At 39.8% G+C, this 144,179-nt stretch overlaps 2 protein-coding genes across 2 annotated transcripts; both read right to left on the minus strand.

Annotated features, from left to right (window-relative positions):
- Positions 1–4,079: 4,079 nt before the first annotated feature.
- On the minus strand, positions 4,080–24,192 carry SLC25A31 (solute carrier family 25 member 31). The gene is made up of 6 exons (XM_008143396.3): positions 23,949–24,192; positions 16,078–16,205; positions 14,772–14,889; positions 12,126–12,280; positions 8,794–8,919; positions 4,080–4,541 (listed from the first exon to the last, which is right to left on the minus strand). Exons 1-6 carry the CDS (start codon positions 24,190–24,192, stop codon positions 4,341–4,343), a joined length of 972 nt encoding a protein of 323 aa, XP_008141618.2. The 3' UTR covers positions 4,080–4,340.
- A 5,203-nt stretch (positions 24,193–29,395) lies between these two features.
- INTU (inturned planar cell polarity protein) lies at positions 29,396–82,029 on the minus strand. Its single transcript, XM_008143383.3, has 16 exons — positions 81,884–82,029; positions 74,046–74,584; positions 68,406–68,491; positions 62,621–62,827; positions 58,315–58,433; positions 56,309–56,398; positions 54,728–54,805; positions 51,207–51,396; positions 42,964–43,017; positions 41,514–41,576; positions 40,364–40,585; positions 39,021–39,494; positions 37,294–37,391; positions 34,306–34,495; positions 32,855–33,012; positions 29,396–29,507 (listed from the first exon to the last, which is right to left on the minus strand). The coding sequence occupies exons 1-16, from the start codon at positions 82,027–82,029 to the stop codon at positions 29,396–29,398; spliced, it is 2,826 nt and encodes a 941-aa protein (XP_008141605.2).
- Positions 82,030–144,179: the final 62,150 nt, after the last annotated feature.

The following is a 144,179-nucleotide window of genomic DNA, read 5'->3' on the forward strand; positions in this document are numbered from 1 at the left end:
TTACCCATGCTTTCTGTCTGTATAATGAGGGTGTGAGAATGATTTTTCTATTAAAAAACACTTAAAATTACCAGAGTAAAAGTAAATAGTTGAGGCCAGGGGCACGAGATTGTTACCACATTCTTTACATTTCCTGGGAGGAAATGAGCATACCTAGTGGCTAGAAGCATGACAGGCTTTGGGGATCACAGAGATTTGTAGTCCCAGGCTTGCCTCTTACTAGCAGTAGGGCCTTAGGCATGTTATTTAACTCTGCAAAGAAAATAAATGACATAAAAATACCAACAGGTGCAACAGCACAGAAGCATCAAAGAACATACTGTATTTGAGGAATCAGAAGTTACTGGTATGCCCGTGGTGCCTAGGGCAGATATGATGTACAGCTGAAGTTTAGCTAGATCATGAAGGACATTGTATGCCATGATAATAAGTCCTTATCCTGTAGGCAAGAAGTTTACCTTTTTAAGAATGAGGACCTGGCCAGACCAGTGTTGCTCAGTGATTGAGCTTCAAACTATTAACCAAGAGGTCACAGTTCAATTCCTGGTTAGAGCATATGCCAGGGTTGTGGGCTCTATCCCCAGTCAGAGTGTGTGCAGCAGACAGCCAATCAATGATTCTCTCATTGATGTTTCTTTCTCTCTCTCCCTTCCTCTCTGAAATCAATTAAAAAAAAACACACCAAAACTTTTTTTTTTTTTTTAAATGAGGCCCTGGCTGGTGTAGCTCAGTTAGTTGAGTATCGTCCCATGCATCAAAAGGTCACCAGTTAGATTCCCAGTCAGGGCCACATGCCTGGGTTGTGGGCTTGGTTCTTTGCAGCTGTTTGATGTTTCTTTCACATTGATGTTTCTCCCTCTCTCTCCCTTCCTCTCTAAAATTAATAAAAACATAAAAAATATAAAAGGGAATGAGGAGCCATCAAAAAAAATCTTTATTGTTGAGAGTATTACAGATGTCCCTTTTCTTTCCCCACTGACAAAAAATGTGGGTGTTTGAGTCCAAGTTCTTGTCTCGCTAAATCGAAGAATGAAGTTGCGGACAAAAACTTCAATAGAACCAGTTTACTGGGATAAGCCAGTCCTGGAAAAGGTGTAGCTGGGGTTCCAGGAGCAGGCCTGTATCTGGAGCTTCCTTTCCATGCTACAGTTGGGAGTAGCTTAGTATCCAAGCTAATTAAAGTCTAATAGTCCACGTGTGGAGGGTGACATGGCCATAAGCATGTAACAAACTGAGGAGTCTCAGAGGGAAGGGGAGGGGGCAGCAGGAGGAGATTAACTGAAGAATTTATATGTTTAACCCATGGACACAGACAATAGTATGGGTGAAGGCCTGGGGAGGGGAAGGGATGGGGGAGGAGGGGACCAATGAGAAAAAAAGGAGAGACAACTATAATACCTTCTACAATAAAGATTAATTTAAAAAAAGCTCAGGGAGAAACCAAGATGGCGGCATAGGTAAACACCTAAACTGCTGCCTCGCACAACAATATCAAAACTACAACTAAAAGACAAAACGGACACCATCCAGAATCACAGGAAAGCTGGCTGAGTAGAAATTCTACAACTAGAAGAAAAGAAAGCTCATTGAGACTCAGAGGAGCTGCAAAAGGCTGAGGTACGGAGACGCGAGCGTGGAGAGGTGGCTGAGTGCGTGGGTGGCTGAGTGCGTGGCTGGCTTTCTAAAGCGGGAGGGAGACGGAAGCTCCTGACTGCGCTGAACTCCAGTCCCGGGCGAGACTCTGGAAACCCAAACTCATTCAGGGGGAATCTGGACAGTCAGGAAAAGAGAAAGCACACTGAGACTCAGGGGAGCAGCAAAAGACAGAGGTCTAGAGGTGCGTGCGCGTGCAGAGAGGATTGACTGCTGAGTGCATGGGCGGCTGAGTGCACAGCTGGCTTTCTAAAGCGGGAGGGAGATGGAAGCTCTCGACTGCGCTGAACTCCAGTTCCAGGCAAGTTTCTGGGAAACCAGACTCATTCTGGGAGAAACTGGACTGTCTGGCAGTGGGCGAAACTTGAGGGCAGCTTTCTCTCAGAGGTGCTTGCAGCAATTACTGAGGGACACTGGGACCCAGGGGCCTCATAGGGCAGGGCTGACGGGAAGCCAAGGCTGTCTGCTCCACCCTGAGACTCTGCCCCATCCAAACTGAGCACAGAGGCTTTTGCAAATCTTCTCCCATAAGGGTGTCTCCAGCACAGAAGTTCGCCCAGAGTAGACACAGCTGATCCTCATAGCCAATTGGCCTGGAGGTCAATTCCTCCCTGTGATACCAACAACAACCAAGACTTAACTACAACAAGGCTGTGCACACAGTCCACAAAGGGGTGCACCAAAAGTGTCCACCTCAGGTAACTGGGGGAGGCTAAGCCACTGGGCCATATAGGACACCTACCACACAAAGCTACTCTACCAACTCAGGGAAGCAGCGAAAATGCAGAGACAAAGAAACAGATCACAAATGAAAGAAATGGAGGAAAGCAAATAACTGGATATAGAGTTCAAAATCACAGTTATGAGGTTTTTCAAGAATTTCCTAGAAAAGGCCGATAAATTTAGCGAGACCCTCGAGGATATGAAAAAGGACCAACTAGAAATTAAACATACACTGACTGAAATAAAAAATATTATACAGAGACCCAACAGCAGATTAGAGGACCGTAAGAATCAAGTCAAAGATCTGAAACACAAAGAAGCAAAGAACACCCAACCGGAAAAGCAAAAAGCAAAAAGAATCCAAAAATTTGAAGATAGCATAAGGAGCCTATGGGACAACCTCAAGCGTACCAACATCAGAATTATGGGGGTTCCAGAAGAATAGAGAGAGCAAGATACTGAAAACCTATTTGAAGAAATAATGACCGAAAACTTCCCCTACCTGGTGAAAGAAATAGACTTATAAAGTCCAGGAAGCACACAGAACCCCAAACAAAAGAAATCCAAAGAGGACCACACCAAGACATATCATAATTAAAATGCCAAGAGCAAAAGACAAAGAGAGACTATTAAAAGCAGCAAGAGAAAAACAGTTAGTTACCTACAAGGGAGCACCCATATGACTGTCAACTGATTTCTCAACAGAAACTATGCAGGCCAGATGGGAGTAGCAAGAAATATTCAAAGTGATGAATAGCAAGAACCTACAACCAAGATTACTCTACCTAGCAAAGCTGTTATTCAGAATTGAAGGGCAGATAAAGAGCTTCACAGATAAGAAAAAGCTAAAGGAGTTAATCACCACCAAACCAGTACTATATGAAATGCTGAAAGGTATTCTTTAAGAAGAGGAAGAAGAAGAAAAAGGTAAAGATAAAAATTATGAACACCAAATACATGTCTATCAACAAGTGAATCTAAAAATCAAGTGAATAAAAAATCTGATGAATAGAATAAACTGGTGAATATAATAGAATCAGGGGCATAGAAAGGGAGTGGACTGACAATTCTCGGGGGAAAGGGGTGTGGGGAGTGCGGGAAGAGACTGGACAAAAATTGTACACCTATGGATGAGGACAGTGCGGGGGAGGTAAGGGCTGAGGGTGAGGTGGGAACCGGGGGGAGGGGAGCTATGGGGGGGGGAATAAAAGGAACAATTGTAATAATTTGAACAATAAAGATTTATTAAAAATTTTTAAAAAGCTCATATATAACTTTTAAACTTCCTTTATTAATACAAAATACACAAACTAATTTTTGAGGGGACTTTTTCTGTTCCAAGATATATTCACATTAGCAAGATTTTATTTAAAGAAAAAAGTTAGCAGATATATGCCATTTTGTATCTTTTTTTTCCAACTACAGGTTTACAGTCATTAATGTCATTATCAGTTTTTTTTATTAAAAGCTATATAATACCATAAACACTATACTTAGTAATAAACTGAGCTGTTTTAGTAGAGATGTTGTAAGAAAGCTTACTTACGCCCAAAGATATAATGATGACATCTTCTGATAAGCTTTTAAGAAATATATGTCATATGATTTTAAAGGAAAGGAAGATAATTACATTAAAATAATAGCATTTTTAAAGAACTTTAATTTCTTATATTTTAACATTATACATTTTAATTTTTCATCACAAAAGAAGAAGATTTTAACTAATAAAAATAACGTAAACTAATTATAAGTAAAATGTCTCAGTAAAGTGAGTTTGAGTCTCAGTGGGAAGGAAACCCACATTTATCTGATTTTTAGTATTTAAATGCTTTAAAAAGCTTATGCTTTATTGTAGAATTACCACTTTAAAAAATACTGACAGTAATAACCAACTATCAAAATATATACAAATGGCAGCTATATAATTTGTATGTTTAACAAGTTAAATGTATGCATTTCTCAATTTAATCTCCTGATGAACTACCTCCAATACCAATGTTAAGGAATTCTTGAATTTTATCATATAATACCAACACTAAAGCGCCTCCTGTACCACGAAGGACATTGGAGAAGGCACCACGAAAAAATGCAATGAATCCCTCGTGTTGGTATATCTTCACAAAGCAGTCTATAGTTCCTTTATACTGCCGTTCAGTCTCACCGCTCTACATAAAGACAAATATTTTACCATTATTGTAATAGCTTTTACGTTAAGATAGATTTTATTCAGCACTAAGTACAGGTAAAAATAACACCATGTCGAGTAAGTATGTTGGGCTAATGGGTATATATTGAATGTATATCTAATCGTTGGAGACACACTTGAAAACTGAGCAAATATTAGGCTTAACAAATTTCAAAAGATGGAATCACAAACCATGATTTATACTCTCACCACACTGCAATGAAGTGCTAAATCAATAGTAAAAAAAATAACTAGAAAAGTATCATGCTTGGGTATTAAGAAGAACACATCTTAGAAAATATTTTAAACCTATTAATAACCACAAAACTCCTTAAGATGCAGCTTGAGTGGTGACTTATAAGGAAATTAATGTGCAGCTTAAACATTTTTAGACAAAGAATAAACCCAAAGAAAGTAGAAATAAAATAAACAGAAAATAAACACCACAGAAAGCATGAAAAGCCAAAAGTTAGTTATTTGAAATAATTTACTGATAAATTTCTGGAAACATTCTGGCACCAAAACTATTAGAAATAGCAGATGATTCAGAGATTAAGAGAAACATGATAGCCCCGCTGGTGTAGCTCAATGTCTGAGCGTTGACCTATGAACCAGGAGGTCACGGTTCGATTCCAGGTCAAGGCATATACCCGGGTTGTGGGCTCGATCCCCAGTGTAGGGTGTGCAAGAGGTAGCCGATCAATGATTCTCTCTAATCATTGATGTTTCTATCTCTCTCCCTCTCCCTTCCTCTCTGAAATCAATAAAAAAAAGAAGAGTAACATGATATTACAAACAACTTCATGGCAATTACTTTGAAAACTCGGGAGAAATAAATTTCTTAAAAGCATAATTTACCAACAGAATAGAAAAAAATGGAATAATAAATTCATTAAAGAAAATTAGTCAGTTATTGAAAATCTTCTCATAAGGAAAACCAGGTGGCTTTTATATGTAAGTTCTACTAAACATTCAGTAAATGTTTAATTTTAATCTTACATAAATTATTCTAGAGAAGAGAAAATTAAGAAGAATCCCCAACATATTTTATGAAGCTTACAAAGCTTTGATATCAAAATTAGATTAGGACAATATAAGAAGGAATAATTCCAAGCCAGGGTCGCTGAAACATGGATGCCAAAATGCTGAACAAAAACTAGCCAATCAAACCCAGTAAGGGATACAAAATACAACACATCATGAACAAGCTGGATTTATTCCAGGCACATAAGGTTGGGTTAGCTCTGGAAAATAAATAGCCCTAGCTGGTTTGACTCAGTGGATAGAGTGTCAGTCTGTGGACTGAAGGGTCCCAGGTTTGATTCCGGTCAAGGGCACATGCCCAGGTTGCAGGCTTGATTCCCAGTAGGGTATGTGCAGGAGGCAGCCAATCAATGATTCTCTCTCATCATGGATGTTTCTGTTTCTCTCTCCCTCTCCCTTCCTCTCTGAAACCAATACAAATATATTTAAAAAATAGATTAATAGTCTATATTCACATGAAAAGTGAAAAATGATCTGATGTCAATAGATATAGAAAAAGCATTACTGCCATTCATAATTACTACCTATTATAACCTAAAACAGAAAGGAACAGCCATAGCTTGACAATGGATAACTACAAAACCCCCACAGCTAACATTAAATTATGTAATACTGAAGGCAATCCTTATAAGATTAGAACAAGACAAGGTGGCCAATTACTTCTTTAATATACCACTGTAACAGGTGTCTCAAACAGTGCATAAATGCAAGAAAAGGAAATAAAAGGTGTAAGTATTGATAAAAGAAATGAAAGAACCTGGCATTTTTTTGCAGATCGTAGACCTCTGTGTGCAAAAAAAAAAATCTTCAAAGAGTGTACACATAGATTAGTATTTGTAATAGGGTTTAAGAAAGTTGTGGGATATAAAAGTACAAAAATTCAACAGTACTATTATGGGCTGAATTGTGTGCCCACAAAGTCCACATATTGAAGTCTAAATCCTCAGTACACCTAAGAATGTGACTACATTTGGAGACAGGGTCTTTATAAAGGTAACTAAGATCAAATGAGCACACTAGGGTGCACTGTCATACAATATGGCCATCTTTTTAAGAAGAGAGACAAAAGGACCATGGGAAGACATAGGGAAAAGACAGCCATCTATAAGCCAAGGAGACATACCCTCAGAAGGGAACCACCCTGGTCGACACCTTAACTTGAACATTTATCCTCCAGGACAGTAAGAAAATAAATCTCTCCCCAGCCAGTTTGGCTCAGTGGACAGAGTGTTGGTCTTCGGACTGAAGGGTCCCAGGTTCTATTCTGGCAAAGGGCACATGCCCAGGTTGTGGGCTCAATCCCCAGTAGGGGACGTGCAGGAGGCAGCTGATTCTCTCTCATTGATGTTTCTATCTCTTTCCCTCTCACTTCCTCTCTGAAGTAAATATATATTTTTAAAAAAGAAAATAAATTTCTGTTGTTTATCTATTGTACTTTTTATAGCAGCCCTAGCAATACACTGGAATACAGTTATTTTGACAGTAAGTTGCAGCTATCATAACCATTATCTTTAAACACTTCAGTGTGCATTTTAAGAATATTTTCTTTTATACCCAAAGAATAGTTACCAAAATCAGAAAACTTAACATTGACATAGTACCATTTACTAATCCACAATACATATTTATTACTATATTGTGCAAATTAATTAATTTTCCATTTAAAAAATGTTTCAATGTAGCCCAGCCGGAGTGGCTCAGTTGGTTGAATGTTGTCCTGTGCATCAAAAGATTGCCGGTTTGATTCCCAGTCAGGGTAGCATACGGAAGGCAATCAATTGATGTTTCTCTCACATTGATCTTTCTCTTTCTCTCTCCCTTCCACTCTCTAAGCATGTCCTCAGGTGAAGATAAAAAGTTCTCAATATATTAAACTAGGGCTAGATATAGATCCAGAAGAAACAAAGGAATAACTTTTAAGGATGGTCCAAGAATGATGTAATAGGTTAGATAATGTTTTACCCTTTCTGGTGGCCTTGTGGGTTCTTCCAGGACCATTTCATAGACATAAAATGAGGGTAATGATAGTAACCACACCCCTTTGTATTACTTTGAGAATTAAACGAGTTAAAGTGTAAAATGCTTAGGACAGTATCTGGCATAGTAAGCCATACAGAACTTTTCTAGCTTTCTGGCCTCATTATTTGCACTTGCCCCCATGAAAATTATCATCTGGGTAATTAACTACTTCTTAAGTGTATCTCTATGTATTATGTTCTTTTCCACTCTGTTTAGAATGTTCTTTCACTGGGGAAAATGCCTATTTACTGAGATCAGCTTTGCAAGAGGCCACATCTGATCACAGTAAGCATTTGGGCACCCCTCTTCTATTGCATTCCTGGAACCTATGCACATTTCTACTTAAACCATTAACTATATGCCTTCAATACTATGCTATGAATTTTGGTGCAGGTTCTGCCTTATTTTACTTGTGTCACCATAACTTATCATAGATTAGGCAGTCAAATATTTGCTGAATGAATGAATGTTAACAAGTAACAGCATTGGAGATTGAATGTATCAAAACTGACTATATTTAGAACATAGATCATTATAAATAAGTTTTCATCTTTGAAGTTAAAAATTTTTACTTTTTATTGAAATATACTACAACTAATGATATTACATAAGTCAGTGGCTTGTGACTAGGCTTATTCTACTTGATCTAATATTCAGTTAAGACAGACATACTCATCCAATCCCTACCATCTTCCTCTACCCTTCAAACAATGTAGCTACAGGAGTAGAAAGCATTTCTGTTCTGATAGCAGAAGAAAAAAAAAATCTTTGCTGGATGCTGGCTGTCTAATAATAGTAATAGTAAAGAAATACCAAAACGGCATGCATTTATTTATTTTTTAATCTTCACCTGAAGATATGTTTTTATTGATTTTTAGAGAGAGAGGATGGGGGAGGGGAGAGAGAGAGAGAGAGGTGAATTTGAGAAAAATATTGATCGGTTGCCTCCCGTAGGGGTTTGAACCCGCAAACGACTGGGAATCAAGAAGGCAACCTTTTGGTATATGGGACGATGCTCCAGCCGAGCCACTGGGCAAGAGCACAGCATGGATTTATTAACAAATGACCTATTTTCCAGTCAAAATGTCTCTAAAATTTGAATAAATTATACCTGAATAGCAGAGATAGTGGAAAACTCAACTAAACTTTCAAATAATAATATAAAATACCTGCATCATCATACGTCTTCTAACTGTGTCAAAGGGATAAGAGAGTATTCCAGAGCATGTAGTCACAACTTGAGCAATGAAAAAGGAGACAAGAAATGGGGTTTCCTTTGGTTTGGGTAATAAGCCCTAGAAAAAAAATAATGTATAAAGTAACCATCTAAATTTCTAAAACATCTTAAATCCTAAGTCAAAGAATAACTCTTAGGAATATATGAAAGAGGGCTCAATTATACTTAAGATGCAATTAAAAACAGTTGAATTTAATGTGGAAAAATTAAAATATTAGCAGGATATCAGTTAGAAAGGAGAATGTCATACATGACTATCCTATAAAAACATATTTGGGGGAAAAAAGGGTATTTTCTAAATTGGTTTGTCATTAATGGCACTTAAAACTAGGGAAGATAACAGCCAGTGACCAAAAATGTTGTTCATGGCTCTTGACCGAGTTGAAAAAAACTGAAATAATGCCTGCTATTATCATCAAAAGATGATATTTGATAAACAGCTTTAAAGGACTAAGTTAGTGAAGAAACATTCCTAAATTTTACAGCTACTAGAGGTGGTAATAGAGCAAAGAGGGAAAGTGCACATAAACTTTTCTGTTATTAAGTAAATATACATAAGAAAAACACACCACAAACTAAAAGTTCTATGTCTGAACCATAATAAAAATGATATTCAACTATATTTAATAGAGGGTAGAGATAATATAGAAAACTATTATAAAACTTCCATCAATTTTTAATCTAATTTAGTAAATAATACTGATATTAATTTCATTGCCTAATTTTGGAAGCATTATGATAGTTTTTAAGATAATGGGATATTTTGCTTGCCATGTAAATAAATTACTTAACCACTCCTCAGTTATTTATCTTTAAAATGGGGATATTAAAAGCCATCCTTGCCCAGCCAGTGTGGCTCAGTGGTTGAACAAGTCACTGGTTTGATTCCGGGTTGTGGGCTCGATCCCCACAGGGGGTGTGCAGAAGACAGCTGATCAATGATTCTCTCAATGTATGTTTCTCTCTCCCTCCCTCCCTCCCTCAAATCAATAGAAACATTTTTTTAAAAAGCTATCCTAGAACACTGTGAGGATGTAAAGAACTAACAAAGGTCCTAGAACTAAGTAATAGCTCAAAAATGGTATCCATTATTACAATCTTTCTTTTTCCTACCTTATGGAAATATTAAAATCTGAAATGAAAAGGCAATTGCTAAAACAATCTGGAGAATACAATAAAGAATCTAACAGTACCCAATAAACACCTGAGCTATAGTAGCATTTATTACATTTAACTAATTATGCCTTGCTTACTTTCTAAAATGGTGATAGTAAACTTACTATTTGCATGTAAAAAAAGAGATAACTCAATTTAAAATCAGAAAATTCTGTCAGAAGCCTTTCTATATGTCAAAGATTTGATTATGATGTATAGTGAGTTTTTTAGTGTAAACAGCAAAAAATCTTAATATTTGGGTTTATGCTCTATATCTCAAATCAGATCCACAATAGAGTTATAATTTAATTAGGTTATGGCAAAGTCATGATTAAACAACTCTATAATGTCTCTTATTCCATTTTTTTTTAAATATTTTTATTGAGGTATTATATGTGTACATATCTTACTATTACCCCCCCACCCCACACCCACACATGCCCTCCCCCCCCAGAGTTTTGCGTCCATTGTTTATGCTTATATGCATGCATACAAGTCCTTCGTTTGATTTCATAACTCCCCCACCTTTCCCAAACTTTCCCCCTGTAATTTGAAAGTCTGTTTGATGCTTTACTGTCTCTGTATCTATCTTTTTGTTCACCACTTTATAATGTTCTTTACTATCCCTAAATGAGTGAGATCATGTGGTATTGTTCTTTCATTGACTGGCTTATTTCACTTAGCATAATGTTCTCCAATTCCATCCAGGTTGCTGCAAATGATGAGAATTCCTTCTTTTTTATGGCAGCATAGTATTCCATTGTGTAGATGTACCACAGTTTTCCGATCCAGTCATCTGCTGATGGGCACCTAGGCTGTTTCCAAATCTTAGCTATTGTAAATTGTGCTGCTATGAACATAGTGGTGCATATATCCTTTCTGATTGGTGTTTCTAGTTTCTTCGGATATATTCCCAGGAGTGGGATTACTGGGTCAAATGGGAGTTCCATTTTCAGGTTTTTGAGGAAACTCCATACTGTTCTCCACAGTGGCTGCACCAGTCTGCATTCCCACCAGCAGTGCACGAGGGTTCCTTTTTCTCCGCATCCTCGCCAACACTTGTTGTTTGTTGATTTGTTGATGATAGCCATTCTGACAGGTGTGAGATGGTACCTCATTGTTGTTTTGATTTGCATCTCTCGGATAATAAGTGACTTTGAACATGTTTTCATGTGTCTCTTGGCCTTTCTTCTGTCTTCTTTTGAAAATATTCTGTTTAGGTCTGTTGCCCATTTTTTTATTGGATCATTTATCTTCCTCTTATTAAGTTGCATAAGCTGCCTGTAGATGTTGGAGATTAAACCTTTATCAGTGATAGCATTTGCAAATATGTTTTCCCATGCAGTGGGCTTTCTTGTTGTTTTGTTGATGGTTTCTTTTGCTGTAAAAAAGCTTTTTATTTTGATGTAGTCTGTTTGTTTTGATTTATATAATTAAAAGTAAACATATCTGCTGAACATGTTACTAATTAAAACAATAAAAAAATTAAAAATAGAACTCCATTTTGAACCAGTAATCCCCACTCCTAGGAATATATCCGAAGAAATCAGAAACACCAATCAGAAAGGACATATGCACCCCTATGTTCATAGCAGCACAATTTACTATAGTTAAGATTTGAAACAGCCTAAGTGCCCATCAGCAGATGAGTGGATTAAAAAACTCTGGTACATCTACACAGTGGAATACTACGTTGCTGTAAAGAAGAAAGAACTCTTACCATTCGCAACAGCATGGATGGACATGGAAAGCATTATGCTAAGTGAAATAAGCCAGTCGGATAAAGATAAATATCACATGATCTCACTCATTCATGGAATATAATAAACAACATAAAGTGATGAACATAAATAATCCAGAAACAGACCATCAAACTTCAGAGGAAAGGAGGGGGGCGGTGGTGAAGAGATCAACCAAAGGACTTGTATGCATGCATATAAGCATAACCAATGGACACAGACACTAGGGGGGTGAGGGCATGTGCGGGGGGCAGGGGGGTTGCCAGGAGAGATCAATGAGGGGAAAAAGGAGACATATGTAATACTTTAAACAATAAAGAATTTAAAAAAAGAAACGAACCATTTAATATATACTAAAGCCCCAAATTACCTTAACTGTGTCATAAACTCCAAAATAAGAGGCTCGGTACACAATGATGCCCTGTACTGAAACACCAAACCCTTGGTATAAACCAACAATTCCGTCTGATTTTGCTATTTTCATAATACAGTCACCTAAACCCTTGAATTGTCGCTCTGCAGAACCTAAAATAAAGCCATTTGAAATTTATTAGCAGCATTATATATCAGATACTTTATTTAAACATTTTACAGATTTAAAGTATTTGGAATTGCCATTTAGAAATCTAACAAAATAAAAGCACACATCAAAATTCTCCCATTAGTTAACAAATAATTAAGTTTTCAAGTAGTATTTAAAAAAATTTTTAAATATCAATCTCTTTTAAAACCAATCTAATTCAAGCAATATGATAGGCTCAAGAAAATTACCAGAAGTTACTAGAAATGTAACTTCTAGAAATTTAGAAATTTTTAGTTTTCATTAGGAATGAAAAACTTCATGACTTGTTTCAGTTGAAGAGCAAAAAGACAAATAGAGCAAAAGGACAAAACTAAAAACTAGTAACTTAAGAATCATTAACATTATAGATGGGGTGTCACAGTTTTTGAGTGTTTGTTGGTTTTGTTTTATTGTCCCCTGACTTGAACTCTGTGCCAATAATTGAAATATTATGTGTAGAATATAATCCTTCAAAATAAGCTAAATTCTCCCAATTTTGAGAGAAAACTACTGAACTTAAATAAGGTACATGAATTATTTTTACTTTCTTAGCAATAACAAGAAAATTTGGACTGCCAGTTAAACGTAAGATGGAACCCCTATTTTCATTTTTTCTCAAATTTTTATCCTTTCTGAGATATTTTCTCTGATCACTTATCTAAAATTGATGTCACTCCCTTCTCCTAATTTTTTTCATGACATTTACTGCTAAGTGACAGTATATTTTAGTCATTGATTCATTGTTTTTTACTTGTATCCCCCACTACACTATAAGGTACATGAGCTACAAACTCCATGTTTTATATTGTGTGTGCATGTGTGTGAAAGTGACAGAGAGAGAGAGAGAGAGAGAGAGAGAGAGAGAGAGAGGGAGGGAGTGAGGGAGGGAGAGAGGGGGAGAGGGAGCTTATGCATGCGCGCACCTGATTCACAGCATGCAATGGAGAAATATTTATTAAATGAATCTCTGCTCCCTTAAGACATTTTATTAAAATGATAATCTATATATATAAAAGCCTAAGCGACCATTCAACTGGTAGCTATGACGCATACTGCCACCAGGTGCAGACGCTCAACACACAGGCATGGAAGCATGGAACAAACTGATGAATCTCAGAGGGAAGGGGCGGGGAGAGGGCAGGAAGAGATTAACCAAAGATATTATATGCATACTAGAGGCCCAGTGCGTAGATTTGTGCACTGGTGGGGCCCCTCAGCCTGGCCTGTGGCGATCGAACCAAATCCATGCACTGGGCCTCCGACACCCCCTGAGGGGTCCCGGATTGCGAGAGGAAGCAGGCAAGGCCAAGGGACCCCACCAGTGTATGAATCCGTGCACCGGGCCTCTAGTAAAGAAATAAAACAGGTTTAAAGCCATATAGGCCAAGAAGAATATTGACAAAAATAAAATCCACAAATTTTGGCATGATGGAAAGGAGGTGGAGGAGTGGAACCTCACTAAGTAGAGCAGAGAAAACTGAAACTTATTTTCTTGCAGAAGGAGATATTGTTGAGAAGAAAGCCCTGGACTCCAACCTCAGAAAAACTTAGAAATTAGGGGAACTAAGTACTGTACTATTCTTGCAGTGAAAGCAAAGTAGCATTTGGATACTCAAAATCTACTTCACCCTAAGCAGCCAAGTCACTTTCTCCTCTGTCATTCTCAGAACTGAACACAAGGCTCCAGATTGAATGGGACCAACAGAGTTGCCTCCACAATCACTGAAAAAAGACTCACACAAAGATACATCTTGTGAAATATCAGGTCATCAGGGATATAAGATGATTAAAAAGAAAAAAAAAGGTACATACAAAAGGATCAGCAGTAAGAGATTGACTTAAGAGCAATATTAGAAACTAGAATCCAGAGTAATACTTTTTAAAATTGTGAAAGAAATTAAATTTAAATCCAGAATTTTTTATTTGGCCAAGAATTAAGAGGGTAAAACAGAGACATTTTTAAACAAGCAAGATTTCAACTTATCTCCTGTTCTACTCTTTTCAGAAAGCTCAGAAAGCTACCGAAGAACATAATCTACCAAAACAGTTGCATAACAAAAATATAGAAGATATGGTAAATAAAATAAGTAGGAACAGAGGGAAAGGGAATCTCTAGCATGAGAGCTGTACATCTAACCTAGAGAGGAATCATAGTTGAGGCAGGAGTAAGTGTATGAGGGATCTAGGAGGTGGTTCTCCAGGAAAATAAAAGAGGAATTAAGTTATAAACAGTCTTTGTTTGCTCTTTTGTTACTACAGTGTTGGCCTTCCCCTCCCCTCTTTTAAGGGAAAAGAAAAAAGTAGTAATCTTTAGGCCTTATGACCTTACCATTTGGTTGAGAATACAATTTTTAGACTGTAACTAATACTGTTGTTACAGCATAACTTTAGAATAAATAGTACATTATTCAAAACACAAAGGAGGAAGAGTCAGTATTTCTAAAAATCCCATACCTTTTCCAATATCAACACCTATTCGGGTTCGAGCAAAATCTAGTGGATATACTACACATAAGGATGTTGCCCCAGCTGCTCCACCAGAAGCCAGGTTTGCCAAAAACCATCTCCAGAACTGAAACATATTAAATTAAAACGTGGTTATTAAACTACAGAACCTGACTGTGTGAAATCCTTATTTTTCTAAAGGCTAAAAGGCCAGATTTACAAACTGATTTTCTAAAGTAAACATCTGTAATAACACATATCATACTATCCAGAATACTTCGTGTCCTTTGTTTCTTACCAGGCAGTCTAGGAGGTACAGTTTAGATGCTGACATACTGAAATTGCAAAATACTTTAATGGCCTCCAGCAAAAGTAGCCCAAATTAGCAAAAGTGGGCACATAAGGTAATCATGTCTTTAGATTATATATGCCATGAACTTTAAATCTCAGCTAACCCTAGCTGGTTTGGCTCAGTGGATAGAGCATTGGCCTGGGGACCGAAGGGTCCCAAGTTCAATTTTGGACCCCTGTCGCAGGTTCCTCTCCTTCCCAGCCCAGGTCCTGGTGGGGCTGGTGCAGGAGGCAACCGATCGATGTGTTTCTCTCACATCGATATTTCTCTGTCTTTCCCTCTCTCATCCACTCTCTCTAAAAATCAATGGGAAAATATCCTCAGGTGGGGATTAAAAAAAATCTCAGCTAAATAGGTTCTTAGTAATAAAGAAACAACTTGCTTTTTTAGGGAATAAATGACCTCAGAGTTAGAAATACATAACTCTTTTTTTTTTTTAAATAAGAGAGGAAGGGAGAGGGATAAACATCAATGATGAGAGAGAATCATTGGTCGGCTGCCTCCTGCACGCTCCCTACTAGTGATTGAGCCCACAACCCGGGCATGTGCCCTTAAACGGGACCCTTCAGTCCATAGGTCAACACTCTATCCACTGAGCCAAACCAGCTAGGGCAGAAATACATGCATCTTGACTGCTTTTTCTTTTTTGCTAAATAAAAGCAGACAAAATGCTAAATTTTTCTAGTGTAGTAACGTAGTAATTATAAAACATAATGACATTAAAATTAATATTTATTCAGAGAAATACTGCTTTGAGACAAAATATGCCTTAAATATTAAAACTGTGTTCAAAGAAACCTATAAAAGTTGTGTTTTTCACATATAATTTCTATAACTTAACACATATTGCATTAACAGTTACTATTTTAACTATTTTTTCTACCACTTGAGCACATCCTCCCATCATACGTAAGACGAACCAACCATTTCTTAGAAAATTTTAGAGATATTATCTATACTTGCCTGTTTTTCTTTATTAACTCCAGACATGAAAAGTTGTTTGTATTTGTCCTTAAAAGCAAAATTTAGAGCTTGTGTTGGAAAATACCGAATAACATTTGCAAAATTGCCACGCCAATAACTGAAGAAACCTACAAAAGAAAACATACTACATATAAACATATACTGTATTAACCTAATAAAAGGGTAATATGCAAATTAACTGTCACTCTGTCACAAAGATGGCGGTGCCCATAGCCACAAGATGGTGGCGCCCAGTCCCCTCAGCCCCGCTGGAGTCCCCCAGTCCTGGGGGGCGGCGGCTGCTGAGAGCGGGCAGTGTAAGCGGCCTAGCGGAATGCTTGCTTTGTCACTGTGGTGACGAGGCAAGCATCCTACCCCGGCCGCGGAGGGCCTCTGGGCAGTGGGCGTGGAGCGGCCAGGCCCCGCAGAGAGCAGAGAACCACGGGGAGTGGGCCTAAGCCATCACGGCTCCCGGATTGGAGAGGGCTCCCCTGAGGGCTCCCAGATTGGAGAGGGTGCAGGTCGGGCTGAGCGACCCACCCCCCATGCACGAATTTCGTGCACCAGGCCTCTAGTCATTAAATAATTCCCATAGCTTTAACAAACTTAGTTATTTGAACTATTTAAAAGCAAATCCCTTTCTCATGAAAAAAAAAATAGTTTATATGTCTCTCCACTGAAGAAAAAAAGTAGTATTAACTCCATGTACTTCCATTCCAATTTTATTAATATCCAATGAAAAGCCTTGAATACCTAACAACCTCTGGAAAACCATTATCAGTTGAATATAGGGTTCTTCACTAGTAGAAAAACAGTTCAGGAGTATTTGTCAGAGAAGTTAGTAACCCTTAGCATCATTTCCAAATCATGATATACAATTCCTATAGTAGTAAGGCTGCTAGAACAGAATTGGTTTGTATACATACTTATGAGAAGGAGAAAGTGACAAGTCTAAAGCATCCTTATCTTTATGTTTTGGAACCCAGACAGAAAATGGAACAATTTATAATTCAAGGCCTGATAGAGAGACTGGAGGAAACTTTAGAGATTAATAATCTTCCCACTTCAAATCTCAATGGATTGACCAATCCTAATATGTGTTACCCTTATAATCCAGAGCTGCCCTAGAATGCAACAGGCTTGCTCTTTAGTAGCCATAATTGTTTTTACTAGATTGCAAATTGTCAAATGGTTTCATCTTGCTATTCTGAATAAGATACCTTTCCACCTAGCTTGGAGAACATCCAGAATCATTCTTCTAAAGATGAAAATTCAAATGAAAATTAAGATGCACTCATAGAGAGCAGGCAGATAGCTCTGGGAAGGGAGGGGGAATTGGGGGATTGAGCAAAAAAGAAAAAAAGAGAGAACTCATGGACATGGATAACAGTGTGGTGATTGCTGGGTGTGAGGAGGGAGGTAGGGGGTGGTGGTGCTGGTGGAAGAGGGCACAGAGGGGATAAATGGTGATGGAAAAAATAAAATAATTTCAGCTTACTAGGCTGGTCCTCAGAATCTGCAAGTGAAATTAGTGTAGTACACAGAGGGAAAGATATTTATTTGCTAAATAAGTAAGTATATTTAGTGGGGAAAATTCCCCAGAATCTTGGTGAATCCTAAGCTGAATATAAAGCAGTTGCACATAATCTCTCATGAGGCAGGTACTATTAGTCTCTTCATTTTAAAGATGAAAAATGAATTCCCTCAAACAGACTAAAAAAAAAAAAATCTACTCTCTGTGTAATGCAAGCATAGAGGAATAAAATTTGCCACCCCAAATGTGTCTCTGGAGTAAGGATTATTTTGGGCTGATTGTTTTTAAGAAAAAAACTAGAAGGCTTTTTAAATGTACTTTAATCTTCTCCTTAATTACCAGCACAAGTTTAGAGAGAGGGCTTGGTCCAGGAAGAGAATTATCAAAGAGTATGGGCTAGGTATGATAAACTAGTGGTAGCTGGGCAGGATCTGTTTGTTCAAAGTCTCTTCAGTGCCCCATTATCTCAGCAAAACACAACAAACATTTGTTTACAAAATACTTGCTTTTCCTATCTTCCTGTAAATTTTCTTCTTTCCATTGGAAGACCCAGGCTCCTACCCCATTCTTCTTAGCTCGGAATGGACTAAGCCTCAACTGTCTGCCTGTGGTTCTCAGATTTTTATAGGGCCATGTACGTACCCAATTAAATTTGCTTTTCTCCTGTGAAAATGTCTTCTGTTAATTTAATTATCAGAGTATTCAAAGATGCTAGAAAGGTAGAAGGAAAATTTTTTCTCCCCTACACAAGTTTATCCCAGATGTACTTACTTACAAATGAACATCAGAAATACATGTTTACAAATTTATGAATGCATACATAATGATTTAAAGAGTTAAAATTTATTGAGCACTAACTATGCAATAGACACATAGTTGAATATTTTATCGGCAGTATCTTGTTTAACCATCACAACTACCATATCATCAGGTATGTAGCACACAACTGAGAAAATTGAGGCTGAGAGGTTAAATAAAAATGGTTCAAGGTCACAAGGTAAGGGAAGGGCTTGGACTTGATTCCAGCTCCGACTCCAACCTAGAGCTATTAAATCTCTACTGCCTCTCTTTAAAAATCATTTCTCAATAAAAAACAATAGTCTTTTTTTAGGTCAGAATAGAAAAAGGGAAAAGCAGTCATATAGATTAAAAGAACAATTTCCTAATATATAGTGTCCCAAAAAAATGTAAACCACAGTTTGAATAATTATAAAGGCAGTATTTATTAAAATACATTTCATTTTCAAAATTGAGGTATCAGCTGTTAAAGTGTGTATACATTTTTTGGGACACCCTGTATAATCACAAAATTGGTAGAGAAAAACATAGCAACTGTGGTATCTTTGATAATAGCAGTATCTTAATTGCTAAGAAAATAATCTCTTCAAAACTTAAGGGCAAGAAAAAACATACTCTGAACTTAATTCTGAGAAAATAATTAAGAAATAAAATAGAACTGATGGGAAATGGAAGCAGTTACTGGGCCATTTACTGGTCAATTTACAGCCAAGAATGGGAATGCTAAGCACAGTTAAAATATATTCTAGACTAGTGGGCCCCAGTATGTTTTTGCAGAATGCCCATCAGTACAAATATATGTAGCCTATCATAAATATATATACATTTTAAAGTCATTTGCCTTTGCTAGTATACCTATTATGTAATACACCAAAAATAGAAATTAAAGAATGAGAAAAAGATTCCTCACTTAAAAAAATGTTATTTGGTACCTACTGCAAAGCAGAACTGCTGGGAAAAGCACTAGAAACAAAGTTCTTGGACTTATGGTGCTTACATTTAGAGGGTGAGGAGCCAGGGAGAGAGAAAATGAACTAATCAACATGTCAGGTGGCCATAAGAATTATATAAATATGTCAGGTGGTCATAAGAACAAAAATAGTATATGGAGATGGAGAATGACAAAGAGCTACTTAAATAGGTTGCTTGGGGAAAACTTATAGCTAGGAGGTATTCGAATATAAATGTGCACTTATTTGAACCATTAGAACATAATAGTTTCAGATATCTTGCTAATTATGATGTTTTTTATTTTATTTTTTTTTTTTTTACAGAGAGGAAGAGAGAGGGATAGAGAGTTAGAAACATCGATGAGAGAGAAACATCAATCAGCTGCCTCTTGCACACCCCCTACTGGGGATGTGCCCGCAACCAAGGTACATGCCCTTGACCGGAATCGAACCTGGGACCCTTGAGTCCGCAAGCCGACGCTCTATCCACTGAGCCAAACCGGTTTCGGCTAATTATGATGTTTTTTTAAAAAAACATATTTCTTATTGATTTCAGAGAGGAAGGGAGAGGAAGAGAGAGATAGAAACATCAATGATGACAATCATTGATCGGCTGCTTCCTGCATGCCCCCTACTGAGGATCGAGCCCACAACCTGGGTGTGTGCCCTGATCAGGAACCAAACTTTATAGATTTATAGATTTACTCAACTACTGAGCCACTTGATGTTTTTATGCCATCATTTCCTACTATCTTAAGGCATCTTTAGAGTTAGGTTACTTTTTAAGAATAGTGTACATTAATCTATAATTCAAATATTCTTGTTGATAATTTAAAATATTCAAATATTCTTCTTGTCTCTATAAATCCATTTAGCTGAGCAAACATAAACGATAACATGTTTATTATGTAACTAGAGGCCTGGGGCACGAAATTCGTGCACAGGGGTGTGTGTCCCTCAGACCAGTCTGCACCCTCTCCAATCTGGGACCCCTCTCACAATCCAGGACTGCTGGCTCCCAACTGCTCGCCTGCCTGCCTTCCTGATTACCCCTAACTGCTTCTGCCTGCCAGCCTGATCACCCCCTAACCACTCCCCTGACAGCCTGATTGATGCCTAACTGCTCCCCTGCCAGTCTGATTGCCCCTTACTGCCCTCCCCTGCAGGCCTGGTCACCCCTAAATGCCCTCCCCTGCAGGCCCGGTCGCCCCCAAATTGCCTCTTCTGCTGGCCTGGTCACCCCTAACTGCCCTCCCCTGCAGGCTTGATTGCCCCCAACTGTCCTCCCTTACAGGCCTGGTCCCTCCCAACTGCCCTCCCCTGCTGGCCATCTTGTGGTGGCCATCTTGTGTCCACATGGGAGCAGCCATCTTGTGTGTTGGAGTGATGGTCAATTTGCAATTACTCTTTTATTAGATAGATTACTGAGGACTAGTGCCTGTCATTCCCTCTACACTGTGGAACTAACCCCTACTCCTCTTTTAGAATGCCTTAGTGTCCCGTGATATCTAATTGACTTTTGGCCCAATTTTAAGTGCCAGTGCCACTTCACATACTAAATATCAGAAAAGCTTATTTTCCCATTTTATTTTAAATAAAGTAAATATCTAATATGTTGTTTTGCATGTCCCAAAACATTCTTCAAATAAAAACCTCACTGCTCTAGCTTTCAAAAAAATAAGTTTGGAAAAGTTTAAAGATAGCTGATGAACTCTTGGCCAGGAACACTTAAATGAGAAGAGTTCTGGTAGGGTCTTAAAAATGAGACTGCACAGTTCAGATTTTTAAAAAGCTATTTTATAATATATTAAATACAACAATTACTTTAATTAAGAATATATTTATGTATGCATATTTTGTGCAGTGAAACATCATAGCACAGACACCAAAATGTTAACTGTGGTGATTTTAAGCAGTTATTTGTTTTTACTTTTTGCTTCTCTATTTTTTCTAATGTCTATAATAAACATGCATTACTTGTGTAATAAAAATTTAAACAGTATTAAATAAAATTGCACATACAAAGTTGAAGATCAGCCCTGGAGAGAGCTGACCAGAGAAATGAAGTGTCTTGGTTTCGATTCCTTGTCAGGGGGGGCACATATCTGGGTTCCAAGTTCGATCCCAGGCCCAGTCGAGATGCGTATGGGAGGCGACCAATTGATGTGTCCCTCTCACGTCGATGTTTCTCTCTCTCTCTCTCTCCTCCCACTGCTCCCTCCCCCCTTCCCACTCTCCCTAAAAATCAATGGGGAAAATATCCTCAGATGAGGATTAACAAAACAAAACAAAAATCCCACAAAGTTGAAGATCATAAAACCAACTGAAGAATAAATCTTTTAGAACAGCATTAGTCAGGATAAATCCAGAAGCTTTCATAATCCAAGGAAAGCTTATAAAAAGTATCAAAGACATCCAGAGAGATGTTTAAAGCTATGTTCAGAGCAAGAATAAAGAAATCTATCCTTGGGCTAGAAAGAAAGCAGAGATAAGTTTTACTAGAACTATGCCCAGATAGTTTGTATTTAGATTAAATCAGAGTTAGGTTAGAGGCTTAGATAATCATAAACAGGTTTTACTGCTACATGAATATCCAGTAGGAGGAGCTCTAAGTTTTTCAGGATAGGGATGGCCTTCCTTGTGCAGGGCTGGCCATGTATAGCAGCAAGATGCTTAGCCTCCCTGGATTTTTTCTTTCACGTTATTACAATTTAAGATTACACCCATCTTTGTGCTAACAAAAAAAAAATTCCATCTTTGTGCTAACAAAAAAAAAAATTCCCCAGAATTTTCAAAAAAAGCCCCTAGATGGCAATATTAACCCTGTTGTGAATTACTAACCTCTTATCATAGGATATATACCATAGTATATTCATAAGAAGGCCCTGTATATAAGAATAGGAAACATCTTCAAGTTCTGCTTTTATCATCTCATCTTTGAAGGTATAGAAATCAGAAACTGGAATACTATTCAGAATGATCGCAATTTTTAAGAGCCATATTGAATATGTTCAGGTTTAAATATTACCAAGAACATTTAAAATATAAAATAAATCAGCACTGGTCAGCACAATCTGACCACAATATTTAACTTCACCAGACTAAATATGTAAAGTAGATTAGCTAATAATATAGCACCCCCTACTTCTCTGAAGAAGTTTTAGAGTTAGGTTAGTGGTTTAGATAATCATAAATATAAACTAAGGAGAAAGAAGTTCCTACTTTTCCCGTAAAAACCTTAAAGGAAATGGGGAGCTTGCTCTAATAAAAGAAATGGGGTGTGGAGAATGTGAACCACTCTTATGCTTTCTGGGTTCAGCTCTCAGATGGGCATTTAAAATTCATAATTTAGATGATGCCTTAAGAGTCTACTTTGGGCCCTACATATTGTGCCCAACAGATTTATCCCTAGGAAGAGAATGCTTTTTTATGGGAGAGTATATCCTGACCTAGACTTAGGAGTGGAAGAGAGAACTGCACTGGAGTTGAAGCCACTTCACTTCTTGTTCTGAACACACAGTTAATAGGCCTATTTCCTTTTTAAAATTAGTACAGAGCCCTAACTGATGGATAGAGCGTCCGCCTGTGGACTGAAGGGTCCCAGGCTCCATTCTGGTCAAGGGCACATGCCTGGGTTGCCAGCTCGGTCCAACGTGCAGGAGGCAGCCAATCAATGATTCCCTCTCATCATTGATGTTTGTCTCTCTCTCTTCCTCTCTGAAATCAATAAAAATATATTTAAGAAAATAAAGTTCATACAGAGTTTTCAATTGAATCCAACTATATGGATGGATTATAGAAAACTTCTGATAAATTTATCCTGACATTCTCTGAGCTAAATTAGGAGCCATTCTGCAACCGGAAGGCATTTCATGGCTAACAAAGCACTTGCATTATTTAGCCCTTGGAATCTTTCTTTCAATATTAATGGGGGAGGGGACTCCACAAAACATTAAAATTTTAAATAAAGACAGGATCTGATGCAAAAGAAAAATTGGTAATACTGATCCTGTCTTTAAAATTTTATTTTGCTCATCTTGGACTTAAAAAAATACTGCATTAAAATATTATTTGTTTTTATTATGTTATTTTGCTCCCCCCTCAAATCTGTGCAGAGGTGACTGCCTCTTCAACAGTTTTCAAGAATAAACAGAACCTCTTTTCACGGAATAAGGCTCAGAGTACTGGGAGGCCCCAATGGTCCCATATTTGGAGAATATAGTATTTCAACAAGTATTTAAGCAATTTGGGCACATGTTCACACACAGCAAAATGCTTAATAGCATCTCCTCTCATGTTGGGAGTCAAACACTGCCTTCTGAGCCAGGCCCTGAGGCGCCGAGGTGTATGTAAATCCTGCTGCGAAGGAGAAATTTAGAGAAAGAGAAGATGGTGGTCTCCCCTGCACTAGGACTGGTCGTGTGCAGGCCCTGGGAAAGCAGAGCCTCTTAGACTGGTTACCATTACTGAATTTTTCAAGTCTAAGAAACAAGCCCATCACCCCCCCGCTGACACGGCCATGGCTCCTGCAGTGGTCCCCTCCTGACCCACCCAGGGGAGAGGAAGGCATGGCGGCCGCCCCTACGCACCCTGCTCGCGGGGAATCCGCACCAGACAGTCCACCATGCCTTTGTACTGCGCCTCGGGGGAGATCTGCTTGGACGACGCCTGCACCTGCAGCAGAAGCTTCACCCGCTCTATGGGCGCCACGGCGGTCTTGGACACAGCCGCCGCCACCCCGCCGGCCAGCAGGTCCTTCCCGAAGGACACGACGTCAAAGAACCGCTTTTCCGGCTTCTTCTCCGGCTTCTTCTTTGGAGGGTCACGCTGCATGGTGGGATGACGGACGGAAAAAACCCAACAGCAGCAGGCTAAAACGTGCTCGGAAGAGGCGAAGGGAAGCAGAAAACCGCTTGAGCGTTGTCCTGGCGGGAAAGCGGCGCTGAGGATGCTGGGAGATCTGCTCACCACGTGGGGCGGAGCTGGGGAGCTGCGCATGCGCTTCCAACCGCCTCCCGCCACCTGGTGCGGGCCACGTGACTCCCCACACGTAGCTACCAGCGCGCGGTGCTGTCTGGGTAAGTGTCAGTGCCCGAGTTTTTTTCTTGCTGCCGGCGAAGTGTAGAACCCGTGGCTTCTGAGGCTCGCAGGGTGCAGGAAGGGGCCTTGAAGAGCTATTTCTCTGTAAAGATAGTGTGCAAATTAGAGCAGAGCAGTGTTTAGTTTTAGTTCCCAGGTTACTCTCCATTTTTCTCTTAGAAATCGCTTTAATTTCTGCTCCTTTAATTTTGCAGGGGTCATTTAGTCACGTTGTCACTGCTTTTGCTGATTGTACCCTGGAAGCGTAAGTCAACATGTTCTTCTTTCTCCTTTATTTTACTGAAATTGGCCAATTCCATCTTGAGCAGTGCTTCTCTCAGTCCAAACTGCCCATTCAAAGGAGATGGACTGGCTTTTAATTGTAAAGCTTGGGTTTAGGCAATGCGAATGTGCAGGTTACCAGTGACCTATTCTAGAACAGAGGTTCACAAACTTTTTGTTTGTTTTTGTTAATCCTCACTCCAGGATATCTTTTTTCCATTGCTTCCCAGAGAGAATGGAAAGGAGGGAGGGAGGAATGGGGAGAAACAGAGAGAGACAGAGAAACAGAAATATTGATGTGAGAGACACACATTGATTGGTTCCCTTCCCACACACCCCGACCAGGGCCCTTGGGGATGGAACCTGCAACCCCTGTAGGAGCCTTTGAGGGGAAATTGAACCCTCCACCCCATGGTGCACAGGCCAATGCCCTAACCACTGAACACACCTGTCAGGACCAAACATTTTTTATGATAGGACCCCCTTTTCACTGTTAAAAATTAGGAGCCCAAAGAAGCTTCTGTTTTTGTGGGACATAAATTGATATGTACCATTTCAGAAATTGAAACAAAATGTAAAACTATTAGTTCATTTAAAATAATACTCAACACAAATAATATTAAAAATATTTTTTCAAAACAAAAAAAAATGTAGTGAGAATAGCCTTGTTTTATATTTTTGGAAAGCTCATGTCTGAAGGAAAGACAGCTGGATTTACATAACTGCTCTTCAGCCTATGGCAGTGTCACACCTCATGTGGCTGCTAGACCACTTACTCAAATGAGAGAATGATAGTGACACTGGCAGATATTGTCTTAGTGTTGACCTCAATGGAGGCCCAGACGTCTTGGTGACACCTATACTTCTTCCCTCCCACACTTTGAGAATTTCTCTGAGGCTGACCAGACTCAGGTTTGACTTCTTTGGGCAAGAATACTCACTCAGTACATCATGTCTGGCTCTATTTAATTCCACCTCCCTTTTTAAAAAAAATTGTATATCCTAGAGATCCCTCTATAATAGATTCCTGATTCCTTTTGATAGCCTGTTTGATAGTTTCTCATACATGGAGACACTATGTTAGCTCTTACCCCGTAGGACCTGCAGCCTTGAAACACACCCAGGAAACCCAAGATGAGTTGACAATTTTGAACTTATGTTCTAAGTTTTTCTTCATTATCTTAAGTGTGTTTTAACACTTTTCATGCTACTTGTCACTAGTAAAAAACCAAATATGTAGGCCAAAAGGATTCCAGAATAGGAATCTATATATATAAAAGGCTAATACGCAAAGTGTCCTCTCGGGTGTTCGATTGCTCGCTATGACGTGTGCTGACCACCACGGGGTGGCATGGAATGAAGGAAGGTCCTGGCTGGCAGCCGGCAGCTGGGGAAGGGAGGCCTCAGACGGCAGCCGGAAGGCCCTGACTGGCCGATTGCCGGCCAGGCCTAGGGGCCCTACCTATGCTTGAATTTCATGCACCGGGCCTCTAGTTTTGTTAATATTTTGATTATTTCACATAAAAAGTTGGCAAGTCCTACTGGTCTGGTGTTTCATGCTACTTTCCTTTCCATAGCTACTTATTCAGCTCTTAACTGGTTTTTCAGCGCAAGTCTCTCTCCATTTTACATGTTGTTGCCAGATCAATCTTTCTGAGAAAAATTGGACTAGTCATTATTCATAGGTTTAAAAACTTTAGTCTTCTCATTACATTGACTTTAATAAGATCCTTTGTGAAATCAAGAAATAAGTGATTGGTGTCTTATTTGCAAAACTCTGAAAAATGAATGTTTCAATCTCCTTACAGGGAATTTGCAGCATTAACAAGCACTCTGGGAGAAATTTAAGGGGTGATTGATTACCTGAATCACACTCCAAGGTGCCAAGAGCAGTCAAAGGAAACATCTCTGGTTACAGGGAACAGGAGTATCTCGGAGGACAGAAAAGCAAATGCTCAGCTGCTCCCTGGGGCAGTGCTCTCTTCCTTCCTTTCTAGCTTACCCCTGCATTTGACTCAATAGTGTTTATAACATACTAGAGGCCCGGTGCACGAAAATTCATGCACTGGTGCAGGGGTCCCTCAGCCCAGCCTGCCCCCTCTCACATTCCAGGAGCCCTCAGGGGATGTCCTACTGACCACTTAGGCCCACTCCGCAGGTAGCAGGCCTAAGCCACAGTCTGGCCTCCCTCTGTGAGAGGCGATGGGGGTGATCAGGGGAAGGCGCTGCCCCCATCACCCGACTGCTGCCGCCACTGCTGGCCACCTGCCCTTGGTCCTTGCAGCTGCTGCAGCTGCTGCCTGCCCTCGGCCCTCGCAGCCACCGCAGCTTTGTCTGGAAGGACGTCTGGTCTCTCTGGTCTAATTAGCATATTACCCTTTTATTAGTATAGATTCCTTTATGATATCCTCAAACTCATTTATTTATGGTATATATTCACTGATAGAAGACAGCAAAGCTGAAAGTACTTAGAAACATGGCTTTTTTTAAAAATTAAGAACTTTAGATCAGACTGAGCTGAAAAAGTTTAACTTGCTGCATTGCATTTTATTTACTGATTTAGAGACTCAGTTCTGGTGATTTATATGTTAATATTGAAAGTATAGAGTCTCATGGCCTTTGTGCTCCTCACTCCCATGAGGGTGGGGATTTTTATCTGTTTTTTTCCCCACTGCTGCATCCCCAGCATCCACAGCTGCGCTTGGCATAGAGTAAAAATTCAATAAACATTTTTTAGACCAATGCATGAAAAGGCAACACAACCACAAACTCCAAACCCATCTTTATTAAAAACTATCAATACAGTATAAAAATAGCTTCAATTATATAGAATATAGAAATATAGCTCTACAAAATTAAATTATTTTCACACAATTTAGTGTATAGACTAAACTTTAGTTCCTAAAGTTTTAGTAACATTTAATAATATTTTAAAAAACAGCCAAAGTGTAAATCCTATTCTCAAAAATGCTTAGTAATGAATACTTTTCCTCAGCTTCTTTCCGACATTTTGTCCAGTAGCAGGTATGATTTAGCTGACTCCTTGGTTTTCAACCAATGGATATTTGATAATAGTAGTAGCAGCAGCTAACACTTTTATAGCACATAACATGTGCCAGCACTATTTAGAGGGAACTCACACACACAACAAACAATTATTCACAATATTCTCAAGAATGCTCAAAGCAGACAAACCTACTAAGTTGGTTTCACAGGTTTTCCCATTTTTGTTAGAAATATAAAAAAGCAGGCACTGCAAATTTACTATCTTGCCTGTAGGCATCATCACTAAAGTCCCTTGGCACAAATAAACTTTCCCTTGCTGAGTATAGTTCTCTAACCCCACAAAAATAAATCAATAATAGCTAAAGAAAAGGGAGGGAGGAAAGGCAGTAGACTCTAGAATGGAATTGTGGGGAGTTAAAAATACAGGGTGGGACAAAAGTAGGTTTATAGTTGTGAGTATGCAGAAAACAGCTTATTCTTATATTTGCCCCACCTTATATATGATGGTGATAAGACAGTACTTGATATTTTTTAAAATGGCAATTATATAATCTTTTGCATCAATAGACTTTGGTGAAAGGGCCCATTTACAGGATGCTAACAAAACCCAACTTAGTTTCTATACCTGCCAAAGTGGCATCTGCACTGTCACTTTGTCCCCTTTATTTAATAAAGTGGCAGATAAGTATTTATTGTCCAGTAAACAAACTAATCTATTTTCAGATGTGACTTAGAATGTATTTGGAAAAATGATATACTAGGTTTATTTGCAATGTTTACTTTAATATCCATTTAGAGATAAAACCAAGATGATGTTTTATTTCATTTTTAAAAAATGTAATATCTTTATAACGTGGACATTACGGTATACATCTATAACATAGCAAATTATTTATCCTTATTAAGATCTGTAGTTTGCTTTATCTTTTTGTTTCAGTTCTTGAGTGGTGGTCAATATGCTTCTTTGATACCAGGAAAGCAGTTCAATAGACTAAAATTTTATTAAATGAAAACAAAAAAGTCTTCTATATTAAAACCCCAAGTTTTCAGTCTGTTTGAAAATCTGAGGTGATAAGTAGCTGCATTTATTAATAATTCTCAGTATTAAAAGAAGATCATAGGTTTTATTTTGAAAATATAAAGAAATTTAAGACATTTAATAAATACTTTTAAACACAGTGCCTTAATACCCATGATACCTTAATGCCCTGAGTTCAGAGAAGTACAAAGACTTGCTCATGGTTACAGCCCTAATTGTTACAGGACTGGTCATGTTCTCCCAATTTCCTGATTCTTTCACCAGATTCAATATTAGTCTTGAGATAAATACACAACGAACGGAGTATTTTTTCAAGATAAATATTTCTATATTAATTTTATATAAAACACTTCACATTATTTCAAACTAGTCAATAAATTAATGTTATATACCAAAATGGAAATAAGTTAACAACTTCTTCTTCATATTTTGATCAAGTATCTTTTCAAAAGTCTCACAATACTAATTAAGATTTAGTGCAACAAATCCAACAACATATGATCTCAATATTTAACAATATTATGTTCAGTGAAAAGAAACTAAACAGTATCTTCTGTGTATGCATTTCAGCAATCCTAAAACTGCTCAGTGCTTCTTATTGTGCAGTGTTGTTGTGTAGCAAGAAAACAGTTACAAGGTCAATCCAAAGAACAACTTAAAAGCCATTTCAATGGCAATTTCTGTAACTGAGTCATGAAAACAGACATAAAGTTCTTGAACTTTGGGATGAAGAAAGAGTCTCCTGTAGAGGAAAAGAAAAATTTATTAAATAACAAAGAAAAGTTAAAAATTTCCATTCATTTTATTTTATATTTTGTTTCTGAAAATACCAGTAATAAAGTAAAACACTAATCCTAATCTATAGTAGAGGGAAATGCAGCTAGATTTACTTTTAAATAAATAATATGTGCCTTAGGTAAATTATTTTTATTTTTCTAGTATAAAAAGCCTATTTTACCAATATGTTTTACCATTTCCCTGTTTTTAAATATTAAATTTAGTCATTATTAATATGATAAAGCCAATGGTGATACCATCATTTAAGTACTAGTTATTAAACATTGCCATTTACTTTCTAAAAGTTAATTATTATTAAAATATTAAATATATGATAGTTCTTTTTGCAGATAGTATTAAATTGGGATTAACAATGAAATTTTACCTGGTTTTCTTTGTTAATTTAAATATGTTTTTATTGATTTTAGAGAGAGGAAGGAAGAGGGATAGAGAGATAGAAACATTAATGAGAGAGACTATCTATCAGCTGCCTCCTGCACACTCGATACTGGGGATACAGCCCACAACCTGGTCATGTGCCATGACCTGGAATCGAACATCTTGGTTCCTGGATCAACACCCAACCACTGAGCAACACTGGCCAGGCTGTTTGATTTTCTTAAAGATTTAAAATCTATTTAATCAATACTATATAAATCAAACTATTTAAATCAGCAGTAGTTTTGCCTGACTTCCTTAAATGTCTCTATTCTACATAGATCTGCATCATCAGAATTCAACACCTCTTGATTCTTTCTATTCCAATTGTTGTGAATACACTTAACTGTTCCACTGTACACTGTGTATGTGCCTAACTGTTCCTATCTCTATTCTCTCGTGTATCCACACCATTCCATTTGCTGCTCCTAGCTTACTCATCCAATAGCACAGCTCTGATCACACTACAGAACTGAACTGGTGCTCCCAAGCTTGGCTGGTTATACATCAGAATCACAAGGGAGCTTACTGGGGTAGGGTGCAGGCATCTCTGATTTTAAAAAATGTTTCAAGTGATTCTAATCCCATGGACCAGCACACGGGAATTACTGCTTTGGATAATGTTTGTAAACTGTTTGTCATACAATTTAGTACTACATGGTAGGTATCCACTTGGTGTCACCTAACTTCCTGCCCCTTCCTCCACCAAGTCTTTACCCCCAACTCAGAGACCCTTCATTAGCTCAGTATTTCCCTGAAAATTTAATTCCTTAGTCAGAATTGAAGGCTCTCTGCTTTCCAGCTTGGTCTTTTTCACTTTCTCTTTGTATGTGGCATTCCTTTACCATTCTGGCAAACCAGTCTCCTCATTGCTATGCCTTATGATTTGTTCATCCCTTCTTTTTCCTAAAATGTTTTATCCAAATCCAATTAATTTTCTAAACCAGACCAAATGGAATCTCTAAGCCTTTCTTTGTAATCCTAGAGATTTCCGTAGCATTTGGTTGTATCAATTAATTTATCTATTTATCTATCTACCTACCTACCTACCTACCTACCTACCTACCTACCTACCTACCTATCTAATCTCTCTCCATATTTATAATAATAAAAGAGTAATGTGCTAATTAGATCGGACATCCCTTCAGACATCCTTCCAGATAAAGCCAGGGCTGCAAGAGAAGCCAATGTCCCGGGTGCCTGCTGGTGGCCGGAGGAAAGCCTGGGTCCAGGGTGCCTGCCTGTGGCTGGAGGGAAGCCCGGGTCCCAGGTGCCAGAGGGAAGCTGGTGCCAGCAGCCAGGGGAAGGAAGGCCTACTCTTGCATGAATGTCATGCATTAGGCCTCTAGTATATTCATAAATATATAGATCTATGAGCCCAGTTCATTTTCTGCTAGATGTAAGACTGCTAGATACAATGAGTGTGACTTTATCTTTCTGTTTGCCATACCACCCACCCACCACCAGTTTGCCAAGCACAGTTCCATTTACTAAATCTATACTAATAAAAGGGTAATATGCTAATTAGATCAGATAGACTGGACAGACGTCCTTCTGGACGTCCTTGCAGACAAAGCCACGGTGGTAGAGGCTGAGGCAGAGATGGTTAGGGGCGATCTGGCCAGCAGGGGAGAGCTGTTAGGGGCAATCAGGCTGGCAGGGGAGAACGGTTAGGGGCAATCAGGCAGGCAGGCAGGCAAATGGTTAGGGGCGATCAGGCAGGCAGGCAGGCAGGCAGGCAGGTGAGTGGTTAGGAGCCAGCGGTCCTGGATTGCGAGAGGGATGTCTGACTGCTGGGGGGGTCCTGGATTGGAGAGGGTGCCGGCCGGGCTGAGGGACCACCCCCACCTAGTGCACGATTTTCATGCACCGGACCTCTAGTTGTTATATATTTATCAACGTATGTGTTAGGTGCCAGTGGTCAAGACAGATATGATTCCTGACCTCATAGAGCTAACATTCTAGCAAGGGGGAGAAAGACCGTAAATAAGTAAGAAAATAAATAATAAAGGGGTTATATAATAGAGCATAACTGAGTAGCCCTGTTAATGCAGGAAATAGATTATGGATCCTCTCTTTGAGGAGATGACATCTTAGCACTGGTCTAATCTACAAACATAGTAGGTACTGGACATGCAAAGGTTAAGAGCCAGAACAGCCAATACACAAGGAATAGCAAAAACATTTGACTAATGGTTGCCAATGTGGCTATGCACATGGGATAGAGGAGAGTGACAGAAGGTGGAATCAGAGAGGTGGGCAGGGGCCAGGTCAGGCAAGGACTTGTAGTTGGTGGGGGATGAGGAGGAGGAGAGCAAAGGGAAGAGGGCAAGAAAGAAGGATTGAAGAAAAGGAGGAAGTAGAGGTAGAAGGAAATAGATATAAAATTGTGAAATCATTGTTTTTTTTTTTAGTTTATTACTAATATAATTTTGTAAGATAACTAAATAAGCTATTTGTTTTTTTAAAAATATATTTTTATTGATTTCAGAGAGGAAGGGAGAGAGATAGAACCATCAATGATGAGAGAGAACCATTGATCGGCTGCTCCTGCATGCCCCCCACTGGGGATAGAGCCTGCAACTCAGGCATGTGCCCTTGACTAGAATTGAACACGGGACCCTTTAGTCCACAGGTCAACGCTCTATCCACTGAGCAAAACCAGCCAGGGCAAGCTATTTGTTTTTAATAGAAAAGACTTGGGAGGAATTTAAAGGAGATACTTAGCAAATAAAATAAAGTTCTAAAATATATTAAAATATTATAGTTAGATTAATAATTTCATGCCTATATCCTAAAACTTTATCTCCTTTATCACATTTCTTTCACTTTTCTAACATTTTACTTCACTTTCAAATACTTTTTTCCACTTACCCTACTACCCAATAAGCCATAACTGGTGGTGCTTTTCTCTGGTCGGTCCAGTTTTCAGGTGAGCATTCAAACAACACCCCATGTTCTTTCACAGGGTTTAGAGAAGACACTGAATTTGTAGAACCTGAATGATCTGCAGTGTTTAGTGCTTTCTTTTTCTGAAAATTAATAGGTATTATTAGCATTAACTGGTATTAATAGTGCTGATCCTAGCACTTAAGAGCCTGCAATAACATTCTTCTTAACTGCAGGAAAATTTCTACTCTTTCTCATACTTTAAATACCATCTCCTATAAAAGACTTCATAGATAAAGTATCCCTTGACTTTTGCAGGGAACATTTTGTTCAGAGTCCTGTATTAGAATTTATGTTATATTATATTAGCAGTTTGTAGGTCTTTCTTCCCCAGTACAGGATAAGCTTCTTTTCCAGGCAGAGACAATATACTACTCATCTTTGTATTTTTTGTTGTTGTTGTTAATCCTCACCCAAGGATATTTTTTCCTCATTTATTTATTTATTTATTTTAGAGAGAGGGGAAGGGAGGGAGAGAAAGAGAGAGGGGAGAGAGAAACATCAGATGTAAGAGAGAGACATCGGTTGGCTGCCTTCCACATGCACTCTGACTGGGTGGGGATTTAATTGCAACCCAGGTACATGCTCTTGACCGGTAATCAAACCCAAGACCCTTCAGCCCACAGGCCGAAGCTTTAACCACTAGCAGCTGGCCAGGGCATCTTTGTAGTATATATTTTTTCTTTTAAATAATCCTCACCCAAGGATATTTTTCCATTGGTTTTTAGGGAGAGTGGGAGAGAGAGGGAAAGACAAAGAGAAACATCAATGTGAGAGAAACACATCGATTGGTTGCCTCTTGCACATGCTCTGACCAGGGACTAGGCCAGGGAGGATTCTGCAACTGAGGTACATGCCCTTGACTGGAACAGAACCCAGGACCCTTCAGTCTGCAGGTTGAAGCTCTATCCACTGAGCTAAACCAGCCAGAGCTGTAGTATTTTTTTTTAAAGTTGTTGGTACATAGTAGGTACTTAATGAATATATTAATAATGAGTACATTATTGAGTAATTAATAAATAAACAGATGATTTTGTAATATACTTAAAACACATTAAACTTAAAACAGATGTATCTCTCTAATTTTCCCATTGATAAAATCATTAGCAAAACAATGACTTATGTGAAATATAAATATTTTTTTGTGAGGCTCAGGTCAAAATAGTGGAGTGATCCTTGGTTTTTCTTTCTCTCATAATCCTTATTTAATCTATCAACAAAACCTTCTGGCTTACCCTCCAGAATCCAGAAGCCACTATGTTTCTTGCTTTGAGAATTTCCATAGCTGGATATATTAATTAAAGAGCTTTTAGAGAGAATATTTAGAGATATAGAAACGAAACTGGCATAAAACTATATTTATAGCAGTGCCTTACCTCTTCCATCAAGGTCTGTTGAAAAGCTGCATGAATGGAGAGACAACACTGATGGAAATTCTTTATTAGCTGAGGGTGGATAGAGCCGCTCAGCTGGGCCACTTCTTCATGGGTAGGAGTAATAAAGATCCCTTGCACTGTTTCTAAAGCAACATAGTGGAAAAGTGTGTTCTCAGGCCCAGATGTCAATCTTGAAAAAAAAAAAGAAAGGTATTTAAGTGAATGTAGAAGTATTGCTTTATTTTGAATTATGTAGATTCCTAATAAGTATTTTCCTAATCAGTAGATTCCTAACTAGTATCCACAATGCTGGTGCCCCAGTGCACGGATTCATGCACATTGAAAGGAAATTAATTAGAAGGTGGCCGGCAGGGTGGGACTGGGCAAGATAGGCCGGACACGCCCTGGAGCCAACCTCCTGCGGTCCCTCCCTGGCCGGCCACACCTGGGGGGCAGCACTGCAGCTCGAAGGGTGTCTGCAGAGTGAGCAGGGTCCCTCTGGCAGGTGGGGTCCCTCAGCCTGGCCTGCAGGAATCGGGCTGAAACTGGCTCTCCGACATCCCCCGAGGGGTCCCAGATTGCGAGAGGGTGGTTCTTGGGTGACGCACCCCGGAATTGGGCTCCCTCCACAGCTCAGCAGCTCCTGCATTGAGTGTGTCTGCCCCCTGGCGGTCAGTGCACATCATAGCTACCAGTCAGAGCATCTGCCCCCTGGTGGTCATTCCATGTCATAGCTACAGGTCGGATGGTCACTTAGCCTTTTATTTATATATATATATCTATATATATCTCTATCTCTATCTATCTATCTATCTATCTATCTATCTATCTATCTATATATATAGATAATATTAGGAGTCTAATCAGGGAAGGAAAACTAGGCCAAACATTTCATTCCCTTATTTAATTCCATCTTCCTCTTTAACTGAAGTACAGACTAGCATTATTATCAATTCCCTAATGGAGGAAAGTATTACATGTTATGCAAGGATAAACAAACACCAATTCACTTGCAAGTAACTTAATTCACCTCTTTACTACACAACCCAAATTGGCCAATCCCCTTTTTTTTCCATGGTTGGTAATAAATAACTTAGCCCATGACTGGCCCAGATCTCTACAAGCCATAAACATGCTATCAGTCAAGGGTGGATCACATATAAAAATATCTTCCAACAAACTAAATACATTTAAGTTAGCAGCGTTAAAGCCTTTTACCATGGTAGTTAAATTGGTGATCTTGAAGAAAAATAAAATTATTACCAACTGCAGAGTTGGGTTAATATTCTAGAATACCATGGCAATTACTAGTTGTATTATATTTCTCATTAATAGTCTTACTTCTCTTCTGTATTCTCTTAGTATTTTCATTTCTCCTTTCTTCTTCTTCTCTATCCTTTCATCCCATATTTAGGCCTCAAATAGGCCAGCAGAACCTATACTAATAATATACTGAATACCCTCCTTGTGCCAGGGTAGATGCTTAAAAGTATCTTAGTCTTAATTCTCATAATGACCCTGCAGGGTAGTAAATATTACTATCCTTGTTTTAGCCATGAAGAAATCAATGTTCAGAGGACTTGGATTAACTTTCTTGAAGTCACATAGCTAAGTGGCAGAGCTCAGCTGACTCTGTAACTTGATCTACTATACCTTGCTTTCTTTCGCTCCACTGCTGACTTCTGATTGGCAATCTTTAAATATATAGGCAGCAGTTCCTCATCAGCATCTCAAATATTCAGGCTGCCCCATTCTAATTCTGATATCTTTAGTAAAATATTTCTTCAGTTGATTTTTTTCCCCCCCAGCCATGAGCACAGAGGCAAGGAAAAGGCATATTTCAGCTCTTAGCCTAGATACTGCCTCCATTGTCTCTGTGAGGTACTGGGAATGAGCACTCTGGGATAAGGAGTATCTGAGCAGCATACCACAGTATACCAGAGCCTAAAAATAGTAAACTCTATTTTAAAAATTAGACACACAAAAGGGAGGTTACCTGTCGAAGAGAGATAAAGGGTGGCTTTCACATTTTGAACTATTATTTTGTATGTGTCTTTTAAAAATCCTCACCTGAGGATACTTTTTCCATTGATTTTTCAGTGAGAATGGAAGGAAGGGAGAGAGACAGAGAAACACTGACTGGCTGCCCTCGCATACACCTGGGACCAGGGCTGGGTATCAAGTCTGCAACCAAAGTATGTGCTCTTGACTGGAATTGAAACCGTGACCCTTCAGTTGGCAGCTGATGCTCCAACCACTGAGCAAAAAAGCTTGGGTTGTATGTGTTTTATCTCTTAGTAGAGGCCTGGTGCATGAATTTGTGCATGGGTGGGGTCTGGCTGGCCTACCCTGATGGGTGCCCATTGAGGGCGGGGCTGGCTGGGGGAGGGGCCATGGGCAGTTGGCCGGCCAGCCCCGCCCCTGATCAGGGTGTTGGGGGCCAATTGGAGATGGGGCTGGCCAGGGGGAGGGGCCGAGGGAGGGCTCCAGGGTGTGTCCGGCCCATCTTGCTCAGTCCTGATTGGCCAGACCCCAGCAGCAAGTTAACCTACTGGTCGGAGCGTCTGCCCCCTGGTGGTCAGTGCACATCATAGTGACTGTCTACCAGTCAACTGATCCCTGGTGGTCAGTGCACGTCATAGCAGTTGGTTGACAGGTTGGCTGTCTGCCCCCTGGTGGTCAATGCATGTCATAGCGAGCAGTTGAGCAGCCTTAGCATATCATTATCATATTACACTTTGATTGGTTGAATGAACAACTGGACACTTAGCATATTAGGCTTTTATTATATAGGATAATATGAGTATGTTTCCTATTGTGTAATGAAGAACATTAGAGAAATAGCATACCTTTGGTATTTAAGATATACTGGTAATTACAATTGTTGAATAAAATCTCTACATGGTATGGACTTGTACATTCTCATTGTAAAATGTCCTTGAAGTCAAGAGTTTAAGTGAAAAAGAATATTACAAGGAAGTTTCTTACTTCAATGTGTTATATGTTTCCAATTCTTTTTCTGAAAGTTCCTTTTTCAAGTTTCCCAAATGAAATGGATTTGGAAGAGTAGACTTCTTTTTAGTGACCTGAAAAATACAGTTCAGTAGATCAGTTTATGCCTAAGAATGGAATGAAATAGCAGAAATAATGTAAAATCTAAATATCCTTCTAAGAGAACTATTGACTATTTTGCGATGTTACCTTTATATATTGTCAATGCTAACTTGTGCCTCTTGGCTTATGCTTTGCTGTCAGAGACCCCAGAGCCATGTCATAGGAGGAAATGAAAGTTCTCCCCCAAAACCTTCTACCACAGCCATTATGGAGCCTTTACCAAGTTTTGTTATAATTTATATGTATGTGTATTTGTCTCCCTCTCCAAACCGCACTCCTCAAAGGCAGCGGCTGTATGTTATTCATCATTGTTTCTATCTCTTCTGTGTAGCACAGCCCTGGGCAGATAGTAGGTGTTCAATCAACAGTTGTTGAATAGCTAAATCTTAGAGATTAATTCAGTTTTTTTTTAGGAGTTGTTCATGGCTTCTTAATTCTTTCCAAATAGCCTTAAACTTTATTTCCTACCATTTTCACTGACTATGATAATAAGTACAGTACATATGTGAACACTTCCTAAACATATCCACTTAGAGCTCCAAGAGTGCTCTATTATTTGGAATTAGGAGATAAAGATCTATGACTATTTGTGCCATGACACACAGAGTCTCATTTTATTCCTGCCCCTTCTTAGACTCCTCCTTTGTCATGCTTCATCACTTCCATCCACTTAAATGACAACTTTCAAAAATGTTTCAAAAAAGCAACATCATTAGAATATGTAGAAAGCCTCCCATGGTGATTATTTTGATAATCATTTAGATATAATATGGTATTTTCATGGAAAAAATGCATAAAATATGATAAGCAGTCTGAAAAATGAACATTCTCTTTGCTTAATAGTCTCATTTCAATTCTTGATATGGAGACCAGACCTTCACAGGTGCAGATTTTTAAAAATTTACAAAAACATAGAACAAGACACACCATATTTTAAGTTACTGATTTTTTTTTCTGAACATTTTATTGGCTATTTAGTCAGATCAGCCCCCTAAATGCCCCATAACTAGGCTGTTCCTTATTAATATTGTAAACAGAGAAAAGTGAGATGAATAGGGAAAGCAGGGTTAAGGTTTCCCTTCTTGTCAGTAGTGTCAAAGCAGATGTCCTGGATATTACTTATTATTTCTTATTCTTTTGGGTTCTAAATCATTGGTTTTCCAACAGTGACTAAAACAACCACCAGTTCAAATGAAGAATGATCTGACATTAAAATTTCTATTAAAATAAATAAATAATAAAAAAAAATAAAAATCTTCCAGCCCAGCCGGCATGGCTTAGTGGTTGAGTGTCGACCTATAACCAGGCGATCATGGTTTGATTCCTGGTCAGGGCACATGCCTGGGTTGCAGGCTCACTCCCCAGTGTGGGGCATGCAGAAGGCAGCCGATAAATGATTCTCTCTCATCATTGATGTTTCTCTCTCTCTCTCTCTCTCACAGAAGGCAGCCGATCAATGATTCTCTCTCATCATTGATGTTTCTCTGTCTCTCTCTCTGAAATCAATAAAAATATATTTAAAAAATTCTATCCCAGTTATAAAATAAGGACTGGAAAGATAGCTTAGCTCCCAGAATGTACACACTTGAACGCGCACACACCTTCAGCAAGGCCCCACTTTCTTCCAAGCCATCAGATTCTCTTTGCCTCCGTACTGCATCTGGTGTAGTGTGGGGGCTCGGGCCAACACCTTCTCCACCTTCACAACCACTGTCAGATCCTCCGCTGCTTCGGGAAGGACTGGGCTTACGTGTTTTTAAGGAATAGTCACCAAAAAGAGTTCTTCTGCAGGTTGGAGAGGTTGCTGCTTTGGAAATACCTTGCAGCCTACTGAGGATAGGAGAGGTTGTCAAACAATCTAATTTTTCATGTGATCCAGCAAGGAACCAGTCAGCGCAAGATAAGCAGGGGCTTGGAGAAGATGCCAGCCGTTCATTTATGCGGCAACCTACTCCTTCCAGCTGGTGAAGAGTTGTTTTGACCTGATCCACGTATATACAGTCTGGTCCAGGGTTCCCAATAGCTTTGGATGAGCAGCCTCCAGCTTCTAATAGTACACACAACATATAATGCCTCTATAAGAAAAAAAGTTATTAGTACAGATTTAGCCACATGAAGATATTTATATGCAATATGCATGTATCAATTTATGAATACTGAAGACATACAGGCATATGGCATAACCATGTGATGATTATTAAAAACTCCTCCCTCCCCTTTCCTTCTTAGATATGCTGGGTGCTTCTTGACCACCCTTGAAAACAAATCTCATAGTGCCTTATCCTGATATACCACCAGTCGCTACCTTAGGCACATGGAATTCCCTAAGGCAGTTTTCTAAGAGCCTCAATTACTAGAAGTCCTTTAATTTATAATCACATATTTATTCTGATTCTATATTCTTTTTATGTTTCCCTCTATTTTCCAAAACAAATCAGAGGATAAAACCACTATAAAAATGGGAACAAGCCCAGCCAGCATGGCTCAGTGGTTGAGGTCGACCTATGAACCAGAAGTTCACAGTTTGATTCTGGGTCAGGGCACAAGCCTGGGTTGCGGGCTCGATCTCAGTGTGGGGTGTGTGGTCCCCAGTGTGGGGTACGCAGAAGGCAGCTGATCAATGATTCTCTCTCATCATTGATGTTTCTATCTCTCTCTCCCTCTCCCTTCCTCTCTGAAATCAATAAAAATATATATTGAAAAAATGGGAACAAAAGATCTCAAAAATCTGCTAAAATCTTATCCTGGGTTTCATTAATATTTCTCCATGGGTATTAAATGGATGCTAAAAAAAAAAAAAGGAATAAGGGGCATGTAACATTTTCTTGAATACTGATATTTGATATGTTCATAATTTTAAGTGATATTTGTGTATTTATTTACATAATAAATGGCAAAAACAAAACAAAACAAAAAATCAAGAAAGAAACCAAGGCAAACTCACCCAGCCCACAATTAGCAAAAAATATCTCCCTTCAGGTTCCTGAAAGACTTCAGTGTTTGCATCTGTAGAAGGTTGGAGATGATGTCGAGGAAACACTTCTCTCCATATTATCAACTGACCAATTCTTTGTTTTGCTGCTAAAGGCAGTAGGCCATAGTGGCGACAGTATACAGCAATATCAATAAGATCATCCTTAGGCAAATGACTGCATATCAAATAACCCTTGAATTTAACCACAAAGAACAAAAGTCAACTAGTGGTATGAAGCAATAATCCCATAATATATTTCTAAGAGTTTTATAGGTACTTCTTCAGTTGGCTTAAAATATTCCAGTTTTAAGACAAAGTAAAAATAAGTCCCTCCACTCACTGAGGTCAACTAGAGATCAAATATTTATGATAACTTAAGTCTACAACAGGTAGATGGTAGCACAAAACAAGATCATCTCTGAATATAAGCCTGAATGGCAAAATTGGAATAGAACTGAATTCTGAGGATGGAAAGCAGAGAATGAGGAGTTGAAAAATGAAAACACTTAAATTCATTTGACACTTAACTTTCTTTCTAAAAATACGTTATTTTTATTGCTGACACTATTACAGATGTTCCCATTCCTCCTCGACCCCCACCCACCTCTACTCAGCCTCCCTTTCCTCTGACCATCACTGTACTGTGTCTATGGGTTATGCATATATGTTCTTTGGTTAATCCCTTTACATTTATTCATCCAGCCCTGCCCCTGTGCCCCCTGACAGCTGTTAGTCTATTCCATGTATCCATGCCTCTGGATATTTAACTTTCTTTACATGGAAGTAACTAGTTAATGTTAAAAGATTTATTAAAAAGATGCATAGTGAGTCTGAAGATAAACAAGCATACTACTGCAAAAGGAAATCCAGAAAGCACTCTCTCCTCTCTTACACATTTGGTTCTTTGAGTATAGTTTCTTCTTTACAAATTTACAAATGCTTTAGAATACAATGAAACCAGGAATATTTAATGTCTAGGTACAAGTTTTATTTTAAGATCTTAATTTTAGGGTACCTACATTCAGAGGAAAATAGAAACATTTTTCATGTCTGTAAAAGTTTGAGAAAATTTAGGTCATATAGCAGTTGGACATTTATAAAGATTCAAGCTTCAGCTTACCTTGTAAAACAAAGAAGACCCTAAAATCGTATACAGCCGCCTCATGTCATAGTAATCCTCAGACTGGGGGCGAGAAAACCACAGTGGATTAAAAAATTCTAGTTAAGCAATAACAGTTAAAATGGCAATTACATTCTTTAGTAACTGAACTTTTCACAGTGTCTTTATTAGAAATCAATATACTAGGATATTAGGGTGAAAGATAGTGTGCAAAATAAGTATTTTGATTTAAAACAGTTTTATTTTTAATTCTTATAAGAAACTATTGATTAGAGAATCTAAAAATAAACCTAAGATTTGTGACACCACAAGGGATTAAAATAAGCGTATCAAGACAAAAAGCATCTACCTACACATCATATGATATTTATGATATATTAACATATATTATTTTTGAAAGTACAAATTGATATAACCTATTTGGGGGCCACTGAGTGGTATGTAAAAAAAATTTAAAAACATACACTTTTTAATAGAATTATTTGTAATATGTAAAAATTGGAAGTGATTTTTAGCAATAGAGAATGGTTAACAAAATTAGATATGGTCATAACACAGTATCATACCTGAGCAGTCACAAAATGTTTTAGAATATACTGTGCTGCAAAGAATGCAAGCTACAGAACAAAATACCACAATGATCTAGTTTTTGTTAAAACGGCACTCCTGATGGTACACGTGTTTATTTTCAGGCCCTACTCTGGATCCAGTCATTTCCCTCAGGAGTCATGGTTCCTTGTAGCAAGAAATATTACTTATGCACCATGGCCTGGGTGCTGGTGGTCTTCCTTACCCCTGGGGATGGTCATGGTTTCTAAGCCTTTTCCCTGGACAGAACTAGGAAACACACTTTTTTTTTTTAAAGATTAAAAGCCATACTTGTACTTTCAATGTAAATCCAGATCTACAGGATTTTTACTTAATTTAATCAACATTATATGTATATCCTGTCTCACAAAGTCCAGTTCTTAATGATACTGATGTAATTAATCTTTACATATATGTTATATACAAATATTTTTTTAGAAAATATTTTTAGTGATTTCAGAGAGGAAGAGACAGACAGAGAGAGGGGGGGGAGGAGAGAGAGAGAGAGAGAGAGAGAGAGAGAGAGAGAGAGAGAGAGAGAGAAACATCAGTGATGAGAGAGAATCATTGATCAGCTGCCTCCTGCACCCCCCACACTGGGGATTGAGCCTGCAACCTGGGCATGTGCCCTGACCAGGAATCAAACCCATTCATAGATCGATGTTCAACCAGCCAGGCACAAATATGTTCAACTGAGTAGAAAATCTTAAGGTGAGCAAAATAGACTTGCCCTTGTCAAAATAGAGACCTAATGTTATGTATTTCAAGATTATTGCATGCCCACTTGCAATATTTTTAGAATGACTGATTTACAAAATGAGAAATCAACATTGTCTTTCCTAAAACTCACTGCTTCTCTTACCAGTTCTGCAAAATCTGCAGCCTCCAAGTCACTCAATGCTGTGTCTAATTCCATCTGTGTGTGTGGAAAAAAAAGAGTAACACAATTAACTCATAATTACTTTGAAATCATGGCCATATAAAAGTGTTTAATAATTACTTAAAGAATTGAATAAGTATCTTTCTCCTTTGTATTATTTAAGAACTGTCCCTCCCAACCGCCATGGTTCAGTGGTTGAGCATCAACCTGTGAACCAGGAGGTCACTGGTTCGATTCCCAGTCAGGGAACATGCCTGGGTTGCAGGCTCGATCCCCAGTAAGGGGTGTGATGGAGGTAGCCAATCGATGATTCTCTCATCATTGATGTTTTTATATCTCTCTCCCTCTCCCTTCCTCTCTCTGAAATCAATAAAAACATGTTAAAAAACAAACAACAGTCCCCAAATAGAACATCTTGTTTTTAAGCTTTGCAATTACAAAAAAATTAATTTAACATATAGGCATTTTTCAATTAAATCACAATTGAAAACGAGGCTTCCCTCTGAATTCAATATAAGATAATTTATGAGATTTAAAAATTGCTTTGTTTTAAGTTAGAAAAATTTTTTAACATATTAAAATTCTTAAGAGGAAAAAATCAATCACAATGTAGCTAATCTATTTTGAGTTGTTTTTATTTTTCTGTTTCCTATATATTTCTCAACAGAGGGATTCTTAGAAAATATCAACATTCTTCCCTGTCTCTCTCCCATCTATCTATCTCTATAAAAGCCTAAGTGACTGGCCGGTAGCTATGATGCACAATGACCACCAAGGGACAGATTTGCTGATCAGTAGCTATGACGCGCACTGACCACGCAGGAGCTGCAGTGACTTGGCAGCTGAAGTTCTCGAGTAACATACCCTGAAACAGAAAGAGTATGCCTGATTCTTGGGTGAATCACCTGAGAACCGCCCTCTCACAATCCGGGACCCCTCAGGGGATGTTGGAGAGCCAGTTTTGGCCCTATCCCCACAGGCCAGAGGGACCCCACTCACTCCGCAGACGCCTTTTGAGCCACAGCCCCAGCCTTGGGAGGTTGGCTCCAGGGCATGTCTGGCCTGTCTTGCCCTGTCCTACCCCACCAGCCACCTTCTAATTAATTTCCTTTCAATGTGCATGAATCCATGCACCAGGCCTCTACTGTTTTGTATAAAAGGACTGTTAATAATTATTCATGGATTAAAACATGAAGGCAGGTGTTCCCTTGAAATCTGGCACAGCTTATCTACCCTACAGAGTTATTAGAAAAATCTTTTACTTAGGATTTAGCTTTTGTTTCTATGGAAATTGCCTAAACTCCTTCATGCATTTCTTTTTCTCCCTAAAGCATTCACAATTTAAAAACAATAAACTTAGTCAGCAGTTTAATCTGTAATGCATACACATGAATTAAAAACCATTGGCAATGAAAGTTTGTAGCATATATGCTATTTGAGAAAAATAATCCTCTAAAAAAAAAGTCCAAGGCACTCTCTGCAGGACTGTTTCACAAACTGTGTCTTATTGAGATGACAAAAGCTTTGGAAACATTAGTCATGCTTTTCATTGCTTTTCACACGGTATGACTTATTACTCATTTGTGACCTACATTTTTCTGCATCTAGCAAATACTTCATGCTCTCCTTTCTGCAGCTATAGTTTTTCTTGGGAAAAACTACAGGACAAAAAGAAAGTTACTCACTTGTGATTTTTTATTTCAGAAATGTTACTGTTTAATGGGTTGCTGTTCCTGCTATAGAACTCAATATATAGGCTAATGTACAAGGTTATTATAATTGTTTCCTCATATTCCTTAAGAGAAAAGGTAAAGTATCTTTTCTCTTAATTATTCCAATGTACCTTAGGAAAAAATGATTTAACAAAAAAACAGAAGAACTGACAAAAAACAAAATAAGGAAAATTACAAGCACCTGGGAAGAACACTGAAGACCTCACTGTATACTAAACTGAGAACAAGTTAAGTTTTTTTCTATGTTAAAATAACTTTCCACCTAAATTTATTAGGTATAAGTAACTTCACATGCATATGTTTTTAACTATATATTTTTAAAATTGATTTCAGAGAGAAGAGGGGAGAGAGAGAAAAACATCTCTGTGAGACAGAAACATTGATCAGCTGCCTCCTGCATGCTCCCCGACTGGGAATTGAACCTGCAACCTGGGTTTGTTCCCTGATCAGAAATCAAAACTGACACCTCTTGGTGTACGGGACGAAGCCCCAACCAGCTGAGTCATACTGGCCAGGGCTAGATTTTTTGACCACGGCATAAAAATCCTTAATATTTTTCATTAGAAAATATATAGTCACTAAACACTACTATTTTTTAACACAGTAAGCAATTTCAAAGAGAAGTGTGTAAATTCTTTGAGTTTGCTGGTAATTTCAAGGGTTACTAGTTTTTAAAACTTTATATTCACTAGAGACCTTTAGATCACTTTATAGAAGATGTCTATCTCATTTTCCAGAAATTTTGTTCTTACTTTTCTTAACCAGACTACAAAATATAGAAAAAGTCTAAGCTATGTCCTCAGTGTTTTCTGTGTATTAATCTCACCTACCCAACTGAACTGTGAGCTTCCAGAGGAGACTTTTCTGTATTCCCCAAAACATAACACAAATCTGAGTACCTGGCACAATGAAGATGGATCTCCAGACAGTAGTGTTAGACTTAACAAGGATAGAAGCAACTAAAGACAAGCAATTGGTATGACTTGAGGCCACAAATTAAAAAATATACACCAGAATTCACAGAGTGAGATCTCAGTTCAATATTCTTTTAGGTTGAGATAAATAAAAGCATACAGTCCTTTTAATAAATGTGTGCTAAATTAAAAAAAAAAAAATGCCAGGCTCGCCGAGAAGCAAAGAGAGAGGACTCAAATAAACAAAATCAGAAATGAAAGAGGCAAAATAACAACAGACCCCCACAGAAATACAAAGGCTTGTTAAAAAATACTATGAACAACTCTATTCCAACAATCTAGACAACCTATAGGAAATGGACATATTCCTTGAAAAATACAACCTTCCAAAACTTGATCAGGAAGAATCTAAATATCTCAATAGGCCGATAACTATGGAAGAAATTGAAGCAGTCATCAAAAAGCTTCCAGCAAACAAAAATCCCGGTGAAGCATCCATCTTATATAAAAACGGCTTTTTGAAATTTTAATCCTGCTATTTGGCTTCTGTAAATGCTTGCTTGCTTGCTTAAATAATAAGGAAAATAAGACTACTCCCACTTCAGAGAGGCCATTAAACCTTCCCCAGACAAAATTATCAGTGCTGGCACCAGGCCAAGCCTTTGGTTGAGGTCTCAAGGCCCCAGCACATAGGGGCTCCTTAAGAACTTGCAGAGGCCGGAAACACCCCATATTTGGGAGACAAAGAAGGTAAAAACATATAAATAGGGAAAATTCCTCCATGTTGGGGCCCAGAATTTGAGAGACATTTTCCTCTGGACCCGTGCGTAATAAATGTAACTCCATCTCTCTAAGTATTGCTTGGTTCTTCTCCGGTTTTCTGTAACACCGGGGCTAGACAGCTTCACAGGGGAGTTTTACCAAAGATTCAAGGAAGAACTAAAACCTATCCTCCTCAGACTATTCCAAAAAATTCAAGAGGAAGGCACACTTCCAAGCTCATTCTATGAAGCCAGTATCACCCTAATACCAAAACCAGATAAAGACAACACAATGAAAGAGAATCACAGGCCAATATCTCTCATGAACATAGATGCCAAAATCCTCAACAAAATTTTAGCAAATTGGATCCAGCATTACATCAGAAAGATCATACACCATGACCAAGTAGCATTTATCCCAGGGATGCAAGGATGGTACAATATACACAAATGAATTAAAGTGATACATCACATAAACAAATTGAGAAATAAAAATAACAGTCATATCAATCGATGCAGAAAAAGCATTTGACAAAATCTAACACCCTTTCTTGATAAAAACTCTCAGCAAAATGGGAATAGAGGCATCATACCTCAACATAATAAAAGCCTTATATGACAAACCTACAGCAACATCATACTCAATGGGCAAAAACTAAAACCATTTCACCTAAGAACAGGAATGAGACAGGGATGCCCACTTTCACCACTCCTGTTTGACATAGGTCTAGAAGTGCTAGCTATAGCAATTAAACAAGAAGAAATAAAAGGTATCCAAATTGGAAAAGAAGATGTAGAACTGTCATTATTCACAGATGACATGATACTGTACATAGAAAACCCTAAAGACTCCATTAAAAAATTGTTAAACTTAATAAATGAATTCGGCAAGGTAGCAGGATATAAAATTAATGCCAAGAAATCTATGGCATTTTTATACACCAATAGTGAACTTACAGAAAGAGAGACTAAAAAAACAATGCCATTTATTATCGCACCAAAAAAATTAAGATACCTAGGAATAAACTTAACTAAGGAGGTAAAAGACTTGTACTCGGAAAACTACAGGACACTGAAAGAAGAGATAGAGGAAGACATAAACAGATGGAAGAACATACCATGTTCATGGATTGGTAGAATCAACATCATTAAAATGTCCATACTACCTAAAGCAATCTACAGATTCAATGCACTTCCCATTGAATACCAATGGGAAGTGCATTGAATACCAATGGCATATTTCAGAGACCTAGAACGAACTCTCCAAAATACCAATGGCATATTTCAGAGACCTAGAACGAACTCTCCAAAAATTCATCTGGAATTAAAAAAGACCCCAAATAGCTGAAGCAATCCTGAGAAAGAAGAACAAAGTAGGAGGGATCTCAATACCAGATATCAAGCTGTATTACAAAGTCACTGTTCTCAAAACTGCCTGGTACTGGCACAAGAACAGACATATTGACCAATGGAATAGAATAGAGAATCCAGAAATTGACCCAAACCACTATGCTCAATTAATATTTGACTAAGGAGGCAAGAATATACATTGGAGTCAAGGCAGTCTCTTCAATAAATGGTGTTGAGAAAATTGGACAGATACCTGCAAAAAAAAAAAAGAAAAGAAAAAAGAAACTAGACCACCAACTTATACCACACACAAAAGTAAACTCAAAATGGATAAAGGACTTAAACATAAGATGAGAAACCATAAAAATACTAGAGGAATCCACAGGCAGCAAAATCTCAGACATATGCTGAAGCAATCAATATCTTCACCGATACAGTTCCTCAGGCAATGGAAACTAAAGAGAAAATAAACAAATGGGACTACATCAAAATAAAAAGCTTCTGTACAGCAAAAGAACCATCAATAAAACAATAAGAAAGCCCACTGAATGGGAGAACATATTTGCCAATGTAATCACCAATAAGAGTTTAATCTCCAACATTTACAGGGAACTCATACAACTTAACAAAAGGAAGATAAACAACCCAATCAAAAAATGGGCAACGGGCCTAAATAGATACTTTTTGAAAGAGGACATACAGAAGGCCAAGAGACATATGAAAACATGCTCAAAGTCACTAATTATCCGAGAGATGCAAATCAAAATGACAATGCAGTACCATCTCACACCTGTCAGAATGGCTATCATTAACAAATCAACAAATGACAAGTGCTGGCGAGGATGTGGAGAAAAAGGAACCCTCGTGCACTGCTGGTGCGAATGCAGACTGGAGCAGCCACTGTGGAGAACAGTATGGAGTTTCCTCAAAAAACAAAAAACGGAACTTCCATTTGATCCAGTGATCCCCCTTTTAGGTATATATCCCAAGAAACTAGACACATCAATCAGAAAGGATATATTCACCCCTATGTTCATAGTGGCACAATTTACCATAGCTAAGATTTGGAAACAGCCTAAGTGCCCATCAGCAGATGAGTGGATTAAAAAACTGTGGTACATCTACACAATGGATTATACTACACTGTGGTAAAAAAGAAGGAATTCTTACCATTTGCAACAGCATGGATGGAACTGGAGAGCATTATGCTAAGCGAAATAAGCCAGGCAGAGAAAGATAAATATCACATGATCTCACTCATTTGTGGAATATTATGAACAACATAAACTGATGAACAAATACAGATCCAGAGACAGAGAAGCATCAATCAGACCATCAAACCTCAGAATAAGGTAGGGGAGGGCAGGAGTAAGGGGGAGAGATCAACCAAAGGACTTATATGCATGCAATGGGGGGCTAAGGACCCATATTTAATACCTTAATTAATAAAGAAAAAAATTAAAAAGAAGTAAAAGTTTCCTCTAAATATGCTCTAACCTCCTTCCAAATAAAAATTATACACTAATACTCTAATCACTACAATTATGACTACAACTAGAGGCCCGGTGCATGAATTTTGTGCACGGGATGGGGTGTGTGTCCCTCAGCTCAGCCTGCACCCTCTCCAAACTGGGACATCCCTCTCATAATCCAGGACTGCTGGCTCCCAACCACTCACCTGCCTGCCTGCCTGATTGCCCCTAACCACTTTTGCCTGCCAGCCTGATCACCCCCTAACCACTCCCCTGCCAGCCTGATTGACGCCTAACTGCTCCCCTGCCAGCACGATTCCCCCTAACTGTCCTCCCATGCAGGCCTGGTCACCCCTAACTGCCCTCCCTTGCCAGCCTGGTTGCCCCTAACTGCCCTCCCCTGCCGGTCTGGTCGCCCCCAACTGCCCTCTGTAGGCCTGGTCACCACCAACTGCCCTCCCCTGCAGGTCTGGGTTCCCCCCAACTGCTCTCCCCTGCTGGCCCGGTCACCCCTAACTGCCCTCCCCTGCAGGCCTGGTCACCCCCAACTGCTCTCCCCTGCTGGCCCAGTCACCCCTAACTACCCTCCCTAGCCAGCCTGGTCACCCCTAACTGCCCTCCCCTGAAGGCCTGGTCACCCCCAGCTGCCCTCCCCTGCAGCCCTTTCCCCCCCAACTGCCCTCCCCTGCAGGCCTGGTCCCTCCCAACTGCTCTCCCCTGCTGGCCTGATAGCCCACAACTGACCTCCCCTGCCGGCCATCTTGTGGCAGCCATCTTGTGTCCACATGGGGGTGGCCATCTTGTGTGTTGGAGTGATGGTCAATTTGCATATTACCTCTTTATTTGATAGGATGGGCCAGGCTTGATTCTAAGCACTTTACATGTAACAGCACATAACTCCTCTAAGAAGTACCTACTATTATTGTCCCCATTTTAAAGATAAGAAAATTCAGCAAAGCAACTGATATATCAGTTTAAATTATTATTCAACTGTCAAAAAAGTATTTATTTGATTGGACATTAAGGAGTTTCATGAAGAGTGGAACCCTTAATTGGGTTTTTACTACATCAGGCTGGGTTTCTTCATGAGCAGGGAACTGGCTATGGCATAGTTCCTTGTTTAATACTAATCCAAATGCTGTGGCTGAATACATTGTTGGTGATGAAAATTTCTGAAATGATCTTTCCAGTTATTCAGCAGTAAAGTTATTCTAGGTCTGCAGATATGATTAAAATCACTTTGATTATACTTAACCATCATGAAGCCTTACCCTTGGTAAGCTATATAGGGGACAAGGCAAAAGCTAATTACATATGTTCATGTAAGGAAAGATTTTGTTATGATTAGTGGAGATCTATACTTAACTAAGAATATTGTTTGTTAGACAATCATTTCATTTACCATTATTTTACATACTAGAAACATAACCCTAACATAACCTTACATTATAAAATCAAAGTCACGAAATTCACAAATAAGAATACAACATATAATTATGATTTCTGAAAAGTAATTCAAGTTTGGACAAAGCTTAAATATTGTAAAATGAAAGAGCTAACTTTTCTTTAGAAAGGAAAATTTGTCTAAGTTCACTGCACTGGACCTCCTGCTTCATCAACCAATCACCTTTTTCAGTCTTACCCACAATCCTGAAAATAACAAAAAGCTTTAGCGGGGAGAAAGGAGAAGAGAAGATAGAGAATTATAAAGCAGCTGGTTCTATGATCAATGTAATTTGATGAACAAGAATAGATCAATCTAGAGACAAATGGTAGGGGAGGGGAGGTTAGAGAGCAACCAAAGGACTTACATGCATGCATATGGGCATAATCAATGGACACAGACACTGGGGCGGTGGGGGTTGCCCGGGGTGGGAATGGCTGGGGTGGGGGCATCGATTGGGGAAAAAGGAGATATATGTAAAACTTTAGACAATAAAGCAAAACAAAAAAAACAGCTGGTTCTGATTCTTACTTTATGACACCTAAGATTACCTTGATTTCCTGTGGAAGTGTGAGCCACCGCACTCCAGGGAGATTGTCTAAAAGAACTGCACTGGAGGCCTCGTACTGCTGGGCACTGGGACTGGCCCTGCCATGCAGCGTGGCAGGCTGGAGGGCTCTTTGAAAGAACAGTTCAAAAAAATGATCCAACCGAGGAACATTCTCAACCTGGCAAAAGGCACTGAAGAACCAAGAGCTCTAAGTTAGAAAAACATATGGAAATAAGGGGACTGGATCTTTCCCAACCATATAGCTCTCTTCCTTACTCCTGTCTCTTAGTAAGAGTTACTGCTATAATGTTACTGATGGAATGTGTTAAGAAATTTACCCTGTCAATATTTTTTACCCTAAAACCTACTCTCAAATGCACTGAGTAGTGGTACTATGGAAGAACCACATGTTAATACAAGTGGTATATCTACAGAAGAATGGGCTCAGGTCCCCTTTTTGTAAAAAATGTGAGTTGTTTTTACCTCTAACTATCAACCATTTACAACTCTCAATATCTTTCAGGCAATATGGGAAAATAAAGAGATTTTGAGATTTGTAATAGAACAGATATGGCTTTGAATCTTATCACTACACTTACTAGGTAGATATCACAGGAAAATAACCTAACCTTTCTCTGAGCTTTGTTTCCAACTCTGTAAAAATAGGGATAGTACAATCTAATTCGCATTCAAACTATCTAGTATATAATTAGTATAAGCACATATAAAGCTCATTACTTAGTAAGCACATAAATTAACCTAAGTTATTTCTTCCCCTCTTTAATGAAAGCATAACTATTGAAAAATTCAAAAGAAGGAGAGAGAGAAACTTGGTTTTAGCCATGTAAAATAATACAACCTTGCCTGCAACATTCATTGGAGTAGCTCACTGGATAATATAATTGGTAATATTAGCAGAATACCACCCACTGATTCATTCAACAAATTACTTGCGTGCCTAGTGTGTTCTTGATATTTTATTCTTGTCTTTTGTCTTGATATTTTTACTACTGTACAGCAGTAAAAATATCAAGACAAAAGACAAGGTCTCTGCTCCTATGGAGGTCACATTCTAGTGGAGAAAGACAAGTGAACAAACAGTAAAAACATGAACACTTACAAAGGACTGTGCAGAGAACAGGGCCTTGTGAATGTGTGATGTAACTGGTTGTCTATTTTAGATCAAATGGTTGGGGAAGAGTCTCTTAGAATGGGGCATTTAAGCTGAGATCCCAATGTCAAGAAGGTCCAGTGGGAGCAGAGTGCAAAAGCCAAAGGGGGAAACAAGGTTGGCCAGGTGCCTACAGAACGGTGCAGAGGGGTGGGTGTGGTTTGAGATCCAAAGTCAGAAAGGGTAGGTAGGAGCCAGATAATGTAGAAAGATCACTCTAACTGCATTTGGAAATTAATTAAAGTGGACTTGACTTGGGGTTGTGAATACACAATACAATATATAGATGATATATTATAGGACTGTACACCTGAAACCTATCTAATTTTATTAACCTACTAGAGGCCCGATGCACAAAATTCATGCAAGAGTAGGCTTTCCTCCCTCCCTGCTCCACCCCCACCCCTGCTGCCAGCACCGGCCTCCCTCTGGCACCCTGGACCTGGGCTTCCCTCCGGCAGCAGGCAGGCATCTGGGACCTGGGCTTCCCTAGCAGCCCTGGCTTCATCCGGAGGATGTCTGGAAGGACGTCTGGTCTAATTAGCATATTACACTTTTATTATTATAGAAGATATCACTCCAATAAATTCAATAAAAAATTAAATTTGAAAAAAAAAAAAAAAGTGAAACTAATTAAGGTGGCAACAATGGAGGCAAGGAAACCAGTTAGGAGTTTACTGTAGTAGTGAGAAATGGCTATGGCTAGAGAGGGTAATAGTGAAGATGGAGAAAAATGGATGGATTGGCTGATATGGACTTGCTGATGGACTGGCTGGGAATAGTGAGGGAAACTGTTATATCTTTAATTTGATCACAACACTAAACTTTGTTCATATACAATCAGTTTTCTGTGGCTCAATGCACCTTTCATATCTTTCATAATCAGAAAAAATATTGTTATTAAAAATTATTGCAAAACGACTATTAACAACATATTGGATCCATACTGCCTTTCGGTTTTAAGAACTCAGTGGATCTTCACATTTATTGTTTGCCTTTCAAATTCTCACTTGCACAAGAAGTAACTAGTTCAGTTGGTTGCCATCTTGGAAATACTTCCAAATCAATGGAAGCTAAATTTCAAGATGAACTTCAGAGAAAGTAAGAGTACCTCTGCCCCCAAACCACACCATTGAAATCTGCAGAACAACTCCAACTGGTTATCTTCATGAATAGGATTTATTGCAGGAGATTATTCTTTGATTATCTCTGGTTTTATGAAAACAGAAAGCTTCAATTAGGGTAAAACACAGCAAGCTTTGCTCATCTAGTATAAATTTAAGGAGATAGTTTATAACCACATCCTTACATTTCATTGGTTAAAAATGTCTTCATTGGTAAACGGTAAAAGCCTTGTTTGTGGCTGCCTGGCCTTTTGCAGTTCACACATTTGGAAAATGCTAACAAGTAAGTAATTGAGAGGAATGTGTCTCCTAAGCAGCTGTTGGAGAACACTGCAAACTAGACAATTTTCCCAGATGGCACAATCACAGAAAATCCCTAAGACTGCTTTGAGAACAGGGAGAGCAGAAATCTACGTAGAGAAGCAGAGAGCTGATACTACTATGGTTTGGAAAAGTGTATAAATGGATTGATTTATATACATATATACGCTGAAGACATTGAAAGCAAAGGTATCATTTTAGCTCTTTAGGTACTGGGACTTACAAAAATCCCACAAAGAGAAAAATCTATTTTCCATCATAATTTTACCTCTTAAAATGTTGAACAGTTACCTCAACTATACTTCTTCAGATCAAGAAAGATGCATCACATTATGGGGTCAGGTAAAAAAGCAAGAGGCAGTATAAAATATAAAGTATGAGCCCATATGTGTTCAAAAATAGAGTATTCACATTACATAGAAAATACACAGAAGGATACACCGAAAACTAAACAGTCTATTGTGATTTTTTTTATTTTAATAGTGCGTTCATTTTTAGTTGAAAAAATTTTTAGAAGGAAGTATCACATTTTAGGATAGTAAATTTGACACTGGTATTATAATCAGAAAAACACACATAAAAAAACAACAACACGTAAAATCTTCTGTTATGAAGAAATGCTCTTACATTTACCCCTACAGAAATATATCAAATCAAAATATAATTGTGGTTCATTACTATTTCACTAAAGTAACATATGAGACCAATAAAAGAAAAAGCAAGGGATGAAATGAAAAACTGCTTAGAGCTATAATTAAAAGCCAGTAGTAAAGGATGATAAAATAAGAAGGAGGGGAAAAAACAACCTCAAACAACTAACTTGCCAAGGAAGGAATAGTAGTAAGTGCAAGAGGTGATTAGGCTCAGACACTTAAAACTTGAGATTCAATTCAAAGAAGTACTTACCCATCTAACGAACCATACATAAATTTTAAGGTTTGGGCAACATTTTCTATCATACTCCTTAGCTGAGGAAGAGGAACTCTAAAAAAGGTAAAAACATTTGTTTATTTGTAGCATAACCAAACGATGCATATCTGAAAGAAGCAGACCAAGTTTGTAGCCTCTGCTCAGTTCCTTAGCTGGGCTTCCTCTCCCCTCCCTCATGGCCTACGCTGCCTTTATCTTTACTTTGTATTTTGTCTTTATTTTGCCTTCTGGGATACTAAAAAAATAAAGACAAATGATTTATCCTAAAGTATCTTATGGATGTTCCACAATTTTTATAAACCCACACTTGCAAAACAACCCAGCTTTTCATAATCCAGCCCACTGGCCTTGGGCAGTCTCCTAGCAGAGTCCTGTGCTCTTTTACACAAGCTACTTGAGCATCTGCGGATTTTGTTATCCATGTAGGGTCCTAAAACCAAAACTCTGCAGATAGCAAGGGACGACTATCATCCACTTTTAGATAGAAAAACACACATTAGTTTGTTAAAGAGAGCCATCATTTAGCGTTTATCATACCGTTATTCCATGGTGTTAAAATTTTGAACCCCACATTTATGATAGATCATATCTCTGTTGAAAACTGAAGTCACCTTTAAAACATAATCCATTTAATATTTTTCACTGTAGCCTACTTTGGAATTCCTGTTTATGATGTTAAACATGCCCATAAATTGTCTGATACTCTTCCTCTCGAGATGGAGCTTAATTCCTTCCCCTTGAGTGGGGGCTGGACTAGGTAACTCATTCCAACAAAGAGTATATATAGTGGAAATGATAGCATCTCTATTCTAAAACTAAGTTATAAAAGGTCTTGTGGCTTCCCCCTTTCTCTATTTTGGATCTTGCTCTGGGGTAAGCCCAGATGCTCAAGCTATCTGTAGGTTTTGGTTCTAGGACCCTTCATGGATATCAAAATCCACAGATGCTCAAGTCCCTTATATAAAACTAGAGGCCCGATGCATGAAGATTCGTGCAAGAATGGGCCTTCCTTCCCCTGGCTGTTGGCACCGCCTTCGCTCCAGCTGGAGCCGCCTTTTCGCTCCAGCCCGGAGCCGCCTTTCCACCTTCCCACATTGCCCAGAGGCCCGGAGTGGTTGGGGCAGTGTGCAACGCCTGCGTTGTCGCCATGGTGACGATGCAAGTGTCCCGCCCTGCCCCCAGCCGCTCAGCGCCTACATATGCAAATTAACCCGCCATCTTTGTTGGGTCAATTTGCATACCCACTCCTGTTTGGCTGGTGGGCATCACGAAGGTACAGTCAATTTGCATCTTACTCTTTTATTAGTGTAGATAGCATAGGAGACTGCCCAAAGCCAGTGGGTTGGATTTTGAAAAGCTGGGTTGTTTTGCAAGTATGGGTGTACAAAAATTGACATCACATGAACACACAGTTATTGTACTAGTACAATGGACCTTTAAATCGTAAAGCTGTTTAAGGAGTTTGCCTTTTGACGAAAATGGCATAATTTTAATGAAACAAACTATGTTAGCAGTATTTGAGAAATGATTTTAAGGTCAATAAAACCCTCAACTTACTCTTCAGCAGGCAGGCCAATTAACAACAACTTGTCAGATTCTTTCCAATAAGCCACATGAATTTGTTTTCCATTTAAAAGAAGGGACGAGCTAAGAAAAAATAAAGTTAGAATATCTTTAAATGTTATCCTATATCATAAAGAAGTAATATACAAATTAACCCTCACACCCTCATAAGATGGCTGCATACGACCAGGCCATCAGGGAGGTTAGTGAGGGACGACCAAACAACTGAACAGCAAGCAGGCTGCGTGGGGTGACGAGGCTGGCAGGGGAGTTAGTGAGAAATGACCAAATGACTGAACAAGCAGGCTACGTGGGGCGACCAGGCTGGCAGGGGGGTTAGTGAGGGATGACCAAATGACTGAACAGCAGGCAGTGTGGGGCGACCAGGCCGGCGGGGGTGGGGGGGCAGTTGGGGGTGACATGGCTGGCAGCGGGGGCAGTTAGGGGCAACTAGGCCAGCAGGGTGGGCAGTTAGGGGGCAATTAGGCCAGCAGGGGGGGGCAGTTCGGGGCGACCAGGCAGGCAGGCAGGTGAGCGATTAGGAGCCAGCGGTCCAGGATTGTGAGAGGGATCCCGGATTGGAGAGGGTGCAGGCTGGGCTGAGGGGACCCCCACCCCCCTGTGCACGAATTTCGTGCACCAGGCCTCTAGTAAAATTATAAACAGTCATTCAGAAAAGATTGCATATGAAATGATTTAAGAACTGCATACCTAATAAGCACACTTCTTGGCATATCCCTAACTGCCAAATAGAAAAGGTAATTGTACAATAACAAAAATATATTCTGAAGTAGTTTTTAAAGACCCCACAGAAACTCAAACAAAAGTATACCCATAACAGTAAAAGAAGAAGAAGAAGAAGAAGAAGAAGAAGAAGAAGAAGAAGAGAAGAAGAAGAAGAAGAAGAAGAAGAAGAAGAAGAAGAAGAAGAAGAAGAAGAAGAAAGCTTCCATTCCAGTGTGTTAATTTAATACATCAGGTCTGATTGCCTAAAGCAAGTATAAACTTGCTTTACTAAAGTGATTACAAAAAAAGGAAGACATGGTCCCAGCTTATAAGGTGATAATTCAATATGGGACACAGCTACATAAACAAATAAACAAAATGTAAGTCAGATTTAAAATGTTTCTCAAGGAAACTGTTGGAGTGATGTCATTTTTACTGGAAGATGGAAAAAGAAACGTTAAAGCCTAGAAAATCCAACTTGACATTTTATCAGTATTTGAGGCCTCTTAAAATTTGAGATAAACTATTTTTGTAAAGTCAAAGATTGTTGGAATATTAAAGAAGAAAATAGCTTATACTTCAGAGATTTATTGTATGAAAAGAAAAACCAACTTCAAAACAAAACTTAAAAGCTTTTGAGCCTCTTCTTCCCATAAGTTAACTATGGCATCTCAAAGTCAGGGCTGGTTAAGTCAGTGTATACTGGTATACTTTGCTGTATAATTGACTATATGATGTATTTTATTTTTCCAAAAATTATTTGATATCACTCTTGCTTATCCATCACTGAAAAAATCTGCACAGGTGATACTGCATTCCAAATATGCCTCCTGAAGTGTAGTCTGTCTTTTTCTATCACTGTTGTAAGAATCATAAGAAAAATGAGCATTTAGTCATTCTTACCAACCACAAAGTATTACCCACCCAGCAAGTTAATAATCAAGATAAAATCATGAAAAAGCCAAGACTCATCATAATACCATGCTTAAGAGATACCACCTTCATAAAATAAGTTCTAAAGTATAGGTCACTGGTCCAACTTTGTGATTTGAAGTGTACCAGAACACCCAGATCTACAGCCATATTGAGAACCTATACTTTAAGTAGATGACTGGTAGAAATAACTTAGGTGAGAAGCAAAGTATCTGCAGATATATCTACATTATAGACACAAATATATTTGTATAATAGATATTTCTATTAGCATTTTGTCAGAATCAAGGTAAAGAACTTGAAAGAAAAGTAATTAAAGCTAAGTTAAAATCAATTATTACCTAGTAACTTGTGTCCCAGTTACATTTTCCAGCATGTCACACAGCGTGAGAAATATCCCTCTCACACTTTTAAGTTTCTGAGATGCATCAGACACTGGATAATGATAAAGAATTTCCTGCTGTTAAATGAAAACAAACAAACAAAAATGATCACACTCCTCAATTTTTCCAGCCATTATTTTTTGTCATGGAAAGTTCAGTTTGTATTTAGAAAAGAACAACAATAAAAAGAATCTTTTCAGCTTCAGTAGGAGTTTTACTCAAACATAAGAAGAGATATATGCTTAGATTTTAACACAGTTGAAAATATAAGTTAGAGACTGTCAAAATTGGTGATGATGTCAAAATATACATATACTGAATAGGAAACTAATTAGTTGGAATAATTTCAAACAATGTTTTAAACTTTAATCTCCTTTACAATAAATTCTAATATTAATATTTTATTATATTTCATTATACAAATATTTTTACACATATGGTATCTGTGTAGATATCATATGTAACTTTTAGGAATCCTTAAATTTAATTACTTTCATACTGACTTTAAAAGGATCATCTTTGTCATTTTTGGTGAATTTGTTAAATTATTAAATCTTTATTTAAACCCAAAACAATAGTGAAATTAAAAAGTGAGAACACAAAACTACATTAGAGTAGTGCAGATAGGAAGAAACATTATAATATTATAAAATTTGAAAGGGTTTTCCTACCACAAATTAATCTGAATGAAGTCTTTAAAAAGCAGCACATTTTAAATTATGTAAAATACTAGATCTATAGGATAAATCTCAGAATGCTTACTACTTTTCAATTTTCAAGAAGAGCCTATTCCCAGGAAACATGAAGTTTTAACAAAATAACAAATTTCAAAATCAGGATGTGCACTGTGCTAGTACTTTTACACAAAGGGATGAATCATTCTGGACCTCCCTTTTTTGCTGTTACTTAAAGCAACATGACATTTTTCTTACAAGGCAAATAAAAAGCAGGAAAATTACAAATATCCAGATAGAAACCTTGGAGAATTCAGAGTAGTTTCCACTAATACTGTTTAATGGCAAAATGTATAAATATTAATATAGCCACTATTGAAAGCCCAAACTCTTATAATATTATCAGATATTTTCCTTGGTTCTCTCTCTAAGACTGTTCTACTTCTTGCTTTGGTCTCTTTTTACAAGAAGTAATTATGTGACATGGTATGTATATCTTGGCAACTTTTACATTAGGACAAATATAAATAATGACAAACTATACACATCTGCTTTTTATGCTTATTAATAAACACATTTGATATATGCAAATTGCTATGGAATGTGTTGGCCATATACACTCTTCCTAACAACTCAAATCTTCTTGCAATATTTTTAGTGTAAAAACAGTTAAACACTTTATCTCTAGAAATTAAGTCAAACATCAGTTAAGATCTTCTGTTATGTCTATTTAAAACTTTGCTAGCCAAATAACAAATACCACTTTAAACAAATAACCATATTTCCTTTTATTCATTTTGTGAAATTTCCAAATCATCTAATTCAAAGAAAACAAGCTTTTCTCAGATATGTAATTCACAGGAAAACAAAATGACCTTATGACATCTCGTTGTAAAATAAGTCATACCAGTAAATAAAGGTCCTTTGAGAAAAACCTCTATGCCAACTGCTGCAGCAACCAGCCTGGAAAGCCTCCCTACTAAAGGCCCGGCAAGCTCTACAATTCCCCACCAACTTAATTAGCTGTGTTTTTAAGCACTTGCTAGCAGCATGCATTTGCAGCAACTCCCACTCTATTCAATGAGAATAAAAAGCCTCTCCTGATCACAGTGTTGATACAGGGCTGTCAACAGACAGGGAAACATCTACACACTTTCCCATGGAAAGAAAGGCAAGGATGACAAAAGGCCTCAGCAGCATCCTACTCTAAGACAAGCTGGAAAGAGTCAGAGTGCTACCATCCCAGAAATTTATTGTGTGTTTTACACAATAGATGGTTAAACTTCTCATTTGTTTTAAAGATATAAAGGACTAATCACATATGCAAGAAATTAGAATTATTAACTCTAGGTCTCTAGGCATTTCAGAACAGAGAAAATAATAAAAATATGTATAAGTAAATCCCTTCTTTTCCATTTAAATCAGTGACTAAATTTTGATATATGAAGAAGCAACACAAGGAAATACACCCCTGGTGTAAAATGGCATTGGCACTGAGACTACAGACTGCAAAGCTTTCAAAAGCAAAGAAATGCAAATTAGGTAAAACCTAATTTTAGATCCCACTTTTGCTCCAAGCATTATGGTAAACTAGATGCTCTAAGAGACTTTTGTGTTATAAAACAACTAGATCCATGACCAAAACATACGTGTTTGAACTGTTGGATATGTAAGAAGTAGAGAGGTTTCCAAGGATACCCTCTCCATACCTTTCCACACCCCCTGCCCCACCACTGCAAAGCAAGCTGGGGCCTCAGCTGGGAGTGGGGAGTGGTGGGCAGAAAGGCAGGGGCAGGGCTGTCCTGAGGGCTGATGCCTACCACATTTGATCCGGACACGGAGCACGGGGCTAGTGGCTCAGTAGATGAGCTAAGCCTGAGACCCGTGTGTTAAACCACACACTGGTCAGTGGCAGAAGCAGCAAATTCTCTCTGGAGGAACACATTCCCACTTTAGAACCTTAGGGCTCCCAGAGATAAAACCAAGCAGTACGTTTCACCAATGATCTCCAAAGACTTAAGAAGACAAGTCACCACAAGTCAGAGTCCCCTCAGGACTTAGAGATAGTGGGATGGGCAGATTCAGAGCAGAGAAGAACTCTGTATGAAATGCTTAGAGAAGTAAAATACGGAATCACTAAGATGAGCAAGCAACAAGAGACTTCCAGGAACAGCATTGTAGATCTGTATGCATATAGTTAGAAAATTTTCAGAAACTCCTAAAAATAAAACTGTGAACATTAAACACAATGGAGCGGTTAAAAAACACTATGGACATAGCAGAAGCTATAATGAAGAAAGAAAATAAAAGACATGTCTTACAGAGGAATGACTGACAGTAGACTTAGCAGCAATTACGGAAGTCTGAAGACAAAGGAATACTACCTTCAAACAGATGCAACAGAGAACTGGGAAGCTCTTGGTAATAATGGAACCACTAGATGAAGGGCTCGGATCACAGAGCCACACAGACAGGAACATTTACATTGAAATGAGAAATAAACTTCCATTATGTTATCACTGAGACAAGAGGGTTGTTTGTTAATAGCGACTGCCTATTCTGACTAATACAAAGTAGAATTATAAAACTACCTTTCAAGAAGGGGTGAAAAACACATAACAGGTAAATAACAAAAACAATTTATCAGGAATAGACTTTCACTAAAAAGAAATTTCTAACGTATATGTTTTAGGAAGAAGAAAAAAAATACCATGTAAGGACAGTCTAAGATGTAAGAAAGAATGGTAAGTAAAGAAATTGCTAAGCATATATGTAAATTTAAAGAAGGTTCATCTCTGAAATATGTAATTTTATAATATATAATTTACATATTTTCATAAAGTATAAAATATAACAATTATTAGTAATAATATTATAATTATGCCAATTTGTGGAATTAAAAAAATGATGGCATTAAGATATTGATGACAATAGCATGTAGGTGAAGAGGGGGATGATTGAAATTAAGGCATACTAAAGCCTTGAATTATTTTAAAAAGCGATACAGATAGTGTTTATCTTTAGAATCTTGTAAGACAAATGTGATAAAAATTTAAGAGTAATCACACATAAAAAGAGAACAAGAATAATAATGATATAAGCAACCCAAAATAGGTAAGGAAATATCATAGAAGTGTGGCTCAGTGGTTGAGTATCCACCTATGAACTAGAGGTCACGGTTTGATTCCCAGTCAGGGCACATGTCAGGTCACGGTTTGATTCCCAGTCAGGGCACATCCCCAGTAGAGGGTGTTCAGGAGGCAGCTGATCAATGATTCTCTCTCATCATTGATGTTTCTATCTCTCTCCCCCTTCCTCTCTGAAATCAATATACATTTCCAAATATATATTATGGAAAATCAGTTCTAACAGAATTTTTAAAGAAGACAGCAGAAACAAATTCAAGTATTTTACTAATCTCTACAAATGGACTCATTGAGCTTGTCAGTTAAAATGCTTCAATTAGGAGAAGCAAGAGACATACCAAAAACATAAAGACAGAATGACTGAGAAAAGTGCTTATTCTTCACTGAGAAGACTATACTAGTACAAGGTCCTTCTGTTTTCCCTGCACTTTTGAGAAGACTCACCTCCTCCTTTGAGGTCTCGGAGTCCAGCTCTAGTGTGAGATACATAACCATGTGAGGGGTGTTTAGCACATTCTGCTGGTTACCTCCAATCTCTTCTCCCCATAGAAGTTTGACTAAATCACCTTCTGTTTTCGATTGTGCGTTTTTCTGTCTTGGTTGAGTCGATTCCTTTTTCACAGCATATGCATTTTCTAATGTCAGTTTCACCTTTAAAAATTAAAACAACGCAATGATGGTTCAACAAGGGAAAATCAGCTGCAGCTTTCGCAAAGGAGGCTCTGTTCCTGCACATACACTCAGGTACACACAACATGCAGGGACATCTTCCTACAGCATGGGCTCCTCGGTTCCTAGCCCAGTGTCTGGCACACAGTAATGCAAATATTTATTGAGCAAGAATGTATAATTCTCTGTACAAAAATTCATTTGTTTAAACTTAATAATTGTATTGTAAGTATTGACAACAAAAACAAGAAGTGCCCCCCAAAACAAAAATTAGTGTGATCTGACAGTGTAATAAAGACTAATACCACATTATGAGCACTGACTCCTCCGGGGAAAGTAAAGGAGATTCTGGATGAAAAGCAACCTCCAGCTCTGGCCAGTGTGAGTCAGTGGTTAGAGTGTCGGCCTGTGTACCGAAGGGTCGCAGGTTCCATTCCTGGTCCTGGGCAAGTGTGGGAGGCAACCAATGTGTCTCTCTCACATTGATGTCTCTCTCTCTCCATCCCTCCCTCTCTTCTACTTTCTCTAAAAATCAGTGGAAAAAATATCCTCTGGTGAGGCTTAACAAAAAAAACAAAAAAGCAACCTCCAGAGTTAGCGGTCCTTTCAAGTGAGGTGAGGTTCAAATGTTCTCTCAGACATTCTTTGTGGTCCTTTAAAGGCTCAGGAGAGTAAAGAACAATCAACGTGCAGGGTCTTGGATCATGGCCTAAATAAGATCATCTATCAGTTTTATCATGCAGTTTTCATTTCATGGCCTGATGTCCAACCAGTTTGGTAAGCGTCCAGGACATAGCCTTTTTCCAGTTGTTGAAAGAAGCTTCCATTCCTCAGTTACCTTTCCTTGACAAAGGAGCTAAGTGTCTAGATGCCTGCTGGCCAAAGATAACTCATTCATTTTAAAGCATCAGTGTGTATCTTGACTAAAAGAAGTTAAAGAATATTTAAATACTGGATTTGTGCACCGGTGGGGTCCCCTGGCCTGCCTTGTGGGGATCGGGCTGAAACCGGCTCTCCGACATCCCCTGAGGGGTCCTGGATTGTGAGAGGGCACAGGCCAGGCCGAGGGACCCCACCGGTGCACGATCGGGGCCAGGGAGGGACATGGGAGGTTGGCCAGCTGGGAGGGACCGTGGGAGGGCTCCAGGGCATGTCTGGCCCATCTCGCTCAGTCCCGATCAGCCGGACCCCAGCAGCAAGCTAACCTACCAGTTGGAGAGTCTGCCCCCTGGTGGTCAGTACATGTCATAGTGACTGGTCAACCCTTTGACTGTCTGCCACCTGGTGGTCAGTGCATGTCATAGCGACTGGCCAACCCTTCGACTGTCTGCCCCCTGGTGGTCAGTGCACATCATAGTGACTGGTCGACTGGTTGACTGCCCCCTGGTGGTCGGTGCACGTCGTAGCAAGCTGTTGAGTGGCCTTAGCATATCAGCAGCTTATTGCGCTTTGATTGGTTGAACAGACGACTGGAAGACTGGACACTTAGCATATTAGGCTTTTATTATATAGGATACTTAATTTTATGTAGCAGGGACATCATCATAAGCTAGAGAGGCACAAAATATCCCTATTGTTTAAAATTGACCAGACTACAGATGAGTAAAGCGAACATTCTAGCTGTAATAATCCATAACATTTTAACTTTAAACACTAACATACAATGATTATTTTAAAATTAGATTACATTTTAAAAGTAAAAAAATAAATTCATGCTTATCAAGAAAAAAAGTCTGCTCAATATGTGTATATTAAGTATATTGTATACTTTAAAAAATTACATTATATAACTTAGATATATACAATTTTTATTTGTCAAGCATACCTCAGTAAAGCTGGGGGCGGGGAAGAAGTCTGCTCAATATTTAAAAACAGATAAAATGTTTGTACATAGTAAGTTGCATTTAGGGATAAAATATCTAAAAACTATTATCAAGACAGTAATAATCTCTATTTTTAAAAATGTATTACAAGAGGTACTATTTTCAAGGCCAACTTTAAATATATGATAAATACTAACACATTAGGAACTCTTTTTAATAATGAGCTTTATCTATTTATATATTTTTATTAAAAAAGTGAAGCATGTTATTTTAAAAAATTCATTCATAATCAATCCCACCAGCCCATCCAACAACTGTTTGCATTATACTATAAAATAAATCCCCAATGAATAAAACCTTCCAAAAGAAAAATATCTAGGTGTCTTCTTTTTTGTTGGCAAGGAGTGACTATGACTGTGTTAAATTTTGCTATTTATAGCTATCTGTGACATTTCAGGGGCACTCGGTTATCTCTGTCTACATAAAGTGAATTGAGTCACATAAGCATCTTTTCTAAAATAAGTCTCAGAGTTTATTTTAGTAACAAGTAGAAAAGAAAAGAGACATGAAGTTTAAATTCATCAATATGTGTACATTCAGAATAAAGATAAACTAGTTCACAATTAGCAGCAATCTGTATAGAGAGCAGGAGGGGAGAAATCCCTCATGAAATTTTTCTGAGACCTGGTGATATCTTTCTTTACAAAACATTTAATATCATTCAAATGGAAAAGATCAAACTTTATTAAACTTTTTGTTTTCTGTAAATCTGATATTGAGAAATGGACCCTGGGTATTATAACACTGTATCAAAAAAGGCTGAGTATAAAATTAGTATATCTGGGGTGGGGGGGAATATTAAGCAAACTAAATAAAAATATAAAAACTTACAGATCCTACATGGGAACAAAAGATTTATCTGATGGAAATTAATATATGGTTAAGGTAAGGAAGAGATGAAGAGACATTTTTTTAAGGAATGATCTTATAAGGATATGAAAAACAGTGTTTGGTATGAGGTTTTGACCTAAGCAAGCAACATGTAAGCATTATATGGCCTGAAAAACTCTTTTATGAGGGTGGCATCTGTTCCAGTGGGTAATGCTCTCAATATCTGTATGCATGAATAAAAATATAAACATAAGCATAAACATGAAATCCTTGAGTAAGGATCTGATGAAGCGAATGGCTTGGGGGTCAGGAGGTTCTTTTATCTGAGATTGAGAATTTAGGAGTATCCAAAACAGAATACATGCGAGCTTTTGATGATGTTCCTTGGAAATGCAAGAAATCTAGAATTTGGGGAAATCCTGAGCACAGAATTTGTGACAAACTAGATGGGAGCTTTGAAGACTGTTCCCGGACACTGGGTTTGGGGAGGAGTGGCTGGGAGGGGGGAAAAGCTGGTTGCAGGAGCACGAGATGAGTGACATCCTAGGGAAGCAGCCATCACAGGGACAGGCCAGATGGGCTGGAACGTCAGTGAGAGCTGTACGTCTTTTCTAGCTGAGATTCTTGTGGGTGGAGAGGTCCAAAGATAGGGCATGATTCCCCAGAAATGACAAAAGGAAATGACTTAAAATAACAATTCACCCATTTTACTTTAGGCAGCAACAGCAACCTAAAATTTAAGGCTGGTTTGCTATGCTTCATGAAGAACAAGATACTTGAAAACCAACGTTAATGTTATACTTGGCACACACCAGCACTTCTTTTCTGTGGTACGCAGACCTTTCCCCCTTACCATGACAAAAACTTAAACCAATACACACACCACAGAACCATCCATTAAAATTCTTTAAGGAACTATTTTAGCCAGCATTCTTCCGATTTAAGTAAAGTTGGCTCTATATTTCAAAGATAATTTCACTTTAGCAAGCCATTTTGAAAAAGCTTACATGTTAAGTAGTTATAAATGTCAGGAAACCTGGTTGCCTTGATGAAATAATAAAGGGTGAGATAGATAACCAAGTGAAGAATTAAGTGCTATTTTTAAAAAGAGGGTTGATATATGTAAATATGAGGATACCAGAGGCCCGATACACGAAATTCGTGCAAGGGCCTTGGCCATGGTCCCCGCCTGCTGCGGCTTTGTCTGGAAGGACATCTGGAAGGATGTCTGGTCTAATTAGCATATTATGCTTTTATTATTATACGTTATGTGTTTTATAGGAAAAAAAACTTTTATTAAGAAACACTTAATATAAGATAGTTTATATGAAGCTTCTCATAAAAAAGGATTTCTGTTGTTCTTTCATAGACATTAACCTATGACACATTTCATGGTTTCCTCATTTCCTGTCTCCCTCAAAACCGTTTCTGATTGGTGCAATTTGCCCATCCTTCCTTTCCTCCATCTCTCCCAGTTCAGGAGAGGATGTGCCTTTCCTCAGGTCTAAGGACATGCTCACTGTAACTCTTCACTTCCCAAATCTTGTTGCTTTAATGATCCACTCTCTCTACTTCTATCTCCAACTCACTCCATTTAACAAGCAAACTCTCTCCTCCTTGATCATGTTCTTTTGGGCAATCTCACTGAATTACTGAATACAAAACATGGAAGGCATCTTGGACTCCTCTTTGTCCTGCAGGAAGTACTGCCCTCCTACAAGACTTAAAGCTAGTCTCCTCTTCTTCCATATCCCAGCCAACGCCTCACCTCAGGCCTTAATCACCTCTCTTCTGGACTACTCTGAAGCTGACCACCTGGTTTCCCAACCTCCAGTCCCATCCAGAGCGATACATTCCTAAAATGCAAATCTGCTAAACTTCTAGCACTTCCATTTTACATTTCCAAAGATAGCTAAATTTATATAGAGATAAAGTGGGAGGGAGGGAGAGAGTTTTAAGAGAAGGCAGTGAACATAGAGAAATCTCATTTTTTTAGAAAACAAGGGATTTCCATCATGGGTTCTTTTATGTCAGAGTCTCAAGTTAGATGCAGATAAGATTGGTTTATCAGGGATTCTGCTCATCCCCATCAATCCCAAAACTGCTTCATGCTCTCACTCACCTAACGGAGTCTCTAACCTACCTGAAGCACATCATCCTCCCTAGCCCTCAAAAGAGAGAAAACGAATTCCTGATGCTAACAAGAGCAGAGCATTCATAAATATGAGGTATAGCACTTTCAAAATATATCTAATGACCTGAAAATGTCATCTCTGTTATTTTGAGTATCAAAATAACATTACAAAAGAGTTTTATTTTTACCTATAAGGAATGGAAGGTAATTCATTATTTAGCTAAACAAAAATTCAGGAATAAGGCTAAACTAGATAACAGAAAAGCCAAGAAAATAGTATGGTTTAAAATAAATAAATAAATAAATAAATAAATAGCACAGGAAAAACTTGATAGCAATAATGACTTTGGTAAGTCAGAGAAGAGAAAGTTCCAGGACTGTTTAGAATGACTTTTCCAGGAACGGGAGTTCCATCAGCACATAGGGTAATTATAATGGCAGACTGGTCATTATATATGTTTTCATTATTATTATTCTTCCTGCTTTACTGAGGATGAGTTTTATTTGTATATATGATTCTCTCTTTTTAAGAACAATCTCCAAAAGCTAAAAATGTTAACAAGATCTTAAATATTTTAAATACCCAAGTATGTAAGAACTCCTCCATTATACACGATAATTTCCAGAATCTTAAAAAAAAAAAAGAAAATAGCACAAGATGCACTTATTTTATGTTAATTCATCATAACACCCAGACAAAGAACGTCCATACCTGCATAGGCCCAGGAATGCAGGACAGAACCCTCTCTATGTTCTCAGAGGTCACATCAACATCGTTCACAGCAACAAGGACATCACCTGAGAAAAGAATAACAATGAAAGACAGTCGTGGGACTATCCCCAAACCAGAAAGACCTAGAATTGGAACATTAAAAACCATCCATTCTGACCTCTTTAAAGTACAGTGGAAAATATGGTCCAGACATTCAAGGGCTTGTCCAAGGTGAAAAAGCTCACTAGTGGCAGAGCTCATCTTCCATTCCCCTCTTTCTTAAACTACAATACAGACCAATATTGTACCGTGACTGAATACAACCCATGAATATTGTAGAGATGAATATTCTCATTTTTGATACCATTGGGAGAATTATGTAAAGCCAAAGGCCAAATGGAAAATTTGCAGCATAAACCAAGTATTGCACTTAACAAAATTGAATCTAACCACTTATACCCACAGTGAAAATATTCAGCTGAAATTTTAATTAAATACATGTGGTATGTCATAACTCAATATGCTGTGGAATTCACTGTTGTTGATCTGTGTCTACACATAGCTCTTTGTTTCAAAGGCCCCACCATATCAAAACCCATCGCATGGCCGGAACCGGTTTGGCTCAGTGGATAGAGCATCAGCCTGCGGACTGAAAGGTCCCAGGTTCGATTCCGGTCAAGGGCATGCACCTTGGTTGCGGGCACATCCCCAGTGGGGAGTGTGCAGGAGGCAGCTGATCGATGTTTCTCTCTCATCGATGTTTCTAACTCTCTATCCCTCTCCCTTCCTCTCTGTAAAAAATCAATAAAACATATTTAAAAAAAAAACACACAAAAAAAACCATCACATGTTCTGGTAAAAATTTCCTTTGCCGTGGCTTTTCTTTAAATGTGTATGTTTATAAATCTGGGGGGTTTAATATAATAAAGATTGATCTTAAAATGGAAATTTACAATCACAACATAATTAAAGGTAATATCAAAACACCAGTAAGTTATATAATAGAAATATATACATAATAAGGTTATTTCTCATCATATTTAAATATATCATTATGAAACTGATCATTAATTCATATTCATCCATTAACTAATCCAACGGATATTTACTGAGCACCTACTTGTGCCAGGCACTACAGATAGAGAACTGAATTAAACACACCAAAATCTCTAAACAGAGCTTAATACTCTTTGGGGAAAATGGATAATAAACATATATATGGATAAAATAGTGTTGATAGACAATTTTCTATCGGTCTCCCATGTTTTGTTCATCTTGCAACCCAAGGCATTGAAAGTCTTTGTTCTAGATTATCTTTTCAAAGATGTTTGTATAGTGAATAGCCTTGGGTGACGGAGATAGTGTCTCCCTCAATATCTTATTATTAATAATTGTTCTTTATAGAAGATTCATGTTCCCTAAGGTCAAAGTTCCTCTTCCTTTACTGCAACTCACTACAGGTATGTGTTTAGGTGTCACCTGGCCCTCTTCATGTCACCCTGGGAATGAGGATTGGGGAACAGGTGAAAATGCTGCTCCTTTAGCTACTGTTACTCCTCTCTCCCCCCTTTCTGCTTCCTCCCTTGCTCTCCTAGACCTTCTAACACATGGGGAAGGGGTTAAGTGCAGAGTGAGCAGGTGGAATTTCTTAGGTCATTATGCGATGGTTTTCAATGGCCTGTAATAGGTTTAGATGCTATTCACTTCACAGCTCTGAAGGTGTGGGCATCGAGTCACTATGATGATTAATTACTGTAGCACTTTGAGCAACCTGGTAACTTTTCTTAAAAGTAAGAACTTGTAAACTAAAATAAACTTCCAACTTCAGTTCAACCTGGGGGAGAAAAAAGCAACATAGCCCTCCCTTTTTTTTAAAACAGAAGATTAAATAATTGTACTATATCAAATTATTTATAGCTGCAGTGATTTTTTTTTTAAAGAAAAGGAACAATGAATAATATCAGAGTATTGATGCAAAAGAAACCCACTTCTGGACCATTCTATCCAGGTGTTCTGTTGTCCATAAGATGATCAGAACACCTAAATGATGGCCCCATTTAAAACTTGTTCCTTTAAATTCAAACTCCACTGGAAAATGTCCCAAATAACTTTTTTCTCTAAACCCTAACGGATACAGTTCTGCAGTTGAGTGTTTTAGGGAGTGTCACCTGAAAGCATCACACTTAAGAAACCTCTAAAAGTGGGAGACATGTATCATCATAAAATATATGAAAATAAATTTTAGAGCAAGTGTAGTAAAATCTTTTTAAATGTTTAGAAAAATTTCTTTCTATAAAAAAGTGTTACATCTACTTCTTATTCTCCCAGATATTTGTTTTCCTCAAGTTTTTCCGAGCACTTCCATGAAGTGACTCAGAGGCTTCCTGGACCGCACAGCACTGGCAGCCTGCGCTGGGAATTGGGCCGCCACCTCCTGGTTCATAGACGGGGGCTTAACCACTGAGCAGCACTGGCTGGACTTCCATTTGCTCTGGTCTGGGGGTGGGGTTTGGCTACAGGAGTCCAGGAGCTACCAGCTGACTGTCAAACTTGAAGAAAAACTCAGGAGTAGAAATTTAAAAAATAAAGTGCAAGTCCTTGGCAGAAGGAACAGCAAAATGGCACCTAAAAAGGCAGCAAAACTTCCAAGACCCCAGCAAAGAAGCATCAGAATAGAGATCTGCTGTCTTGAAAGGAAAGAAGGAAGCCACCAGCCTCACTGTGCTAACCAAGCACTTCACTCAAAGGAGGGTCCCTCTCCTGTTAGACAAAGGCAGCGCCGCCAGCAGCTCCATCACCAGGGCAGTTTTCAGGATCCTCCGTCCTGTGGGTTACCTCACAGTTCAACCACAGACCGCACTGTGAAGGGAACTATGACAAATTTCCATCCCAGCAGCACTTTGTGGGACTAGCAAACCCTCTATGACATTAAAATAGTCTGTTCTTTATTCCTAAAATATATAACTTTAAAAGCATAGAACATAATCATAACAAAACCTTTTGAAAAAGCAGAGAAAACAATCACCCATACTCTCCCTAATCTAACCCAACACTATTAGCACTTTGTTGTATTTATACTGACTTCTAATTATTCTCCCTGTACATTTTCTTTTTACATATTTTATCCATGCAACCAATACATGTTTTTCAGGGCTTATTTTGAGGCAAGCATTTTGCTATACACCAAGGATGAAATAGTCATGTTTTTCTGACACACCTCTCTCTCTCTCTCTCTTTCTTTACTTATTAGAATATCAGCTTTTCCATCATAAAACTGAAATCATGAGCCTTATTTTTCTGGCATTTTATTGCTAGCTAATATACATGCAGAAAAGTGCACACATTATAATACAATACAGTGAATTATCAAAAAGTGAACACATCCATGTAACCACTAAGGTCAAAAAGTAGACTACTGGCATCCTGCGTATCTTTATGTTAAAAATAAACAGTAGGACCACCATGGTAGTAATCTCTTTCTCTCTACAGTTTATTTTCTTTCCTCCTATACAGATGGCACAAAAAGATCAGGTCTGGAGGTAACTGGCATTCCTAGGAGGTTCGGCAGATCAGAGTGAGGATCAGGGGAAAGGACATATGGAATTAGGAGGCTCACTGGTTATAAGCCCTCTCCACTAAGCTTTAAGAGAAAAGGGTAGAAAGATTTTTAGAGATTTGTCTATAAACCAGTCCAAACAGGTATTCAGAGCAGAAGCCCCAGGTAACTACACTTATCCTTCAGGACCCACGGAAGACTGATTCTAGGACTCCCTGCAGATACCAATATTAGTGGATGCTCAAGTTCCTCATATAAATGGCGCATTATTTGCATAAACCTACACACCTCATCCCATATGCTTTAAGTCATCACTAGATTACTTATCATACCTAATACAATGTAAATGCTATGTAAAGAGTTGCTATCCTATATTATTTCTGGAATAATGACAAGAATGTTCAGTATAGATACAACTATCCAGGGCCTAACTACATAGTACACGTCAAACAAAGTAACAGTTTTCTTCAGAGTATTTCCCATGTGAGGGTGGTTGAATCCACAGATGTGTAACCCATGGACATGAAGGGTCGAATGTATAAAGAGAATGCATTAGCTGGAATTTCCCATCATGTGGGATCCTAAAATTGTGAGGGTCAGCAACAACAAGGCAGGGTTTCATAAGCAGGAATTCTGGACTCCTCTGACAGAATCAAAAGACCTAACCTTATAAATATTTTAGTCCAATCTCATCATTTTACAAAAAAGAAAGTTGAGGATCTGAGAGAATGTAAGTATGCATTAGCTTCTGTTCTAGTTACCTATTTGCTGCATAACAAATCACCCCAAAACCCGGTAGCTTAAAGCAACAATGATGTTTAACTATGTGTGGTAATAATTTACTATGGTCGTCACTTTGCAATATATACAAATGTTGAATCATTATGATCCCACCTTTTAAGTAAATCACATAGTACCACATACGCTGTAGTCACAGGCCCACCTAGATTCAGAGGGCTGGGCGGGGAGAGACACCCAGACTATAACTCTCTATGGGACAAGGATCAGTGTGACATTGTAAGGGGAGAATGTGGGGATCTTGTTGCAACCCTTTGTAACACACACGTGGTACGGATGCCCTTCCTACTCAGGTCCTCCTTGCAAACCCCTTTCATGGCGCTTACCACACTGTGTGAAACTGTCGGCCTATTTCTGGCCCATCTCTTCCAATACAGTAGGACCTCCACAAGAGGAGCATTTGGGCCATTAATCTTTGTAGTCCTGGCACCTAGCAGATGCCCAAATAATTATTTGTCAAGTCAAATTTAGACAAAGTAAAAGTATATTTTTAAAGTATCAATAAAAGTTCCTTTATCTAAATCTCTTAGGCTAGATCAACTTAAGACTGCCAGCTTTTAGCATTGTTAATACTGTTAAGTTTTACTAATAACATATTCTCATCTGTGTCTAATTTATTTATAAGTAATAAAATTACTACTAACTCAAACATTATCTGCAACAGCTTAAAATGTATCACTAACACAAAATGCTCATCGTAGTATATATTCAGAAAAACTTGTGGGTTTATTTTTCCCCCTGCAAATTGGTGGGATGTTTTATGGCAAGCACCCTTAAAGGGAAATTTATGTATAGCACCACTGTTGTTAAACATGCCAAATGAAACAGTTAAAACCCTTCCAAGATCTCAGTGCATTCAAGTGCAAACATGCAATTTTAAAGTTCTTTTATTCATAAAATTATATATTTTTGTATAATGTTATTGGACATGTCATTCAACCCTAAATTATCACTGTACAACCAACTTATTTTCTTTTACTTTTCAGTAAATATAACCAAGATGACAAAGTTATATCATTCATAACTCAGAAATTAGTTAAGCTGTCCCCTGGCCTAAGCAAGGCACACAAACATATTCCAGGCACTACAGCGTCTGTTTTCAGAACACTGTGCCTGGCAGTACACCGCCTTTGACAATTTCACTACTGTCCCAAATAGCGTCAAGGAGCCCTTAGTCTGGGAAGACCCTGGCTATACCGGTCACTCTGTTTTGATCGCGTTCCTCACAGGCATCTTTAATCCCGGGTCTCCGCAGACAAGACCTGCTGTCTAGCCACAGCACTTACCAATTAACACCTGGCCACTCTTCATGGCCGATCCTCCGGGCAGCAGGCCATGGACCACCAGCCTCTCTCCACCCGCCTGCTTCCCGGTTCTTCTCCAGCTCCACTTGGTCTGATGGATGATCCCAACCAGCACTTCCAGAAGCCTGAGCTGCTCCTTGGCTTTGGTGACTGTTAGCTTTTTGGGGTTTACATAGACAGTCACATCTTTGTACCTCTGCTGAACAATGACTCCTGTTTTCTGATTGGACTGATGCTTTAGAATGGAGACTGGCCCACTATCATTGCTCTTTTTTTTATTATGGCGCTTGGGTAAAAGTTTTCTGCTTCTTAAAATTTTGGTAAACCGCTTGAGTTTGGGTTCATACTTTTTTCCTTCTTTGTAATCATCCTCTTCAATAATAATCTCATTTTCACTGAACCTGACATGATTCACAACAGGTGTCTCAGGAAGGAGGCTCTCTTCTTCGCCCTCACTCAGTTCCAAATAAAATAGCTGTCCATTTTTCTGCACACTGTCCAGCCATTCAGGCTCAAGGTCACTATGAAAAAAAAAAGGTAATATGAATAGCAGCTAAACATAAGAAAAAGTTATGCCTTTTTAGCACAGAGGTGAGGGTAGGGGCAGGGAAATGGGAGATAGAAAAGTTATTTGATTATCAGAATCTCATTATTTCTAGTAAGTGAGTACCAAGAGCTTTTTTCTGGAGGATTCTTTTTGTAGAGCCTTGAAGAACAGGGATTGGAGAAGAAGAAATCCAAAAGACATAGTGATTGAAAAAACAAATAAAAAATGAGATGGCCCCCTTCTAGAATCTGAGTTTGTGTTTTTTTTAAAAAAAGAAATTAAGTTCAGCCCCTGTGTGGTTATTGTTCACATTAGACAATTTCACTGGACAATAATTTACATTACTAGTTGATCATGCATTGTATCCACAGATGTAAGCCATTTGGAAATTGTACATAAAAATATCCTATTTGCATAGAAAATTTGCAGCATGGCTGTTATGTTAAAATGAAAGTTAAAGACCAGTATTAATAGATGTTATTTATAGAGTAAATTTTCAAAACAGAAACATTCCCTTCACCATGAATAAAAATCATTGCTGAAAACCATTTATGATTATCAAGAATGGGGGTTATTAACCATAGTTAATAATGATCACTTCTATAGCCTATAATTTCTGTAAAATCCCTTTTTATGAATAACAGTAGTAGGAAAAGTAAACCACATATTACATAGTTCATCATGTGACTGTAAAAGAACTTTTAACTGGGAAGCAAGCCATTGAAAGAAACAAAATTATTGATATTAAAAATGACTAAAATAGCATTAAAAAACAAAAAATACTTACCTTAAGGTAACACACCTAATTACAAACTGTACCCTATTCAATGTTATGAACATTTACCTTTCGAACTGCGATTCTTTAAAGCAGAACTCATTCCAGTGGAAAAACTAACTAGTGGAAAGAGTCTTTTTAGAAACATGAGCTGTAATATCCTGGCATGAAAGGGTATAATTTGTGTCCTAATCATTCCATCAGATAGAAGACAGTTTGGTTTTCTGCAGTATTAGCAACTCTCATTCTTTTTACTTAAAAATCTCTTTTTAGTCCTAACTGGTTTGGCTCAGTGGATAGAGCATCGGCCTGTGGACTGAAAGGTCCCAGGTTCGATTCCGGTCAAGGGCATGTACCTTGGTTGCGGGCACATCCCCAGTAGGGGGTGTGCAGGAGGCAGCTGATCGATGTTTCTAACTCTCTATCACTCTCCCTTCCTCTCTGTAAAAAAATCAATAAAATATATTTTTTTAAAAAGAAAAAAAAATCTTTTTAAATACTATGAAAATCAATAAAAAAACAACACTTCCGTTTGTTGTTCAACTCTGAAACTAACGACTGCCTTGGTCTGTGGGTGGTAATTAACACAGAATTTTTAACTATATGTGAAGAGTGGAAAAAGGCATAACTAGCCCCAAATATCAAAACTAGTATTTCATTGGCACTTGTTGGTTCCCACTATGGCATCATTTTAGCACCCACCACTTACTGCAGGTTATTAATCATATATTAGCTGTTTCAACCATCTCTACCTGTACCCACAGAAATCAGTATTTCACAACCCCAGTCCTGCTCTGAAGGGAGAATCTAAATTTACATTTAAAATGTAAATACCATGATTATACACAATCACTTATGAAGATACATATCAATTTAAACAATGAATAAATTTGTTTTACAATCTCAAATCTCACCCTTCAATTTGACATGTTATTTGTATTAGATATATGACCCAAAAGAAACATTTGTTAAATGTGAAGATAGTTTTATCTTAATCTCTAAAATCTAAATGTGAAACCACTTTTAATTATTATTTTAAGAGCCATGCAGGAGGGAATGGCGGGGGCCGGCGGGGGGGGGGGGGGGGGACCTTCTGTGAGTGGTATTCAATTGTAAAGCAAATAAACAGTTCCAGGCACTGCAGCAAAATCTGGAACTACAATGATGGAAACATCATTTCCTTCCGTTTTCTGGTGGGGAAGAGGAACTGAGAAAGAATTCATGAAAATGCACATGCTAAGAACTAGAGAGGAGTCATCAAACTTAGCCGAAGGTTGAGACTGTGGTCAGGGGAAACCTTCTGGTGGCTGAGACTCCAGAAATGAGTTTTGAAAGAATAGGAAGGGGAGCCTGGGGCACTAAGAGATTTCTAAAGAGAAGGAACAGTATAAGCAAAAGCCTTGAGTGATATCCATGGCCTGTGTGGATAGTTAAAGCTAGGCTGTGGTGGCCAGAGTTTAATTCGTGAGATGGGGAGTGACAGAAAGAGTAGTCAAGTGCTAATTTTTTGAGGCCTTTGGTCCACGGGAAAGGTTTTGGATTTTGTAGTGTAGGGCATTGATAAAGAGTTTACCTTTACATGTCAGATATCCTTGGATAGGTCTACTTTGACAAGAAAATGAAAGAAGGATTTGAGGTGGACTCAAGAAACGAAACCAGGTAGGGGGCTTTTTCCATCATCCAGGCAGAGATGATAATGAAGGCAATAGTAGAAAAAATGAAAATTGGAAAAACATTTAAGAAATGCTTGAAAATCACCAGGACTATGAGCTTGATTAGATGAGCGGATGACAGAGAGGAAATGATAAATGTTGAATAGATTTCTAGTTGGTGTCTATACTTTCATGCATCCTTTTATTTTTATTTTTAAATATATATTTTTATTGATTTCAGAGAGGAAGGGAGAAGGAGAGAGAGATAGAAACATCAATGATGAGAGAGAATCATTGATCGGCTGCCCCGGCATGCCCCACACTGGAGATGGAACCCGCGACCCAGGCATGTGCTTTGACCTGGAATCAAACCATGGCCTCCTGGTTCATAGGTCGATGCTTAACCACTGAGCCTCACATGCATCCTTTTATGTGTACACTAGAGGCCCAATGCACAAAATACGTGCAAAGGGCTCGGCCCTCACAGCTGCAGCTTCGTCTGCAAGGACGGAAGGATGTGTGGTCTAATTAGCATATTACGCTTTTATTATTATAGATATGCATAGACTCATTCTACACAAATGGGGACATAATTACCATACACATCATCTTCCCTTCTTCCCTTTCACTGACATAAACAATGTTAAAAATCTATGTTCGTATATAAAAACACATAGGGTTATTCTGTTATTGTTTTTAAAAAGTGGAGCCCAGCTGGTATGGTTCAGTGGTTGAGCATCGACCTATGAACCAAGAGCTCACCGGTTCGATTCTGGTCAGGGCACATGCCCAGGTTGCAGGCTCCCCAATGGGGGGTGTGCAGGAGGCAGCCAATCAATAATTCTCTCTCATCATTGATGTTTCTGTCTATCTCTCTCCCTCTTTCTTCCTCTCTGAAATCAATAAAAATATATCTAAAAATAAATAATAAGTGGAATGGGTGTATCTATATACCTGTGTGTATATATATATGTATGTATATATATTTTTTCATGTATCACTTAACAATACAATTTAGAAACCCCTAATGGCTGCATTAATTGTCCATATTAGAGATGTAACACATTTGGTTATTCACCTACCGATAAGCTTTGTGTTCGGTTCCCTCCCCGCAACAATATAGTAACTGTCTTTATGTGAATATACAGATCTTTACCCAAAAGACCAATTCCCATGTCCAACAACAATGAATACAACCCATTTTCTTAACCTTTAGATTAAAAAAAAAATACTTCCCTTTAAGAGGAAGAAGAAATTAAAAATATATATATATAAAAAGGGAGATAAGCGAGACAAAAAAAAAAAAAAAGACAGGAAATGAACTTAAGAGACTGCAAAAGAAAGTGATGTGTAAAGTGAAAACAAAATTAACCGAGAAGACACAGAGACCTTGGATCTCCCCATTCCAGGAGATGGACTTAATGCCACGCTTCCAAAGACCAGTGTGTGGGAAGTGAAAACCAGTAACCACAGCAAAGAAGCCTGGCTGACGTGACCTTAACCAAGAGATGCAGGCTATGAGAAACACGGGAGGACTGAGGACTGCCACAGAACACAGGGCACTGAGGAGACCTGCTGACTAAATGCAACACGATATCTTGGATTAGATCCTGGGACAGGAAAAGGACGCAGTAGAGGAATGGTGAAATCTGAAGAAAGTCTGGAGTTTACTTAATAGTACAGTACCAATACTAATTTCCTATGTGCTGAGTAATGTGCCGCAGCTGTGCGAGATGTTATCAACTCAGGGGACCCACTGAAGGATATACAGGAACTCTGTACTGTCTTTGCAACTTAGCTGTAAATCTAAACTTACTCCAAAATAAAAGGTTTACTTTTAAACAGGAATTAAGTCTAGCAGTTTTAATTCAGATTTTTGTAATACGCGGGTCACATATAGGCAACAACAGGGGTAAGTTTCAAAATAATTATGCCGAGTAAAGAAGACAAAAAGATATAATTGTCCATACTGTATGATTCAATTTTTATGGAACTCTAGAAAAGACAAACTCATCTCTAATGACAAAAAGCAGGTAAGTGGTTGTAAGGAGTGGGGGACATGAGTAGTCTTAGGGAAGCACATGGGGAAACTTTTTGTTGTTGTTGTTAATCCTTACCTGAGGATATTTTTCCCATTGATTTTCAGAGAGAGAGAGGGAGAGAAGGAGGGGAGGGGAAGGGGGGAGAGAGAGAAACATCAATGTGAGAGAGAACATCTATTGGTTGCCTTCCATACAAACCCCCAACCGGATATCCACCCAAAACCTAGGTATGTGCCCTGATCAGGAATCGAACTTTCAGTATACAGGATGATGCTCCAACCAACTGAGCCACACAGGCCAGGGCTCCAGTCATTTTTATTTTCAATGGAAGTTCCTTAGCTTTTTATAGCTAAATTATTTTTAAAAAGGATCCCAGTTTCTCTGTCAGTCAAGGCTTTAAACCTAACAATAACAAACAGTCACCTTGAAAAATCAAAGATCTAAGTCATAAAATTGTTAACTTTGGCCACAATGAACTAACAAATGTTGCTTCAATTAGTTGGATAATTGTAAACCAAAACAAAGAAATGTGGCCTTGCAAGTAAATGTATGATTTCTGTTATTTCAATACTGAAACTAGGCACTGGTTTCCTCAACCCAACCTACCCACCAGTGTTACCTCAGAAGCGTCCCGAGGGACTTGCCAATGTGCCAGGTTAAGATATACTGCAATAATCTAAAATTTTCCTCTTATACAATGTCTTAAACAAATCTACTAAAAGTATGTCAATAAAAAGTACCCAAATTAAACTTATTTTGTATTGACAATCTCATGCAGTTCAAACTGGTTTTCAGTTACAAAGCATGTATGAAACAATGATAATTTCCAGAAAGAATCCTATATAGTAAAAGCCTAATATGCTAAGTGTCCAGTCAACCGTTCAACCAATCAAAGCATAATATGCTAATGATATGCTAAGGCTGCTCAACCGCTCACTATGACATGCACTGACCACCAGTGGGCAGACAGTCAACTGGTTGACCAGTCGCTATGATGTGCACTGACCACTAGGGGGCAGATGCTCTGACCCGTAGGTTAGCTTGCTGCTGGGGTCCAGCCGATCCAGACTGGGTGAGATGGGCCAAACACACCCTGGAGCCCTCCCGTGGTCCCTCCCCAGCTGGCCAACCTCCCATGTCCCTCCCAGGCCCCAATCGTGCACTGGTGGTGTCCCTTGGCCTGGCCTGCACCCTCTCGCAATCCGGGACCCCTCAGGGGATGTTGGAGAGCCAGTTTTGGCCCGATCCCACAGGCCAGGCTGAGGGGGTCCACTAATGCATGAATTCATGCACCGGGCCTCTAGTATGAAAATAATTAATTAGAACCCTGAAAGTTCAGGATACTTTATGTGAATCAATAAGCAGCATAACTGCCTAAAAACCTTCATGTAGGCAATGAAAGACAATATCTCTTAGCTTTGATGAGAAAGATTAGGTTCACCCCCTATTCCTTTGATCAAAAAGTTGTCCTGTCCAAGTTGGGAAGGCCACTTCTTGCTTTGGTGACTCTGTAGCTTAGGGAGGTAAATAGATAATGTCACATGGAAGGAACAAAACTGCCAATCTGGTCAGGTCAACAAATCACCTCTCACATCCTACACACCAAGAATGGGCAGCCATAAAGTCTGAGTCTTGGTTGGACTCAAAATACAGACCAGCAAAACATTTTACAATATAGGGATTTACTGTCCTTTTATGATTAGGAGAATAAAGACACTGGAACATGGGAGTGATCACTGAACGACTGCTATAGAAAGCTTAACAACCATTTTAAAAAAAATTAAAATATAACACATATATACATGTATTCTGAACTGTGAAATGTTTTGAAGTAACGATTTTTTCCTAACACAAGGTCCTCAGATAGTTTGTTTCATAGGAAACAGATTAACTCATTTATCTTCATTCCACCAAAATCAGGGCGTCCCATTTGAAATAAGGTCTCCTAAATTACTGCACTGACAATTCACAGTTGTATAGTTATGAACAAGTTACAAATTCTCTCTAGGCTAAAAGTGTGATTTTAAGATGCAGACAAAGCAAGACTTTGAGGTTTCACACTGTCTATGGCTTCTATAGCAAGACCAAATGGGCTCTGTATAATCCATACTTCCCTCCAGCAGCCTCGATTGACAACCATAAATTTTCTCATTATTTTTAAATGACCACAGCAGAAGATTATGCAAAATATGTGATATTCTTAAAATTGTTCAAGCCTTGAAGAATGTAATCTGTCCTCATTAAGCCTATAGAGTATATTAAGCAGCCATAAAGTGACAGCTTTCTCCATGCTTCTAAAGACAATGATAAAAATGTTTTACATACCTATAGGTGAAAATAATTGTCACTCCTGAATATATAGTAAATACTAGTAACTGTTATTCCTAAGTACATATAAAATATCACCCTAAAACTGACCATACATGGCAGTCCATTAGGACATCGATTTTCACCGGTGTGCCTGAAAAAATTTAAAACATATAACTGACTATTTAGTCAAAGTCACTGGCTGCTTTTCCCTTAGATTGTTAAATAAAAAAATGACAACAGCCAACACAACAATAGCCATCCAGTGTGAATGAATAAAAATTATACCTATTTTTTTTTGGTCAGACTGGCAAAAATAAATTTTTTGGAGCGCCACAGAATTTTAGTAATGGGCTCATGAGATGAAAACTGCTGAAAGCCGCTGCTCTAGAAGGTAACTCAACCCCAACCAGTCAACACTGTGCAGTCCCCCAGCCCACGTGCACACTCCGGGCACTGAAGGGGTGGATTTCATTGTCCCTCTTCCAGAACCTTACTCGTAATCGCTACTCGCAGACGAATAGGAACTTGAGTCGCTGGCCCTATCTTCAAGATAACAATCCTCTTCTTCTTTTTGCGAAGAGGGGTCCCCAGGGAGCCCTTCCGGGCTCCGACACGAGCCGCACAAAGCCGAAGACGCCATCGGCAGGGATGCTGCCGCTGAGAGCAGAGTAATTCAAATCCCGCAGCCAGCGCTCACCAGGGCCGCCATGTTTCCTCCGCGGGAGACGCGGCAGAGGCCACGTGACCGCCAACCCTCGGCTGCCATTGGCGGGAGCTCCGGTTGCCAGGGAGACGGGGAAGCTTCCCCGGGAGAACTACGAAGACTGAGAGGAGCCAATGAGCTGAAATTTCTGGGAGGGCGTGTCGGGGGACGGGAAGTAGCTAAAACTTCACGGCGCGAGGCTCTCCCGGGCGCACTGCTGTGAATCTGATTAACTTACTAAAACAGGTGGAGAGCCACTCGGGTACCCCCCGACCCCCACCCCGTTTCGTCCAGTTTGCCCTTTGTTTCTGCGCCGAAGCTTCAGAGACGTTCAGCCTGCGTCTCCCTTGAGGTAAAGGAAACCACCTTCTGCCTTTCCTCAGGGCCTCGGCATCCAATCAGGGAATGGAAGCTAAGCAAGTCCCTCCAGGTGTTAGTGTAAAGACGCACCCTCGTTTCTTTGGGTGTCTTATTGTTTCGCATTTGCAAATATTTTTACAGTTTTCTCAAGCAGATATTGTAGACTGGTGCTTCACATAAAGGAGAAATGACTACTTTTTTTAAAAAATTTTTTCTCTTTTACAAGGCTGAGCTGAAGCAAGAATTGCCACATAAAAGAATAAGTTTTAAGAAATGTTCCTTCACACTAGATATGTTTGAGGTATGTCAACTTCCTTGGCTAATTTATTTCTACATATTAGTTTAATAGACAAAATGCCCCCCACACCCGAAGTTACCACTTTCCTTGATTTTTTACAAAAGAAGAAATAAATAGCAATCATTTAAAATTCTTATTTAAATTTTCAGGGCATGGTATTAGTTAGTCTGTATCATATTTGTAGTAACTAAATTAATATTTAGCAACTTTAGGTGTGTTGGAGAGGATGAAGAAAGGAAAAGAATAAGATGCCATTTTCAGGGCCTTTTAAACAATACTATTTTTGTCTGTTTCATAATTAGCAATTGCAGGAAGACTTTTTAAAAAAAGAGTTAGACTGGGTTATATTTTCATTTTCTATTTTCCACTTTTCAAATGACCAGCTATCTTCTGAGGCCCAAAAATATTTAGCTTAATAAATATGAGACTTAAAGTCCTTATTTCCATAGATTATCATCTCCACTGGGCAAACAATACAATTCTGACATAAAATACACCAGATAAGAACATAATTAAATATTTAGTGTCTTTAGTAGGTTCAAGAGCTCATTCCCTAGGAGTAATAGAAGCTAGCATTGAGAAGTAAATGAAAACAGGGCCAAAGGTCATGTCCATTAACCTTTTTTAAACGTTCTTGGAAACTAATTATTACTGCCTTACTTGTGAACATGGAAATAATAATTCATGAACTATGTGGTAATACTGACAACCATGGCCATTTTGAAAATCTTGAATGAATAACTTGATGGGTCAGCAAATTAGCATTTTACAAACTGAGATTTACAATGTGGAATTTAAAAAAATCTGGGATAGAGCCATAACATGTAAAAATAACATTTTGGCAATCCGATGTTTATAGAGCTGCATTATGATCAGAAATTCTCATTTGCCTACATAAAAATGGAATTACCTGTAAAAATGTTTTAAGATCATGCATTCTCCATTTGAATAATAACAGAATACAGATGAGAATCCAGGAGTACACAGAAAAGTAACTAAAGTAGATGGCACAAAGCTCAAGCCCCAAGCCCTTCATTTACTCCTATGTATACTTATTTGATATTTTCCTTTACAAATTATAATAAATTCAGTGAAATGTTGTGCTGTCAGACATCAGTAGCTACCAACCAGAAGGAAGGGAGGCCTCCTTCAAACAGGAATACAACAGTAGCAGAAATTGTTAATGGCTGATAACCTGCCAATGAAAAGGAAAGTAAAAAACCAAAGCTGACACAAGAATTAAAAAAAAAAAAAAAGTCATAGCTGATAAATGAGTGCCAAGTGCCCTCAGTAGCACCAAAATAAATAAATAAATAAATAAAAAAGTCACTGCATTGTGGAACCTTACAGTAATTTGATAACAACTGTGAAAATGCTTGCCAATCTGCAAGTGCCCTGCATTCCCCAGTCAGAGGAGCCAGGTTCTCATCCTGATTCTGGTTACTGAACCAAGTGAACATGGACAGTTTCCTCACCTGAAGACAGGGAAGAGAATCCCCACCGACTATGCAGCATTGCTAAGAACCAAATGGGACACCCCTTGGAGTCTCATGCCTTACACGTATGCTACATGTTATATATTTAAAAAGTTTTGATTCTATTTATTTTAGTTTTTACTTTTTGAATTTAAAAGGACATTTTATTCATCAGAAATATTGCCTAGTGGGGTACACTTTTAACCCCGAGAGTTCTAGATAATTGAGAGATCTTAAATATGCACATTTTGTTGTTGACCCAAGTATGACATTTAGGATCATCAAACATTTTCATAGGCTCACCTCTAGCTCCCTTTCCCTGCCAGTTTAGGCATCAGAATACACCAGCACTGCAGCCTGGACAAGCACCATTCCTTAGTCATTAGGCTTTGGGCAAAGTCCCTTATCTGAATTTTTGTTTGTTTGTTTGTTTTGTTAATCCTCACCCGAGGATATTTTTCCATTGAAATTTAGAGAGAGTGGAAGGGAGAGGGAGAGATAGGGAGAAACTTTGATATGAAAGAGACACATCAGTTGGTTGCCTCCTGCATGAACCCCGACCAGGGCCAGGAAACTTGCAACCAAGGTATGTGCCCTTGACCCGGGATCGAATCCGAGACCTTTCAGTCCTTGGGCTGACGTTCTATCCACTGAGCCAAACCAGCTAGGGCCCTTAACTGAATTTTCTTAGAGCCTTTAGGAATAGCTATCTTTTTGTGCTTTGTTTTAATATTTTAGAACAGTTAACATAATCCCTTATTTTCACAGGACTTTAATTTTTTAGAGCACTTATATATCACCAGAAATTCACACTACCACCCTGTAAGGTGGATATTCTCTCTTCATATTACTGAAAGAAAAGGAAATATAGACAAGTTAAATATCTTGCCAAGTCACACAACTAGTTTGAAACACGACTCCAAGGGAATGATTAAATTGCAATAGCCTTGTGCATACTTTTTCAAATCTTTGCAAAATACTGAGTGCTAATGTTATTTGGGTACTTCTTATAATCAATATGACAGATATATGTTAATTTACATAAGTAAAAGTAACTGAGAAATGCAATTTTTCCTGACTAAGACAACGTATATGTAATTTTTTTTTTATCAAAAAGCAGGATAGCTGGACATGTTTTTGCCAAGCTACTGTTATTTTAGTATTGACATATTTTGAAGCTAACACCACATGCAACTTTACTTCAATTTTGGTTTGGCTGAAATATCTTTTTCAAAAGCACAGTAATTTAATCCTTTACATTTTAAAAACCGTATTTGTAACAGAAAATACACAAGAAATGAAAAAGTAAACACTCAGAAGACATCCTTCAAATAAGATGTAAAAATCAAGTAGAATAGTCTGCTAGTTTCTCTTGTCTATAAATTTTTTATGACTCAAGGCTACTGATCTCTTCAATGCAATTCCCAACATTTTGTGGATATTCTTGTAAGGGATGTTTTAAAGGAAAAACGTTTGTAAAACTGATCTGGAAAAAAAATAGGCCATGCACTGGACTAGACAATGAGAACTATGGTGAATAGATGAATATGGCTTAAAGGTTATATAATATCTCTAATTTCTATTATGTTATGTTTAAATTTATATACAACAAGCAAAACATATTTGAACTTGTGTGAAAATATAGCTTCATTAAATGAAAGAGAAATGTCTATTGCTGTATCAAAAATTTTAACTGTGCTTGAAAACATTAAATAATATAAATAACCACTGATAAAAATAATGCATTGCAAAAAAGTTTTCATGTACTGTTAAAAATAAAGCACTGCTAGCTATGATACCAACAAACACTTTTATGATTTCAGATTCCATGGGTTCCTATAGCATGTGGGAGCAGTTATTTGTAAATCAGATAAAGTAACTTCATCTACTGAGCAGGTTTATTCCAGAAATGCTCCACTACTTCTGAAATAATCATCTCAGTCTTGATTACTTCAGTTTAAACAACAATATGTTTGCCCTGGTTCATTCAGACAGGTTTGTGCCTTGGATCTGAAACACTGTAGTGTTAATCAGTTCAGAATTTTTTTGGCACTTGACATTTAAAACATGAAGAAATTATGTTGCAGGCGGGTTTTAAGCTTCTAAAACCAACAGCCTTTCCAGCTTTATCAAAGTCACACTGTGAATGAGTTGCTAGTTAATACTTAGGGGGATTATTTCTGTACTGTCATTTTATCAAATGCAGGGGAAACTGTCTTTGGGAATTTAGCAGAATCCTCTTTTAGCTGCCCACTTGATAATATTTTATTATATATGGCAGGGGTTCTCTTGGGGAGAGGGAGGAAGGAAACCAACTGTGGAAAATTGTGGGTTTCAGAAGACAGCTTTTAAAAATAAGAGCCCCAATTCCTTCCTTGCACAATGTCTTTCTTTTTTACTCATTCTTCCAACAGTACAGGGTTTCTACAGCTCATATGGTTTTGTACAAAGACTTAAAAGGGTCACTTGAAACGTTTACAGCTGAGAGAACTCACATAAACCTCCCCCTGACAGTTACTAAGCGCCACTTACTCTTTCTCACCACAAATGTATTCAAGAGATACTTTCGCTACATTTCTAGAAGAGTTTTTTCCCCCATATAATGTCTTTAGAAGGCCAGGCTTTGCTAGGGTTAAAGCAGCATTAACTTCCTTGGCACTTCATCCCTCCTCTCAATCTTAAAATGGAGAGAGAATTTGCTTACCAGGTGGATTCTGATTTCTTTCTTTTCTATACACTCATCACCGTTACCATGGAGTTTAATATGCCCGCCTATTTTGCATAAAGTATAAGGTTGGACAGTAAATTAATACGCTAGCAGTCTATGGAGAGTTGGGGTTCTCATCCCTCTAATTTCTTTTGTGTAGTTAAGTGTGTGGATGCGTGTGTGCCTGTGTGGTATGTGTGGTGGTAGTGGTGATTGGGGCGGGGGGACGGTGAGGACGTTACATTTAGATTTCTTAAAAAGTGGCTCGTTCTAACTCCAATCACAACCAAACTCCAAACAAAACTCCTGCCTGGTTCTTTTTTTTTCCTGGAGAAAGTCTGAAGGTGTCTAAAGAACAGTTTTGCTTAATTATTTTTTTTTTCGCTTCTTTAGGAAGTAGTGTTTTTTGGAGGGGGTGGTTATGCTGGGGCGAGCCTCCCCACAGCCAGACTCGGAGGACCCGGAGTAACGGATTCTGGAATGTGTGTGCGGGTCCCGCCGCCTCTCCCCGCACCAGGGAGCATCCCAAGGAGAATTCATCCCAAGGAGAGCCTGGGGAACGTTGCCCCTCCGGTGCCCAGACCGGAACGCAGGACGGCCGGCACTGACCTGTGCAGGAGGACGCGCTGCACCGAGTCCAGGTCCTCCAGGCTCCGGGGCGCAGGTTTGGGGACGCTGGACCTGCCCACCTGAAACATGCCCGCTGGACACGCTCTGCGAAGGCGCACAGCAGGTCCTGGGAGGAAGGCGAGGGGGCGCCCAGCTCTCAGCCCTGCCTGGGGCGCAGCTTGGTCTGTGCCTGGGAAACCGGGAGCTGAAGGAAAAGCCGATCAGCTCCAGAAGCGCAGATGCGCGACAACCTGGGACTGACTGGCAGCGGCAGTGCTCCTCCGTTAGCTGTCTTGGTAACCCACACAGTAACCCACACGAGGAGCGTGGAGCCCCGGTGGGCGCGCGGCCACTCCGACGCCGGAGCCCGGGGGCAGGTGGGCACTCTGTTGGGTCCTCCCTCTTCACTGTTCCTCCGCTTGGAAAGGACCTAGCACAGTGGCCCAGCTACCCAGAGCTGCTCTCTCTCGCCGCCTAGTGCTGGCCCAGGGACACTGGTGTCCAGGCACCGCCCCCAGCAAAGGAAGCTTCCACCTGCAGCCTGGAGGGCCACCGAGGTTGAAGGGGCTGGCTCCAACGAAGACTGGAAAGTGAGTGGGAAAGAGAGGCAAGTTAGGTATTGGTTCTTGGTGGGAGTTTAAATTCTGCGTAAAAGACACCACATCCATCCATCCATCCATCCATCCATCCATCCATCCATCCATCCAGGTAAACATTTTGATTACCTACTATGTGCCACGCTGAGTATTAGTCTTTGTGGATTAAAGGATGAGAAAAAGTGGTCACTGACCTGTCTCTGTGGACCCTACATTCTCTTCTGCAGATATATTTGCTTTAAAAATATAGTTGACCCTGTACAAGATAGTATAGAAGAAAATCTGGATGACTTTGGGTGTGATAATGACTTTGTAAATACAACACCAAACGCACGATTCATGAAAAACAAATTGACTTAATTAAACAGGACTTAATTAAAATTAAAAACTTGCGCTGTGCAAACAGATTCAGTCAAAATAAAAAGAAGTCTGGCCAGTGTGGCTCAGTGGTTGAGCGTGGACCTATGAATCAGGAGATTATGGTTGGATTTCCAGTCAGGGCACATGTCCTGGGCTGATCCCCAGTAGGGGGGCATGTAGGAGACAACTAATCAATAATTCTCTCTCATCATTGATGTTTCTATTTCTCCCTCTCCCTCTTCCTCTCTCTCTGAAATCAATAAAAATCTACTTTAAAAAAATAATACGAAGATACAACATGGACTAGTGTCTTATTTCTACCCTCCAGACAATACATACATAGGATGGCTAAATTTTTTAAATTACAGAAGTATCTTGATCTGGTCTTTACTCTTTTAAAGAGATTAGCTTTCATTTGTTTTACAATAGGCAGAACAGGCTTCTCTATTTCGTTTACACCTCATCAGTGAGGAGGGGTCTTTTAGTTTACAGCTTAAAGATAGATTGAAATTACGATCACTTATCAGGAGAGTTTACTTGTTGAGTAGGTGCTCATTTATGAAGAATTTGAGGATCCATCCATTGCACTAGAAAATGGAACAAAAATAGATCTCAAAACTCTTTGACCACAAAAGACACCAGAAGGTCCCCTGACAGAGGCAGGATGGAGGGAGAGGCAGGTGAGGAGGAGGCTGAGGAGGAATAACGAACAACAGGGCTTTGGGTACACATCAGCCTATGGAATGTGAAGAAGTGTGTACCCTCTGGAATCTGTGTTCGTGATTGAATTCTGGTCACTTTGTGTTCTTTCTGCTGATAATCTATGCTCTTTGATACACCGAGGGGGCGTAATGACAAGCTTACTGGTATAACAATTTAGCATTTCTGACTTTTTTTTCTAATTTATTTAAGAAGTATTTAATGACTTCTCTTAAATGCACATCACTGTGCTATCATTTAGAAATGATTTTAAAAGCCCTCTATCTCTTGGTTCCAGTTCCATCTTCCTAATGAGTGAAGGTATCTTATTTGAAGCTCAGCCTCCCACAGGGCCAGGGATCCTGGTCACTCTCTCAGGAATTGGCTCTTCGCTCTGACCAGCTGGGCTCTGCCCTGTCTCAGGGGGTTCCCAATGTTCTTCCACTGGAACAGAGCAGGAACATATATGTCTCCACTGTCGGATGTCCTATCCACACACCCTTGCCATTTCCCACTGAACCCCCATTCAGGTTTTATTTTCATCCTAAACATTTTAATAAATGTATGGGGCGATAACACTAATAGGTGGATTAAGCTGGATTTTCTTGGATACAAATCCCTTCTGTGTGCAAATCCTTAGAACAAAATAAGCAACAAGGACTCTTTCTTCCACATACTCCTCTCCCTAGGGCCTGGCATGTACCCCCCATCTTCAGGATCTGGGGATCAGTCAAGTGGCATAGAGACCACGAATGACACCCCTACCTTCTTGACTTGGAAGATACATCTCAGGCTTAGAATGCAGGGCTGTGTTTTGAACGTGTTCTTCTGTGTGTTTGTGTGAACTGCTGACTGCACCACCCTTCACTCTACCTTAAAGGGCATCACACTGACGGAGGTGAGGTTAGCCGTAGGAATGTGTGAGAACCTGTGTGGGAAGTGGGAACAGACAGAGAAGTGCTACCAAGCCCCTGTGCCTTTGATAAGTACCTTTTAGTCTGCCATGGTACAAATGTAAGTACTGGCATGGTGACGTGGTAAAAATAAGGATTTTGTGTCCTGAAAATGAAGGAAATGAGAAAAAAACCTAAGAGGAAAAACCTAAAAGGAAATAAGGTAATGGCTGCACAGAAAGTGAGTAGTTTTCATATCTGGCTTATGTTTATGTTGTGAGGACATGTATGAATGAGGACACACAGAAACAGTACATACTTTTTTACATTCAAAGAGCCTTTCATGAAATTTCCCAATGCTATCATGGGATCAGGTAAAGAGGGTAGACAATTTAAAAGGTGTGAAAATCCCTGGTCGATGTTGTTAAGTGGTTAGAGCGTTGGCCTGCGCACCCGATGATCAAGGGTTTGATTCCCAGTCAAGGGCATGTACCTGGATTGCAGGTTTCATCCTTGGCTCCAGTCGAGTTGTGTACAGGAGGCAACCAATCTCTCTCCCTCTCTGTGTTTTCTTAAGTGGGGTATGGTATTTAGACACCAGGATCTGGGTGTTGGGAGACAATTCTCCATGGTTCTCTCATGTTTCAGTATATCTTGTGGGTGACGCAGTAACTGCCCTTTGTTCTGAACTGTTTTCTCAAGGACGTTTGGGTAGTGAATAGCCTTAGAAAATACACATATTATTTCCCTTCAGAGCAAAGGACAGGTTTGTGTACTGTCCAGTATATCAAAGATAATGTCTCCCTTTGGGGGCAAATCTAAGACAGCCCTCCCATTCTACAAGGTGCTGATTTTCCCTGGGTGCAGGGTCCTGTAACAAAACCCATTGTTTGTCCAGACATCACCTGGCCCTCTTCACGTTGCCCTGTAGGACTGGGGCAGGAGCTGGCACAAATGCTGATACTCTGGCAACTGCTATTACTGAGAATAAGAAAGTCCTTTGTTGCTGATCCATGAGTTCCTTGTGTTTTGCTAGCATTCATGAAACTATGTCAAGCGAGCTTATTAGGTTGCAGCTAGGATAAAATCTCAGACCCTGTACAGCTGTTGACATGGGACTAGGTGTGTTCACTGCTACTAGTGTGTTCTTGCTTCTATGCCTCCCTATGGGAGAAAACCCTGGGAAATACATATATATTTTTAAAAAAGCATGAGTCAATGTACTAATACCTCTTATTCCAAAGCAGTGCCATAAGGTTCTTCCTCTCATTCTCCTAATCCATATATCTCTCTTCCCCACAGAGAGAACCTCAGTTCCCAAAATATCAATATACATACTTCTGTGCTCTCTCCTATAATTCATATAAAGATTAGAATTATTATGCCAAGTCCACTACCAAAGCCAAATCTTCTAAGCAGTTCTTTTTGTTAAGAGTATGTCACACTAAGGGCACAGCCAGACTACTGTAGTACTTTAAAGATACTTCAATTCTCTTTTCCTGTGATTATGTTATCAAATCAATAGGTAGTTGGTTTCTTTTGTTTATATTAAAATTCAACTTTAGCACTACATAATATTCAATTGTGTGCATGTTCAGTAGTTTACTCAACCAGGCTCCTATGGATGGGCATTTCAATTATCTATACTAATAAAAGGGTAATATGCCAATTAGACTGGGAGACCTTCCGGGAAACCTTCTGGACATCCTTCCAGACAAAGTCATGGTGGTGGGGCCGAGGCAGAGGCGGGTAGGGGTGATCAGGCCAGGAGGGGAGGGCAGTTGGAGGTGATCAGGCCAGCGGGGAGGCGAGCAGGTTGGTGGGGGGGTAGTTGGGGGCGAGAAGGCTGGCATGGGGATTGGGCCTAAACTGGCAGTTGGACATCCTCTGAGGGGTCCCAGATTGGAGAGGGTGCAGGCCAGCATTGCACCCTGCTATGCACAAATTTCGTGCACCAGGCCACTAGTTCCTTATATTTTGCTGTGACCAGTATTGCCACATTGAGTAAACTTCTGTTTTGTTTTGTTTGTTGGTTTTCTTTTTGGAGATATATCTTTAGTGTAAATCCCTAGAAGAGAGAATGCTGGAACAAAGAATACATGCATATACAGTTTGGGTAGATATTGATAATCCCACCCAATGGATTGTACCATTGTATACTACCACCTGGGAAGTGTGAGAATGTCTGTATCTCCATCGCTTCACATGTGTATTGAAAAGCTCCTGAATTTCTTGCCAACATGAAAGGCTAAAAATAGCATAAGTATTTTGCATTTCTCTTATTAGAAGTGAAATTATGTGTCTTTTAATATGTTTATCTTTTTTTGTTGTTTTGTTTTTAAATTGTCTGCTCCTGTCTTTCTATTTTTCTATTTGGGGTTTTGGTCTCTTTTCTGTCCCTCTTAATTTTTTAAAAACGTTTTTCCCTTATATTTTTACCAGTGTATAATCAACATACAATAAATGGCACCCATTTAAAATATACCATTTGTTGAGCTTTAACATATGTGTATGTTAAAGTCTCCTCATGCCATCTATAATCCATCCCTTTCTTCCCCCTCATTGCCATCCCTAGTTTCCTCCTTTCTGTCCACAGATTTATATCCTGTTTATTTCCAGGATTCCTCTACTCTGCTGGTGGGGACCTAAGCTGTTCCCAGTGCTGCATAAACTCTGAAGATTGCTTCATCTGCTCCTTGCCCGTGGTTCTTTCTCTGGCCTCTGCAGGTTTCCTCACATGCATGTTGTTATCGGTACTTAGCTGAAGACTTAAGGGGAATCCTCTCCAGTCTCTGGAGTTCTCTAGCTGCTCAGCCTTCTCCTCTGCTTTTACTCCACCCGCCCCCTCCATCTCCGCCCCACCTCAACCTCCCCAAATTCTAACTCTGCCTCCTCAACTCAGTGGAGACAGCCTGGCTTTGTGTGGTTCCCTTTTCTTTGCTGTGGCCTGGAAACTCGCTTCAGGCAGTAAATTGGGACCATCAAAGACATGACTTCATTTGTTTTGCTTCTCTCGGGGCTCATGCCCTGTGCTGCCTGTGGTGCAGTGTGTGACAACCATCTTTCATGTGTTTTAGAAAGCACACTCAGATTACAAAGGCATTTATCTGTATTTTTCGACTTCTTGTATGGTTTCTTCGTCTGTTTGTTTCTTTTTTGATTTGACCTTTTATCCACTCGAAGTTTATCTTGGTGTATGGTGAGAAGTGTGGATCTAATTTTACCTTCTTCCAAATGACTATGCAGGACACCATTTGTTTAAAATCTCATTCTTTCCTAGTGCTTTGGGATGCCACCTTTGTTGCGGTAACAGAGTAACTTCCGTATGCACCTGTGTCTGTTTCTGGGACTTCTGGCCTGTTCCACTGTTGTACCTGTCACTGGCACTACGCGCTTTCCCTTCCAGAGCTTTCTACTGTATTTCAGCTTCTGCTCTCCTTATTGCTCTTACTGTTCAGTGTCCTGGTTTATTTTAACATGATTATTTATTTATTTTGCCAAACAAAAAAATTTTTCATTTGGTCTATCAGAGCCTGAGTCTGGAAGCACCCACGGAGAATCACCCTACGGGGCTGGGCACCAACCGATATAATAGTCTTTGCATTAGAAGAGCTGGCTGTATGTATAGGGTTAGAAATAGTCACAGCTCGGAGTAAAAGGAGGAAATATAAAGGCGGCCCAAAAGGGAGTGTAGGCCTCTTGGTTTGATGTTTCTCCAGGTGTAAACACCACCCCCCTGGAAACTCCCCAAGGGAAGTGAGGGGCAGTGGGCAGGTGTCCTGACAAGGGAGCACTTCTGAAAGGAGTCACTCACATACGTTTGTGTCTGTCCACAATGCCAGGCTCATTAGGGGAGACCTCCTCCATAAGCCAATAGATACAAACACAGGTCACACACAGAGAGGGGAGGCTTCCGCGATAGAAGCAAGCAGCGTGAGCATCTGGTGTGGAGACTTGGTCACTGGCAGATCCACAGGCGGCGAGGCTGCGGTCTCCATCCAGGCGGCCGCAGTGGCGACACCTGTCGGGTGGAGTGGAAGTCCCGCAGGGCTCCCACTGTGACGCTGAACGTTTCTTAGGCTGGTTATCACATCCTTTCAAGTTTAAACTCATCCTTTCATGTTTAAATCATTCTGGACTTATAGTTCCCATGGCTCTTGGGTAAAATTCAAATGTCCTAATTCAGTCAAAAGATCCTCCACATTCTGACTTTCACAAATATCTCCAATCTTTTATTTTTTCCCCCCTTCTCCCAGCACCTCATGCTTAGCTATGTGGAAATGTTTTGACCTTTGAGAATTGGACCTACTTTGTCTAACCCTCTGCCCTTAAAAAAATTTTTTTTTCAATTACAGTTGACGTACAATATTACATTAGTTTCAGGTGTACAACATTTATATCACAAGGTGATTACGCCCTGGGCTTTTTAAAAAGCTGTTTCTTCACCTTAAGCAGTTTTTCACCTTATTCTCTCCTACCGAGGAATATCAGCTTAACTTTCATTCTTTGGGAAGGTCTTCTCTGTCTCCTGCATTAGGTCAGCCACCAGGTCTCTTTGCTGTGTATTCCCATAGTTCTGTATTTCCTTAATTACATTAGCCTTTATTATAATTGCTTGCTTCATTGTATGCGTTCTGATCTCTCAAGCTCAAAAGGCACTGTTCGTAGTACTCATTCCTCTCCTTTCAGCATATAGCAAGCTCTCTGTAGCTGTTTTTTGGCAGGCGAGAATTCTACCACTGAACCACCAATGCTCTGTAGCTATTTTTTTGAATGCATGAAAGGATAAATAGGTACACAAACTATTCCATTAAATACAGCTGTCTCTCGGTATCTGCGGGAGATTGGTTCTGGGACACACACAGACACAACACACACACACACACACACACACACACACACAATGTGGGGATGCCCCAGTCCCTTATGTAAATGGCATATTATTTGTATAATTCCTACCTACATCATCTCTAGATTCCTTATAATACCCAATACAATGTAAATGCTATATAAATAGTTGTTATACTGTATTGTTTGTTGAATAATGACAAGAAATAAAAGTCTACATGTTCAGTAAAGACACAAGCAACCATCAGTAGGCCAGTAGGCCTGACTGCTTGGTATAGGTCAGTGACAGGTGAGGTTTGTTTTTTTTCTGCCGCCGCCCCCCCCCCCCCCTCCCCCCCCGCCCATTTCTGATTGTAGTCCGTGGAATCCCTGGCTGTGAGAGCGAGGACACGGAAGGCTGACTGTGTGTTCTTTAAAGGTATGTCAACCATGTCATTAAAAAAATGTTTTTTTGATACAAAAATTTATTTATTTGCATGTGTATTCATCTCCCTGCAATGAGAATGAAAGAATTCCGAGGCATAAGCACAGAATCAATAGTGCCTCCCGGCTGTCCCAGTTTACTTGTAAAAAGCACGGCTACCTTATAAAGTTAACTTAATCCTCTAGCTTCTTTTGAGAACTGGCATAGAAAAGTCGTTAAAATGTTACACTTTACCTTTAAAACCTAAAACCCCTTTTCAAAGCAGTATCTTTCCTATAGGATAAAACAGAAGGTTTGTGGAGTAAATGAGAGGTTTGGGAGAGCATTTCCAGGAGTTGTTGATTTGTGTAAGGATTTACTGTGAGGTTTAAAGGGAGTTCTTAATTCTTTCCTTTGAAAGGATGCATATGTTTAAGGAGGTATTATTTACAATTTTATGTTAGAGATTTAACAGTATTTTTAGTCTTGGGCTTTTATTTTATTACTATTGCAGTTTGATTTAGTCCGTGGTCTTTGGGAAAAAATATCAGGTTTACAATGGTGACAAATACGGTGTGAAAACTCTAAATTATTTTAAAAAGAAGACTTAAGAGCTATGAAATAATTAGCCTACGCCTGTATTAAATTAAGAAAAAAACACATTCTCTTTCACTGTTTTAAAAAGCAAAAGAGCTCCACCTGGTGTTGAACAAAACTGAATAAATTTATTTGATGAGTTAGACTTGTGCATCTTCTAAAAATTGTAATTCAGAATGCTTTTGTCAGTATTCTATTCCACTTACACTAATGCTCTTGATACTGTTCCCAAACAATGTGAAAGTCGTTCTTTTATGAACGAATGCATTTCTGACAAAAACAGGCCTTCCCTTTTAATGTTTTAAAGGGTTTTAGAAAGTCTCTCTCTGCAGTGGAGCAGTAAGAAGCCTCCTCACAGACCCTGGTCTGCCGCTGGATGGATTTTAAAATCCATCCACCCCTTGGTTTTTTAGGCAGGCCACCTCCCATCAGCTGCTCCCCCCAATGACGGAGGCAGACCAGGACCTGGGAGACGTGGGACTCCTTTGTGGGCCCACTTGGGCTCCAGGCCTGCCCCAAGGGTCTTGCCAAACTTTTTTTTGATTGTGCAGCAGCATGGATCTGTCTGTTAAATCGTCTCTCAACCTCTCATTCTCTCAAATTGTATTTGTATGTACTCTGACAACTCAACCAGCCTTTCCCAGCCCCCTCCGTATTTCTTTTTACCTAGGCATTTCCTTGTTGTAAAATCCTGTCTTGGTACTTGCTTCTGAGAGATCCCAGACTAACACAATATCCGTTCTGGAACTTTCAGGGAAAATTTGGAAGGGGAGTCCTCTGTCTCACTTTCTGACATCTGGGTTGTCTAATATATGGCTCTTATGCATTGAAGTAGATTTTGAGATACTAAACTCAGGTCTGTGTCTCTCATAGCTCGGCTGACTAGTGCATGTGTGGAAAAGGACATATGTCTTCTGAGGTCGCTTGGCTATTAGATGCTGCATGCAAAGAGGGCCTCCTAAATTAGCCAGCCATCTTGTTTTACACCAGTCAGTAGGGCATTTAGGCAAGGCTGATATGAATCAGGCCAAGTCCAACACCTCTTCTAAAAAAATACCTTAATGAATTTTTTTTTTTAATACACAGAGGGAGGGACTTTAGTGTCATCTTTGTATACACAGAATAAATTATATTCAGTATTACATTTCAGTATTAAGTGCTGGTGTTAAATGCAGATTTGTTTGACTGTGTCATTGAAAAGGGATATACATTATTGGAATATTCTAGAAAATAATCTGGAATATTTTTCAGTTCCTGATAGAAAGGCAGTGAGCACCAATTTGCAGCCCCTGGAACGTGCCCCTGGGGTTCTGTGTCAGGGCATGTTCTTGGTTTACTTCCGTTTCACTGATAGTGACTCTAAGAGGTAATACGACGCTAGGAAAACAAAACTTCACACTGCGGTGTGTGTGGTAGAGTGGAAAGAACCACGGCCTGGAAGATGGAATATCTGTGTCTGAGTTGGATTCACTACATGATCACCCTCTTTTAGCCTCAGTTTCATTGTAAGATGGGGCTACAAATCTTTGACTCTTTACAGTCATTAGGTTAAAATGAAATAGTTCACATGGAAACACTGGGTGAGCGAAAGCACACAGCATATGGAGGGTACTTTGTCATTGTTTAGTTGTTTTCTTAATGACATTACTTGCTAAAGTAGGCAAGCAGGTATTCTGACCTTACATAGGAGTTATGGATTACAGAATCCATACTAAGAGATTTCTTAAATAAAAATGTTTGGAAACAATTTAAATAAACACAATTGATCTTATTTTACTTTGCTTTCTTCACATAAAATATGTGAACTACTTTACTAAGAAAGAAAAAGATTTTATCATATATCCTATGAAAGATTAAAAATGAAAACAAAAGTAGTATCAATTTAAATAGAAGGATTTGGATGAGATAGAGAAGTAAATCTCTCCTTTGATTTTGTCTGGTAGTGGCAGAAAAGAGACCTATCTACTAGTATACCTACCTGACAAAGCAAAGAGTTAAAGAAGACAGTTTCATTAATTTGTACAGAATATCAATAAAATATTTTTGTTCTAATATTTTTATTATTGTACTCTACTGGAGGTTGTTATGAAAGTACATTAAAATGTAACTTCTTGCCCCAGCTAGTTTGCTCAGTGGTTAGAGCATGTACTTCAGTTGCAGGCTCGATCCCCAGTCCAGGTTGGGGCATGTGTGGGAAGCAACCAATCCATGGGTCTTGTCTCTCACATCGTTGTTTCTCTCTCTCTGTCTCTACCCTTCCCTTTCACTCTCTCAAAAAATCAGTGGAAAAAGTATCCTCAGTTGAGGATTAACAAAAATATAATAATAAAGTTAAGGCACATGGGAACACTGCTGTTTATCATGTGTCCAGATAAACTGTGTTGCTTTACTGTGTTCTGTTCTCACCATGGCATTACCAACAAGGGTACTCGAGCAAAGGCAGAGGACGCCAATGGAATAGGGTTCTGTCTTCCAGAGATAGAAGCTCTGTATCTGTATATGCAAGCTCATGGGCAGGACACAAGTATGGCTTTGGGGACTAATTTCTGTATATTGATGCTTTAAGAATGACTCCTGTAATTACTTTAGTTTGGAGTTAGCAAGGAGGGTGGTAATACTAAAAGGTAGAAGGTGTATTTCAGGGGTTCAACTGCCCCATGTCTGAAAAACTCAGAACATCTCTGATTTCTATCCCCTTTGTGTGTACATCACAATAATATCTATTATTTAGATAGGATGACACTTAACCAAATGTCTTGCCACTCAACTTTTGGGTAACATTTAAAGCACTATTCACATTCAGATTTCATTGTTTAGAAGTTTATTTTTTAAATGGTTATGAAAATATAATTTACATATTCAATTTATCTTTGTTATTAAAACTGATATTCTAGCAATAAACACTAGAGGGCATTCATTGCTCTGTTGAAAGACATTTGTACATTTTATTTTTATACTTTCCAATGCAACTTGCTTATATGCTTCAGAAATAAAATATGAAAATTTTCATTTTCTAAAATATGTCACTGAATACTTAAAAAATAAACAAACAAAAAATGAACAAGTGGGCCATGGGGCACAAGAATAGCCAATATACACTGAGGTTATAATGGAAACACATCCTGAAATAATTTTTAATGTGACTTAATTTCTCTTAAAATATGTCAACAAATAATACAAAATATCAAGGGTTTAGAATTTCTAGCATAGATAGAAAAACAAACTACATAACTATAGACCTTTATTTAATGCACACAGAATTTAAAAATATGAAAATAAATTATGATGTGGAAGTAAAATCAATGTGTTAAAGGAATCTATACATTACACATTATAATTTTGTTATGAAATACCTCCAAAAAAGCCTCACTTTTATTTCCATTCACAATCTTTCTTATTATACTTTCTTTGTTGTCTGTATAATTTAACTTATTCATTTATGAAATCAACTCTTTTATTGGGCACATTCTCCATGTACAAGGTATTGAGTTGGTATTGGATTCTCACAGTATTTTGTGTATGCCACAACAAAATGTTCCCAAAGAATGGAGACTAAATGCAAATTCTCATGAACTTTTACTCTGAAGATGACTGAAAAAGGCAGCACTTTGTTTTAGCCTCAATTTCTTTTGGGTAAGTTTATTTTAGACTGCACATATGGTTAAATATTTATTTGCTTGATTTTATAACACAATATATAAAATCATAGTAACAATTTTATTAATAGGTAACTTTATAAAACCACATGGCTTAACAGAAAATCCAAGAAAACATTTTTTTAAGCATTTTTTACCCTCAATCTTCATATATTTAATGTGAAAAACATCTTTTTTAAATCCAAATGTCATAAATATAAATCTTAACATATCCTACCCTGCCTTTAGGAACTCATTTTTTCAGATCAAGAAAGAATCTAATGAAAGTTAAATAAATTGAAATGATATGTATGAAATCCTTTATAAGTACTATTTATCTGTAAGAAGTTGTCATTTGGGGGTTTTAATTCTGACTTTGATATTTACAAGCTTAGTGTTTTCATCTGTAAAAATGGGGTTAACAGCTCATTTGTGACTCCTCCTCCCTTTTTGCTTCGGTACTTTCCTGAGAAATGACAGTCTAGTTGATGGATAGTGTCTAGGTATATCACCGGAGGAACAAGAAAGATAAAAGCAAGGGAAATTTTTGTCAAATAAGGGAAAATGATAGAACCGAGACAATGATGTTTTTCAATTGTAATGTAAACCTACCAACCTAAAATATAAGAAAATTACAAAGGGACAATTGCATCTCTTTTGAGTCACTAATCTTACAATATCTTGGTTGTCAAATTTCTGTGTGTGGATTATCTATTTTATAGATTACTAGAGGCCCGGTGCACGAAATTCGTGCATGAGGTAGGGGTCCCTTTAGCCCAGCCTGCACCCTCTCCAATCAGGGACACCTTGGGGGATGTCCAACTGCCAGTTTAGGACATCCGGCAGTCAGACATCCCTATCACAATCCTGGACTGCTGGCTCCTAATCGCTCACCTGTCTGCCTGCCTGGTCACCCCTAGCTGCCCCCCCTCTGCCAGTCTGGTTGCCTCTAACTGCTCCCTGCTGCTGGCCAGGTCACCCCCAACTGCCCCCCTCTGCCATCCTGGTTGCCCCTAACTTAACCCCCTGCGAACCTGGTCACCCCCAACAGCTCCCCTGCTGGTCTGGTTGTCCTCAACTGTCTCCCCCTGACAGCCTGGTCACCCCTCATAGCCCCCTCCAACCGGCCTGGTTGCCCCACACAACCTGCTGTTCAGTCATTTGGTCGTCCCTCACTAACCCCATTGCCGGCCTGGTTGTGGGCAGCCATCTTGTGAGGGTGTGAGGGTTAATTTGCATATTACCTCTTTATTATATGGGATTCCAACATGATTTGGAACTTTCATAGCTTCTTCCAATAAGCGCTATTTCTAATCTGTCTCCTTGTTATAAATTAATGTGGGATTAGGAAATGCAATAAGAAATTAAGTTAAACATAATTAGAAAGTATATTAGTTAGTATTCCAAAGTAAAACATATTTGACTATTTGAATTATTCACTTTTTCCTTGCCTTTAGATATTTAGGAAGTTTAATAAGACCCCCCCCCCTTTTTTTTTAGTGTGGAATTCTCTCTGAGACAGCAAAGCACTGTTTTTTAAACAATAGTTCTGTTTTAGAGTCAGTGTTTTTGTTCAAATATTATAGATGTGTTTGGTGTGGTATGGAGGAGTGTATTCTGGGAGGTAGCTGGTGGGACATCAGAATCCAAACAAGCATATTTAGTTTAAAAAAACATGTCTAAATGTATAATAACTTTGAAGTATTCTTATTCATTATTTTACATAGAAATTTCAAATAACATTTAAAAAGGGGCTGAGACTTTTTAGGTTTCTTATAAAGGGGTACTAGGTTTTTTTAAAAAAATATATTTTATTGATTTTTTACAAAGAGGAAGGGGAAGGAATAGAGAGCTAGAAACATCGATGAGAGAGAAACATCGATCAGCTGCCTCCTGCACACCCCCACTGGGGATGTGCCCAAAACCAAGGTACATGCCCTTGACCAGAATCGAACCTGGGACCTTTCAGTCCGCAGGCCGACGCTCTATCCACTGAGCCAAACCGGTTTTGGCAAGGGGGAGGGGGGTACTAGGTTTTAAAAAAGGTTGAGAAATAAATCATGGATTGCTTTCTTAGCACAAATGATCTTTTGTTTTGAAAATGGTAGCACTGCAGGATTCCTGGGCAAACAGAATACAATTTGATCTTTTAAAATTTTATTTATCCACCTTTTGGGAGGAACTGTATCTACTTTGGAAATGAGGCATATCTGCAACTATTTTTTTCAACCTTGGAAATATGCTGGGCAACTACCAGAGAAAATGAGGCATTTAGGGTAACAGCCTGGGGCCAACACTGCAGCTTTTCCCAGAATCCTTAGCATTTTGTCTTCTTAAACTACCAACATTATGTTGAACCTCTCTCACCCTCAGCCTGCTTCTTACCCCTGACCAAAACCTTCAGTGACACACCAGTGTATTTGAAATCAGGTACATATTCTTCACCTGGTATTTAGGGTCCTCCATAATATACTTGACCAATATAACTTCTCAGGTGTTTTCATTCCATTCTCTACACTTCAGTCAAACCCATTAATTTGCTTCCCCCCCCCCTAAAATTGTGCCATATTTTCTCACTTTCACACATTTATTCCATTTAGTAGGGATACTCTCTTTCTATTTCCATCTTCCAAAATTCTGTCATCTTTAAGATACACCCAAATCCTTTATTTACTGTCCCCACCCCTGACCCATTTCTTGTTTGAATGTGACATCCCCTTTTTCAGATTTATACATTTAGCTTATCTCTTTTCCAGGTCTTGTGACCTGTTTCATATTATGGTTATTTTTACCATACTTGTTTTATACTATATATACTATTTGTTTTATAACACAGCCTGCTGTTCAGTCATTTGGTCGTCCCTCTCTAACCCCCCTGCCGGCCTGGTCGCCCCATGCAGCCTGCTGTTCAGTCATTTGGTCATCCCTTGAGGACAGGAGGAGTATCTTATCCATAGTTTTATCTTTTTAAGCAGTGTTCAAAATGGGGCTGGACACATGGTAGGTGCTCAACAAGTATTTGTTGAATTGAGGTTAACTCCCAAATCTATCCATGAACTTCTACTGGGTCATCTCCCATGCATTTAGAATAATGAAATCACCTGATCCATGCCTCCTTGTTTCTGGGTCTGTTCTTGTTCATCCGTCTATGTTGTTCATTATTTCCCCTAGATGAGTGAGATCATGTGCTATTAGAAATACACTTATAAGAACCAAAAATGAGACAAGCAATAATGGTTATGGTGACAGGCAAATGAATCGGTCTGTAGTGAGTTTCTTTCTGGGCCAACAGTTCTTTTGAGACCCAATTTCAATGTCACACAGTTCCTTATGTGTACATGTCAGCACTGTCATTACAGTTCTGGATGGTGGACAAATGGTGGTAATGCAGGTCTGACTCTCTCTGGTTTGGTCCTGGGCAATCTGCAGTGATGCACAGCTGCTAACTGCTAGTATGGGAAGGCCACATCAGCGTCTTCCATCTCTGGACTGCTTCTCTTCTGTCTTCATGGCTGGAGTAGTCCTGTCGATTCCTCTCTGTTGCTGGAATCCACATGGTTTCGGAGTTGTTTTCTAAAAATATACAAACATATTCTCCACCAAAAGTTAATAAAGGAATATTTTCTATAAATTTGACTTGGGATCCTATTTCATTTTTTGCCCAAATGATTTTCCTCTGGCTTGTTTTGACACCTTGTGTGTTTTTCATGGGTGCTTTTAGCCTTACAATTAATTTTCTAAAGTATTAATTTTCTAGATGTAATTTACTTACAGGACATTTTTCCTTACATGATATTCCTCTACTATCCCCTCCTTTTTTGATTTAAATATTAGGAGGCTTTTGAAAATTTTATAATGTAGTCTTGATGGCTTTTAAATTTTAATTTTTTACACTATAATATTACTGTTTTAGGTTCACTACATGGTGCACAATTTTATCATGAGATGAAGTACCAATAAAAATTTTAGTTAACACTTTAGGAACACCTTTTTGTCCAGTACAATTAATTTTTCTAGAATATTCGCTTGTTTCAACTAGCCAATTTAAATTTGCCTGAAAACTTGACAACTATTTTACTGTCAAATTTATTACTCTAACAACAATCTTATTTTACCCTGTAAATATTGGGGGAAGGGATTATTTGCCTTCTTGAGTAGGTCCTGAGCATTCCTGGTGGTAGGCTGGATTTTGATATCGTAAACCCACTTCCCCACACCATGGGTACAAGACAACTCAAATAATTCTTGTTGGAGTGAGAGGGCAGCTGCTGTCGGCCAAGTCTCTGTCGGTCACCTGGGTCCTGATCTGAGCTGGGCATGGGAAGCACGAAGTAGCCATGGGGGCAGGAGACCTCCCTCAGAAGGGGCTAGGGTTCAGGCCCCTGCAATGTTGGGGGGGTGAGGGTCTGCGCCCCACCTCTGTTGATCCCCAAATTCTCTCCTGATGGCCCCTCTGCGACTGTGCCTGTCTTAGGTTGTTCCTTCCTTGAGGAATCTTACCCGTCTCTGGCTAACCAGCCATCCTCCAGGGCCAAGCAGGGTGACGTGAGGTTCAGTTTTGTCTCCTTGGTAGCCTATGCCCCCGTGGCCTTGAGGAGGAGAGGTTTTAGTTCTTCTTTGAATGCTTGGTAGAACTTCCCTGTAAAGCTGTCCGGACAGAAGATTTTTGATCACTGCTTCAATTTCTTCAGTGGTTATCAGCCTATTCAGGTTTTTTGATTCTTCCTGATTGAGTTTTGGGAGCTTGTATTTTTCTAAAAAAAAAATCAATTTTGTCTAAGTTGTCCATTTTGTTGGAATAGAGTTGTTCATAGTATTTTTTCATAATCCTTTGCATTTCTGTGGGATCGGTTGTTACTTCACCTCTCATTTCTGATTTTGTTTATTGGGTCCCTCTCTCTTTGCTTCTTGGTGAGCCTGGCTAGAGGTTAATCAATCTTGTTTATCCTTTCAAAGAACCAGCTCTTGGTTTTATTGTGTGAAATGTTTTTGATTGGCACAATTTATTACATTATAAAAAGAAATAGTCCATTTTGAAGACCAGTCTGATGGAGAGAGTGGTATCACAGAAGTCTTTAGATTGCCTGGATAATGAAGTGTTAGCTGAGACACTAAATAAATGGCAATTCTGTCGGGGAAAGATTTGGACCAAGTCTTAGTTACGCTTTGTTGAGCACACTACTTGAACAAATGACACCGATCTTGCTGATGCTGAGTGTTATTTTTCTTAGCCACAAAACAGGTCTTCAGTCAAACATGATTGCAGCTACTTGCTCAATTTTAGGCTATGTAAGATTAGTCAGCAAGCAGGACATCATCTTAATATTTAAAAAAATCATGAGAAAGAAGCAACAGTAACACTGTTGTGGACTTTTTAACAGGTGAGCCTTTTGTCATAGTGTCAAAAGAAACAGAATTAGCAGGAGAGATCTATTAAGAGATTTATTGCAAGTAATTGGCTTATGGGTGTGTGGGACTGGATGGGCAAGTGTGAAATGTGTAGGGCCGGCTATCAGTAAGGGCCAACTGGGATGTTTGGGCACACTTGAGCTGAAGCTGCCATCCACAGGTGGCCCTTCTCGGGGGAAGCCTCGGCTCTGCTTTTAAGGCCTTCTAACTGGTTGAATGAGGTCCACCCAGATTGTCCAGGATAATTTCCCTTCCTTTAAATCTATAGGTTATGACTTCATCACATCTACAAAGTGCCTTCACAGCGACACCTAGATTGGTTAATGTTTGATCAAATAACTAGCTCGGTTGATATAGGCTTATTTCCCCTGGTTCACATTAATGAGGGGAAATAAGCCTAAATACAGAAAAGCTTAAAGTGCAGATCTGTTCACTTTCACAATAAAACCTGGAAAAGTAAAAATATTGAGTAACAGGCAAATGGTTAAATTATGATACATTTACATGAGGGATATTATGTTATTAAACTGATGTTTTAAAATTATGTGTATTTTAAAATTTTTATAGTTAGAAAATTAAGAAACATGTGATTATGACTTAACTAGAGGCCCAGTGCAATAATTCATGCATGGGTGGGGTCCGGCTGGCTTGCCCCAATCAGGGCTCGATCTGGGCCGGGCCAGCTGGAGGGAGGGGCTGTGGGTGATTGGCTGGCAGGCCACTCTCCCAATTGGGGTGGGAGGGCCGATTGGGGGTCAGTGGCCAGGGGAGGGGTCATGGGAGGTTGGCCGCCCTGCCCCTGATTGAAGTGGGGGGGCCAATTGGGGGCGGAGTTGCCAGGGGGGAGGGGTTGCAGGCTGATTGGGGTGGTGGGGACCCATAGGGGGCAGGGCTGGCCAGTGGGAGGGGCTGAAGGAATTTGGCTGGTTGGCCCTGCCCCTGATCAGGGTGGGGGGCCCGGTCTGGGGTGGGGCCAACCAGGGGGAAAGGCTGCAGGAGGTTGGCTGGCCGGCCCTGTCCCCTATTGGGGTAGGGGGGCAATCATGGGCGGGGCTGGCTGGGGGGAGGGGTTGCGGGCTGTATGGGGTGGTGGGGGCCCATTGGGAGTGGGGCCATCTGGGGGGAGGGGCTGCAGGAGGTTGGCCAGCTGGCCCCGCCCCCTGATAGGGCCAGTTCACTGGCCGCAGTGAGTGTCATAGCAACCAGTCATTCTGGTCATTATGGTGTTCTGGTCGCTGCCTTTTTATATATATAGGTAATAATTTGAATGGAAAAAAATGTACACCCAGGAAGACACCTTGGTGTGGTAACACTATTTGCTAACTTTGTTAAAGTTATCTCTAAGAAGGATGTATTACTTTTATAATAGGAAAAATTAGCATTCTAAAAATGATTGCTTTGAATTTTCAAAATATTCTGAATCAAGGACATTTTATTTCTATTAAGCCAGTTGATTTTCTAAACTTTTTTGCCAATAAATTTGTTTGTAAAGTGGTTAGAGATGCCTAATTTTTTTTTTTAGATTTCAGTAATTTATTTGAAATTTTCTTTTTTTAAAAATTTAAATTCTTTATTGCTGAAAGTATTACACATATCTCCTCCCTCCGCATTGACCTCTCCGACTTCCCATCACATGCCCTCACCCCTCCCCCGCTACTGTCTGTGTCCATTGGTTATGCTTATATGCATGCATACAAGTACTTTGGTTGATACCTTACCCTCCTTCCCCCTTACCTTCCCTCTGAGGTTTGATGGTCTGTTTGATGTTTCTATGTCTCTGGATCTATTTTTGTTCATCAGTTTACATTGCTCATTATATTCCACAAATGAGTGAGATCATGTGATACTTATCCTTCTCTGACTGGCTTATTTCACTTAGCATAACGCTCTCCAGGTCCATCCATGCATGCTGTGGTGAATGGTAAGAGTTCTTTCTTTTCTACAGCAGTGTAGTATTCCATTGTATAGACGGACCACAGTTTTTTAATCCACTCATCTGCTGATGGGCACTTAGGCTGTTTCCAAATCTTAGTTATGGTAAATTGTGCTGCTATAGGGGTGCAGAGACAAATGGCAGGGGAGATGGGGGTAGTTAGAGAGCAGCAAAGGACTTGTATGCATGCATATAAGCATAACCAATGGACCCAGACACTGGGGCGGTAGGGGCTTGCCCAGAGTAGGAGTGGCTGGGAGGGGGGGAATTGGGGAAAAAGGAGACATATGTAAAACTTTAGACAATAAATAAATAAAAATTAAAAAAAAATAAAGGGAATCAAGAAGTCAAAAGTTGACTCTGAAATACTTGTAAAATTATCAAATACATAGTAAGATTTATATAAAAAAGATGAAGTTCACAGATAAACAATGAGGAATGTAAAAATGACTAAGTAAGATACAGCAGAGATTAAAAGCATAAAAGAACTTTATGCTAATAAATTTAAAAGCAGGCCCAGCCAGTGTGGCTCACTGGTTGAACGTCGACCTGTTAACCAGGAGGTCAAGGTTTGATTCCCTGTCAGGCCATATGCTTGAGTTGTGGGCTTGATCCCCAGTGTTGGGTGTACAGGAGGCAGCCAATCAATGTTTTCATCATTGATGTTTCTGATTCGGGTTGTTTTCCTGAGCAGGATGTAAAGGTGATTTCTTTCCTGGGTCCTTGTCCAGATGGATTCAAAGAATGAAGCCAGGGACAAAAGGTGGTAGATACAAAATCCCATGTAGGGAGAAGGTCCCAAGAGGGTAACACATAAAGCCCCTTTTTCTAAGCTTTATAAATGCTGTATTTCTTTGTCTCTTCATGCTCCCTTCTAATTGGACCCCTTCCTCACTTTATGATCCTATGCTCTTCTAACTGGTCACTCTTTTTGCAGAATATCAACTTCAAGCCCAAACCCCACATGGTGTTCCCCCGTTCTCTCCCCCTTATCTTGTAACATTTCTCTATCTCCTGTGAAAATCTGCTTTCCTCTTTCTGCTATTTGTTGGCATTTCTCTAACTTCTGTGAAAGTTTGTTCCCTTTTTCCCCATACTCTATGGCTTTTTCTTATCTTCTGTGAATGGGTGTCTTCCTCTCCCCTTATACTGTGGCACCTTTTTTATTCTCTGCGAATGTACTAGTATGCCTCCTAGCGGCTCCAAGCCTTCCTCCCCCATGGATCCTCTTTATTCCTAAAACTCTCTAAAAATGTCTATTTTATCCCTTCCTCCCTGAAGTCAATAAAAATATTTAAAAAATATTTAAAAGCAAAGTGGAGTCGAAACGGGTTTGGCTCAGTGGAGAGAGCATCAGCCTGCGGACTGAAAGATCCCAGGTTCGATTCTGGTCAAGAGCATGTACCTTGGTTGCGGGCACATCCCCAGTGGGGGGTGTGCAGGAGGCGGCTGATCGATGTTTCTAACTATCTCTCTCCCTTCCTCTCTCTAAAAAAAAAAAAAAAGCAAAGTGGACAAATTCCTAGAAAAATGTTTGTTTTAATCGACTTAGGAAGATTTTAAATACCCGAATCATCCTATAATCATTGAAGTAATAGATTTAGTGGTTTCCTATCTTTTCACAAAGAAAGCACCAGGCCAGAGAGTTTTTCTGCTGAGATCTAGCAAGCATGCAAGGAAGACATGTTCCAATCTTTCAAATACTGTCTAATGTATTTCATAAGGATGGTACAATATTGATATCCAAACCAAACAAAGAAAAGGAGAAAATGAAATTGCTGACTAATCTTATTAATAAAAATAGATATAAAAGATGCATAATACCAAGGATTGGTGAGGATGTGGATAAAGCAGAAGTTCTTACACACTGATGATTAAAGTATAAATGCGTATAAAATTCTGGGAAAGATTTTGGAATTATCTAGGAATGTTGAAGATGTGTAAATCTTACAATCAGCATTGACTCTCCTAGGAGAAACTCTTGCACTTGTGTGTGGATGAGGAGACATGTATAAGAATATTCATAGCTGCACTGTTTATGATAGCCCCAATCTGGAAGCAACCCAAAGGTTCGATGGCAGGAGACTAGATGAACACAATGTGTCAAATTCATATTGTGGAATACTATACTGCAGGGGAAAATGAATGAAGTATAGTCACTTACATTGGTACAGCTACAGCTCAGACACAGAACATGGAGTAAAAGAGCAAGTTGTAGATGACTATGAACAGTATGAATTCATTTAAAATATTTAAAAAAATAAGCAACATTCAACAATACATTTATATATATTTTATTTTTCAATTACAGTTTACATTTGATATTACTCTGTATTTAGTTTCAGAGGTATAGAATAGTGGTTAAAAAGCCATGTACTTTACAGAGTGGTCCCCATGATGTTTCAAGTACCCATCTGGCACCATACATCATTATTACAATATTATCGACTATATTCCCTATGCTGGAATTTACATCCCTGTGACTATTCTACAACTACCTGTTTGTATTTCTTAATTCCATTACCTTTTTCACTCAGCTCCTCACCCCACCCCTTTCCTCTGAAGACTGTCAGTCTGTTCAGTGTATCTATGAGTCTGTTTCTATTTTGTTTGTTTCAACACCACATTTTTAGAGCAATACAGATATATGGTGAATTACCAAGAAAGTAAGGTAATGATAAACACAGTTCAGGACCAAAGGGCGAGATGAGATGGGGGCAGGGCCGCCAGGCACTCAACTCCAGCGGCACGCTTCCCATTATAAATTGTATGGGAATGATGAGACCCGGACTTGTGAAAAACAGTGGCCCTTCGGGGGGAGATTACAGTGGCTTCAACATCATTGGCAAGGTTCAGGTTCTTAAGCGGAGTGCTTGATCATAATATATATCCTTGTGTACATAAAATAAAATGAAATAGAAAAAAGTGTAAAAAAAAACCCCTGCGGATAGAGAATGTGTTTTGTTCCAACTCCACCTCTAATAGTAAACTATGTCATCATTGGCAAGTCAGCTTCCCTAAGCCTCATTTTTCTCCCTTTAATAAATGGTTATAACAAATCCAGCCCTACCTATTTTATAGGATTGTGTGAGGATCAAGTGTACTTGAACACATTTAATATGCAACTAATGAAATGCAGTATTCACATGCAACACAGTATTGTCTGCATATGAACCCAAAGGTTTATCTCTCCGACTAACATTCACAATCCACATGATGAAAGGTAATAATGTTCAGTTGAATCAGGCAGCTCTTCCTGCACCAGTTGAAATGTTCAGTAGGGTTATTAGCTAAAACCGTCTAAAGCCGGAGCAGCTGTGCTGGCCTTGGAAGGAATCCTGGCCTTGGAATTAGGAAACTTGGTTTTGAATCCTGGCCTTGTCATTTACTAACTCTGAGATGTTGTTGGCAATTCACTTCCCACTTCTGCCCTTAGGTTTCTGGATGGATAAAATGATGATTTTATGGGCCTTGTTCTAAAGAGGGAACTGCCAGTTTTGCATACACATTGCTGCGTGGGCATCAGGAGCAGAACAGTGTCCTTGCCCAGGTCATTCAAACTACGGGTGGCTTTTCATTACGGTGAACAACAGGCCCAACCCAATTGTTTTCTTCAGTGTTGGTTTCTTCTGTGAATAGGCCATTGTTCATCTGCAGACAATGACCTCCTCTGCCTTCTAATTATTGACTTGCTTGTGGAGGATTGCTGAGGCATCGAACACATGCTTCTCTTGTGAGAAGCTGCCAATTTCCCTTTTGCCCTTCTGTTCATCACACTCCCTACTCAGCAGCATACATCCCAACGAAGGTGATTCAAATTCTTTTGATTGTAACCGTATAATAAAATGCTGCTTAATGTAGCAATCAAGACTGAGCAAAGTGAATTACACCTGGGGTCTTTGTCCCAACCTCATGAAAGCTTTTTATGGGTTAAGAGTTAGTTCCAGTAGATTGCATTATTTTGATGATTAAAATCTAGAGATCATTTTTAAAGAGGATGCTTCTTATTTTGAGATAATTGTAGATTTGGATGCAGTTGTAAGAAATAATACAGAGAATGCTATACATCCTTTACTCAGTTTTCCCTAATGGCAACATTTTGCAAACCTATAGTTAATATTACAAGAAATCCACAGATTTTATTTAGATTTACTTGTACTCGTGTGTGTGTGTGTGTGTGTGTGTTGTGTATCTAGTTCTCTGAAATTTATTATCACATGTGTAGGTTTGTGTATCCCCCATTCCTAAACTTTGGCAACCACAAATCTGTTTACCTATACAATTTTGTCATTTCAACAGTGTTATATAAATTGAATCATACACTATATATTCTTTGGGGATTAGCTGTTTTACTCAGCATAAATCCCTAGAGAGTTATCCATTGTTGTGTGTGTTAATAGTTCATTCCTTTTTATTACTGAGTAGTATTCCATGTATAGATATTTAAGCATTAATTCATTGAAAGACATCTGGGTGGTTTTCAGATGTCTTTGGCTCTCACGATCTCAGTAAATACCACTAAGGAAGTGAGGATGTGATACAGGGAAGGGAAGGTGGCCAGTAAAAGGCAAGTTACCTTCCTGGAAAACTAGAGCTTCATCCCAATGGAGAACAGTGATCTCACCCCAGGGGCAAAGGGACTGGGTATTTATACATCAACTCTTATCCATCATTGCATAGACTTTTCCCAGAGGATGTTAATTCCCTAATACTTCCTTTCTGAGTGTGAGAAAGCCTCCAGGCAAAGAGATGCAGACACTAGCATTTGGAGGTCAGGCCAAGGGCACAGAAATGATAAAGCCCAGCCTGAGGGCATATGGGAAGGGCACAGATGGCTTTTACTACTCCATAGTATTTCATCTGCCCAATATTCTAAATTGGGTTCCTGTATGTGTTGACTACTCAGAAAATTGGTTAAATATAGCTTAAAGCGAGAGAGCAGTAGTTTCTGTTAGCTTGGAGAAAGTAGTAGAGGAAGTAGAAGAGATGAGTGTGTGACAGTGCAATTGCTCCATGCCCACATGGATATCTTTATTGGCTATTCAAGGCCTCTCTTCTATTGGGCTTCCTTCCTTCCTTCCTTCCTTCCTTCCTTCCTTCCTTCCTTCCTTCCTTTTCTTCCTTCCTTCCTCCTTTCCCTCCCTCCTTCCTTCCCCCCTCTCTTTCTTTCATTATATATGTATACTAGAGGCCTGGTGCATGAAATTCATGTGCGGGTACAGTCCCTAGGCCTGGCCTGCGATCAGGGCCATCTACCCCAGCTGCCCACAGCCGGCCCTGCCCTCTGCCGCCACCCAACCCTGGTTCCCCATTTGCCATTGGGTGATTGGTGCCTGACGGCCAGGGTAAGGGACTGAGAGGTCAGCTGTTCCCGCCAGTTCGCCACAGGTGGCCATCAGGCGATCGGAGCCTGCTGGTTGGGGAAAGGGACCAAGAGGTGGTCAGTGCGCCTCATAGTGACTGTGGTCCAGTGGTCGTTCTGCTGTTAGGGTCAATTTGCATATTATCCTTTTACTAGAGGCCCGGTACACGAAATTTGTGCATGGGGGTGTGTGTCCCTCACACCAGTCTGCACCCTCTCCAATCTGGGACCTCTCAAGGGATGTCCGATTGCCCATTTAGATGTCCATCCTACCTGGATCGGGCCTAAACGGGCAGTCAGACATCCCTCTCACAATCCAGGACTGCTGGCTCCCAACTGCTCGCCTGCCTGCTTTCCTGATTTTCCCTAACTGCTTCTGCTTGCCAGCCTGATCACCCCCTAACCACTTCCCTGCCAGCCTGATTGATGCCTAACTGCTCCCCTGCCAGCCTGTTTGCCCCTAACTGCCCTCCCCTGCAGGCCTGGTCACCCCTAACTGCCCTCCCCTGCAGGCCTGGTCCCCCCAACTTCCCTTCCCTGCAGGCCTGGTTGCCCCCAACTTCCCTCCTCTGCCAGCCTGGTCACCCCTAACTGCCATCCCCTGCAGGCTTGATCGCCCCCAACTGCCCTCCCTTGCAGGTCTAGTCCCTCCCAACTGCCCTCCCCTGCTGGCCATCTTGTGGTGGCCATCTTGTGTCCACATGGGGCAGCCATCTTTGACAACATGGGGGCGGCCATCTTATGTCTTGGAGTGATGGTCAATTTGCATATTATTCTTTTATTAGATAGGATAGAGGCCTGGTGCACTGGTGGGGGCCGGCTGGTTTGCCCTGAAGGGTGTCCCGGATCAGGGTGGGGGTTCCCTTGGGGTGTGGGGCGACCTGGGCGAGGGGCCTGTGGTGGTTTGCAGGCCAGCCACGCCCCCTGGCAACCCAAGCGGAGGCCCTGGTATCTTGGGATTTAGTTATCTTCTATAATTGAAACTCTGTAGCCTTGAGTGGAGGCCTGGCCCCGCCAGGGTGTGTGGAAAGCTTGGCTTCCTCCATTTCATGGGAAAACCAAGCCTCCTGCTCACTCTGTGGCCACAGCCATTTTTGTTGGGATTTATTTATCTTCTATAATTGAAACTTTGTAGCCTTGAGCGGAGACCAAGGCAGGCCAGGGCAGGCAGAAAGCTTGGCTTCCTCCATCGCCGGGGGCAACCCAAGCCTCCTGCTCTCTCCGTGGCTGCAGCCATCTTGTTTGGGTTAATATGCATACTCACTCCTGATTGGCTGGTGGGTGTGACTTGTGGGTGTAGTGGAGGTATGGTCAATTTGCATATTACTCTTTTATTAGATAGGATTATATAGGAAAGAGGCCTGGTGCACTGGTGGGGGCTGGCTGGCCTGCCTTGAAGGGGGCCCTGGATCAGGGTGGGGGGTGTCCCTGCTGAGGGTGAGGCCAGCCTGGTCGAGGGGCCTTGGGTGATTTGCATGCTGGCCACGCCCCCGGCTTTGTCAGGAAGGACATCTGGAATGACATCTGGAAGACTTTTGTTCTATCCAGTCTAATTAGCATATTACCCATATATATATAATTGTTTCTTCAATTGCATAGTATACATGAATCTTGATCATTCCCACTTTAAATGCAGAATGGCAATGTCATCCACTTAGTGAAGCAGGAGGGGAATTCCTCTTGACCAGCCCAGTGCAGATTTATGGCTGTGAGCAGAAGCATACATTTCCCTCAAATTAGTATTCAGTATCCATATATATTGAGGACATTGTTGTAACCTATAGGCCAGTATTTGAAATCAGATGAGAGTTTGTAAAAAGTCTTTCAAGACTACTACTGAGCAGTTACTCTACTGTTAGAACCTCCCATTTAGATATTCAGGCCTCTTCTCTCAAAGCCACAATTAAACAAGGAGACCATTCACTGAGGAGGCTCTAATGGTATCATGGCCTACATAAGCAACCCAAAATCTAAGCCTGTAAACGCCTCAAAGTTACAAAATTAAAACCTAAGGACAGTCAATCACAAATAGCCAACCGGGCCTGAAGCTATAGCCAATCAGTAATTTCCTTACAGTGCTTCCATCTTTTATAGAAAGTCTGGCTTTGGCTGCTGTTGGTGAAGAACTCATAACCACTTCTGGTTTGATGCTGCCCAATTTGAATACAGTTTTGCTCAAATAAACTGTTAAACATTTTAAAAATATGCCTCAGTTTATCTTTTTTTTTTTTTTTTTAACAGTAGGAAGCACACTTAGGAAGAAGTCTTGAGGGAAGGCATTGTGTTTGACTTATATTTCTGGCCTGTATCACTCGGGGTAGATTTTGGATCTTATCTGTGACCCAGGAACAAAAGGATTGAGTGCTGGGTTGGTTTTCATGGAGGGAGGCTACCACCTCCTATTGGAGTTATTTGAGTGGAGCCACACTAGGATTTTTTTTTTTTTTTGAAGTGGTGCTCTTGTTAAAAAAATCAAAACCAGAAGAAATCAGAGGAGTGATTACAGTCTCTCTGTTTACTTAGGCAGGGTGTTGCCACTGTGCTGGCGGAGGTTTTGTTTCCTCAGTTTGGAACTATTTCCCTAAAACCAGAGCTAGAGCTTCATTAGATGTTCAATCAGAAAGTACTTGGTGAGAACTCAAGGCTTATACCACTGAGTGTGGGAAGTGTATGTGAAAAAAACCCCAAAGCTCTGGCCTGGAGGAGTTTATAGTTCCACAGGTTAAACTAATGTGTAACCAAAATAAATGTGTACTTATAAATGCAATAATTGCGGATGTGTATTTAGGGAGATGGATGGATGAGAGCTGGGTTAAAGAAAGGGTAGAGTTAAGTGAAGGAAGCTGCAAAGACACATGTCCCTGATGCAACCTTTTTTTTTTTTTTTAAAAAAAAGATATTTTTATTGATTTCAGAGAGGAAGGGAGAGAGAGAGAGAAACATCAATGATGAGAGATTATCATTGATCGGCTGCCTCCTTCACACCCCACACTGAGGATCGAGCTTGCAACCCAGGCATGTGCCCTGACCGGGAATCAAACTATGACCTCTTGGTTCATAGATCGATGCTTAACCACTGAGCAACACCAACTGGCCTGACACAACCTCTTCCTCCTGGTTCCTCTCATGTAGGCTGTAAGGGCAGCTGTAATTACATGCTGATGGCCAGCCACAAAATACTTTGGAGGCTATATTGTGAACTTCAAAACTCATGAAGGAGTGTGGCAATAGCTATTCAATTAAAATACCTGTTTTCTCTGATTTCGATGCCCCTGTTATTGGGACTCTATTTTAGGAATAGAAGCATCCATATCAAAGAACATACACAAAGATATTAAAGTAGCATTATTTGTAGTGGTCAAAATGTTGAAAACAAACTTGTATGTCCATCAATAGGAGGATTGTTGTGTTATTTGTAGAACATTTATGCTGTGGATTGATTATACAGTTATTAAAAAATGAATTGAAGGCATATGTATTAATCCGGAGCGATATAAACTTCCAAAACTTGGAAATAAAGCAAAAAAGATGATTCTATGATCTTTATATTCTGCTATAGCATTTTCTAACAAAACAGTCTGAGGGTCAGTTAGAGAGTCTTGGCTTGACTTAGTGATCACAACTGATTAGGGCCCAGCATTTTACATCTCAGTAATGTTAAAGTTTAACTTGAAGAAATCTAATAAGGTGTAATGATTTTTTTTTCTCTGTATTGTGAAGGAGATAACCCCAAAGGTCATGGTTTTATTTCCCTGTAGGACAATGACCAGTTTTATATTTAATCTAGCAGCCTTATTTATAGCATTCCTTTTTTCACTGTTTATATAAGTCCAAGTTTCTCATATCCAAATTGAATCAATATTGTCTTTCTGCTGAGTTCCCTGTTAATGAGTCAAATAAAAATTTGACATGTGGCCATTATATTTGTGTGGAACTTAGTTTTAACTATTTTGAGGATTAGATTTTAACAATTGTGTTAAGTAAGAAAAGCAAGTACAGAATAATGTGTGTAGATTACTTACATAATGATACAAAATTCCCTATTCATATGTCTGTCTGTCTGTATATGTTTGTATGAGCATGGGCGCAGATGTGGAAAAGTGCACACTGATCCCAGGTAACATTACTCCTGTTACCTTGGGGAGTGGAGTGCAAGGAAAATAATTATGATTTTATATATTTTTATTTATTTTGTGCATTAATTAAAAAATATTTTATTGATTTTTTACGGAGAGGAAGGGGGAAGGATACAGAGTTAGAAACATCGATGGGAGAGAAACATAGATCAGATGCCTCCTGCACACCTCCTACTGGGGATGTGCTTGCAACCAAGGTACCTGCCCTTGACTGGAATTGAACCTGGGACCTTTCAGTCTGCAGGCTTTTGCTCTATCCACTGAGCCAAACCGGTTAGGGCTTGTGCATTAATTTTTAATAGTTAAATAATATTGAGGGGGGAAACCCTTTTAAAAGGTTCTGCAACGATTTATCATCCATCACTTATTTCCATAATATGTATAATAAAAAATGTTTACAATATCTATCTATCTATATAAAAGCCAAAGCGAATGTTCGACCATTCCACCACTCGACTGACCATTCTACCGATCGCTATGATGCTCACTGACCACCAGGTGGCAGACGCTCAATGCATAGGCATGGAAACATGGAACAGACTGATGAATCTCAGAAGGAAAGGGGGAAGAGGAAGGGCAGGAAGAGATTGACCAAAGCTCTTATATGCTACTAGAGGGCCTGCGGGGATTGGGCCAAAGCCAGCTCTCTGACATCCCCCGAGGGGTCTCAGATTGCTAGAGGGCGCAGGCCAGGCCGAGGGACCCCACCAGTGCAGGAATCCATGCACCAGGCCTCTAGTATTAATAATAAAAGTTTATATTTTCAAATGTAAAATAATTTCTCAAAGTTTGGATTCTATTGTACTAGCTGCATCCAGCTATGCTTATCTGATTGATAAAACTAGTTAAAATTTATTAACATGCTTTTCTATTTTCCCCTTCTGAATATATATATAGCTTTGTCCAGTCTAGAAACCCATTTTCTTGGGGTGGGGATGGAGAGAAGGAAGGTGTGGCAGGAATGTAGCTCATGAGTTCAAATGTGCTCCAACATCATAGTCTTGCAAACCAGGCTGTTGGCAAGAAAGGGTTTTGTAAAATCCTGAGTTTACCCCCTTTCCCATATGAGGGAGCAAATTGAGAGCCTTTTACTTGTGGGGTGAGTGCCACTGCCCGGCCATCTAGAATATGAGGCTTGCTTCTCTGTAGTAAAGGGACCTCATACAGGGGGATGCCACCTGTGGAGACAGTACAAACTCCTGGATGAACCAGATTTGACATTTAGTACTAATTTTGCTCCTACTATCAGAGGGAGAGGGTAGGGACTCATGAGAAAACCATATTAACTTCAAAGTGGGAGAGCTACTTTCTCTCTGTACAGTTGGGCTGATCTGTGAGTTAACTGAGAACACCTTTCCATTTTAGTGTTTTAGGCCCATAGTTAGGGTTGTGTACAGTGTGGTACACTGGGAAGGGCTTGGGCTTTGAAGTCAGTCTGACTCTTCAAAATCGTGTGTCCTTTGGTAGGTAATTTGTTGTGACCTGTAAGAACCTCAGTTACTTGTCTATTTATACGTTGTAAAAATAATAATGCATATAACATGCCCAGTACTGTGCTTGGCACAAGGTAGGCTGTCAGAAACAGTGACCTTTCTGTCTTTTAGGGTGAGATGTTAAACCACTCAATCCTGGTAAGAGTCTATAAAAGAGGAACTTTGCCAGTACAGTGCACATAATGGATATTGCCTATTACTGTTTCTTGGCTCAGAGAAATCCTCCACTATTTAATATTTAAAAAGACATTTGTAATGGTTGCCACCTGCTTTATTAATAACATGTTTTCTCTCATTAGAGTAGATGAGAAACTAACTGTACTCTGGGGTATGGGTGTGTCACGCTGAAATCAGTAGGAATTTTGCAAGGGCAAGTCCATTGGGATTATAAATATGTGTGACTGTGGTTTTGGTGGTCTGAAAATGTATAAGGACTCCTTTTATGGGAATATCTAATAGTTTTATTGGCATAGACAAAGGAACATTGAGGTTTGAAGTAATGATTTAGAAAATTAGAGCAAAGTAATCTTTAATGAGTAGTTTCTCATATATAGACTCCCTAGATGATAGACAGTTGCAATTCTCTATGACTATATTTCCCTTGCTGGTATAGCTGGAAGTGTTCGAATTTCTGTTGCCTAAATAGAGATTCTCCAATGTGAGAGGATTATAGCTTTCTAAGGAATAGTGTTATGAAGAACTTAGTGTTTATGTAGCCACTGAGTCTTTTGATCGACTCTAAGGCTTGTTTGCACAAACTGGCAATGTTTAGTGAAACAATGGAAATGTTTAGAGAGCCAATCAGATTAACATATGAATAATGCTTCAATTCATAAAGGGTTTATTGATTTTTGTTAAATGACCTCCAGATGTGTTTGCATTTTTTTCATAACTTATTACAACCCATATTATAATATTTATATATAATACAGAGAATTCTTTGGGGATGATGCTATATATAATAAGCTGATCTACACCAGATGGCATTAGGTAAGAGGCAGATATGTTAAACTTAAAGGCCTGTGTGGTGTAGGACTTTAAGCAATTCTCAAGCAAGTTGTAAAACACCAGATAGCTAAGTTTTTTAAATGCACATCTCTTCTAAAAGGAAAACTTTTGCAAATTTAATCAGATTCTCATCTTACTTTGCTGTTGAAGTAAGCTAATGATACTGCAATCAACACCTAACTATTGATTCTATAACTCAGTAGCAAGTATTTGCAAAGATCACCTCCCTAAGCTGCTAGACAGTCATAGAAAAAAAGATTTCTTTTTTTGTGATGTGCCTATATTATGTAATAACTGAAGTTGCACTGAAAAACATATTGTATATGATATGTACTTGTGTACGTGCATATATGTATGTAGACACACATTTGTGTGGAGAACAGCATGATGTGAAAGAGAAAAATCTCATCTAAAAAGAACTAATGGAACTAATTTAAGCAGTATCCTATCTAATAAAGAGGGAATATGCAAATTGGCCATCATGCCATCACAAAGATGGCGACACCCAAAGCCACAAGATGGCAGGGCCCAGTCCCCTCAGCCCTGCCAGAGTCCCACAGTCCTTTCAGCCCAGCCAGTGAGGCGGCAGGTGCATGGTGCGGCCGAACCCGCCCTCAGCTCCCCAGCCGCCTAGGGCTGGCCCAAAGCACAGGCAAGCCTCAGATGTCGGCTGCCCAGCCAATGCCTGAGGTGTAGGTAAGCCTCGGATGGCGGCTGCCCAGCCGCCCAGGACCGCCCAAGGCTCAGGTAACCAGGGCCGGCAGAGGCTTGCACTGTTGGCAGTGGCAGCAGCAGAGGTGTGATGGGGGCGTCGCCTTCCCCTGATTGCCAGGTTACCTCCTGCCCCTGAGGGCTCCCGGACTGTGAGCAGGGAAAGATTGGGCTGAGGGACACCCCCTTCAGTGCATGAATTTTCATGCACCCCGCCTCTAGTCCTATATAATAAAAGGCTAATATGCAAATCAACCGAACGGCAGAACGACTGGTTATTATGACATGCACTGACCACCAGGGGGCAGATGCTCAATGCAGGAGATGTCCCCTGGTGGTCAATGTGCTCCCACAGGGGGAGAACCGCTCAGCCAGAAGCCGGACTCATGGCTGGCGAGTGCAGCAGCGGTGGCGGCAGCTCTCCTGCCTCCGCAGCAGTGCTAAGGACCCCTTGGGAGATGTCCTCCTGCCAGCTTAGGCCCGCTCCTCGCTAAGGCGGTAGGCAGACATCCCCTGAGGGGGTTCCAGACTAGGAGAGGGCCCAGGCCAGGCTGAGGGGAACCCCCAACTTCAAGTGCATGAATGTCGTGCACTGGGTCTCTAGTATAAATATAAAGCAGTTAAAATTTGTTACAGTAAGTAATGTTGATAGGTTACTGTCAAGAAAAAGAAATAAATAAAAGAGAAAATTCTTTTTCGGAAAACAGCACAGTTGACAGGAAACAAACAAAAAATGCTTGATTTAGCTCTGTGCTGTTCTCTGCTCTTCCAATTTCTCTGTAACAAGTGCTAAAAGCCATTTTTGGAGAAGTGGCTAATTTCATTTCACGAGGCTCATTCATAATAAGAAATCTGATTATTATTTTAATTCTGCTACTTTTGTGATTGTGTTTCCATTGCTACAATTACAAGACCGACATGAGGTCTGTACAGGTATGATGCCAGGTAAATTCCACCTCAATAAACATTATCACAAATACTACTTTTTAATTTTTTTTTAAAGAAAAATACTAAATCTTGCCGAAACCGGTTTGGCTCAGTGGATAGAGAGTCAGCCTGCGGACTCAAGGGTCCCAGGTTCGATTCCGGTCAAGGGCATGTACCTTGGTTGCGGGCACATCCCCAGTAGGGGGTGTGCAAGAGGCAGCTGATCGATGTTTCTCTCATCGATGTTTCTAACTCTCTATCCCTCTCTCTTCCTCTCTGTAAAAAATCAATAAAATATATTTAAAAAAAAGAAAAAAAAGAAAAATACTAAATCGGTGCTCAAATTCTTTATTGATCAATAAAAAAGAAGTTATAAAGCCTTCCTACTGTATAGGTGATTTTTGATTATATTAATTAAATACTAGATTAAGATATTTTTAGGCTTCAGCATTATAATGAAGTAATTAATTCCTCTGTATGTGGGAGAAGGATTGTGACTTCAGGTAACTCTGGCACCTTCTTTCCATCCCCATTAGGATTGCCCTCATTGGACCCTCATCCTTTCTCTGCTAGACTGTTTCTATGTTCTACTACGTGGCTTCCATATTGGGCAGTGATAGCTCTCTGCAATCTGTTATGTGCATTACAGAGAAAATGATATATGTATTTGGAATGCACACCTGACCATTTATTCCCTGAGATGGGCTCTGTGGTGAGGTGTTACCCAAGAGATGGGGAATCAGATTACACTTTAGGAGGGAGACTCTAATACCAACACCGAAAGATCAGATTGTAAAAATCCATATGGCCCCCAGGAGAGCCAGACTTCACTGCAACCTGATTAAATGTATCCACTCACTCAGGGAAAATGCTAGACAGTCCTGGAAGCTAGAAAAGGCGAGTGACAGGTCAGTTTTTGTAGGGTCCAGGAGAGATGGCCTCTTGGCCCTCGGATTCTGGTCCCATTGGCAGGATTCTATCTGCCGGGGAAGGAAGCATTGCCGCTTTTCCCAAGGTACCACAGTGGCTCTATCTTGCTGATGTGATGAAGTGTAAGTTTTTTGCCCTTGCCCTTCTCTCACACCTTCCTTCGGACTCACTTGCACTGGTTTAGGCACCATTTCCTCCAGGAAGCCCGCCCCTCCTCATCTGTCAAGTGCCCTTCTCTTTGCTGTCATGACTGGCACTTGGCAGAGTATACTGAAATTATATATATTTTTTGTGTCTAACTCTCCTGCACTGTTTTCTTCTCAAAGACAGGGGACAGAGATTGTGCATACAAGGACAGGGAGTGTGTCTTGTAAAAAAATTTCTTATTGTTGACAGATGTTTCCCAGTTCTCCCCCCACCCTCCCTTTACCCTCCTCCTCCCAGGATGAGTGTGTCTTATTCATTAAAAAAATTTTTTTGGTCTTATTCTTTTTTATTGCTAGGGCTCAACACTGAACTATTCTCCTATCTGTTATGTTGTGTTTGCTTTCTGACCTGCACTGGATGAGAGCGACTGTATGCCTTGCCAGGAGACTGATTGTGTTCCTTTCCGTTTCTCTTATCTTGTGTGAGGTTGGACATCTTTTCATATAGTTAAGGGCCATTTTTAATATCTTTTTTGAATGAATTATCTGTTCAAGTCTTTTCCCCATTTTTCTATCATGTTTTTGATCTCCTACCCTTCAATTTTAAAGAGTTCTTCATACATTAGGGGTACTAGCCCTTTATCTGTGATATATAATGCAAATATTTTTTCTCAGTTTGTCAGTTGTTTTTTCACTTTGCCTTTTTTTCCTTCAATAAAGTTGTTAAATTTATGGAGTCAATTTGTCAATCTTTAAAAAATTGCTTCTGTGTTTTTAGTTATGATTAGGAAATTGTTTCCTACACCAGGTTAATAATAAAGAACTCAACCATGTTTTCATCTAGTACCTGCATAGTTTTATTTGTTACATTTAGCTCTCTATTCCACTTGGAGGAGTGTGTGTGTGTGTATGTGTATGCACGTGTGCATGTGTGTGTACTGCGAGGTATGGATCTAATTTTATCTTTTTTTTTTTCAAATGGCTAAACAGTTGTTCCAGGTCCACTTATGAAAAAGTCCATTTTTGCTGAAGTGAACTGAAATGCCATTTTTAGTATCAACCTAGTCTGTTTCCATTAAGAAGCTTGTTGGTACTTTCATTGAGAGATTTTATTAAATTCATAAATCAACTTAGGGACAACTGACATCTTTAAGATGTCAAGTCTTCCTATGTAAGAACAAAGTATGACTTCCTTTTTATTCAGGTCTACTTTATGTCTTTTAGGAGTGATTTAAAGTTTTTCTAATGCAGGGTTTCCATATTTCTTCGTAAATTTTCCCAAGTATTTTAATTTCTTTATTGGTATTTTAAATGGGCTTTCCCCACTTACATCCTCTAATTGATTATTGATTATTAATAATTATGAAGGCTATTATTTCCATATGTTAATTCATAATTTTTTAAAATAGGACATCACAATAGTGTAATAATCTATAATTTTATTGAATATAAAATTATATTGAATATTTTGGGTAAGGCTTGACAAAATTAAATTTTATCTGAAAGGAGAAATATGTGAGAATATCCAGGACATTTCTTAAAATAAATGTTAATGAGGGGATACTTGGTCACTCACATATTAAAATATACTGAAGCTTTAGCAGTTGATATAGTCTGGTATAAAATAATCTATATGGGTTAATGAAGTAGAATTCAGATATAAACTTTTGTACATATAAATAATAAATGTATGATAAAGCTTTCATTAAATATAATAAGGAAAATATAAACTATTTAATGAATCATGTAGGGAAAAACTGATGATAATTTGGAAAAAAATGGCTGGATTTCTTCTTTTAGTCCCTGCATTTAAATGAATATAGATGCATCAAATATTTAATTACAAAAAGTGAAGCCATAAGAATAATGGAAAAAATATAGTTGAATATTTTATGATGTGGGGCCTGTGGAAACCTTTCAAAAGCATGATATCTAATTTAGAAAACAAAGATCTATAATACAACAACAACAACAGAGCAAACCAAAACAAACCCCCGTAAGGCTGAAAGGTAAATTACCTAGGAAAAACATTGCAACATATATGACAGATGTTGACCAGGAAATTTATCTTTATTTTTGCAGTTAAAGGCTTTAACTTATGAGATTGCCTCCTTTACCATAGATGTCATGTGCTTATTTTGGAACTCAAAGTCAAGAATTTGAATTTTTTTGTCTTCCTATTTATCACTCTATTGAAGCAATATTTTGTTCTCATGGCCTCCTTTTAATAGTGGAATGTCCTTGAGGTAAAAGGGAATTTCCAAAATTTAAAGTACAAACCAGCATTAGATAAGCAAGTTACTAATTTTTAAATAACTTTTATAAATTGATAAGAAAAAGATAAATCCATCAATACAAAAATGGACCAAAAAATGAAGATGTTATTCACAGATGGAGAAGTGAAAGTGGCCAATCTATATATATAAAAGGCTAAGTGACCATCCGACCATCCAACCAGCTGGTACATATGATGTGCACTGACCACCAGGGGCCAGACGTTCAACGCAGGAGCTGCCAAGCTGCAGTGACTTCACAGTGGTGGTTCTTGGGTGACGCACGCCAGAACCAGAGAGGAGGGAGTGTGGCCCCGCTTCCTTTCAATGTGCACGAATCCATGCACTGGGGCCACTAGTAAATATATAAAACAGATGTTCAACTTTGCTTGTAATCAGAGAAAAGAAAAACTTATTACAATGTCATTTTACATATTATATTAAAAAAGTAGAAAGAATGTAATGATGCTCATGGTTAGAAATTGGTGTAGGAAAAAACAATTCCTTGTAGTAAAAACTGGCACTACTTAAGAGGGCAGTTTAGAACATGTGTAAAAAATGTATAATGTACGTATCTTTTATTTTATATCTAGGAATTTATTCTAAGTCTAGAATTTGCTATCTTCACAAATATTTGTTCAAGGAGTTAATTACAGCACTATCCTATCTAATAAAATTGACCATCACTCCAAGACACAAGATGGCCGCCCCCATGTGGTCAAAGATGGCTGCCCCCATGTGGACACAAGATGGCTGCCACAAGATGGGCTGCAGGGGAGGGCAGTTGTGGGCAGTTAGGGAGTGACCAGGCCAGCAGAGGAGGGCAGTTGGGGGTGACCAGGCCAGCCAGGAAGGGCAGTTGGCGGGGACCCAGGCCTGCAGGGGAGGGCAGTGGTGGGTGATCAGGTAAGCAGGGAGGGCAGTAGGGGTGACTGGGCCAGCAGAGGAGGGCAGTTGGGGGAGACTAGGTCAGCATGGGAGGGCAGTTGGGGGGGACCAGGACTGCAGGGGAGGAGAGTTGGGGGGGGGGGGGCCACCAGGCCTGCAGGGGAGGGCAGTTGGGGGGACCAGGATGGCAGGGGAGGGCAGTTAGGGGCAATTGGGCAGCCGGGGAACAGTTAGGCGTTGATCAGGCTGGCAGAGGAGTGGTTAGAGGTTGATCAGGCTTGCAGGCAGAAACAGTTAGGGGAAATCAGGCAGAGGCAGGCGAGCGGTTGGGAGCCTGCAGTCCGGGATTGTGAGAGGGATGTCCGACTGCCTGTTTAGGCCCGATCCCACCACTCAAGGGGTCCCAGATTGGAGAGGGTGCAGGCTGGGCTGAGGGATACCCCTCCCTCATGCACGAATTTCATGCACCAGGCCTCTAGTCCTAATATATAAAAACCCAGGGTCCATAACGTCCAAAACTACCGAAGGCTCGACCCAACGCCAGGCTAGGGAGCTGAGGGAGCGGGAGCTGATCAATCAGTGGCAGTGGTGACTGGAGAGCAGCTGGAAGGCAGACCTCTTGGTCCCTCCTCCTGGCCCTCAGACTCCAATCAGTCGGTGGTGGAGGCGGGGCCGAACTGGGGACTGGCTCCCTTAGTAGTCCTTCAGGTTTAATCTCAAGAGGATAGGCCAGGCACCAACGACCAGTGCTGCCAGCATGATCCCGACAGTGCTGCTGACCTCCTGGAACTCAGCCTCGGGCACTGAAGCCGCTTTCCCTCCCTTGGACTGGCTCCCTGAGAAGTCCTTCAGGTTCAATCTCAAGAGGACAGGCCAGGCACCAACAGACCAGCGCTGCTGGCCTACTGAAACTTGGCCTTGGGCACTGCAGCTGCTTCCCCTCCCTAGACACTCCACAAGGTCACTTGAGCCCGCCCCGCTCCAGACGAAGTGTGATCACTGCACATGGAAGAAATGTAGTAAAAAAATAAAAACCGATGACCGAGGGCCCGCCTCCATGAGCTCACAGGAGCCTCTGAGCACTGGGCACCCCGACTATTTTAGGGGCTTCAGGTGAGCAGGGGATGCAGAGGGGTCAGGAAACCTCCCTGGAGGTTGGGCCTTAGGTCTGATCGTGGATCCATCCGTCCTGCCATCTGCCAACAGCCACCTCTGTGGAGAATGGGAGAACAAAGGGAGGGGGCGGTTCTGCAAACCCCAGAGGGAATCCAGGGCCCGAGGTACTCTACCCTACCCACTGATACTGCGGCTATGAGGGCACTGCGGCAGCCAACCAGCCTGATCCGTCCCCCCTCCCTCCACCTGCTGGTCGCAGACACAGCGAGCACCCCTTCTGAGGGGAGACGGCTACCAGGTATACAGAAGGCGCTCAGCGAGGAGTCCCCACGGGTTGTGATTGCACCTTCATGCTGCCCCCCCCCACCCCGCCCCCCACCACAATGCCGAAGGAAGCCTGATTCAGGAACACCCCGATGCTGACCACCCACACGGAAAACAACGTGTGATAGACATCATGTCCCCCAGACGCCTGAATCCGCCTCAAAAGGAAGACGCTACAGACCCGGAGCGGGAAGATGGGGACTGAGACAGAAGGTCTGGGAAAAGCAGGGCCTGACCCTGCTCCCTGTCCCCCTCCACGTGTGAAGCGCCTGCATCGCCTCCCTTGGACGGAGGCCTGTAAGGGAGGGAAGAACTGCGGCTGTGCCTGTGGCTGCTCGGCCTCCTGCCCTCGTGGATAAGCAGGAAACATATTTACGTGCCAGAATCTGAAACCCTCTTTATCGGTAATAGAGCAAATAATGCAAGACCTACACGTGTTTCTAAACAGGACTCTGTCCGGCTGCATGTGAACCAGATCGAAGGCCTGCTCTCCACCGAGGAGGCTGCAAAGGCTGCTCCTCTCTCGAAGGAACGCAACCTGGAGAGGTTTAAAGGCGAAAGGAGATAAAAATAAAACAAAACAGCAACAAGCTCTGAAGCCGCTGCCGCTGCCGTCAAATCCTCTACGCGGTGGTGATGTCAGAGCCTCTCTCCCCGCGTCTGTGGTTAGGACGGCTGAGCCGCCGACACCTGCCTGGTCGCCTGGCACCGGCCTCATCTACCCACGGCCACTTCCAACCTCCCACCAGCTCCAGGAGCCGGGTGGGCTTGGGATGGAGGCTTCTGTGTTAAAGCAACCCTGTTGGTGTAGCACAGACACGTGTGGGCTTTTTGATGAGAACCCATAACATCCCTTCATGAACGTGCTTTTAAACTGTTCTGAGATCACGCTCCCAGCCTTGGTGACTCTCAAATAGGCCTCAGCGATTCCACTTGCCCGATGCAAAGACTGACCCAGGTTTCATGGAGACCAAACCCTTGGCCCGGAGCAGACATGTCTTTTCAAAAGGAAGGTCACCCTGGCTGCAGGTCCTTGCTCTTTGTCACTTTGAATATTTCTTGCCACACCCTTCTCTACCCAGCAAAGCTCATTTGGAATTGAAAGCCAGATAAAGAGCTTCACAGACAAGAAAAAGCTAAAGGAGTTCATCACCCTGATCAGGGGCCAGGCAGGGGCCAACCCCCTGTAACCCTCCCCCAGCTGATGGGGCCTCCCGCCAGACCCCACCTGTGCATGAATTCTTGCACCAGAACTCTAGTCCTATATAATAAAAGCCTAGTATGCTAAGTGTCCAGTCTACTGGTTGGCCGTTCAACCAATCAAAGCATAATATGCTAATGATATGCTAAGGCCGCTCAACACTATGATGTGCACTGACCACCAGGGGGTAGACAGTCAACTGGTTGACCAGTTGCTATGACGTACACTGACCACTAGGGGGCAGACACTCCGACTGGTAGGTTAGCTTGCTGCTGGGGTCTGGATGATCGGGACTGAGTGAGATGGGCTGTTATGCCCTGGAGCCCTCCCACGGTCCCTCCCTGGCTGGCCAACCTCCCGCGTCCCTCCCTGGCCCTGATGGTGCACTGGTGGGGTCCCTCTGCCTGGCCTGTGCCCTCTTGCAATCTGGGACCCCTCGGGGGATGTTGGAGAGCCAGTTTCAGCCCAATCCCAGCAGGCCAGGCTGAGGGACCCCACTGGTGCACGAATTCATGCACCGGGCCTCTAGTTTATAATAATGAGAAATAAGGGGTTGGTTAAGTATTTTGGCTGCTGACAATGGAGTATTATATAGTGTGGGATACTACACAGCTATTAAAAGTAGTGATATATAATCATCTTTAGTGATGGGGAAAATATCCATGGCACTGTGGAATTACAGAATACAAGTATAGTATTGAGTGTCTCTTTGTACACAGAGAGATATATAACCTCAGGGTCCCATCCACATAGACTGGGATGTGAATGAATTCTGCAGTGTAGCAGCCCTAATAGTGTGAAACTTTTTTTTTTTTTTGTAAAAATTCTCTATAAGAACCCTAATATGCAAATAGACCGAAAGGTGGAAAAACTGAGCAACCGAACAACCGGTCGCTATGACGTGCACTGACCACCAGCGGGTGCGTGCGGAACAAGGCAGGTGTCAGCAGCAGGCGGCAGAATGGTGGCCATTGGCTGCAGTAGGATGGTGGAGTAGGTGAGTGGGGGTGCCAGACCAAGGCGGGGTGCCGGTCACTGTCATTGGGGTGAGCCGCTGGTGGTTACTGAAAATTCTTTGCTCCCATGCACTGTGGTCCCGCCCGGCGCTTGCACCTGCTGCTGGCACCGGCCCTGCTCACACCCGCTGATCTGCTGCCGGCACCGGAGCCACAGCTCGCACCCGCTGCCGGCGCCTGGCGCTGGTCCTGATTGCTTGGCGCCATCAGCTGGTGTGAGTGGCAGCGGCGGGAGCGGGGCTGCCAGCAGACAGGGGATCGGGGGCTGCAGTGGGAGGGGCCGGGCAGGGGCACAGAGGATAGGCTGAGACCTGCCCCTGTGCCCACCACAGCCTCGGGCCCACAGTTCCTTTCAAGATGCACGAATTCGTACATTGGGTCCCTAGTCTATATATATATATATGATGACATCAGAATTGTCTGGGAGAAAACAGTGGTTGTGCTAGATGGGCATGCTTGCTATAAAGATGAGGCTCTTTAGAGATACCTGGGATGGGCAGGGGAGGGATAAAGAGAAAGCTGAATTTTGCCGCATAAGAAATTGAGTGGCATTTTGGGATTAGATGCTAGGTGAGGGTGGTGAAGGGAGGTGCAAGGGGGTTGTATAGAAGCAGGGTATGAATGGAAGACGTAGTAAGTGAAAATTTCCTTGGAGCAGGAATAGTTGAGAGACTTTTTAAAAAGAACAGGATGTATAAGGTGAAAATTTACATTGATGTCTTTTCTTTGCTGCCCCCACTGTTGTCTTAAGCAACAGTCATTTCTGCTACACACATTATCTTCATTAGGAAGTAGATTGCATAATGAAGGGGTAAGGCAGGGGCCAGCACAGTCACTAATTAGAAAAACACAGAATGGAGGTGGAGAAGGAGGCCACTCAGGGTCAGAGTCCAAACATGTGATTATCACAAGTCACAGGGATTGCATGGAAGTTGCATAGATATGCATGGAAGATGGTAATTAAAATAAAATAAAAAAGCTTCTTTTTTTTTTTTTTGCTGGTGGAATTTACTTCTGTTTTTAAAATCCCTGTGAACTATTTACAATTATCATAATTATTTTCTGAATTAGGAAGACACTATAAAATTATTTTATTTTCAGCTAGCACAACCATGTCAATGTACTTAATACCAATGAACTGTCCTCTTTTTAAAAAGGGTTAAGATGGTCAATTTTATGTTATGTGCATTGTATCACAGTAAAAGAGGCCTCATTAATGATATAAGAATGGATATCCCCTAAAAATCCCTGTGATTTAGAGGACAAAGGAAAAATAAAGATAAAAAGTATACTATAATTTCTCTGGGATAAGTGAATGACTCTTGAAATTTTGTGCATTGTTTTTTTTGGGACTACTTATAGGAAAGAAAAAGCACTGAATAGGCAAGAAAATGAACAATTACAAAGCTAGTGTGCATTTCAAGGAAGGCATGCAAGGTTTCTGTCTCAGTTTCCATATTTTATTTTTGCCCTTGTCACTGCCCACACATTTCTAAAAATTGCCACCAGAGGGCAGGAGTGGGCCAATGTCAGCGATGGGAACCAGCCAGGTTTGGATGTTCTTTTCAGACAATGTCCCCACAGAGCAATTACAGGTCCTATTGCAGAGATTAAGAAATTGAGGCCCAAAGTAAAATAAATAGTAGGTGGCCTAGCATTACATGAATGGAAGAGGTATGATTTAAACACTAGTTTCAGTGATCCATCACTTCAGACTTTTTAGGGCTTGCCTGAGTTTATAGCTAGGATTTCCACAATTTTTCAATGTTTTACGACCCCCTTTTATTGAAGTTATAAATAAAACTTTAAACAAACAACCAAATGAAAACAAGATGTTTACTTCATGTATGGCATGGTGGTAGTTAGAATTAATGGGAGAAAGTCACAAATAGGAGATAAAACTCAAGGGAAGAAATGAGGCTTTGCTTGTCCATCCCTTGTTCTGAAAAACCTCCATTCAGAGTTTTTTAAAAAATTTTTTCTTTATTGATTAAGGTATTACATATGTGTCCTTATCACCCCATTGACCCCTTACCCCCGCCCCCCCCACTCATGCCCTCACCCCCCTGGTGTCTGTGTCCATTGGTTAGGCTTATATGCATGCATACAAGTCCTTTGGTTGATCTTCCATTCAGAGTTTTTACTTGTGGAAACCTTGGTGGGTTTTATTTTCCTTTTTGAATTGAAAAGATGCCTTAAAGATGGCAGCAGCAATTGATGAAGATGACTTATAACACTTTTATAAAAGCAAAGTTTCTCAAACATCAGGGTTATGGGCTGAATTGTATCTCTTCCCCCCAATTCATATGTTGAAGTCCTAACCCTCAATACTCAGAATGTGGCTGCATTTGGAGTTGAGTTCTTCAAAGAGGTAATTGTCATAAAATGTAATCATTAGGATGGGTCCTAACCCAATATGACTGATATCTCTTCTTTTTTTTAAAAAAAATCCTTACCCGAGGATAATTAAAAAGATATTTTATTGATTTTTTTACAGAGAGGAAGGGAGAGGGAAAGAGAGTTAGAAACATCGATCAGCTGCCTCCTGCACACTCCCTACTGGGTATGAGCCTGCAACCAAGGTACATGTCCTTCCTGACCAGAATTGAACCTGGGACCCTTGAGTTCACAGGCCAACACTCTATCCACTGAGCCAAACCAGTTAGGGCACAAGGACAATTTTTAAATTGATTTTAGAAAGAGGGGATGGCAGAGAGAGAGGGAGAAAAACATTGATCGGTTGCTTGGGACTGGGAATCAAACCCACAACCTGGGTATATGCTCTTACTGGGAATCAAACCCACAAACTTTTGATATACAGGATGACGCTCCAACCAACTGAGCCACACTGGCCAGGGCTGACTCATATCTCTATAAGAAGAGAAGATTAGGACACAGACATCCAGAGAGGACCACATAAAGGCACAGCGAGAGGACAACATCTACAAGTCAAAGATAGAGGCCTCCAGAAGAACTCAACACTGTCATTATCTTAATCTTGGACTTCTGGCTTCCAGAACTGTGAGGAAATATACTTCTGTTGTTTAAGCCATCCAGTCTGCAGTACTTTGTAATGGCAACCCAGCAAACTTAATTCCAAAAACCTACACCAAAAGGATGCAGGAGGCTTGTGAAAAATGAGAGACCTATGAGTGATTGGAAAAAGAAAGAACAATACTAAAGAAAGTGTCTATACTTTTAGCTTCTGAGAATAGTCAGGGTACAGGGCTGTCAAAAAGATGGCATTGACCTGGTGTAATTTTCATTCTTCAGGAACCATAATCACATTACCATGTGAGCAAACCATACAGATTCTTTTTTTGTGTCTTAAAAGAACATGCTTTTCTATTCTTTAGAATATTACTCTGTTACCTACACATGGATATAAATCAAAAAAGGCAGCTCCACGTTGACTGTGGATTCAGACATTTCCTTTTATTGCATTTACTCTTGGATCCTCAGGCGAAAATCATGGGACGTAGACCAGTGACTCAGGCCTGAATATGTGGATTTCTGGAAGCTCTGACTGGTAGATTTACAGTTGTATTTACTTCTTGTGCATATCCCTGGATACACAAACCGAAGATCCTAAAACTGCCCAACAAATATTAATTGATTAGCCAAGGCATAACGGATTCTGATATCTTTGCCTCTCTTTAATGGCATGATCGTGTTCTGTCTGTCTGTCTGTTCCTCTTCTCCATGGCTCTTATTGCCTTGTCTTCCCTTTCCCTCCTCTCTCCTCCCATCTCCTCTTTTCTCCCTCCTTGTCCCTGCCACTCTCTGTCATTACTATTATAGCAATTCATAAATCCCTGTGCTAATTCCATGGCGTTCTGCAGATATTACAATAGATAGCTGCATGTGGAAAGCAATGAGTGCTATTATTCTCGGAATGTTTTCTTTTTAAATATTTATAAGTGAAAAACGACATAACCAAAAATAAAACAAAAAACAAATGTTTGCTTATGAAGCGTGCCATGCTTTTTGGATGGCATTAATTTTACAGCAACCCAGCAGGGAAAGGAGGAGAGGGAGTTGATTTTCAGTTATTCTAAAGGATTTTGCAATGTTCTTATAAATTTCTCTAAACAAAAGAAATATTTTAATTCTGTTTAATATTTAATAGTGTTTTGACCAGAATTTGTAGAATTCCAAAGCCTTTAATCCTAAAAGCATATTACTGTGCACTTAATGAAGCTGTTTTGTAGCAGTATTTTATAGAGCTGATTTCTAAATTTAGTACCAGGTGGGAAGAGTGACATCAGAATGTCTGAAATTATCTTTATGAGAAGAAAAGGACAGAGGAGAAAAGACATTTTGAGAAGAGGTGAAAGAGGGTTGGCATTGTGACCTGCAGGAATGAATTCCCCTTCTCATAGAAAACTGGGGACATGGAACCATGGACCTGGGGGAGAAGCCAAGGCTGCCTGGTTTTTGAATCTAGACCAGTGGTTCTCAACCTCTCTAATGCCTCGACCCTTTAATACAGTTCCTCATGTTGTGGTGACCCCCAACCATAAAATTATTTTCGTTGCTACTTCATAACTGTAATTTTGCTACTGTTAATGAATCGTAATGTAAATATCTGTGTTTTCCAATGGTCAGGACCCACAGGTTGAGAACCGCTAGCAGGGTCACCTAAGACCATTGGAAAACACAGATATTTACATTACGATTCATTAACAGTAGCAAAATTAGAGTTATGAAGTAGCAACGAAAATAATTTTATGGTTGGGGGTCACCACAACATGAGGAACTGTATTAAAGGGTTGCGGCATTAGAAAGGTTAAGAACCGTTGATCTAGACGGTGCAAGGAGATACACCCAGATGTTGTGAAACTGGGTTTTGTCTGCCTGGCTCCATGAAGTACACCGGGGGGCTGGCCCTGGGACAGGACCAAACAACTGACCCCAGATGGTGCATTCCTCTTGGAACAGAGAGAGGCCAGTACACATATTTCAGCTTTGGAGAAGTGGGGAAATGAAAAAAGAGGTGAGTAGATGGCAAGGTTCTTATATGTAAAGGAGATTTCCCATTGCTGGCTTGAAGATGGAAAGAGCCAGGTGTCCAGGACCTGAGAATAACTTATAGGACAAGAGTGACCCCAGGCCAGCACCCAGCAGGAAAACGGAAACCTCAGTCCTATAACTGTGAGGAAATGAATTTGGCCAATGGCTCCAATGAGGTTGGAAGCACTTTGATGCCCAGAACCTCCAGATGGGAACTCAGGTGGGCTAAAGCTTGAACGTGAAACCTAGAGCAGAGAATCCTTCTGAGAAGCTCTCGGACTTCAAATTATATAACTCATGACTATGGGGATAAGTGGGTGTTTTTAAGCTGCTAAATTTGTGGTAAGTTATTATGTAGCAATAGAAAATTAATACAGTGACATAATATTGATAACTCTTTCCTTACAATAGCTTGATGTCCATAAATCAGCTTCAGACTGGCTCTGCCTCTCACCAGCTGTCTGAACTTGGCATCCTTCTGAGTCTGTTTCCTCACCTGCATAGACAAAGGAAATAATGACAAACTCCTTAAATTGTTTCTAGGTGAAGTGATTTAATATTAATAAATTCTTACCAGGTGGTAGACACTCATAAGTGGTTTATTCTCTCCTTTCCTTTCTCTATCCACAAGCCACTCATGGTCCAGTCCAGCTGTTTCCAATGTATGGTCTGAGGTCTAACTATCTTTATAATGATACTAAGATGATATTGGCATTTCCACTCTTATTCTTTCATGAGTTATCCAGAAACTATATACCTTATCATAATAGGATGAAAAAGTAGACATAATAACCTCATTGTCTTCTATTAATCAAGACATTAAAGAAACATGCAAATAAATTTGCAAAAAATTAAAGAGAAATTCCCATATTTCCACAAGGTATTTTTGTTTTGGAAAATATAGTTATCCTTAAAAAGAAAAGTATTACTTATGTTAACATGTAAAACGTTTATTATATTTATTTTAAAGTGAATTAATAAAAATCTACATTTTCTTTTCTTTTTAAAATCTTTATTAAAGATGTTCCTCTTTTCCCCCCATTGTCCCCCTCCACCCAGTTCCCGCCCCACCCCAGGCCTTCACCACCCTATTGCCCATAGGTAATGCATATATGCATATAAGATTTTTGTTTAATCTCTTCCCACCCCACCCGCTTCTCTCTGAGAATCATCAGTCTGCTCCATTTTCATGCCTCTGATTCTATTTTAGTCACCAGTTTATTACGTTCATTAGATTTTTTATTTGTTTATTTTGGTTTTTAGATTCAGTTGTTGATAGGTATGTATTTGTTGCCATTTTGTTCATATTTTTTATCTTTTTCTTCTTCCTCTTCTTAAAGAATACCCTTCATCATTTCATATAATACTGGTTTGGTAGTGATGAACTCCTTTAGCTTTTTCTTGTCTGTGAAGCTCTTTATCCGACCTTCAATTCTAAATGATAGCTTTGCTGGGTAGAGTAATCTTGGTTATAGGTCCTTGCTATTCATCATTTTGAATATTTCTTGCCACTCCCTTCTGGCCTGCATACTTTTTGTTGAGAAATCAGCTGATAGTTGATTGGGCATTCCCTTGTAGGGACTGATTTTCTCTTGCTGTGTTTAAGATTCTCTCTTTGTGTTTAGCCCTTGGAATTTTAATTATGATGTCTTGGTGTGGTCCTCTCTGGGTTCCTCTTGCTTGGGGTTCTCTGTGCTTCCTGGACTTGTAAGTATATTTCTTTCACCAGGTAGGGGAAGTTTTCAGTCATTATTTCTTCAAAGTGTTTTTTAATATCTTGCTCTTTCTCTTCTTCTGGCACCCCCATAATGCGAATGTTGGTATGCTTGAAGTTTTCTCAGAGGCTCCTTATACTATCTTCATATTTTTTAAAATCTTATTTCTTTTTGCTCTTCTGGTTGGGTGTTTTTTGCTTCTTTGTATTTCAAATCATTGATTTGATTCTTGGGATCCTCTAATCTACTGTTGAATCCCAGTCAGTGTATGCTTCATTTTATGTCAGTCAGTGTATGCTTCATTTCTGACTGATCCTTATCCATTTTTTTTTTTTTTGGCTTTTTCACTAAGATCCTTGAAAGTCTCATTATGTCCCTTGGAGGTTTCTAGACTATTCTTGAGTAACCTTATAACCATTGTTTTGAACTCTATATCCAATAGTTTGCTTTCTTTCATTCCTGACATGTTTCTTTGTCTTCACATTTTGGCTGCTTCCCTGTGTTTGTTTCTATGTATTGAGTAGAGCTGCTATGTCTTCTTGAGTTGGTAGAGTGGCCTTGTGTAGTTTTTTTCCTATAGGGCCCAGTGGCTCAGCCTCCCCAATCACCTGAGGTGGACACTCTTGGTGCACCCCTTTGTGGGCTGTGAGCACAGTCTTGTTGTAGTTGAGCCTTGATTGCTGTTGGTATCACTGGGAGAAATTGACCTCCAGGTCAATTGGCTGTGAGGACCAGCTGTGACTACAGTGGGAGAGCTGCTATGCAGGAGACATCCCTATGGAGTAGGACTTGCTTTGGTGATCACTAAGTCTGCCCCTTGAGTGTGTCACTTATGGATGTGTAGAGTTGTAATCTGGTATGGTCTGACACTGACCACTGGGTACACTGGCTCTTGGGTCTCCAGGGAGGTGCAAAGTCAACCACTGTCTGGGGCCACCCAGCAGGAGCTACACAGAGATCTGCAGATTACTCCTCTTTGTATCTGGGATTGGAAGTACCTGGATGAGACACAGCTATGAAGCAAGGTAGGCTGGTGCTGGTGCCAGATTTTGGGCCTTTTATTGATAGGTTTGGGGTTTCCTTTCCCAGCTGACGCTTGTTTGAGATATTTTAGCCTGAGCAAGGACAGGCCATTCATATGCAAAAGCTGCTGCATGCAGCTTGGATGGGGTTATAAATTGGATGAGGAGGGGTCTTAGGGAATCACCAGGGTGGAGCAAACAGAAATGGCTGCCAGTCATCCCTGCAACCAGGAGGTCCCAGCACAGAAATGATGATCCCTGAGAGCACCTTCGTCTGGGAGAAAGCTGCCCCTGAGTTCCTGACCTCATGGCAGATAGTCCAGTTCCTCCTCATATGTGTCTGTGTTCCCCAGAGCCTTGCTCTGGTGCTGCAGCTCAGAGGAAGCAGGACCTTGTAAGTTCAGTTTATTTGCTGGCCTTTTAAGAGGAACAGCTGGGTCTCCAGCAGCCTCTGTGTCACTGAGCCCCAATCTGCACTGGTTTTTACAGCCCATAGTTATGGGGTCTTCTTTTCCCGGCTTTGGGACCCTGGGCTCTGGTGTGGGACTGGGACTCCTTGCTCCTCCAGGCAGCCTCCCCATAGACGATCTCCCTACAATTAAAAAAGCAGCACCTGTGGGTGCCAGACCAGCCCATTCCGTGCCTTGGCACCTCCTACCAGCCTCAGTGTGCTTTCTTCTTTAGTTCTCTAATTGTAGGACTTGCGTTCAGCCAGCTTTCCAGTGGTTCTGGATTATGGTTGTTCTGTATTTTAGTTGTAATTTTGATATGGTTGTGGGAGGCAGCAAGTACAGGTGTTTACCTACACTGCCCTCTTGGTTCCTCCCCCAAATCTACATTTTCTTAGTTTTAATTGCCAGTATGGTAAATATAAATAACCAAAACCTCCTTTTTAAAAAAATCATAAGCTCTTTAGTGTCCTCAATAATTTTTAAGAATGCAAAGGGGGTCCTGAGACCAAAATATTGTGCTTTATCAAAGGACCCAATATTTCCTGATATGTGTTCATCTTCTACAGGGAGATAAAAGGTGCTTAGATAAAGTGGTCCATGCAGAAAGAATTTAGGAAACACTGCAATGTATTCCTATTTACTCCACCCCTTACACCACAAATTAAAGGGCTGAGGGATTCTGGAAATACAAATACACTTTCAGTTTTCTTATGTCAGCATTTCCCCTATTTAAACTGCTCTTGACTATCAGTTTTAAAATTTAGCCAGAATTATTTTGTCAGCCACTGAGAGCAAGATTGAGATGCAGGCTCAGATTGTGAGAGAGTAATTGTATTTTAAGGGCATCAGGAAACAAGAAAAGGACATGCATACTAAAGAAGATAATTTTTCTCCCAAGGGAAGTGTCTGTCAGGAGATCAGCAGTCTTCTGTTCCAATTTCAAAGACCTGCTCTAGCAAAGTTGTCTCCACTGCATTTCACCCCTTGCTCCATCTCCTCTCCTCAGTGCTTATTCATTGTTACCTCCTTTGTGCATGCTTACTACCCCTTTGGAATATAAAATTTTAAAAGATGTCATTTCTTTCCTTTCTCTCTCTCTCTCTCTCTCTCTCTCTCTCTCTCTCTCTCTCTCTCTGAACTTTGAATGCACAATCACTGTTTCTAGAAAACATTTTTCTAAGCCATGTATGTGCCCTTAGAAGGCAAAGCATGGTTGAGGCAAGGGAGAAAGTTATTACTCATCCCCTGCTAATTCCTCATGCCCAGGCCTCAGGTCCAGAGCTGTGGGTTACTCTAAGGAGAGAGAGCCCAGGACAACTGCCACCCCATGCTCAGGGAGCCAGAGCTGCAAGAGTGTAAGGGAAGGTGTTAAATTCTTTCCCTTGTGCTATTTCTGTTACAGCTCAATTCTGTGGCATGAAAATCTCCCTCTCTATCTTAAAATAGTCTGCAAAGAAAGCAGAAAAGCTGTAAGTCATTAGCTGTTGCCCCCTACTGATTGCTAAGGAACCTAAACACAACAGAGGAGGGTGTTGGGAATTTGAGAAAATTCTTTCAGAGAAGAACAGGGGATAGAACTAAAGTAGAAAAACCTTAACCGGTGATTGGGGATTAGGGAACCAAGGGGCAGATGTTGCTTTTTAAAGGAGAATGACTATTTTGAGAAAGTCTCCAAAGGAGTCATGATACTAACAAAAGAAGTCCAGAGTGGAAAGTACTTGAGCTTTAGCTGAGCTGGTCCAGGGTCTTCCTTGTTGTGCATCTCCTGTTCTTCCTTTCTGACCCTCCCTGAGTCTGACTGATCAAATAATCCCAGCTAAGTTTTGATAGGCAACTGCAGTTTAAAATAGTGTTGGTCCCTTTGGGTATTTATATTTCATGTCTGGGGAGAGAGGATGAAAGGAACAGACTGGTAGGTCCAAACTCTGACACTGATTATGTACAACCTTTGGAGTCAATACTTTTGAGGTCAGGGAGGCTCCATTGGGAGCATCTCAAATTCTGTCTCCTCTGGAAGGACCTACCTGTAAGTGGGGAATAAACCCCGTAGTGTGGGGTTCATTCTCATGGCTTGTTGCTTTTAGTTTTTATTGTTTGACTTAGTCTACATATGCTTCCTGACAGCAAGATTTTATGGAGCCCCGCTAAGTTGTAACACATGCTGTGTATACATACATGTGGCCTTTGGCCGTATCTCAGGGAGGATCGCAGTATATCCTTTATTACACAGCACCAAACAAAGTATTTGAAAACCAAAAGCATTTGTCAATATGCATAAGATTAGTAATTTCTATTTTCTGCCTAGTCCTTCAGAATTTCATTATATATGCAAAGTGGTCAGAAATGAATATATGTAAGAGACTGAACGTGTAATATTTCAAGAGTGCAGCAGAAACTCATGGAGGTTGGTTTCATATCCTTTACAGTAAATAGCTGCATGAGGATTATTTGTTTTCTTCATATAAGAATATGTTCTTATCTTGACCTTTCTGATGGGAATTTTTGTATCGAATATCAACTATCTACTGATTCCAAATAATGTGGCAGTCAGAGTTTATCTTCTACACCTTTGTAAAAGATGTAGTACCTCCAAATATCTACAAAATCCAATTGTTGTTCTTTAAAAACTGTTATTAGCACGAAAACTGGAATAAGACTCGGTGCGCTTTAATACCAAAAAGAGGGGGTCATTGTACTAAGGGTACATTTTAAAATTTAGAATGGACATAAAATGTGCTTAAATGAGTGTTTTTGTTATGTTTTTTTTTTTATTTTTTTAAGGAATGACCTATTTTCTAATGGGCTTGTTTGGGACTAGTCTCTTGGAAACATGAAGGCTACTCAAATTTGTCATCATTTGTTCTTTGATCAGTACATACTTTTCTTAGGAAATAGAAACTCCAAGTCTGTTTATCTTTTTGCCCTGGAGATTTCACTCATCTTTCTTGTATTATCCTGCAGGGTTAGGTGATTAGCTACATTTATTTAATTAGGTTTCCTCTCAGAATGGATTTAAATTCTTTTACTTAAAAGCCACCCATCCCTTCAGGGAATGAAGAGGGCTTATTTTCGTGGGCCTCGTGCACTCGTGTGAACTCTCTCATCCAACAGGAAAGCAGTTTACCTTCCAGTAATGCTGAGCTGTCTTGTGTTTCTCCAATATTTGGTAGGTTTTAGTTGCGGTCCCCTCTGTCTCGGATGTCCCCTCCAAGCTATTGAACACTTAGTTCATTCTTCAAACCTTACTTCTGAATCAGTTCTCTGTGAAGCTTTTGCTTTCCATCTTCGCTTCCCCATTCCTTGCTCCAGCTCCTAGGTCAGAGTTTTTTGCAGCTTCTCTAGTATCTCCACACCATGGATATACCTCTATTATTACCTTAACCATACTATATTGTGGCCATAAGGTTAACTCTCCTAATTTCCTTTGGCTTTATAGGAGTAAAGTTGACCTTCCCAATCTCTGCCAGCTCAACTCCAGGGTCTCCACACGAGACTCCTAAATAATGATTTATATGTGATAACAACACCAAAAATGTATTAAGTACTCACTACCATATTTGATCAATTCCAAGATGTACATATTTTTCATCCATATGTAAACATCTCTAAAATCAGGATGCACCTTAAAATTGATGAAGTCTTAGGTGAAATACAGTGTATTCTAGCCACTGTACCAATTTCTTCATATTACATTTCATCCTTTATAATACAGTAAGGTAAGAACTATTAATATTCAGTTTATGGAGGAGGAAACAGAGATTTGGAGGAATTCAATAACTGGCTCAAGGTAACATAGCTACTAAGAGGCAGAGTGTGACTAAAATTTAGTTATTAATGTCTCCACCACCCATTATCATAATCACTATCCTGGGAAAGAGTGGTAAGAATGGAAGAAAACTAATATTTTTAGGACCTCTATTATATAGCAGCCACTGTGCTGGGTACTTTAAATACAACTCCTAATTTTATCCTCACAAAAAAAACTTAATGAGGTAGATATTATAGTCTTTATATTATAGACAAGGAAACTGAGACTCATGTTAGTTAGTTTGAAGTCACATAGCTGGGAAGTGCTGAAGGCAGGATTTGAACCCAGGGCTGGTAGGTTCCAAAGTCCTTCTCACTACAGTCTAAGTTTGTAATTTAATTCATGCATTCACTTATTAGATATCTATCAGGACCTACTACATACCAATACATTGATACTGTCATAAGGGGCAGGGGTACAACAGTAGACAGGGTAGGCATCATTCTGGCTTCACAGAGTTCAAACAAGAAAAATAGCTTGTTTATTTGAGAAAGTGTCCCTATCAGGGTTTTGCAAAGGAAGTCCATAAAATTGATGCCTTCAGTCAATAAGGTTAAGTAGACGATCTTTGAGATTGCATCCCTGGTTGTTAGGAAGTTTTAGAGCAGTGATTCTCAGAGTCTTGGCTAAAATTGAAATGACCTAAAAAGACTTAAAAACTACTGATGCCTGGGCCTCACACCTGACGATGCTGGTTTGATTGCTCTGGTGTTGGGCTGGGGCATCAGAATTTTCTAAAGCTTCCAGGTGATTCCAGCATGCAGCCAAAGGCGAGAACTGTAGCTTTAGTGACGTGCTCCATCACTGGCACTGGGAAGTGATTCCAGATGATGAGGCTGAGCAAGGGACAAAAGGATTCTGATTATGTAGAAACAATGTCTCTCTAGTCGTTGTGTACCAAGAACATGTCTGACCACTTGACATGTATCGAGTCAGTTTATAGTCCTACCAGCCCAGTGAGGAAATCATTTTTACTGTTCCCATTTGAGAGCTGAGAAAACTGAGGCCCCACAGCACACACCCAGCAGTGTCTGAGCAGCTGCTTGCACCTAAGCAGTCTGGTTCCAGAGTTTCTGATATTAACCACTACAACATTTTGCCTGTAAATAAAGGGTAATTGAAATTTTATACCAAGAAGAATTATAATAAAAAAAGAATTATAAGAAGAGAAAACATGTAATAATGGCAGAATGTCATTAAATCAGTTAAAAAACAGTTAATAACTGTGGCTGCATATGACACCTTTGAGCTATTTTCATATATACATTTTGTCTTTCATAAAGAAATACCCTTTCTCCCCTTTTAAGGAAAAAGCAAGATGGTTTCACAGAATAATTTTAGTGAGTTCACTGTGAGAATGCAAATACGCAGGCTTTGGTATACTTAGCCCTTTCAATGTTTTCATTTTTCACTGGGGTAAACTGTGATAGGTCACCAGCATTACCGAGTGGCACCTTGTAGCGTGGCAGTTCCCAAAATGTGTTCCACCAAGTATTAGCTCTAAGAGTTGACCTTTGAAAAAACGGGTCCCATGGTCAAATCAATCTAGGAAATGTAGCAAGGCTGTTCCTTCCTCAAAGAATTTGAACTTTAGGCTCTGAGAAGTCCAGCTGTAAAGAACTTGAGTTCTAGTAAGCCTGCCGACATCTCATGGAACTAGTGTTTCCTTAATCCACCTCAGGGTACACTGTCTGTGGTAGAGACTGCAGTTGTCCCCCAGTATCCATCCTCTTTTTTATTTTAGTAAGAGAACCTCTGAATTTCAGTTAGGCACATAGCTTTCCAGCTAAAGACTACAGTTTCCATCTCCTTTGTAACCAGACGTGGCTGCGTGAATAAGTTTTTGCCAGTAGAATGTGAGCAGCAGTGATGTGGGTAGCTTCTGTGTTAGTTCTTTAAAGGAAGTGGCTTGCTCTCTACTTTCTATATTTTCCCCTTCTAGCTGGTGACTCAGTTTTGACCACATAGCCAGGACAACACTTTAGGGCAGTGATGGGCAACCTTTTGAGCGTGGTGTGTCAAACTTCGACAAAAAACTGAGCATAACTCGGGTAGTGTGTCACTTTGAGGAAAAAACATTATTTCGCAAATGTTTCATCCTCAGGAGCAGCAAATGTTTCATCCTTGGCATGTGGCCACCTCAGCGGCCGCGTGTCATCAGAAATGGCTGTGCGTGTCAGTGCTGGCACGCGGGTCATAGGTTCGCCATCACTGCTTTAGGGGATGCAGAGTAAAAGGATACGAAGAATCTGGGTCATGGATGGCTTTGTGGACTAGCCATCTATCTCTGAATTGTTTCATGGAAGAGAAATAAAATCCCATCTTGTTTGAATTATTGCATTTTGGGAGTCTTTGTTATAGCTGCTGCTTAACCTAAACTGTCACTAATCACTGTCCTAGATTTCTCTTAAGAATTTTATGCTTCGGTTAGCATAAACTTCCTGAATTCTATTGGCTTTTCTGAATAAATGTTTCTAATGAGAAATTCCCAAATGCTTTAAAGGAAGCTAAAATTTTAGGTCAAATAACATTCAGACTGAAGCTAAGTTGTTGACTTAAGATTAAAATAATGTACAGTCAAATCAAGAAACATTTGCTCAAACTGAGCCCGGTTCAAGACTGGACTTCCTAATGAAAGAAGATGAGGTTTTAAATGACTCATGTTGTGTATAGTATCACTAATTCTCCTAAGTGTGTTTATACGTAAGTGTCTCAAGCTACTGAAATAAATGAATGATTCATATTGGCTTCAAAAAGAAAACCTTTGGGGTTTTTCTGTGTCTGCTCAGTATTTTACTTACCATTATTTAAAGGCCTATTCAAGACGTTTAATGGCAGACACACTGGCAACAATGTCATTTCTGACCTCAGTCAAACATAATAGGAGAGAGCAAATTGTGTTTTCCTCGGAAAAGAAAACCACAGCATACTTTCCTCCTGGACTAATTTGATTTCCTTTTGCTGTAGAAAGTCCAGAGCAAATGACTGCAATTCTACCGTGAGCTTCTACAAGTTGAAACTGAATGTCTGTGATTTTACTCCCCATGATGACTTTTCTGCTCTAGTGCTTGGGTTTCCATTTGAGGGCCCCTGATTACTGAATGTGCTGGGAGATCTTAATGTAACTGAGCACGCTTGGCTTGGCCCTGCTTTGGGGCAATGGCATCCTGCCGGCTCCTGTGATGGATGTGTCTAGAGCTTTAGCCCTGAAAACTCCAGTCTCCAAGGAATACTTGATTTTGCCTCTGACGTTTATGAAGGACACCTGTGTAATGTCTGACCATGGCCTAACGCTCCGTATCTCTACATTTATCATGGTACCTGTGTTTAGCTGCGAGGTGGGCAATGAGAAGGAGCTGTTTTCTAGTTGGAAATTGTAACAAGTTTTGACTTTCTCATTGCAACATCTGTGAAGCAGAATGAGATTTGATCAGTGTCTAAAAATCTTTATTTAATTTACTACCAGAAACTGATCAAATTTCAGATCCCCTTTGCTGGCATTAGAGTCAAGGTAAATCTTTTATTAGGGTGTACAGGAATTCTAAAGAAAAAGTAAAACCAATAGCTTTATAGATTTTTTGTTGGGTTTCCTAAAAATGAAGAAAGAATTGTTTTTTTGGGTTTCCTAAAAATGAAGAAAGAATTGTTTTTTGGGGGAGAGAGAGAGAGAGAGAAAGAGAGAGATTCATCAATTTGTGTTCCACTTATTCATGCATTCACTGGT

This window comes from Eptesicus fuscus, chromosome 6 (assembly GCF_027574615.1).
Source record: "Eptesicus fuscus isolate TK198812 chromosome 6, DD_ASM_mEF_20220401, whole genome shotgun sequence".
Classification (NCBI taxonomy): domain Eukaryota; kingdom Metazoa; phylum Chordata; class Mammalia; order Chiroptera; family Vespertilionidae; genus Eptesicus; species Eptesicus fuscus.

What these genes read in the sequence shown, in the direction of transcription:
- SLC25A31 (XM_008143396.3), bottom strand. Translation starts at nt 24,192, where the DNA reads ATGCAGCGTGACCCTCCAAAGAAGAAGCCGGAGAAGAAGCCGGAAAAG. An exon ending in AGGTGTTGATATTGGAAAAG is followed by an intron (nt 12,281 to 14,771) that starts GTATGGGATTTT and finishes GCTTTATTTTAG; the next exon opens with GTTCTGCAGAGCGACAATTC. An exon ending in GAAGACGTATGATGATGCAG is followed by an intron (nt 4,542 to 8,793) that starts GTATTTTATATT and finishes GTCTTTATGTAG; the next exon opens with AGCGGTGAGACTGAACGGCA.
- INTU (XM_008143383.3), bottom strand. Translation starts at nt 82,029, where the DNA reads ATGGCGTCTTCGGCTTTGTGCGGCTCGTGTCGGAGCCCGGAAGGGCTC. An exon ending in CCGAGACCTCAAAGGAGGAG is followed by an intron (nt 58,434 to 62,620) that starts GTGAGTCTTCTC and finishes TTCATTTAACAG; the next exon opens with CAGGAAATTCTTTATCATTA. An exon ending in GGTCTTCTTTGTTTTACAAG is followed by an intron (nt 40,586 to 41,513) that starts GTAAGCTGAAGC and finishes GTTAAATTCAAG; the next exon opens with GGTTATTTGATATGCAGTCA.